The 144,179-nt window shown below is 35.9% G+C and overlaps 1 long non-coding RNA gene across 1 annotated transcript; it reads left to right on the forward strand.

Moving 5' to 3' along the window:
• Nucleotides 1-8,435: 8,435 nt before the first annotated feature.
• On the forward strand, nt 8,436-58,883 carry LOC130455832 (uncharacterized). The gene is made up of 3 exons (XR_008914000.1): nt 8,436-8,624; nt 36,113-36,160; nt 58,593-58,883. It is a non-coding gene; the product is annotated as an uncharacterized LOC130455832 (long non-coding RNA).
• The last annotated feature ends 85,296 nt before the right edge of the window (nt 58,884-144,179 follow it).

Here is a 144,179-nt window from a genome sequence, read left to right on the forward strand (position 1 = left end):
ATCTGGAACTCAAAATTTTAAAAAAGAATGTTAAAAATAAATTATTACTATCTTAGAAAAGGAATGGAATAGCATAATAGATATAGAGTGGTCTGAATAACAATGGTACATGGATTCAAGTCCTACTTTTGACCTATACTAGTTGTGGAATTAATTAATGAACTTTTAAAAAGCATTATTAAGTAAAACAATAAAAGAATATAGCTATTGCTAACCTTGGAAGCTAGAGCATCCTCCTTCAGATTTGGAATTGTAGCTTAGGAGTCAAATTCAGATAGAAATAGATCCCTGAAGATATATAGTTTTAAAAAACAACAAATTAACATTTTGTTGTTTTATGTTTTTATTTATCTTGTTAAATATTTCCCAGTGATATTTCATTTTGGTGGAGACTTCACTAAGGAGTTTGCTTCTTATAGACTGGACATGACAAGGCCAACACCTTTGGTTACCAAGGTTCATTTTCCAGAAATGCAACATCACAGATCTAGTGCTGTAATCTGTCTTTGACATCACTGAATCCAACCTCTTCATTTTATAGATAAGGAAACTGAGGTTAAGTGATTTGCCCAGCTATATTCAGCTTGTCAGTGTCTGATGGCAGATCCATTCTGCTATTCATCCTACTAGAAAATAAAACACAAAAGGAAAAATAAACCAGATTTCTAGACTCTCATAGCTGCCCTGCCTTGCCAAAATGAAATCTTGTCTTCTCTTGCTCTCTCTGCTGCCAAAACATGCCTTTCCAAGAATATGACAGCATTAAAACCAGTCCAGAAACTTGTTCTTTCATTAGGTGCCCTCACAAGTTATCCATAGCTTCTGTTGTATTATATCCAAATAGACCAGTGGTCCTGTCTTTCAAATTGTTCTAATAGCATCTATGAACTAAGGCCAGTCTTCTTATTATTATCTGTTAATATAAATTCTAAGACAGAAGAGCAGCAGCAAAGGTTAGGCAATTGGAGTTAAATGACTTGCCCATGGTCACATAGGAAGTTTCTGAGGTCAAATTTGAACTCAGGTCCTTCTGATTCCAGGCCTGGCACACTATCCAGTGTGCTACCTAAATACCCCTAAGGTCAATCTACTGTTTTATCTCATAAAGGAGGAAAGAAAGTGACCTAGCCCAAAGGATATATGGCATTGAAAGGCCATTATGGCTTCCCTTCCTGCAAGCCTTTCTGCTTTGTCTTATATGTCTCCCTCCTGGCTCATTTTTGAAAAGAATAGACAATACTAAGGCTCACTCCCTTTTTGCTTCAGTGTTCTGACAAGTACAGTACACCACTGGCTTCTACACTTTTCTTTTTTCCCCAACGGCATTCCAACTCCAAGTGAAGACTTGAACTTATGAATCTTATCCTTATGGGGACCCACATAGGAGATAGCTACATGACTCAGTGGATATAGAGCTGGACCTAGAGTCAGGAGAACCTGGCCTCAGACACTTACCAACCATGTGACCTTGGGCATGTCATGTCATTTCTGTGCCAAAATCTACTGAAGAGGAAATGGCAAACCATTCTGACATCTTTACCAAGAAAACCCCATAGATACTATGATCTATGGGGTCATGAAGAGTTAGATATGATTGGCATGACTGAAAACCACAGATGCCCATATAAGGATCTATTTTAGCCTCTAGGTCAGTGATGGAGAACCTTTTAGAGGGGCAAGTGAAGTGTTTTCTATTCTGTTATTAGAAGTTAAGCTTCTTGAAAGCAAGAACTATCTCATGTTTGTTTTTATATTCTAATCACTTAACTCAGTGCCTGGTATGTGGTATGTATTGAATAAATCCTTGCTGATTCACTCAACAATGATTGATTTAGGAATACAGCTTCTGGACTGTCAGAAGTGAAACAATGGCGGACATAGAGTTCTGTTCCTGTAGCTAGAAGCTCTCGTGGAAACATGAATCTGGTGGAACCTGGGGGGGGGGAGGGATACCTGGTCACCTATAGGAAGCATTCCTGTTGTATCACAAACCAAACAACTGAGGTCACTGCAACCATTCACCTAAGCTCTCTGTTAAACACAACATTGAACCCTCTTGGGTTACTAAAGAGGGTAAGAAGCAATAAGACTCCATTATCATTGGATAGTTTGGGTTCCTGTCTTGTGACTTCCAACACAGGTGTCACTAAGAAAAGAAGGAAGGACTTAAAATATATTGTCAGTGATCTTATGACACAATTATTACATTACCTTTCTTTGCTTTGATGTATTTAGTGGCCAGATAACAGCAGCTTGGAGCACAATTTAATACATGGTAGACTTATGAAATAAAGCAAAACAAAGAGAGTTACACTATCCAGATGATCAAACTCCAAACTACTCAACTACTCTGCCACAGCAAGTTCTTGCCTGGATTTTGTGCCTTTTCCTTCCAAAACACAAACCAGAATATAGTGGGCCATTCTAACACCAGCTCAGAGACTTGGGATCTCCTTGTTTTAACTGCCTTGAGGCAACCTCAAAGTGATACAGAAGAAGATGCCCTTATTAGATCTAGTGACAACATCTTCTCTCTTCCTACCCCATATGTTAATTGCCATGCTTCCCTGTGATAACAGGTGGTAAAAGTTGCTTGGGGGAACATCTACATCACCATGCATGAAGAGATTGCAGGGTTTGGAGGATTAAAGTGAGTTAGGAAGGAAAAATTCTTTCCTTCCAAACCTGGTTACAATATAGCTCCCTAAAGTAAGGGGCAATCAGAATTATTTATCTTTGAATCTCTCCTGGTATTTTACTATAGTTGGTGCTTAGTCAATGCTTATTGGGTTCAATTGAATTGAACAATGCAGTCTCTAATATAATGGATCACAAGAACTTATGATTTATCATAAGACACATTTTTCATTCTGTACTGTTATGAAGGGAAGACAGATCTGTTTAAGGTATTTGGGAAGTCATGTGGACAGAGAAGCAATTAGATCAGCTAGGAAAAAGTCTGTGAAGGTTTTTATGGCCTAAGGAATGTACATATCAACAATAGAAATAAAACTTAACATGCAATAATTTAATTCTTAGTGTAACACTTCAAGGAGCCATATTTTTGATTGTTCAAGTATTCCTTCTACTGTTACATATCTCAATCCCATTTTGTTTTTATCAGACAACAATTCAAAAATAGTTCTTACGCATGTATAAGTCAGTGTGGTAGGCTTTGGGGAGAGAGAAAAAAGTGCCTGTCTACCAGAAGCTTAGATTTTACTGATAGAATATAACCTCGGTATTGAGGACAGAAAAAAATAAAACCAATTTGTAGCTTATGAATAACTACATGGTATTTCTATATGACTCATGCCTCCCTTCTCCCCACCCCTATAGTCTTCTCTGGGAATATCTGAATTTGGTGCATATTTTCTGCTACCCAGTGTTTCTCCTGGGAACATCAGAGTTTGGCCTATTGCAAGCATATTTGAGACAGTTTATTGGCTAGCAACCAAGGTAGCAAGTAAGCATATGAACATAAACATATTTATTATAAAAACAGATAAGAGCATAAATAGGATTCAGACTCAAGTCCAATAAGAATGGGAAAAAAAAACCTTACAGCTTCAATAGAAAAGTCCTAATATGCTGGTCCCATAGAAAGTATGTGTTCTACACATCTGTCTGGTGACCATTCAGTTTGCTTTTGTTACCATTTCTGCCCCTTACAACTATTACTGCTGTGGCCACCACTTGCAATCCTATATCTTTATGACTCTGCCCTTAGTGAGATTTTCTTAGGTCTAAGCTGGTAACAAAGTAGAAAGGCTTTCTTTATCTAGTAGAATTCCTTAGATAGATTATCTTCATGAGCTGCTATGGCTGGAAAAATATGATCACATTGCAGCCAGTCTTCTGGTAATGGGCATCTTTGAACTGAAATGGGAAATCTTCATAGACAGATAAATGACCAGGCTACCATAAGGGAATCTATCTAGATTGGTAGAACCTCCCAGATCATATATTCCACCACTCTAGACTTTGAGAGTCTGGAGTCATGTCCATGTTTTGGAGAAGCTTCAGAGATGCTTTTTACTGAAGGACTTATATTATTCAAATTTGGCTAATACTAGAGTTATCTATATCATCAAGGAATAATGCTTTCACATTATCAAATTCTCTAAAAACGAACACATTCTGTGGTTTAATTTGGATACTAAATGATGCCAATGATGATACCAATTTCAAGAATCACTCCCACTGTGACTGTGGATATTTTTGCTGAATCTTAAAGAAGCTTGGGAATCTTAAATAGTGACAGTTTAACTGTCATTCCTTACTGCAGAGGGTGTGATTTAACTTTGATCTATAAGGAGTCTTTGAGGAGACAAAGAGTTTTAACTGCCATCTGTAAAGAGTTTGTGTTTTAACTGTCATCTGTGAAGATCCTAGCTGTTAGTAGTAAGGGCTTTCAAGAAAAAATGAAAATACAGAGAAAAAGAGAACAAATAAAACTTATTTTATGATGGAATTGTTTTTAATTCATATTATGAAAATCATTATAAAGACAATTCCTTGAAAAGTTGGTAAGGGTTCTAAAAAGTTTTACCTGTTATTTTTTTGGAGAGTTTCTTGTCAAATCTGGAAAGAGACTGTGAGAGGACAGAAAAGCATGGGGCATTCCAAGAGATCTAAAAGAGTTTAAAAGATCATGGAAACAAATAAGAGGAGACTTTGGGTATAATGTTGAGAACTGAAAGGTGGGACTATGCTCCAGAAGTGAGAGGTCAAAAATAACAGTTATGGCGAGAAGTAATTCTAGTTGTGATCTTTTCCATGTCTGAAACATTATAATTCATTAGTTATATATTTGTGTTTTCCTCGGTTACTTTGTTAACAAATTACATAGCTATTTTGATACTGATTTAAGCCTAGGAGATTGGTGTTTTGACATTGATTGGCAGCTGATTATATTGGGGAGAGGGTTTTTACAGTTTCTTAAATAATGTTTAATAATCAGGGATGGGAATTTAGAGATAATGGGAGAAGTTTCCATTTTGATCATTAATAAAGATACACTAAAACATATCCTATTTCCCTAGAAATTGAGTCTGAATATGGTAACTCAAGTAGCAGGCCCTGGAATGACAGCCCTAGATAGACTTAATGAATATAGTTCACCCTAAAACCTTATTTTATCTTTTTCATGGAGATGTTTCTGAAATACATTATACTTTTACCTATATCATATCTATACCTATACCTTATCATTGTGAACACCTGTTTGCCAAGGCACAATGGGGAAAAAAATCACTTGGATAGGGTTTAGGAAGCTCATTTCTTGCACTAGAACTAAGGGTGCTTGTTTGATCTTGGGCAACTTACTTAACTTCTCTAGCCTTCACTTTCCTGACCTATAAAAGTAGAGAGTTTAACTAATAGCTCTTTCATCTCTTAAATTGTGACTTTTCAGTAAATCAGGGTTCCCAAACAATGTCTAGGGACATACCAAAAAGATCTGAAGGTTCTGCCTGCTATCTGTCTTATATGATAGCCACCACAGCACTTTATTCTTCTCCCGATCTCTGAAGTTTATCTTTATATGCCAAATGGGAAGCTGAGCCCCATCTTGTCTCTCCCAGAAGGACCTCATTGCATTGGCAGAAACTAAAAATAATACTTCCACATAAAATTTTGAGGACTCTTGTTACAGCTATAATAATAATGATGATGTATGACATAAGACTGCATGAGTATTGACCCATGAAGATATAACTGATGTTAATTTCTTTAAAATGTTCCTCAATGGCAACCTTTGGGTCATTTCTTGTTTCTCACAAAAGCAGAATAAGATATATCAAGTTGTGTGGCTTTCAGGGCAATGTAACATGTGCAAAAATTAATTATTTACTATAAGGTTGAGGTAGTAATTTCTCAGACGATATAATTGATCTCAAGAAAATCATCTTCACTTTTCTGATTTCTTTGAGTGAGCATAAGCAAGCAAAAGATTATCTAAAGTCATTCTAGGGCATTAGCTTCCATCTGTCCCTGGTAGAACACAAAAGCCAGAAGCATACAGATGTTATAGAGACCCTAAAATAAGAAAATGGACATATGTCTATGAACTAAAAACAGCAAGTTCAGGAAAATATTATTAGATTAACTAGGACAACATTGATTCACCTACCATATAGGACACTAAGATTCAAGAAGGGCCATCAATTAAATACTTTGCTGATTCTAAGACTTTAAAGCTGTGAAGCAGCACTATACAGTATGTCTAGACTAATTAGAGCACCAAATTATGTTCTATAGGATTTCAGCCTTTTATTAAAGCAGAATTTGCGTACTATAGAAGCAAGTGGGTGCTACAATGGACAGAGCACTGGGTCTGGAATCAGGAAGACTTGAGTTCAATTGTGGCCTCAGACACCTACTGACAATGTGACATGAGTAAGTCATTTAATTTCTATCTGCTTCAATTCCCTTTACTGTAATAGTATCTATTTTTCAGAGTTCTGAACATCAAATAAGATAAGATTTGAAAAGCATTTAGCATGATGCTTAGCATATAGTAGGCACTTAACAAATGCTTATTTCCTTCATTTGTTTCTTCTTCCTTCCTGATGAAATGATATGAGTGCATAATTCTTACTAAGTTGGCAAAAGTTATAGTTAACTGACCCATGTGTGACTTTGGAATGACAATGATGAGACATTATAGTAATGAAAAGAGCATTTGATATAACAGCAGAACACATGTCTTTTTTAAAATTTAGAATATTTTTTCTATGGTTACATGATTCATGATTCCCCTCCCCCTCTTCCTTTCTCCCTCTGGAAGCTGACAAACAATTCCACTGGGTTTTACATCTATCATTGTTCAAAATCTATTTTCATGTTATTAATATTTGTAATAGAGTGATCTTTTAACATCAGAACCCCAATCATATCCCCATCAGACCATGTAATTGATCATATATTTTTCTTCTGTGTTTCTGCTCCCACAGTTCTTTCTCTGGATGTGGATAGTGCTTATTCTCATAAATTCTTCTGGATTGTCCTGGGTCATTGCATTGCTACTAGTAGAAAAGTCTATTACATTCAATTGTGCCACAGTGCATCAGTCTCTGTGTACAAAGTTCTCCTGGTTCTACTCCATCAATTCCTAGAGATCTTCCCATTTCACATGGAATTCCTCCAATTCATTATTCATTTAAGCAAAATATTATTCCATCACCATCAGCTACCATAATTTGTTCAGCCATTTCCCAATCGAAGGGCATCCCCTCATTATCCAATTTTTTGCCACCACAAAGAGCACAGCTATAAATATTTTTGTACAAGTCTTTTCCCTTATTATCTCTTTGGGATACAAACCCAGAAGTGGTATATCTGGGTCAAAGGGTAGGCATTCTTATATAGTCCTCTGTGCATAGTTCCAAATTGCCCTCCAGAATGGTTGGGCCAATTCACAACTCCACCAGCAGTGTATTAGTGTCCCAATTTGGCACATCCCCTCCAAGTTTTATTATTTTCCTTTGCTGTCATATTGGCCAATCTGCTAGGTGTAAGGTGGTACCTCAGAGTTGTTTTAATTTGCATTTCTCTAATCAGGAGGGATTTATAACACCTTTTCATGTACTTATTGATAGTTTTGATTTCATCATGCACAACACATTTTTTAATCCCTACTCTTACTTATTGTGAGACTTGTTCCCTTTCCTCATGGAGCTTACAATATAATAAAGTATTCTGTGGGTCCATACTCCTAAAATTACTTGTAATGAACCCTTATTATCTTTGGTAGTTAAACAATTGGCCCAGTTAGCTCAAAGCAAAGGTATTTATTTTCCCATCTACAACTGAGCTGCTAAAGCCTTTTCCCTCTAAAATAGATGGTCTGTAAGTTTCTTATATATTATATATCTATTTACTTATACATTGTCTTCTTCATTAGAATATGCACTCCTTGAAGGCAGTTGCTTTTTTTCCCTTTCTCTGTATCCTTAATACTCAGCACAGTGGAAGCACATAATAAGCAGTTAAAATGCTTGTTTGATTGTTTACTCCATCAGCATAGTAATAACAGCAACTAAACAACATTCTTGTTGAAATGCACACATCAGTGGAAAGCATGTTCATAAACTTAGATTACACTGGTAAGGAGGTACACATATATGAAATCTATGTGGTTATGTTACCTCTGTTGTTGCAGAGCCCCAATGTCCTTTTTCTTCTCATGGTGTCCTCAAAGTTCCTCCCCTTGAGCAAAGCCTTTAGGTTGGTTAGTTAACTAAGCTGAACTTCTTGGATCTCTTCTTCTGGAAGGATAGAGGAATAAGGGATAGGGGAAAATGCTAAGATTGTCTCTAAAACAGAGAGAAGAGAATTTAGCCATAAACCCTGGAAAAGATTCTAGAAGGGGAAGCTCTGTAGAGGGTGGGATTGGGCGGGGCGGGGGTGTGTGGTTGGGAGTTAACTGAGAAAAGCTGTTATTTCTAAACTGTACTTTCCCTGAGCTGGAAGGGGTAACACCTGCTCCATCAAATTCCTGTAACCTGCCTAGTTTCATGGATGAAACGAGGAGATTTGGGCTTGGAAGATACCTAGGAGGTTTCCCTATAGTGCTGTGGACAATTTGGCTGTGACAATCTGGCTATGGCAATTTGACTAAGGTAAACCAAAGGGTTTTACATCTGGGACTTTGAGTTTTACCTAAGAAGCCAACCCCAGGCTTGGGGAAGGACTCCGTGAGTCCAATCTTCTCAGCCTTTTAGAGACAATATGGGATATTTAGTTTAGCAAAGCAGTCAGATGGTTTTTGGGGGTTAGAAAGAGCATGAAGTGACTAAGAAGGATTTAAAGAAGATCAGAAGAGCTCTCTTGTGAGAGGAGCATCGAAAGTGGGAGGAGATAAAGCCAAGTAGAGCTAGGATCCTACCCTCAATTTCCCTAACCTCAATAAGTAAAATAAACTTGGTTTCCTTGGTCTCAAGGGATTTTATTATTTTATTATCCTGAGGTGGGTTTTTATTTATTTTATTTAATATTATATTATCCCAAGGTGGGTTTTTTCATCACCAATCCATCTAGGTCCTTCCCAATCAATATATCTCCATTGGGAGGTATATTTCTTTTTCACTTTTTTTGCTTCAGCTCTCAATTGCCAGGCATAATTTTCCCTTAAATTCACATTTGACTCTCTTCAGTGTTTCCAGGAGTTACATTTCTTGGAGCTACCCCTCTATCTTTCTCTATTCCCTGGTAGATTTGGGGTCTCCTGGGATATTAGAGGCATCTAGATGGCTCAGTAGATAGAGCAATTGGTCTGGAGTTCAAATCTAGCCCTAGGAATTCACTAGCTGTATAACCCTAGGCAAGTCACTTCTATTTGCCTTAATCCACTAGAGAAGGAAACAGCAAATCACTCTTTGCCAAAATAACTCCACAGACAATATGGCCTATGGGTCATGAAGAATAGGACATGACTAAAAAATTGAACAACTGAAATAATAGTTATGATGTAATACACATTGCCTGATAGAAATGGTAGGGGAAACTTTCTCCCATTTTCCTCTAGCAATAGTCATACTGCACAAAGTTGCTTCTTTCTTCAGCTTCTCACTTGCCTTCACTATCTCTCAAGGCTGAAAAGACTAATTTTTAATTGCCACTAGGCAAGCTGGTAGCAAATAGCCCCTTTAATTCCATCAGAGAAAAATCCGTCACATTTTGTAAAGGGATAATGTCATATATGCATTATTTAACTTCGTTTAAGAAATGAAGAGCTCATCTCTCTGCTATTTGTCCTCTTCTGTGATTTCATCAACTAGCCCAAGAGAGTAGTAAGAATCAGTTGGTCCATGACCAAGTCCTCCTACTCACTGCACACACACACACACACACACACACACACACACACACACACACACCCTTAAGATGGCCAATAACTTATTTAAATGTATCGTGTTGGAACCTGGAGGGATTGTTATGGATTATAGCAAGGATTCCACTATATTCTCTTACTAAATTAAAAGACAAGACAAAGGACTTTTAAATGTTCCTTTTCAGACAACCTCTAGGAACCTTTCTGAGGCATAGAACAACCTATGGCAATTAGAGCTTCTCTGCTAGGCTAAGTTTTGTGTCTTATCTTTTTCTTTATCTCTTTCTGTTTTGATTAGCATCTGGGAACCTGTGAAACTTGATGCTAGGAGATGTCATCTATTTCCATCCTATTTATAGAAAGTCCCTTGTGTTATGTATATGTAGGGTCCATTACATTCCTTTTAGTTCAGTGCAACTCAATAAAATTTGCCATTCACTAGAAATGTCAGAACAAAACTGGCCAACAAGGATCTGATAACCAAGATAAATAAAGAGGTAGCAAAAGAGCACATAATCTTTTTTATAAATTCAAATCATCTGGCCCAGATGGAAGTGTCCAGTTACTGTAATACCTGGGAGATGTTAGTACTAAGCCATTTTCACTATTATTTGGAAAATAATGGAAAAGAAGAAAGATAGAAAATAATCTAGAACCTTTCTAGTAACATCAAAGTTAAAACAATTATGTTCATATGACAAATATTATTTTATATAGTGTAGAAATGCCAGCTATAAAAAAAGAAAAGAAAAAGAAATTGGGGGATAAATATAGTTGTAGAGGAAACAAAATTATCCCTTTTTTTTTTTTTACAAATGATCTAATGGCCTATTTAGAAAATCCTAGAGAGCCAACTAAGATGAATTAAACTAATTAATAACTTTAGCAAAGTTGAACATATGACATAAGTCCAAAGAAACCTTCAGCATTTCTGTGCAAACTCAACAGAAAGAGGAAAAGAGAAGTTCTATATAAAATAACTATAGAAGGTATAAAATATCTGGGAATCTACTTATCCATATATATATATATGTTTATATATATATATATATATATATATGAAAGCTATATGAGTACACCTACAAAACAGTCATTTCAGAAATACAGAGCTAATTAATTGGAGAAATATAAATCACATGTGGGAAGGCTGAGCCAATATAATAAAAACGATATTATTCACTTTTTAAGTTCCATGCCAACAAAGCTGCAAAAGAATTGCTTTATAGTATTAGAAAAAAACCCAATAACAACATCCATCTCAAAATCAAGAAAGTTCAAAGAAATTATTAGAAAAAAATGTGGTAAGCAGTAATGATAGTGGTAGAAGTGCCAAATTTTGAACTATATTACAAAGTAGTAGTTATCAAAATGAATTAGTAATGACAGAGATGGGCAGACAGACAGAGAGACAAAGTGAGATTGATCATCATATATATATATATATATATATATGTCTGTACATATATATATATGTCCACACATACACACATATACCACATACCAAAGCAAATGAACATAATTTACTGGTTAATAAACCTAAAGATTCTAGCTACGAGGGTAAGGACTCATAATTTGACAAAAATAACTGGGTCTGACAGATATGTATAGATCAGCACTTCATGCTGTATACCATGAGAAGTTCCAAATACATATTTGATTTAAAGCAGCACTTTTCAAAATGTGGTACATTTGACTTTTCTGAATCCCCAAGACCATTTTAGAGAGTCTACCAGGTCAATACTATTTTCATTATAATACAAAAATATTATTTGCCTGTTAAAATATCCCTCTCTTTTCAAACTATATGCCTGTGTAAGGGAGGGTCCCCACCATACACTTCACTCAAAATAACATATCCCTATATCTTCTATCACAACCTGAGCAATATGGAAATATATATTGCATGAAAGCACTAGTATAGCCTATATCAGACTATTTAACCATCTGGGTATGGAAAGAAAGGAGGAAGGGAGAAAATGTGGATTCCAAAATTTCAGAGAACAATTGTCAAAAATTATTTTCTACCATATAACTGAAAAAATTCTAATAAAAGAAAAAATAACAACATATCACAGTAGGTTAAATTAAGAAGCATATATGAGAATTTGTTTTCTATTAAGCCAGATGTCAAAAGATCTGCAAAAAAAGACAACATATATATATATATACATATATATATATATATATAAAGTTGTGCCACTATTTTTACTAATTAATTTTGCTTTGGAAAAATAGTTATTTTTATTAGAATATTTATGTTAACATATGGTGAATTTATTAATGCTATTTAAAATAAATTAATAAACATTTACAAACAAGTTGACATTTCTAATATGGAATATATGTGTATATATACATATGCAAACATTATGCATATATATAATATATACATGTAAAATTATATAAGCAAAAGCTGTTTGGTCCCTTTATGTATCAATTTGGACCACTTAGTGAATAAAGCCTCAAAGACAGAAACTGTCTGAGTGGCTGATGCCCAATGAGAAAAATGGATGAAGAGAAGAAAAAGAACCAGAGTGGTATCACAAATATGAGCTTTCTAGAACCTAGAACAGTGTGTATTATATACTATAAATACATTGATTCCATGCCTTAAAATGCTATACAAATGTAAATTATTCTTGAGGGGAAGTATGTCATAGTGAAAGGACACTGAAAACTAGAAAACCTAGTTTTGATTCTTAGTTTTGTGATTAAAACCAAGTAAGTTATCTTATCTGTAGAATCTGAATTAAATTTGTGTTACCAGTAGGTGTTAGTAGGAAATTTTGACCCTGTAAGAGAAACCAAAAGTAAAACAGACATTCATTCTTGTCTACTTTCTCCTCCTAAGGGTTAAGAAAAAGGGGAGATTTTTTTTTCAGATCATACTTTTCTCCTTCCAAGGAGTATGGCCTTGGTCCTCTGGAAATGGGACAGTCTTGGAGGTACCTTCTTTTAAGTCATACTAACCTTGATTTAACAATAGCTAATTTTACCCTACAGCACAGGGAATAAAGTCCTTGGATCTATTTTAGTTTTGCTTTGGGGGATATTTAACAAAATTATTAATAATAAAGCCTATAAAAATAAAAAATAATCAAGCCCATAAAATTCTTTCTTATAATGACTTCTTTCTCACCCCTCAGCTAGTATGATCTAGTATTCTGGACAGAAGTCTAGTACTCTGAGTTTTGTTTTTTCTTTACATAAACCAAGCTTGTCACTGTTATCCATTTATCCTCCCATAGTATTTAGTTTATGTATGTAAATATATATACATATATATGTACAGCCCAAAAGTTATGTGTATATGTATATATACAGTTATAGATATGCCAAGAAAAAATGTTTTCGAAGCCACCAGCTAAATCAGAATATATAAACAGAGTTAAAGAACAGAGAAATTTAGAAGTAAATTCTTCCCATCTTCCTGTGAAGAAAGAAGCTGATGGGGAAAGAGGTATTGAAGAACATCACCAATTTCCTTGGTCTCTCAGAGAAATCCAGTCATCTATCAGGCAGGAATTTGACTTGATGGAGACCACTTGGCTATTTGGGCAATCTCCTTAATACCATATTAATAATCTCCTTTCATCTGGCTAGCTTTCTCTTCAACTTCTATTTCAATTTCTTTTGTCTCTCTTCAAAACCAAAAGAAAGAGAGCCTTCTAGCTACTCCAGTACTTCATCCTTCCTCTTGCCTCCTCAGATTAGAAGAGATTAATTTCACAATCTCACTTTTTCAGGCTAGCAAGCAAATACTGTTTACAGGAGTCTACAATTCTCTGAATTCATAGTTCAGTTTCTCCTCTTGATACAAAGTGAATCCAGTTCCAGAAGTTCTCTTCCCTCCTTTCTCTGCCCCAGCAGTAGTACCAAAAGGTAGAGGAACTAATTCAATTTCTAAGGCTTTGTCCTACATCAGTAGTCAAATATGTATGATGGAGTTTGGAAAGCTACAATAAATTACCAAAAAAGAAAAAGAAAAGGTATTATAAATGTCATAAAAATGTATGATTGAAAATGAAGATGTCATAAATTAGAGCCCATATTATGCATTAATATTTTCACAGTCAGAAGAAATTAATTAAGCAAGATTCCACATTTTGAATAGTTATTTTCTGGTGACCTCAACATTGACAAGAATCAAACAGCAGGGACAAGGTTCACATGGAAGAAATAAGCTATTAGAGTATTGGAATATGGCATCTGTTGACATTTCTTCTGAATTTGGTTAATGAGCTGCGTTACCTTTGGCATGGCATTATACCCTTCTTGCCTGTTTTCTCATGTGAAAAAAGAACCCCAAAGATGGGACTAGAAAGCATTTCCTATTCCTTTCAGCTTTAGATTTATGATTCTATGACTTCGTCAAATTATTTACTGCTACCATCTCTTACTATTAAATGCAAACCATTAAATTCTAGCATACACTGAAAATATATTCATTCACTGATAAACATTGATAACTTAGAAGAAGACTTTATAGAATTGATCAAGATTAATAATAGAAGTATAAAAATCCCCTCAATTTTCCAGTTGTCTGTTGTTATTGTAGATACCAATATATTTTTTGTTTAACTTTGTTAACTACACCACTCCAAATTAAAAATATGGTTTTCATATGATGAATAATAATAATAAAAATGGATGGTATTTATGAAGTCATTATGTTGCTCAGATATTGGAAATTTTGCAAAATGAAAATAGGTTTCATATGTTGTTTATATGTGCTTATTTATATATGTATTTATATTTGAAGAGAAATTATTTTTCATTCAAAATGGAAAACAAAACTTTAGTCTCATTTTGTGCACAACTGGTGAATACTGGAAGATTATCATATTGGTTATAGTGTTGGGAATAAATAATTCAAAATGGTATTCAGAAACTTATTTTGATATGAGTGATTATGTTTATGTATCTATTTGACTAGTATTCTGGCATGGATTAATGGGTAAAAGAACAATTCAGGTATATAGAAAATAGGTTCTCCTAGTTCCTTCTCCATGATTTGAAATATCATCTGACCTCACCTATTCTTTTGTGATTAACCTAGCAACTGCACTTCATGTTTCAAGATAAATACTTTTAATAGTGCAGTCCCATGATTAGTTATATTCAGTAGACACTGTACCATATAAATTACACATGTAAAATAGTCCTATTGCTCTTGAGGAATTATATTGAAGTAAGGGGGAAAAAGCATTCATTAGAGCCTTCTATATGCTGATGTGTACATTAAAAATATATCATTCAATCCTCATACCAACCCTAGCAAGTAAATGCTAACATCATCATCCTCATTTTACAATTGGGAAAATTGAAGAAAATAGGTTAAATGACTTGTCCAGGATACCATAGCTAGTAAACATCTGAGGCAAGAGTTGAACTCAGCTCTTTCTGATTCTAGGCTCAGGCTTCTATCTAGTGCAATACCTAGCTGCTTATTAAGTCCTATTCTCTATGAGGAAGATTTGTTTGTATATACATATATATTTATATCAATCTCTATAGAATCATTTTGATAGATCAAACTAATCCTGTCATAAGCTGAGTGTGCATTCAGGAGTCTCCATTGTTATGAAGATGATCTCCTCTGCCTCTGAACATAAATATTCTGACTCTGAGGGCATCATGGATATCATTCATATCATACCTCCTAACCTAAGTATGTCCTTTTCCTAGGCTTTTGTCTTTTTCTATAACATTTTTTTTGTGTGTAGCCATTATCAGCTCCCATAGGTTTAATTATCATTCATATGCAAATGATTTCTAGTCAGAGAAGCCCCTCTTGAACTTCAGATCCACATAACAAACTATCTACTAGACAGTGAGAAAGTAATGTCATCTTAAATTTAACATGTCTACACCAGAACTCATTATCTTTTCTCCAAATCTATACCCTTCCAGATTTCCCTGTTTATCGATTGCCACTGTCCTCTAGTTACCCAAAGTTCATCTTTGATTCTTCACTTTCCCTTACCCTCATATCGAACAATTAACAAGTTTTGTTGGTCCTACTTCCATAATAGCTCTCATTTCCATTCTATTCTTTTTACTAAAATTGAACCTAATTCAGACCCTCAGTACTTCTTGAGAGTGCAAGTATTGTGGTACAGTGGAAAGAGCAAAGTCTCTTGCGTGAGAGTAGCTAGACTCATCCGTGATGCTTCTGACCTGTGTGACACTGGGCAAAGAACAAATTCACCAAGCCCTATTTTCCACATCTGTACCTTGAATGGGTTAGGCTAGAGATGATCTCTCAGATCCCTTCCAGTTCTAGATCTAGGATGCTAATGATTTAGTGTGCCCTCACTAGATTAGCTCTACTCCGGATACATTGTCATTAGCAGTTCACCTTCAGTAACTGTTGTGAAATGTTTTATATGTTGCTGCCAACTTTTCCATTACCAACAACTCATCAAATATTTGTTAAGCACTCATGTGCATAAGATCCTGTACTTAGTACAAAAATGAGTCCCTAAACACCACCACCCCCTTCGATTAAAAGAAAGACAAAGACAAAGAGACACAGAGAGACAACATCATCAGAGACAAACACAAAGGTAGAACTTTCACCTGCTGTATTTAGAGAAAGAGGAAGGTTTTAAAAGGAGAAAGGAGAAAGGGAAGGTAAATATAAAAAGTGTTTTGCACAGATTATCAAAGAAGTGGAGGAATTCGAATTGCCTTCAAGAGGCAGTGTGAGAGTGGGGAAAGTACTGACCTTTTTTAGACTTGGCTTTGCTGTTTTATTAACTGGGTGATCTTGGGCAAATCCCTTTATCTATGTGGATTTCCTTAGTTTCTTGATCTATAAAATGAATGACTGGGATCCACTTGTCTCTAAGGTCTCTTTTAGCAGTAATATTGAATGCTTCTACAATCCATGTTCCCTGTCCTTAAGGAGATTTCCAGAAAATAAAGTCAGCGTGTAAAGTCATTTAAAGAGATCAAGAAGCAGGGCCCCTGATGAAGTTTAAAGAGAAATGTATTTTCCCAACAATCTATTTTCAAACCTGGCCTCTGGTTTTATTTCAGGGTTGACATCTAAAATATAGTGTGAGCTACTGTACATTATTTCAAAAATGACATCTTCGCCCATCCCTGCCAGAAAATTCAGTCCTTACACTTTGGGTACTTTGGGTCCTGAGGATCTCCCTTAAAACCACTTTACAATAGTAACTTGAGAGGGGCAGCTGGTAAGGTTGCTTAGTAGGTTAGGAGTCATTAGGATGTGTGAAGTCAGGGCCCCTGGCCTTTTGCCAACATGGCAGCAGTGGCCCCATTTCTACATATGTCATTGGGCTTAGCTTCTGATTATGTTATCATAAACTGTGCAAGAAATGAAATACAGAATGAAGAAAGCCATAGTGTTTGCAGACTAAATATTACGTCAGTGGAGTCCAGAGGAATATGCTCAAAGTGGGGGAAAAGTCAGACTGGAGCTTTTCTTTCTCATAATTACAAAACTAACCAAGAAGTTTCAAATGATCAAGTTTCTATTTTGAAAGGAGTGTTGTTTCCTTTTTTTTCAGAAGGAGGGTTTAGAGGGTTTTCTTAAAGGACCTTCCCTAAACCATCAAAATAAGTTAGTAGGACCATTCTTTTTAAACTGACTTTGATTGCTCTGGAATCAGGATTGACACTAATACAAATGCTATTTACTACATATGCAGTGAAACATTACAGTAAACTGCTTACCCTGACCATCAGAAACTACGATCACAGAGCAAGCACAACATAACAGGATAATCATAGGACTTTAGAACTGAATAGCTCTTACATATCATTTTGACCCCTTCTCATTTTCAGGCAAAGAAATTGATAGTCACAAAGACAGTAAATGGGAGAATTAATATTCAAACCTAGATCTCTTTACTCCAAGTTCAGTGGTCTTTTCTCTTTATTTCTCTACTATCTGAGGGGCTATTCATTTAACTAGCTCATGTCTTTCTTGATTTCTAAAAATTTCCCCATTTTAGTTGTTGTTTCCTAACTTCATTCAGGTTTCCGACTCCTTGAAATCTTATTGGTTATTTGGCAAATTTAGTAAAGGAGAGCCAAGGACAGGACAGATAAATGAACTCATAAAAGAAATCAAAGTCGTATTCCAATCCTTAATTCCTGGAGAATCTAAACTCCTTGAGGACAGGAAAATTTTTCATTTTTGTCTTCATATCTCCTCCATGCCTAACATATATTGCCTTGTATGTTGCTAGATCATAAAAATCTTTGCTAAATTCATTTGAATTCTGTAAAAAAACTGACTGATTAGCTCATTTACTCTTTGCCCTTTTACATTCTCTAATAAGGGAGCTCTAAAAAAAGAAAGAGAAAGAACAGCGGGCAAGAAGGAGAAAAAATGAAAGACCTAAAAAAAAGAAACAAAACCCTAGAAAGTATCTTCAGCCTTACATGATTCTGTTAAGATCAAAACAATTCATTAAATTATACCATGTGTGTGACACTGTTCTGTGATGGAGATAAAGATCCCACCTCCCCCAGCTCTATCCGGGAGTCTATGCCCCTCTGAAGTTTACATACTACTGCATAACCACGTCAGCTTTTCTCCACCTAATTTAATAAGGAATCTGACAATTGAAGTGAGAGAAGAGAGAAATGGAATAAAGGAAATGGCATTACAATGGAAGTTAGGCAAGCAAAGAGATGAAGCATAGAATTATATAACATTTTCTAAAATGTGCCCTTGAGATGTTCTTAATTTGTTCATTTTTTTCTAGGTCACTGAGGCAAAGGGTTGCTGGCCATCCTGTTTCATTCAGAAGCTTAGTACAGATGGTCCACATAAATATGGTGTGACCACTGTTATTAAAAACAGTGTAACAAATTAAGTCCTTGCTCCTCCCTCACAAGAACACATTGGAATACTACCCTTAACTATTACATCTCGTTTTACCAGCATGCTTTCATATATGAATTGCAAGGATGACAGGCTTCTCTAAGTCATTATACATGAGAGCCAAATGCTAAGCTGAGCAGATAAACTGGTAGAATTTAAAGAAATCTTAGGAATAGAACACTCATGTTATTGGTAATATAGATTCAATAGTGCAAATGTTTGTGATTGGTATCAAATTCTTGTTTGGACTAAAGTTGAATGAGACTACTTTGTATTTCTTTTAAAAAAGTTACCTGGGATTTTCTATTTAAAAGTCCCTGATGATGCTTTCAAAAGAAGTATAAAGTAATTAGTTCCTGTCACACAGAAAATTATCTGGAATACAAAGATAGAACGACTCTCAAACTACTCTCCTGGAATGTTTAATCTTCTCCAGTAGTTTTCTATAAGGAATGCTGCTTTCCCCATACCTGGACAGGGCCCTGTGGTTCAGTGTTATATATGTGGTGCAGCAAGAAAAGCCTCTTCATGGCAAGAAGCTGCCCCAGCTGACGGGAGTGAAACCTAAGACAGAAAAAAGGAAATCCATCTGCTCTGGGAAGGCAGGCAGATAGCCAAAGTTCAGTAACTCCCAGTTGGTCCAAAGCAGGATAAAGGAGATAACAATATTAACTCAGGGTAAGCTAGCAATCCTTGGCCTTTGGGAGAAGATCATCTGTCTTTTGGATGATACCCTGCAGTGCCAAGATTTGATATAAAAATAAATCAGCACAGGTGTCAGAGTGGGAAGGCTCTAGAGTGAGTGTCAGTGTCTTAAAGAAAAAGACTTGCAATCAATCCATCTTTAACCATAGATGTGAGTGGGGTCATTAAGGTTAAAACAAAATCCAACAACAGAAAGGACAAATTAACTTTCAGTTATCCTCTGTCCTGAGATAAATGGATAAATGAAGCTCCTAGATAGTAGAGAAAGCTCATTTTGATCAATATTTCCAAATTAATCTCTCTTCAAGCTTTGCCCACAGTGTTACAATGGAAAGATCACTGGTTGGAGAATTGAAGGATGTTCAAGTCCCATCTGTGAACACTACAAGCAGTGTGGCTTTGGACAAATCATCTAACCTCCTTAAGCCTTTCTCATCTATAAAATGAGAAGGTTGAATTACATAACTCCTGAGATATCCTCTGCCACAAGACCTATTTGGACCCAAGCTTCTGAAATGTATAATGTCAAACATCAAATTACACTTCTTCCCCTTCTTACCTACTACTGAAAGAACAAATGAGTCAGATATATGTATTGGGGTGGGGGTGGGCCAGAACCAAGATGGTGGCTTAGTAGCAATGAAAGCTGAAATAACCCTGACAATCCTTCCAAACCAATCATTAAAAAGTGCTTCAAAATATTAGGAGTCAAAAACCAACAGTAAGATGAAGTATTGGGACTTTCCTGCTGAACACAACTAGGAATATAGGCAGAGAGAGTTTATTTTCATGGGAAAAGGATAAACTGGAAGCAAAACTGCACACAGAGGAGGTCTGGCCAACCATTCCACACATCTACTGTGCCAGGTTTAGAAACTTGCATAGGTAAACTTTGGGATCCCAGACCTTGGCTACAACAACAAAAAAGAACCTCAGATCTACTCCTTGAAGTCCCAAGCCCTGGCACAAACCAGAAGTAAAATTTCAAAGAAAAATGGAAATTGGTCTCAATTTCAAGAAGAACTCAAAAAGGAATTCAAAAATCAAATAAGACAGGTCAAAGGAAAATGAGAAAAAGAAATGAAAGTAATGTCCTCTAAAAATAAACAGCTAAAAAGCAAAACTGGTCAACTGGAAAAAGAAGCACAAGAATCCAAAGAAGAAAAGAGTTTTTAAAAAATCCAACAGAATTGACCTAATGGTAAAAGAGGCAAAAAGACCCAATGAAGAAAAGAGTTCTACTTAAAGTTGAAGAGACCAAATGGAAAAGGAGGATCAAAGGTCATGAAAGAAATTCAGCCTTTAAAAAACAGAATTGGGCATATATAAATGAATGACTTCATGAAACATCAAGAAAGAAGAGAATGAAAATATAGAAGAAAATGTGAAATATCTCATTGAAAAAATAGCTGATCTGGAAAATAGGGCTAGGAGAAATAATTTAAGAAGTATTGGACTTCCTGAAAGTCACGACCAAAAAAAAAAAACAAAAAACCCTAGACATCATATTACAAACAAATTATCAAAGCAAACTCCCCTAATATTCTTGAAAAAGAACTGAAAGAATCGACAGATCTTCTCCTGTAATAAATCCCCAAACGACAACCCCCAGGAATGTTATAGCCAAGTTCAAGAGCTCTCAGACAAACGAGGAAATACTGCAACCAGCCAGAAAGAAATAATTTAAATATCATAGATTCCCAGTCAGTAGGAAGCTTCAATATTGAAGCATTGGTTGGTTTGGAATATGATATTCTGGAAAGCAAGGAAACAGGGTTTACAAACAAGAATCACTCACCCATCAAAACTGAAGATATTCTTTCAGGGGATAGTAGGGTCATTTAATAAAATAGAAGATTTCCAAACATTCCTGAAGAAAAAACCAAGCTTAAACAGAAAATTTCATGTCCAAATACAAAAATTCAAGAGAAACATAAAAAGCTAAATAAGAAAGAGAAAAAAATTTTAAGGGCTTCAATAAGGTCAAATTCTTTATATTCCTATATGGAAAGATGATATCAGTAACTCTCAAAAATGTTTATCATTATTAGAGTTGTTAGAAGAAGTATATATGGACAAAATATATGATAGTATGCTATTTAGTATATGTAAAAAACAAAAATCTAGGAGTGAAAAAGAGGATTGTACTAAGGGAAATAGGAAGAGAAAAGCAAAATGAGGTGAATTATATCACTATTACAATGGAGGGGAGGGTACGGGTAGTGATGGGTAATACTAAACCTTACTCTCATTGGAATTGACTCAGAAATGGAAGAATAGCCAGACACATTGGGATGGAATCCTGTTTTACCTTATAGAGAAGTAGGAAAGTAATAAGAAGGGTGGTGGTGGAAAGGTGGTGGAAAGAAGGGGAGTAGGGAGGGGGAAAGTGGGAAGTGATTAAAGCAAATTACTGGTGTGGAGGGAAAGAGAGAAAGGAGAAATGGCAGGTTAAAAAGAGAAAACCAAGATGGAGGGGAATACACAAATGGTAATCATAACCATGAATGTAAATGGGATGAACTCACACATAAAATGGAAATAGATAGCAGAGTTGATTAAAAACCAAAATCCTACCATATGTTGTTTATAAGAAGCATATTTGAGGCAGGCAGAGACACAGTAAATGTAAGATAATGGAGCAGGATGTATTAGGCTCTGAGACAAAATTTGCAGGAGTAGCAATCATGATCTCAGACAAAGGTAAAGTAAAAATAGAGCTGAGTAAAAGAGATGAGGAAGGGAATTAGATCTTGATAAAAGGTAGTATAGTCAATGAATAAATATCGGTACTTAACATATATGCACCAAATGGTATAGCATCCAGATTGTTAAAGGAAATACTAAAGAAAGTTAAGGAGGAAATAGACAGTAAAACCACTAGTGGAGGACCTCAACCTTCCCCTATCAGATATAGATAAATCTATCAAAAAATAAATAAGGAAGAAATAAAGGAAGAGAATGAAATTTTAGAAAAGATTTAATAGATATCTGGAGAAAATTGAATAAGGATTAAAAAATAGACCTTCTTTTGAGCAGTACATGGTACATATACAAAGATAGACCATGTACTAGGCACAAAAATATCACAACCAAATGCAGAAAAGCAGAAAAAATAAATGCAAATTTTTCAGATCATAATGCAATAAAAATTATAATTAATAAGAATCCATGGAAGGGCAAATTAAAAATTAGTTGAAAAATAAATAATACAATTATTCAAAATGGGTGGGTCAACAAATAAATCATAGAAACAATTACTGATTTCATTGAAGAGAATGACAATGAGGAGACAACATATAAAAATTTATAGGATATTGCTAAGGCAGTATTCAGGGGAAATTTTATATCCCTAAATATTTATATCAATAAAATAGAGAAAAAAATAAATTAATTGGACGTCCAACTTAAAAAAAAAACTAGAAAAAGAACAAATTAAAATCCCCAATTAATAACTAAACTGGAAATTGTAAAAATCAAAGGAGAAATTAATAAAATTGAAAGAAAAAGAACTATTGAGCTAATAAATAAGACTAGGACCTGGTTCTCTGAAAGAAAAAAAAACAAATAGAATATTTGGCCTATTTGATAAAAAAAAGAAAGTATAAAATAAAATTATCACTATCAGAAATGAAAAAGGTGTTGTCACCTCTAATGAAGAAATTAAAGCAACTATTGAGAGCTATTTTGCCCAATTATATGAAAATAAATTTGATAATCTAGGTGAAATGGATGAAAATTTACAAAAATATAAATTGTTTAGGTTAACAAAAGAGGAAATAGTGTAATTAAATAATTCCATCTCATAAAAAGAAATTGAGCAAGTCCTCCATGAAATCTTCAAGAAAAAAATCCTTAGGACCAGATGGATTCACAAATTAATTCTATCAAAGATTTAAAGAATAATTAATCCCAGTAGTATACAAACTATTTGGCAAAATAAAGAAATAAGGAATCCTACCAAATTCCTTTTATGCTACAAATATAGTATTGACACAAAAGCCAAGAAAACCAAAATCAGAGAAAGAAAATTACAGACCAATTTCCTTAATGAACATTAATGCAAAAATCTTAAATAAAGTACTAGGAAAAAGACTACAGCAGTGTATCACAAGAGTTATTCTCTATGACCAGGTGGTATTTATACCAGGAATGCAAGACAGTTTCATTTTTTTTTAATCCTTACCTTCCATCTTGGAGTCAATACTGTGTATTGGCTCCAAGGCAGAAGAGTGGTAGGGGCTAAGAAATGGGGGTCAAGTGACTTGCCCAGGGTCAACCAGCTGGGAAGTATCTGAGGCCAGATTTGAACCTATGAACTCCCGTCTCTAGGCCTGGCTCTCAATCCACTCAGCCACCCAGCTGCCCCCAAGACAGGTTTAATATTAAGCAAAACATAAGTATCATTTACAAAATCAGTAACTAAACTAGCAGAAATCACATGATTATCTCAATTTTATAGAAGCAAAAAAAAATTCTTTGACAAAATACAGTACTCATTCCTATCAAAAACCTAGAAAGCCTTAGAATAAAAGGACTTTTCCATAAAATATTAAGTACTTATTTAAAACCATCAGCAAGTATCATCTGCAATGGGAATGTTAGATGCCTTCCCAATAAGGTCAAGATTGATCAAGCAAAGATGCTCATTATCACCACTATTATTTAATAATGTACTAGAAATGCTAGTGGTGGCAATTAGAGAAGAATAAGAAATTGAAGGAATTAAAGTAGGCAATAAGGAAACTAAAGTAAACTATCACTCTGTGGATGATATGATGGTATACTTAAAGAATCATAGAAAATCAACTAAAAATCTAGTTTGAATAATTAATAACTTTGGCAAAGTTGCAGGATACAAAATAAACCCACCTAAATCGCCAGCATTTCTATATATTTCCAACAGAAATAAGTAACAAATGAAGGCAACAAAAATATCCAAAGTCTGAATAATAATCTGCAAAAGCAGAGAACTCACTATATTCTAATTTTCTCTCTGTCAGTCAAGGAAGTATATCTTAGAATTTGTTTGTATTTGCATTAAAAGCATTGATTATATATATATATATATACATATATATGCATATATATAATATAATATAAACAACCCAAGTTAAGTTTTAGATTTGAATAATCATTTGTATAAATAGACCCTAATAAAACACTCTTGAGATATGAGAAATTTATTCAGATGCTATAAATTATTCTAGTTTTAAGAAATAAGTTCAGGGGAAAAGCTGTAACAAATAACTTCCACAATCTACCCTTTCTTTGTAGTAATAAATATTGATAGAGTGCTTCTCTTGTCAAGTGTGGTGGCTAGACAAATTCAGATCAGCTGATTAAGAAATCCCAGTATTCACTAAACTTTTCCACTTTTCATTCACAAGAGTTCAAGATGAGAAATTGTAACAATTATGTTGTAACTGAAGTTGAAGTGGTAGGGGATGGCAGGGTGGGAGAGAGTTTGAACACAGATCCTTACACCTATGAATAAGTCACCATCCCTATCTTCCTTCAAAGAACTGCTAACTGTGCTGCAGAGGGGAAAGATCTAAATTGGAGTTCAGGGGATTTGGATTCAAATTCTGATCTGACCATCTTCTGTTCTGTGAACTTGGGCAAGTAATTTAACCTCTAGGGATATTGGTTTCCCTATATGCAGAATGAGGAGACTGGAATGAGAGAGATCTCTAAATTCACTTTCCAGGTTTAAATCTATAATCATATACAGACTTCTACCATCACCCACCTGCACAAAATCTTCTTCAGTTAAAGAGGACACTAATACTAACTGCTCTTGGTTCTTCAGCACAAGTATTTTCTCTTTTTGGTCTTTTTGCTTTTTATATAGGAGGATCTGGGTAGCTGGAGAAACTAGATGAATTATTATTTTTTTTATCCGATACTGTTTCCTCTTAGCCTAGGAAAGTAGAATCCAAGGAAAGCCATGTAGCCAGGAAGAGAATACAGTGGCATTGTAAATATGAGCATTTCACCAGAAATGTTCCTGCCTAGACAAAATTCTTTTTGGCTCATTATATTGGACAAGTACTTGAAAATTCTCGGTGAATAACTATTGGATCATCTTGGAAGGAAAAGTTTCTAGATAATATAAATCAGCAATTTGTCACTGAGTCTTAAACCCACTGAATATTTCAACATAAACAGCTGCATGCCTATGAAAGGCAGCTTAGCATAGTGGAGAGAGAGGAGACTTCCAAGTCAGGAAAACCTGGGTTTGAGTCTTGCCTCTGATACATCCTGAACCTATGATGTTTTTTGTTCTTGTTTCAGTCATGTCTGGCTCTTCATGACATTTTAGGTTTTTCTTGGCAAAGATACCAGAATGGTTTGCTATTTCTTTTTCCACTTCATTTTACAGATGAGGAAACTAAAGGAAACAGGGTTAAGTGACTTATCCAGGGTCTCACCGATAGTAGGTATACAGTGATACCTTGGTACTCATCATTAATTCATTCCAAAAGGAAGGTCAAGTACCAAAAAAGGATGAGTACTAAATTAATTTTTCCCATAAGGAATTTAAATGAAATCAATCAATTCCAGAATCCAGAAAATCCAGACTTTATAAGGCATTATATGCATTAATAGTTGTATTTCATTAAACATTAGTAATACATAGGCATAAATAAAAAACTAATGAGATTAAATGAAATAATTTTAACAACTTTTTAAAAAAATCCATACCTTCCACCTTAGAATGAATACTGTATATTGATTCTAAGGCAGAAGAGTGGTAAGGGCTAGATAATGAGGGTTAAGTGACTTGCCCAGGGTTACAAAGGCAGGTCAAATTTGAACCCAGGACCTCCCAAATCTCTGGGCCTAGCTCTCAAACCAGTGAGCCACCTAAGCTTAACTTTACCTATATTGAGAAGAGTTTATGGTTGAAAGGGATTATGGGAAGGAGAAATGTTATTATCTGGAAGAGGAGTCCCCTTCTATAATAACTGAGGGCAACTGCCTTTCTGGAGTTCTTTTTCTTTCTCTTTTCTGCCCCTTATCCCAACTGCTTGACATTCATCAGGTGTAAGCTTTGTAAGAAACCTATCCAATGCATTTTTTTTTTTGGTCTGCATTTCAAAATTCCTCTACACTGAGAAATGGTCTGGTCATTTCACAAATTTGCAATTCTGTTTATTAAAGCTTTATTAAATGGGAGATCCTTTTATTTTTATTTTTATTTTTTTAGGATTAAATTATTTATTTTTCTTTTTCACATTTTCTTTTTATTAATTTAAATTCTTTGTTCAAAGACCTTTTTTTAAAAACACAATTCTCATCGCCTTAGTCAGTAAAATACATGTGTAACATTTCTGCTTTTCTGCACTTCTTTTTTTTTAAATTTTATAATATTTTATTTGATCGTTTCCAAGCATTATTCATTAAAGACAAAGATCATTTTCTTTTCCTCCCCCCCTCCCACCCCCAGTAGCCAACACATGATTCCACTGGGTATCACATATGTCTTGATTCGAACCCATTGCCATGTCGTTAGTATTTGCATTAGAGTGTTCTTTTAGAGTCTCTCCTCTGTCATGTCCCCTCAACCACGCTCAGTGTTTCTACTCCCACAGTTTATCCTCTGCTTATGAATAGTGTTTTTTCTCCTAGATCCCTGCAGATTGTTCAGGGACATTACACCGCCCCTAATGGAGAAGTCCATTACATTCTATTATACCACAGTTTATCAGTCTCTGTGTACAATGTTCTCCTGGTTCTGCTCCTCTCACTCTGCATCACTTCTTGGAGGTTGTTCCAGTCTCCATGGAATTCCTCCACTTTATTATTCCTTTGAGCACAATAGTATTCCATCACCAACATATACCACAATTTGCTTAGCCATTCCCCAATTGATGGGCATCCCCTCGTTTTCCAATTTTTGGCCAAAACAAAGAGACAGCTATGAATATTTTTGAATAAGTCTTTTTGAACATTATCTCTTTGGGGTACAGACCCAGCAGTGCTATGGCTGGATCAAATGGTAGATATTCTTTTGTCACCCTTTGGGCATAGTTCCAAATTGCCCTCCAGAATGGTTGGATCAGTTCACAACTCCACCAGCAGTGCATTAATGTCCCTACATTGCCACATCCCCTCCAGCATTCATTACTTTCCTTTGCTGTTATGTTAGCCAATCTGCTAGGTGTGAGGTGATACCTCAGAGTTGTTTTGATTTGCATCTCTCTGATTATAAGAGATGTAGAACACTTCTTCATGTGCTTGTTAATAGTTTTGATTTCTTTATCTGAGAACTGCCTATCCATTTCCCTTGCCCATTTATCAATTGGAGAATGGCTTGATTTTTTGAACAATTGATTTAGCTCATTATAAATATGAGTAATTAAACCTTTGTCAGAGGTTTCTATGAAGATTTTTTCCCAATTTGTTGTTTCCCTTCTGATTTTAGTTATATTGGTTTTGTTTGTACAAAAGCTTTTTAGTTTGATGTAGTCAAAATTATTTATTTTACATTTTGTGATTCTTTCTATATCTTGCTTGGTTTTAAAGCCTTTCCCCTCCCAAAGGTCTGACATGTATACTATTCTGTGTTTACCCAATTTACTTATGGTTTCCTTCTTTATGTTTAAGTCACTCACCCATTTTGAATTTATCTTGGTGTAGGGTGTGAGGTGTTGATCTATTCCTAGTCTCTCCCACACTGTCTTCCAATTTTCCCAGCAGTTTTTATCGAATAGTGGATTTTTGTCCGAAAAGCTGGGGTCTTTGGGTTTATCTTATACTGTCTTGCTGAGGTCTCTTTCCCCCAGTCTATTCCACTGATCTTCCTTTCTGTTTCTTAGCCAGTACCAAATTGTTTTGATGACTGCTGCTTTGTAATATAGTTTTAGGTCAGGGACTGCAAGGCCCCCATCATAAGTGTTTTTTTTTTCATTATTTCCCTGGATATCCTTGATCTTTTGTTATTCCAGATGAATTTTGTTATGTTTTTTTCTAAATCAGTAAAGAAATATTTTGGGAGTTCAATGGGTATGGCACTAGGGAGATAATTTTCAACAAAGATTTGTACTTCTACCTATTTGGTTAAATGAAATGGAAACATCCTCCTTTGATTCCTCACTGGAAGAAAATTCCCTGGCCACTAGCTTTTGTTGCTCCCTTTGAAGGTCTTGTGTCTCCTCAGTGTTGAGCTCTTCTTTGTGCCCCTGAACTGACATGCAATTCTTTGTTTCCATTGGAGTGGGCATAGCTCTCCAAGATTGTGATACCCGCCAGTTCTGGCAAGCATATCAAGTGCCAATCAAACGAGTTCTGAAACCCATGAGTACCAAAGTTTAACTCTGTTTGGGGCCAGATTTAGCAAATTACTTAATCCCTCCTTTCCTGGGCAATTCTCTTAGACGTTAAGGGTGGAACAGTTGCCCATCTACATTAGTGGAAGGAGTTTCTTCATAGGAATTCCCAAGAATAATAAAATTATAGGTTGTGACTGGACCTTTTTTCATTCATTAATACATTCATTCAACAAAAATGTATTTAGTATCTATTATGCATTAGACATTGTACATCCTGTCAAAGGCTCTAAAGATGTTAGATGAAATCATTGAGAACATTTTGGTTCAAATGCAGAGAGAAAACAGACCCAAATAACTACACACAATAGGCAGTATGTGATAAGAACCAAGAGTAGTAAGTACAAAGTGTTCTGCTTCATAAAAAGAAAGGATCATTAAAAAAGAAAAACTTAAACCCTTACTTTCTATATTAGTAACAGCTCTAAAATAGAAGGGCAAGGGCTGGGCAATTGGAGTTGTGACTTGCCCAGACTCTCACAGCTAGGGAGAGCCCAGATCCTCCCAAATCCAAGCCTTGTGCTCTATCCACTGTACTACCCAGCTGCCCTAAAAGAATCACTTTTGACTGGTATGATCAGAGAGAGCTTTGAGGATAAGGTGGCATTGAAGCTGAGCCTTGAAGGACAGGTGTGAGCTTTCAACAAGAAGATATGGTGAGTACACTCCCGAAGGGAGGAAAGCACAAAGAATATTGAAGAAATAGTGAACAATCCAGTAAGGCTGGGGAATAGAATACATGGGGTTTGGGGGGCCAGGAGATAAAGTTGAAAAGATATATTTGGCTACACTATAGGGGGAATTAGTGCCTCCTAAACAAGCAGCCAAAAACGATATACAAAACATGGTCCAGGAAAAAAACTTCCATTTCACATGACATTAAATATTGGGCAGCAGATAGACATAAAGGTACTTCTTTATAACCTGGGTATTTCCTTTTTCTCTTTTCTAGTCCCCTTGCATTTTTATAGACTTGAATACCTGGCTAAAGACCTCAATTTCAATATACAAGCAATGGGAAATAATTCAAGTAGTATTTTTAGAAAATTTAATCCAACAGTGAGGGGCTTAATAGCTGGAAAAGACATTGCTGTTTTCTGTCATATCTGACTCCATTTGGGAGTTTTCTTGGTGTAAATACCGGAGTGGTTTACCATTTCCATCTTAATCTTATTTTATAGATAAGTAAACAGAGGCAAATGGGATAAAGTGACTTGTTCAGAGGCACACAGCTAGTGTCTGAGGTAAGGTTTAAACTCAGTTCTTTTTGACTCCAGGCCCAGCACTTTATTCACTACATCACTTAACTTCCCTTTTCAGTTTTTTGAACGAACATCCAAGGAATAAATTAAACCTCTCAAAGCTTTCCCACATGAACTCAAGGTTCAGTTTATCCTCTAACCCAGGTTTTGTAGACTCAGTCAGGGATACTAGGAACCCATTTTAATTCCAGACACATAAAAAAAAAAAAAACATCTATTCAGAGGTTTTGATACCCTTCAGCTCTGACTTGGAGTTCAACTTGGACAGGAGTGTGATACTGAGACAACCCATCCCCTTGGTAAAGATGTATCACTGGTAGCCCCTCAAAGTAGAAATATATTGGAATACTTGACTAACCAACTGTAAATCCACTTGTAGAGATTCTCCAAACCCTGGTCAACCTTCTTCCTTATCATGTCTGACTTTTGAACTAATATCCACCTGGTTTGGACAGTGATTCGACCTTCTCTATGACTTATTCTACATGACCCTTCCCTACACTCCCTTTGTCTTTGAAGTCTTCATAAAGACTCTATCCCTTACATATACTTTAATATATATTTATGAACTACCTACTATGTGCCATGCACTGTAATGTGCAGTGGGGACACAAAACAGGAAAAATATAGTCCTTGCCCTCAAGGAGCTTGCAATATAATAATATTAAGATACACAGTTATGTGATATCATATGATTGTCCTTTGTTTTCAAAGAGGGTAAGTGACATCAGGGTGATGTCTTGAGTTGTGCATGAATGTAGTGCACAATGTAGTCAGCTTCACGCTCTTCAAACATGATTGAAGTCCAGCAGCAAGGCGAAAGTCAGAATTACTGGTGAAGGTCTGGGATGCAGTGGGTGAGCCTGGTGTCTATAATGTCTGACTAAGTACCAAGTGTTTCACAGCACCAGCTTCAGCTGCTGTCATGACCATTGGGACAAATTCTTCTCATTTACTCATTCCACTGAGGGAGGTCATTATATGCTTGGGGCAGATCCTTCCCTAACTCATTGACAGATGTTTTGCCCACCAGTTACCCTTGAAATGATTTAGCCCACCTGTTGAGATGGTTTACTAGGGTGCGGCTGCTATGCATGTTACAGTTTTATGGAGCCACAGGCGAGAGTTGAGACACCAAAGGTGCTTGAGCAGCCAGTAGTTCTCTTTGAACATCTCTACACTCCTGTCATATGGTACCTTATTCAAAATGGGTGAAGGTGGGCATGCAACTATTATTATCTCCAATAAACACATGAAGAAACAACCTAAGATCTAGAGAAGTGAAATTATTTGTCCAGTCAAACAACTGCTAAGTATCAGAGTAAAAACTTGAGCCTTTACTAGTTTTCCACTGAGAGCTCCCTCATCTCTCATCCTTCTGACAGCATCCTCCGCTATCACTGCCTTACTCCAGGTTCCGATCAAGAGGCTATCTTTCCCCTTTACAACACTAGCATATGTTCATGAATCCTTCATTTTATCCCTCCAAGACTCTTCAAGCTGACTTCTAGTCATATCCAGTCCCTAAACTTCAGTCTCTTCTTATCTATTTGTTTCATCCTCACTGCCTACAAACATTTCCACATCTACCTTGTCCTCAAAGAACTCTTACTTGATTCTAATATTATGGCTAGCTATCTTATATTTCCTTTCCTTCACTCATAATCACATGCCTCTATTTTCTCCTTTTCTCACTCTCTTGTAAAGCCCCTACACTCTGGCTTCTAGCTTTATCATTCAGCAGAAATTGCAATCTCAAAAGTTAAAAATTGGCCAATCTAATGGCCTCTTCTCAATCCTTATCTTCCTTAAGATCTGCAATATTTGACACTATTTAGCTTTATATCCTAATGGATCCTCTCCCCTCTGGGTTTTCATGATCCTGCTGTCTTTCTCTTTATTCTGCTACCTGTCTGACCTAGATTTTCATCTTTGTCATATTTCACTGTGTGTGCCCCAAGACACTGACCTGAGTCTTCTTCTGCTATCTTTATCTATCTCCCTTAGTGATCTTCTCAGCTCCCACACACAGATTCATTTGTCATTTCTATGAAGATCATTCCCAGATTTGTATATCTTATTCTAATTTCTCTTTGGACATGCATCCTTTATCTATAACTATCCATTTCATATTGGTTATCCCAAAAAAGACTCAAAGTCAACATATCTAAAACTGAACTTATTATCTATTCCCCTGTCAAGGTGGAAATCTAGAAGTCCCCAGTTTATTTGGTTGGGAGGCAGAAACCCCAGGTTTTGACCTTGTCATAGGAGAGTTTCCCCCTGAGGAAAGGTCCCACTTCACCAGACAAGACCCCATCAGAAGTCAAGTAACTCTTTTGTCTCCAGAAGCCTTTCCCAGTATATCACACCCTCCTTCAAGGATCAAACTCTGGACCTTCAGCTTGCCAGACTGACACATTACCTACTGCATCAAAGCTAAAGTGGATGTCTACTATCTGGTGAAGTGGGACCTTCCCTCAGGGGGAAACTCTCCTGTGACAAGGTCAAAACCTGGGGTTTCTACCCTCAAACTGAATAAACTGGGGATTTCTAGATTTCCACATTGACACACCTAAACCCTTCCTTCATGTGAATATTTCCATGACTATTGAGATCATCAGCATTCTCTCACTTTCCTGGGTTCATAATCTTAGTATCCTCCTCAACTTCTTACACACCACACTCACCCCATATTTTTTGTTATTTCTAAGCCATTCTCAAATTGACAAATTGTCAAAGGATATGAACAAACAATTTTCAGATGAAGAAATCAAAGCTATCAATCATCATACCAAAACAAACACTTGAAATCTCTCTTGATTAGAGAAATGCAAATTAAAACTCTCAGGTATCAACTCACACCTATGAGACTGACCAATATGACAGCAAAGGAAAGTGACAAATATTGGAGGTCATGCAGCAAAATATGGATATTAATGAATTGTTGGTAGAGCTGTGAACTGATCCAACCATTCTGGAGGACAATGTGGAATTCTGCCCAAAGGGCTATAAAATTGTGCATATCCTTTGATCCTGAAATACCACTTCTGGGTCTAGATCCCAAAGAGATCATAAAAAGGGGGTAAGGACCTACTTGTACAAAAATATTTATGACCAGCTCTTTTTGTGATGGCAAAGAATTGGAACCTAAAGAGATGTTCCTCATTTGAGGAATGGCTGAACAAATTGTGGTATTTGATGGTGATGGATACCTTTGTGCTATAAGAAATGATGATCAGGATGATTTCAGAAAAAGCTAGAAAGATATGAACTTGTGAGAACAATGTACACAGTAACAGTAATACTGTTAGCTACTCATAGCAGTACCAGGATAGTTCTAAAGGACTTATGACAAAGAATACTATCCACCTCTGGAGAAAGAACTTCTAAAGTATGATGCAGATCGAAGGATAATACTTTTCAAATTAGTTTACTTATGATTTTATTTTCGGGTTTTGTTTTTATATGAGTATGTTCTTAAAACAATGACCACTATAGAAGTATGTTTTGCATGATAATGCATGCATAATCCAGATCAAATTGCTTACCATCTCTAAAAGGGGTTAGGGAGGGAGGGAAAAAGGGAGGAAGAGAGACAATTTGGATCTTATAATTTTGGAAGACATTGAAATTTGTTATTGCATGAATTTGGGAAAATAAAATATCTTTGAATACAATTTTAAAAAGTTTGTTATTTCTATTTTCATAGCATCTCTTATCTATGTCCCCTTTTCTTCACTCATACAATCTAGCTGAGAACACCATCATTTCTCCTTTGGACTATTGCAATAGCTTTCTAATTGTTCTTTCTACTTCTTTCCTTAGCCCAATGCATACTTCGCTTAAAGAACAAAGTGAAATCTTCACCCTAATCAATAAACTCCCAGTTACTTCTGGGATCAAAGATAAAATTCTCTTTTTACATTTAAGGCTTTTTGCCACCAGGTCCCTTCTGATCTTTACAGTCTTCTCAAACTTGGTGCCACACTACATACTCTAAATCTAATGATACCAGTCTACTTGCTCTTCCTTGAACACAATATTCCAATCTCCTTATTTGTCTTCTCTAGTTTATTTGAAGATTTAGCTCAGGTATCACTTTCTGCCGAAGACCTTAACAGTCCTTCTAGTCACTCAGGCCTTCCAACCCTCTAAGGCTATCTTCTTTTTACTATATCTACCATACCTATGCTGATGTAGTAATATTTTGTCTCCCTCATTATTCTACAAGGTTCTTTAGGGCAGGGAATGTTTTTGTATTTTTGCCTTTTTTGAAATGCCTGGTGCTTACTATGTACCAAGCACATAATAGCACACAATAGATGCTATTTATTATAGTAATAATTATTTATAAATTAACTAATTTATTAATAACCAATAATTAACTATTAATAAATTAGTAGATAATAAATGAATGTTTAAGTAATAAATGCTTAACATTAATTCTGACTATGAATCCAATGTTAATTCTACTATCTTCTAGATCACTGCCTGATCTTATTTCAAAATTGCTGCCCATCCTGCTGTTGTAGAGCCTCTTAAACTATGAATGCTTTGATTCATTTTATAGTGTTTAGTTCTGGGGATTCTGTGTCCCTTTCTTATGCTAGGGGGGAAAATAAGCTCACTACTTAGAATTTTCCAATTGCAAGTACAATCCTTTCTGACTTTGAGGTATATAAATGAACTGCTACTGTTGACTAGGTAATATGTGCCAGCATACACACATTTATGCATGATTATAGTCATAGTTAAAACCTTTCTTCCTTTGTGGAATCTTTGTATCAGATGTCTATTTCCACCATACAAACTGAGTTAACATTCCTATGTAGAGTACAGAGAAAGAAAGATACAAGCACCTCAGTCAAGCTTTTGATATTCATGAGAGAGAATAGCCCAAGGCTATCCTCCTGGCTGTGTCTTATGATTTAAGAAGTAAAGTTCAGTAGGAAGACTCCAGACTATTCTAATTGACTACTATCTTGTATCTCTATGTGATTGTAATTGCTTATTTCTTTTGCTCTTGAAACTAACCAAGATCTCTCCTGGTTTCCCAAATCAGGACTTCTTAGATCCTTCTGTGCCCAAACTGCCCCATAGCACCTGGGATCATAGGTAAAATCTCCCATGTTCCCTTTTGACAGTCAACCTTGAGTGAATTGGGAAATAATCTAGTCCTCAGTTCCCATGTCCCTTACCCTATTGCTTCACTCAAAGTTCATAAAGCACAATTATGGAATGGGAACTAACAGACAGACCATACACCTTCCTAGCTAGAAGCCCTGAAAAAAAGAAATCATCTCCAACACATATCAGAAACATGTTTCCTATTCCAAAAGGGAACCATTTTTAGAGGAGCTATCATAGCCTAACATCACCCCAATCAGGATGAGTAGTATTATGGACCCTACCACCCCCTTGTCTCTAGTCACCAATAAGTGATATCTTTTAACACATCTTTTGGGACATGTTTTATTTACCCTTTCCTCTTATAATGCAAATACTAGGTTACCACCTTGCCATTCATTTACTGCCAAACACAGGATCTGTATTGGAGAGAAAAAATTGATCAACTCTCTTTTAAAACTCCTTGAACTCATACAGAACCCTCATTCCAAGGCATCAATGAATGACCCTCATTAACTGCCTTCTCCTGCCCCCATTATCTCTTAAAACCTTCTACTGATTACCTCCCATCAGATGTTGATGGACTTCAATTCAATTTAATTCAATAATCATTTATTAAGCACCACCATTTGCCAGATGAGAAAAAAATATGATTTAGGGTTCATGGCCTCACTATGACACATACTACCTAAGCAATGCCTCTGAGAATATAATTGGAGGTGACTTGCATTGCTAAAAGGAATTCCTATATGGGTGTTCTTTAAAAAGTCAAATATTTCTCCCTATGTAGTAGGCACTGAGGATAAAGGCAAAAATGAATCAACTCCTACTATTTAAAGTTTTCTTCAGGCTAACTTCCTTTGCCATCCAACTAGTTTTCATCAGTATCAACTAATACAGACCTCCCCACTTGTTGGTCAAACTGCTTGTAGCTATGATGATCTCCTTGGTTAATCTTGTCCTTTTCTTCTTTCTCCAGGGTAGTGTGAAGACTGGATTTGGCTCTCCCCTGATTGTAACAATGAAGGTACTTAGCTCTTCCTTTATTGTAAAGATTGAATTGTAATCCCCTGTCTATTTTTAGATATTAATCCCCAAAGTGTAAACCCAGTATTTAAAATAGACATACCCATTTTAACCACAAAAAGGTATGAACACCCATTTCATAGATTGAGTTGGGAGGTCTGTGAAAGAGTGGATAGTCCTGGTGTGGAGCATCAACTGTGATTGATAGATGTAAATTTTAGGGGAGGTGACACAAGAGGAAAAAGATCTTTAAATAATGGAAACAGAGACACACAGAGATCAATCAGTCACTCGGACTTGGAGTGAAGATTCAGTCACTAGAAGTTGGACTGGAAGACAGACTCTTGAATGGAGTAAGGAGAGACTCTCAGACTTGGAGTAAAATCTTCAGTGACTTGGGCTTGGACTGGAATCGACAGTCACTTAGAGGAGAGATTGGAAGACAGTCACTCGGAATTGGAGTGAAGAGATACACTTGAGAAGAGACTGGAAGACAGACACTCAGACTCTGAGTGAAGACACTTGGCTGTGGAAGTGGACTTCTGGAGGAGCTTGTGTGGGAGACCTCAGACTGCTTTCTTTTTAGACAGTCACTGTGGTGAGTGTAAAGGCTGACTTCTTTCCTTGCCCTTTCTGGAGGTGTGAACCTCCGAGAAAGGCTCATCATCTTCAGACTTCTTTCCCCTGACTAGTGCCTTAGAGTTTCTAATTGGTTCAGAGGAAGCTGGAGCTTTCTCCCTCCCTCTCTCTTCCCTTTGTTCTCTTCCTTAATATCTTCCTCTATTATAAAAATAAACTGCCATTAATTCCATTTACTTGAGTAATTCATTTTGGGATTTAGAGATTAAATCCCTAGCAACCACCAATTAAATATTCAATCCAACTATAAATCTAACAATAGTAAGTAGAAGAGACTAGGAGTCAGGGAGAACAATAAGTTATCTCAAAAGTTCAAATTTGAGATAAGGTTCTGAAATGGGGTGCTGAAAGTAATAGCCCTTATTTCCCTAGGGCTTACGGCTTAAAGTGCACATTCCTATCATTTAAAAGGTGTTGAAATTGTATCTCTGAGAGGGTTTGACTTGCCTATGATCACATAGCTATAAAGTATCTTTAGTCAGGATTTGAATTTGGATTTCTTGGCTGGAAGTCCAAGACTCTCTTCATTGGTTCTTCTTCCCTTTCTAAGCAGGGACATTGAAATGATAGATTTCAGGGGTGTTAAGAAGTCGAAATAATGAGGATTTTGTGATAGCCTGAGTATAAGCATTGGAAATGAGATTTCATCCTAAAATCCTTTGATTTGAGAGCCATTGTTCTTCGATGGTGCTTCCAATTATAGGATCATAGGATCATAGGTCTAGGGAACATTAAGCAATCATTGAATCAAACTCTCTCATTTTACATATACAGAAGCTGAGGTACAGAGAGGTTGTTAGTGCCTAAATTCAAACAGTGTCTAAGGCAAAATTATCATTCAAATCTTCTTGACTCCAAGTCTAACACTCCATTTAACATGCCACCTTGAACTCTTTCCTTAATCAGAGTCTATTGCAGAATAGCAGGAGCCTTCCTTGTTTTCTATGTCTTCTGAAAGTTGATTTGCTAATAATTTCATCACAGCAGGAATTTATCAGATGTTCTGCCTTTAACAAAGAGAGACTATTATCATATGTCAGAATTGTTGAAGTTTCTCATCACAACCATATGTGCCTCAATATGTGATTTTTGGTTTCTATCAAAAACTAATTGTTCAATTTCTTCAGCTAGTCTGAGGACCTGTGTTATAATCTAAACACTATCTTGCCTGGTTTCTCCTCATTTGCTCTTTATCCAAATGCTTTTTAGCTTGCCTCTCCAAGCATATTCATGGTTTTCCATACAATTAAACATCTTATTTATAATGGAATCATTTTTCCAATTCTACTGAATATATTCCTCTTAAAAGATGTACCTTTTCTTTGCCAGATTCCTTCAGTCAATACCCACCATCCATGATGGTGAATAATAGCACTAATAAATACATTTGATGAGCAAATAATTTTATTGTCATGTCTTTTGTCAAGTCACATCAGGTAATAAACCACTTGTGTTAACTCTTCAAAAAAATCTTCCTCTGTTTATGTCTGAAGAAAAGTGGACAATTCTGCAGTCCATTTAACTATACAGTTGCAATTCCCATTTTCTTATTTTCCATTTTTACCAGTGAATATTTGTTAAAATTAATTTTATAGAATCTATTTCTGGTTACCATTTTGGAAATTGTTGGGAGCATATTTTAATTAAGTTCTGTAATAGATGGATATTTGAGAGTGTATATTGATTGATTCTCTAGATGACTAATGGATCAAGTTTGTCTACCCTCCTCTCTCTTCCTCTCATTTCCTCCCTCTTCAGAAGCCTTTCAACTTCCCATACCCCTTCTTCTTCTTCCCTCAGATCACTCAGTGTGAGCTATGCGATTTCAGAGGAAATACTCTTTTCTCTTCTTTTCTCTTAGAAGGGTTTATTTAGGGAAGACAGGACAAGGATGAAGGATACGGTAGGATATCCCTAGTCTCTACAGGGAGCTTTGGTTTGGAGGATATTGGGAGAATATAGCAATCCAGTCACTCTTGTGAAATAGAGTCAGTCAAAGAGATATAAGGACAATTGTCTTTCTTCTTTTTTCCTCTTTCCAATCTGCCAGGTCACCTCCAACTTTGATTAATTCAAGTCCCAGAGAATACAATTAGTTTCTTTCCTTCACCACCATCAGCCACACCAACCAAAGCCCAGTTCAGCCCAGTTCAGCCATTGGCTTGACTCAACTGTCTTTCCCAGTAAAATTCCAAAAGGAATGTTCACTTGACTGACAGATGATGTCCTTTGCATGCATGCCTCTTTGACATTTTAATTAATTAAGTTCTAAGGTAATAATCACTCATTGCTGTTATAAAATTCCAAAGCTAGAAAATATACAAATTACAAATAGTTAGTCACACTTCATAGGCTACTGTTGCAAAAAGAATGGCATCCCTCTATGAGTACTAAAACTAAAATAAGTACAGTCTATAACAGGAAAGTTGCAAAGCTGATCATTGCTTTTCTTTATTCAAGTGGAACTAGTAAAGTAAATACAGTGATAACTTAGTTTTATAAAATGCTTTATATTTATAAAGAACTTCACTTTTGTAATGGTAGGTTTTGTGGAAGTGGCTAGGGGACCTACTTCCAGAAAGACAAGATGATGTCTAGTGTAAGTCTTCCGCTTTCCCATCTGAAACATGCCTAGACAATCTGTGCTGATGATTCTGGTTGGCTAACCTCATGATGAAGACATGAAATATGGATTGGATGAACAGGGGTACATTCAAAATGCATTAAGAAGCTAAATCAAGGTCTTTGCTATTATTCTTTTCTACCTTGATAATTTCTGAGGATAATAAAAGTATTTATTGTGCTTCCTGTATGAGAAGAACTGTGTTAAACTGAAGATATGAACAGAAAAGTAAGATAACCCTTTTTCTCAGAGAGAGAGAGAGAGAGAGAGAGAGAGAGAGAGAGAGAGAGAGAGGAAGAGAGAGAGAGAGAGAGAGAGAGAGAGAGAGAGAGAGAGAGAGAGAGAGAGAGAGAGAGAGAGAGAGAGAGAGAGAGAGAGAGAGAGAGAGAGAGATGCTATGAATCTGTCCATGGGAAGAGGCTTCTTGCCTTTCCCATCTGAGACCAATATGTAGCTCCAGCATACTGGCTCTTTCCTATATTATATGAAGGTGATTGGTGATGGTTAAGACCTCGGGAACTCCAAAAGGAGGTCAAGAAAGTGAGTTGCTAAAAGTTGGGGAGCTAGAACCCAGACTTGGATTTGTTAGGAGTCAGACAGTGAAAAGTGAAGTCCCTCATGACCTGTTTGACCCATCTAGCCAGGGCAGAGCTTCAGACTAGTCTGTCTATTAACCATGATGCTTCTAAATGTTAACTTAGTGGAACAAATGCTATGAAAAAACTGCATTCTTTCTGAAACCATTCTTCCTAAGAACTAAGGTAGCATGTGATAATGTTTACTACAAACTATTGAGGGGAAATGTTTGTAACTTCATTCTTTCTACATTTTAAAAATAAATATCTCTTTGTAAGTGCTAATTGTTGATAACTGGTCAAATGAACACAGAAGTTCTAATTACTTGTGGTTAAGAGTGAGGAAAAAGTAACTGAATAGAGTCTTGGGTTAATAGCATTATGGAATCAACCTCCCAAGCCTTCAAAGATACTCCTATTGACCTGAGGAAGAGGTACAGTTGTTTTGTTCTGGGAGAGTTAAGTACAGACTGTCATTACACTTACATTATCTCATTTAACCCATTCCCAAACTCAAAGCTAGGTATTTCAAGGATTATAACCGTAGATTCCAAATGAGAAAATAAACATTCAGAAAAGCTGAAGGACTTGCCTAAAGGAATATACATCTGGGATAGACTGAAATAAATTCAAGGGTACAGGGTCCACATCAGATGCTCTTTCAAGAACACAGCCTTTATTGATCATAGATAGTCTGTAGAAGCTAGTTCACATGCCAGTTTCCCTCTTTATAAAGTGACCACACTATCTACATTCAAAGAAGTATTGAGGGACATTCAAAAGCATCATTATTGTGACTGTTACTGAGGATTAGAATCAAAATAAAGAAATGGTAATTAGTATTTGGGTTTCTTTTTCTCTCTTCCTAGCTCATCAAAACCATTTTTTAAAAAAGCCTGTCTATTTCACAAGTGCCATCTAATGGATTTCAGTGTTTTGTTTTAATTGTGCTTATCAAAGTGTAGATGATTTTTCATTTGCATTCATAATAGACCTCTTTCAAAATGTGTTGACTTTCAGGTGGTTTTGAAAGACCCTTCATATGTCTTTGCATTTTAGATGGTTCTGATTAGCTATAAAATACATATGCTAAAAGCTTAAGCAATTCAACTTACTTGCACTTATGATTTTCTAGTATAATTATCTGTAGTTATTATATGTAGATAAAGCAGATAGATACATTTCTCAGAGGTGTCTATCACCTAAAAAATCACTTTAGGTTAGAAATATTGAGGAAGGAAATATGTCACATGCAGCAGCAGCTTTGTATATGTTATACTTTATACTTCAGTGATCTCTAATTTAATTGGTGTGTATATTCTCTGCCCTAGAGCAGATTCCAAATATTTTATAACTACCAAATATTGTTTCCAAGGCAAAATTCCCAAAGCACATGTCTCAAGAAATCACAGTGTGCTCAAGAAACTCCAGTGGCTCCCTATTACCAATAGGAGAAAATATGACATCTGTTTAGCATTTACAATTCTTCCCAATCTAACTCCAACTGATCTTTATGGATTTGTTGGAGATTATTTCTTCTACATTCCATAGTCCAACTAAACTTGCTGTATTTCTCATGTGGCCTTTCATCTCCTCTCGTTGTGCCTTATATTAACCACTGGTGTTTAGAAAGTACTCCTACAATATATAGAAAAAGACAGATAGACAGACAGACAGACAGATAGATAGATATAGATAGATGATAATCAAGATAAAGTTAGAGATAAATAATTGTTTTAATGACAAGATCTGCTCATCACTTTTCTACCTCAAACCATTCCACAATTGAGAATATAAGAAAAACAAAACCCACTACACATATTTATTCAATCAAAACAAATTTCCACATTGGAAATGCCTGAAAAATTTATTTGTCTTATATTGTGTTCTGAGTCCTTTGCTTTTCTGTCAGTACACAAAGTGACCCCTTTCATAATAAGTCCTCTTAAAGCCTTATTGGTTATTATATCAACAGTTCAGCAAATAGTATTCTACTACATTTATATACCATAATTTGTTCTTCTATTTTCCAATTTATGGGCAAACCCTCAGATTCCTATGTTTTGCCACATCAAAAAGAACTATGAATATTTTTGTACATCCTTAGAGGTTGTTTTCCTTAGGACTCAATGGGTCTCAATTTAACTTTCCTCTAATTTTCCCTCCCCCTTGTGGAAAATATATTGAATTGCAATATATATCTTTGGCACCTGTGCCATAGGTTCACTATCACTGGCCTAGGCAATGGGAGTTAAATGACTTGCCCAGGGTCATGAAATATTTGGCCAGCAAGAGGGTCTCACACACATACACTGGGAAACTGGAGAGAAGGAAAGAAAGAATTGAGAGAATAAAGAGATTGATCATCCCCTTTCTTCCCCTTGGGGAAAGTAACCTGGCTTTGTTGCTTTGAGGGAGAGAGTATGTCTCCTCAGAGAGTGGTTCTGGGAGGTGGAGGTTAAACTAGAGACAAGAACTTTAGTGAAATGGCACACAGCTTCCCTTCTTGGTCTCAGCTATAGTTGAGATACCAGATGGACATTCTTGTCTGTGAGTCCTTCAAGTACACCAACTGACACTTATTCTCCCCAAAAAAACCTGAAGTTACTCCTCTGCCTAGAGGAGAGGATCACTCCTTTGGATCTAGTTGTTTGGATCCCTAGGATCCTGAATTAACCCTCCTTTTTGGGAAGAGGTATAGTTCTCCCCAAATCTTCAGCCCCCTTCCTTAGTGTCAGGAACTAGGCAGACCTGATCTAGGTAGTAACACTTTATTTGGGATCACTCAGGGAAGGGAGGGATGAAGGTATTAGGTGAGGAAAGTGGGTAGCAGGAATCCCTATTGATTGGCAGGCTGACCCCCCTAAATCTCAGGGATCCAGGCTTTCAGCCTTGACCCCTCTTCTGGTCAGCTGCTGACTTGGTCCCTACTCCTGAGCTAATCTAGTTAGAATAATGGAGTTCAGGACAAGCTGGGGAGAATGGTGGAGACAACTCTTTGGAGAGGAGTTTCTCAGTAGAAGGCTTTCTTCAAAGTCCCAGTCTTAAGCTGTGTGTGAGAGATTTCAGGGGTTCACTGGGAAACAGTTGATATCCAGAGGGACCCCAGCCTCAAAGATCCTATCCTCATGCTGAAGGAGTAAAGTGAGCTGGCAGTTTTTGAGTTCTCTCAGCTTCTGTTCTCCCACTGGAATCTTGAATTTTTTTCCTTTTCTCTACCCCTGTGCTTTCTCTTTGCAGCTGATTTCTGCCAAAGGTTTCTCACTTACAACTTCTCTTACAGTCACATAGCTAGGAAGTGTCTGAGTCCAGATTTGAACTTCCTGTCTCTAGGTTTGGCTCTTCCTCCACTGATACATATATACATACATACATACATACATACATACATATATATATATATATATATATGTGTATGAAATAATTTCATATAGCTTTCTCTCCCCCAAGAAGAGTTCGATTCTAAGGTCAGGCTGAAACAATTTCCCTCCCAGTCTTTGAAACTAGGTTGGGGCCTCCCTTCTTTCATTTACATTTTTTAACATTTACCTTCCATCTTTGAATCAGTACTAAGTACTGGCAGAAGAGCAGTAAGGGCTAAGCCAATGCTGGCTGGCGAACCTTTTAGAGATGGAGTGCGGTGCCCTTCCCTCACCCCACCCTCTAGACCGAGTACCATCCTGGCCCTCCCTCAGATACCACATAACATGCCCCACCCCCTTACTCCACACAGGGGAAAGAGAAAGTGCTCCCATTGGGTTGTTGGACAGAGGGGTGGGTGATGTGAAAAAATATCTTCAGGTGGAGAGAGGGAAGGGAGCAGCTTCACCTGATTCCTTCTGCCTTTCTAGTAACAAACTCTGAGGGATGTAAAGGAGGGTGGCCACATGCCCATAGAGAGTGCTGTGTGCCTGTGCCATAGGTTCATTATCACTGGGCTAATCAATGGGAGTTAAGTGACTTGCCCAGGGTCACATAGTTAGGAAGTGTCTGAGGCTAGATTTGAACCCAAGACTTCCTATCTCTAGGTTTGCCTTTTCCAACACTGAACCACCTAGCTGCTCCCATGTTTAGATCTTAAAAGGATAAAAGGATTAAGGGTAGGGTGAACCCTGACCCACTTGAGAAGATTAAGGGAAGTCAGCAAGCTCTAGCAGGCATGTTGGACTCCACCTGGTTTAATGAGTTGACATCTTCCCATCTGAAGCAAAGACATCCCACTCTTGTGATGAATAAGGAAGAGTTGAGGTCCCTAAGTCTACTTCTTCAGTGGCTATTTACTAATCAGTAAAGTCTTGGAATGTCGGGGGGGGGGGTAGGGACTGAGTGATGAGCTCCCAAGGGATATATAAAGAGATATATGAGAGGAGTTGTCTCCCTTTTGTGCCCACTCAGAGTGTGGAGGGAATCAACTGACCAGTTTAGAATGACTTAAGTGGTCAATTAATACTTACTTTAAAATTAAGAAATATTGCATCTTGAGAATTTCAATCATTACACCATTCTTCCCTCTTTTACTGTAGAATAAAAAAATATTTCCATCTATGTGTGTGTGTGTGTTTAAACATATATTCTTTCTTTTTTCCTTTGACCACATCAGATATGAGGTTCAAGTTCAGTTGCTTCTCCCAACTCCTGCTCCTTAATTTATACCACCTACTTGTAAATTCTGATAATATAAAATTATGTTCCCTAATCTTCCTTTTCTCTCCTTTCCCCCACCAATGTATTTTCTCCCTTCTCTTTTATTATTTTCTTAAGACCATCAAGAAATGAGGGAACTACTCCCAGACCTTCTTTTACTGTACTCTGTCTATACACCATAATGATGATGGTGATTAAAGGGGATGCATGTTTTGTCTCCCCAATTTTGTATGTAAGCTGCTTGTCTTTGTTTAATCCTTTATCATTGTTTATTCATGTTTAACTTTTTATGTTTCTCTTCACTACTGTATTTGTACTTCAAAGTTTTTTGGCAGCTCTGGTCTTTTTATTTGCACATTCTCTTTCATGAAAGTTCCATTCTCCTCATCCTCTCCAACCAACATTATGCTCAGTTTTGTTGTGCAAGTTATTCTTGGTATACCTTTAGCCTTTTGAAGTATCATATTCCAAATTCTCTGTTCTTTTATAGTGATAAATGCTAAATTATGTTTGATCTTGACTGTGGCTCATTGGTACTTGAACCCCTTTTTAAAATATGTTTTATCTTTTTCCCAATCACATGAAAAAACAATTTTAAGATAATTACTTGAAAATTTGGTATTCCACATTCTCACTCTCCCTTTCATCCTTCCATCTTTCTCTGAGATGGTGTACAATTTGATGTAGGTTGTACAAATGTAATCAGGAAAAACATATTTCCATGTTAATCATGTTGTAAAATAAAACACTGATGCTCCTCCCCCCAAAAATACAAAAATAAAGTGAAAAATAGTATTCTCTATCATCAGACTATCAGTTCTTTCTCTGGATGTGTATACCATTTTTCACTATGAATTTTTTTATTTTGGATCATTGTATTGCTGAGACTAGTTAAGTCATTAGAGATGATTATTTTATAATATTGCTGTGATTGCATTTAGTGTTCTCCTGATTCTACTCATTTCACTTTGCATCAATTCATTTATGTTTTTCCTGTCTTTTCTGAAATTATCTGGTCTGTTATTTCTTATAGTATTCCTTAAAAAAATATATCATAATTTGTTCAGCCACTCCTCAATTGATGTTTCCTCTCAATTTCAAATTCTTTGCCACCACAAAAAGAGCTGCTATAAATAATTTTGTACATATATGTCCTTTCTTCTCCCTTTAAAAATCTCTTTGGGATATAGACCTAGTATGAGTATTGCTGGGTCAAAGAATATGCATAGTTTTGTACCCCTTTGGGCATAGTTTGAAATTGATTTCCAGAATGGTTGGATCATTTCACAACTCTAGAAATAGTGCATTAGAGTTCAAATCTTCCAACATGAGCTGCCCTGATCTCACAGCTGATCTATGAGGTGGTATTTCAGAGCTGTTTTAATTGAATTTCTCTAGTCAATAGTGTTTTGAAACATTTTTTCATATGATTATAGTTGGTTTTTATTCATCTGAAAACTGCCTGGTCATATCTGTTGATCATTTATTAATTGGGGAATAATTTTTATTCTTACAAAGTTGAATCAATTCTCTGTCTATATGTTAAAAAAATTAGACCCTTATCAAAGAAAATTGCTATAAAATGTTTTCACAGTTATGATTATTGTGTTTTTCCTTCCATTCTATTTGTCTCCTGTTCATCTTTCTCTCTGCCTCTTTTAACTCTATCCCTTTTTCAAAAATATTTTATTTCTGGCCACTTTCCCTTACAATCTTCCTTCTATTCTATCAGCTCCCCCTACTTCTCTTATAACCCTCTACTCTTCCTCCCATTTAGGGTGTTAGACTTCTCTGTCTCAGTGAGTATGCTTTTCTCTTTTTTTTAAATTTATTTTATGTATTTTTTTCTAGATTTCATGTCAATTAGCTGCATGACAATTTTAATATATTCATTTTCCAACATTTTACAATCCATATTCTATCCCATTCTTCAACCTCTCCCCAAGAAGCCCGGTAATATAATATAGATATAGGTAATATATATATACATATATTATCAGGTAATACATATTTCCCTGTTTTGTCATGTTGTGAAACAAAATATATGTTGCTTATAGTAGAAAAAAATTCATGGAGAAAATAAAGCAAAGAATGGTATGTTTCAATCTGCATTTAGACTCTACTACTTCTACAGCAATGTAGACCCTTTTTCATCATGAGCCCCTTCAAGTTGTCCTAAAACCTTGCCTTGTTGATAATAGTTTTCATTGACAGTTGATCATCATACATTATTGTTGTTATTGTGTACAAAGTTCTCCTGGTTCAACTCACTTCACCTTGCATCACTTCATATGTCTTTCCAGGTTTTTTGTGATCATATTGTTTGTTGTTTCTTATGGCACAGTAGTATTCCATTACAATCATTACACAATTTTTTCCGCTATTCCCCACTTGATAGACATCCCTTTAGTTTTCAGTTCTTTGCCACCACAAAAAGAGCTACTATAAATATTTTAGAGCATATAGTTTCTTTTAATTTTTCCTTGGTTACCTTGGAAAATTAACCAGAGTGATATTTCTGGATCAAAAGGAATACAGTTTTATAACTCTGAGTATTCTTCCAGAATACTCTCCAAAAGGGTTGGATCAGTTCACAGTTTCACCAATGTACTAGTATCCACATTTTTCAACATGCTCTCCAACATTTGTCATTTTGTGCTTTTATCATTTTAGCCACTCTGATAGGTGTAAGATATCTCAGAATTGTTTTTATTTGCATTTTTAAAATATTTTATTTGATCATTTCCAAGCATTTTTCATTAAAGACATAGATCATTTTCTTTTCCTCCCCCCACCCCCCATAGCCGATGTGTAAATCCACTGGGCATTACATGTTTTCTTGATTTGAACCCATTGCTATGTTGATAATATTTGCATTAGAGTGTTCATTTAGAGTCTCTCCTCTGTCATGTCCCCTCAACTGCTGTATTCAGGCAGTTGCTTTTCCTCGGTGTTTCTACTCCCACAGTTTGTCCTCTGCTTATGAATGGTGTTTTTTTCTTCTAGATCCCTGCACATTGTTCAGGAACATTACACCGCCACTAATGGAGACGTCCATTACGTTCGATTATACCACAGTGTATTAGTCTCTGTGTACAATGTTCTCCTGGTTCTGCTCCTCTCGCTCTGCATCACTTCCTGGAGGTTGTTCCAGTCTCCATGGAATTCCTCCACTTTGTTATTCCTTTTAGCACAATAGTATTCCATCACCAACATATACCACAACTTGTTCAGCCATTCCCCAATTGAAGGGCATCCCTTCATTTTCCAGTTTTTGGCCACCACAAAGAGCACAGCTAGGAATATTTTTGTGCAAGTCTTTTTGTCAATTATCTCTTTGGGGTACAGACCCAGCAGTGCTATGGCTGGATCAAAGGGCAGACAGTCTTTTATCGTCCTTTGGGCATAGTTCCAAATTGCCCTCCAGAATGGTTGGATCAGTTCACAACTCCACCAGCAATGAATTAATGTCCCGACTTTGCCACATCCCCTCCAGCATTCATTACTTTCCTTTGCTGTTATGTTAGCCAATCTGCTAGGTGTGAGGTGATACCTCAGAGTTGTTTCAGACGACCCTGTTCTCTGAGAGGGGAAGGGCCACGGCTTCCCGGAGCTCTGAGGGCAGTGACTTTCACTGAGATTCTGATAGAAGGATCCGGCCTGGGGGTTACAATCTCGGGTCTAAGTTTCCCTCTGTAGCCTTGGACTCGGCGCTCCTACCCCTTAGGTCCAAGTGATCTCGGGTTCTGACTTTTGAACTTATTGCTTTCCTTTGAATCTTGACTATATTGATTTTATTTGTACAAAACCTCAATTTAATGTATTCAAAATTATCTATTTTACATTTTCCCATGTTTTCTATCTCTTGTTTATCCATAAGTCTATTAAGTAATATGTTCTTTCTTCTAATTTGTTTATAATATCTCCGTTTATGTATAGGTCATGTATCTTTTTTATCTTATCTTGGCAAATGCTGTAAGATATTGTTTTGTATCTGGTTTCTAACAAATTGCTTTCTAGTTGTCTCAACATTTTTTACCAAATAGTGAATTCATATTAAAAAAAATTTGGATTTTTTTTTTGTCAAACACAGGGTTCCTATAATCTTATACAACTGTTTCTTGCACATATGTATGTGGAACCACTGATCTGCTTTTCTATTTCTTAGCCAGTATCAGATAATTTTGATAATTATTACTTTATAATATAGTTCAAAATCTGGTGCTGTTAGACTCCTTCAACATTTTTTTTATTATTTCCTTTGATATTTTTTACCTTTTGTTTTTCCAAATGAATTTTATTATTTTTTTTCTAGTTGAATAAAATAATTATTTTGTAATTTAATTTAATCCCTCTTGAGTGAATTCTAATGAGAATAAGTTTCAATCCTTGCCTACTCTCTGCTCTTTCATGTCAGATAATTAACCCCATTCTACGTCTCCCTTCCCCCTTTTCCCCATATATCCATATCAACATAATATCTGATTATAGTAGATTTCTTTTTTGTTTGTTTACTTGTCCATTTTCCCAGCCTACTTCCTGACTTTGGATTTGATGTTAAGGCTAGGCTCTTTTTTGTGTGAAGTTATGGCTTGGTCCTTTTGTTGCCTTCTATGGACATTGAGTACTGTATCTTTCCAGTGTTTTAAGTACAGGATGTAGACCTGCAAACTTTCAGTAGTGCTCTGGCCTACCTCCATCTCCAGTGAATAAAAAACTTTCTGTTCTGCCTCATTATAAAATGCTGGGCTGTGCAATATAATGCTCTGAATTAGAAAATCTACTAAGATGTTTATTCATTCATTTAAAAATATTTACTGAGCACTTACTGAATAGTACTGGGCCAGGAACTAAGGAATGAATCATATTTATATAAAGCATCATTCCTATCCTAATATAGCTTATCTTCTGATATAGATGGAAAAAGCATAAATAATTATATTAAATATTACATAAGTGACAGAGTAAGAACTTGAAGTTTGTTGTTCAGACATATGTACTTCTTTGTGACTCCACTTGGGCTTTTCATGGCAAAAATGTGGTTTGCTATTTCCTACTTCAACTCATTTTGCAGATGAGGAATGGAAACAAACAGGGTGAACTGATTTGCCCAACCAGTAAGTGTCTGAGGCCAGATTTGAACACAGGAAGATGTGTTCCTGATTCCAAGGTCATTGTTCAATCCACTGAACCACTTAATTACCTTTAGTAAGAACTTCATAAGAGCTTATTGATACTGATGATGATAATGATAATGATGAAGATGATAATGTTTAAAGAAATATGGAGGAAAATTCTACTTGAGATTGGAAGGCAAACATTTGGGGACATTTGATGTGAGTTTTAATGAAGAACAATTCAACAGGTAAAGAAAAAGAGGAAAAGAAAGAATAGGGCATAGGGAATATCAAAAGTAAAGGCACAGAAAGTGAATGATACAGGATATGTTAAAGGGACAGAAATGCATCTATTTTGGGAATGCTGAAGAATAAGCGAAGAATATATCTAAATGTGTGACTAAGGTATCAATGCATTGTTTTAGGAGCTAAAGTTAAGGAATTCTGAAATCAAGATGATAGAAGGTTCATAGGTATGAATGCAACTGAAACAGTTTCTTCAAAACTGCTCTCTGAAATGACTTGATTAAACAAAAAGAATATCAGCATGGTTTATTGGAAAAAATACTAGTTTTAGAGTCACAAAATCTGGCCTTAATTTCAAATTCTGCTACTTAAAATCTATATAATCACACAAGTCATGGAACTATATAATCATCTGAAGCACATAATCTTTCTGGTTCTCAATGCTCTAAACTACAAAATAAGGTCTTTGGGCTATCTTATCATCATCATCATCATCACCATCATCATCATCAGTAGTAGTAATAGAAGTATTTTTAGACTATTATAACTCTCTCTATTTGTTATATGTCTATACTTCACTGAAGCCTCACAATAATTCTTGTGTGAAGCAGATATTTCAGATATTGTGATCTTTATTCCTCAGAATAAAAAAAAACAATGTTCTTTGACTTGTCAATGGTTTTACATCTAGGAAGGAAAAGAGGGAGAGAGGGTAGGAGGGAGGAAGGGAGGAAGGAAAGGAAGAAGGGAGGAAGAAGGAAGAAAGAGAGGAAGGAAGGAAGGAATCAGTTGATTTGATCAGGCCTAAAACTAAACTATTTGAACACCTTAAAAACCACATATGGAATCCATAATTCCATTAAAAGACCAATAATTTGTTGTTCTGGGTAAGCATGGTAGCAGTCTAGACACGGGACTCTTCCTCTCCTCAGCAGCCACTGATATAGACTACCTCAAAAGACCAAAAAACCCAAATTCACAAGAATGTAGAGACTCTACAGTAGGGCACAGCATTGAAGGTACATGGGATATGGGCATTTCCATGCCATAATGGGGTGAAAAATCTCCCACCTAAACCTGAGCTGATCTACCCTCCCCCACCCTACCTACAGAGCCAGAGTCAGAGCCAGCATGCACCAGAATCAGTAAGTGAGTGAGGGGTACTTGTGGAGTGAGAAAGGGGAACCTCTAGGTCCTTGGGATCTGACTAAGACCATTGAGGACCTACCCCTGAGAGCAGCTACACCTGAAACCCCTTTGGGCTGGGGAGTGCAGACTGTGGGCACTCTCAGGAAGGAGGCACAGAGAAGAGCAGTGAACAGCAGAAGCTGTGGAGATTCAAGAGCTTGCTTCAGGCAAAATCCTTTTTCCTTGACTCCATGTAGAGAGCCTGTCCGTCTCATTCAGATTTCTGACTAAAAAGGTAAGGAAAAATCTCCACAGTGATAGCAAATTGTGCCTAGGAGCTACAACCTCCCTCCACCAAAACAACAACAACAACAACAAAAAACAAAATAAAACAAAAAGAAGGCATTCACCATTGAAAATTTTTATGGAGGTAAAACTCGGGTTACAGAGGAAATAGAGGAAGAAATTCAAACAAAGCCAAAACCTACCAAAAAAAATGGAAATTGTCCACAAGTTCTTTAAGAATTTAAATTGGAGCTTATCAAAAAGATGGAAGCCTTCTGGCAAGAAAAGTGGAAGTAGTTCAAAGAGAAAATAACAGTTTGAGGGACAAGAACTCCTGATTGGAGAAACAGCTGGAAGCCACGAAAAGCAGGATGGACCAAACCAAAAAAGAAATACAAAAGATTATAGCAGAAAATCAAAAGATTAAAGCAGAAAACCAAAAGATTATAATAGGCAACCAGGCCTTAAGGACCAGATTTGGGCAATTGGAAACCAATGATATTGCAAAACAGCAAGAATTAATAAAGCAAAGTCAAAAGACTGAAAAAATAGAAGACAACATAAAATATCTCTCTGACAAGATGACAGATCAGGAAAACAGATCATGATGAGACAATTTGAAAATTATTGGTCTATCTGAAAAGCCAGAAATAAACAGAAATATTGACATCATACTACAGGAAATCATCCAAGAAAACTGCCCTGATGTTTTTGAACAAGGAAGCAAAATAGACATTGAAAGAGTTCATATAACACCCTCTACACTAAATCCTCAAAAGACAACTCCCAGGAATGTAATTCCCAAATTCCAGAGCTTTCAAGCTAAGGAGAAAATTCTCCAATGTAATAAAGGAGATAATCTGTGGAACTATTTCTGGTTGCAGTAAATGGGTACACTCTGGCAGTGACTAGAGAGATGCTAGGGGAACCTGAGAGTGCCTAATTATAATGGAGATATAGATACTTCTGAGAGATAGAGATAAAGAGAGATATAGAGATGGTACTAGAGGGGTTACTGTGGGGTTGCCTATTGATCACTTTTGATGACTAATAGATCAAGATATTTCCTACCCTTCTCCTCCCTTCACCTCCCAGTTTCCACCCACACCCTTCTGCCTCCCTTTCCCCTCCCCCGGTCTTATTCAGCCACCTTCTAAGTAACTCAGGGGAACTATGAGATTTCAGAGAAATATTCTTTACTCTTCTCAAGTAAGGGCGTTTATTGAGAATAACATGATGGGGATTGAGGTGAAAGGGATAGGAGTGTCCATAATCTATAAGAAGAATTAGGAGGATTATAGAAAATGTCAGTCCTGTCACAACTGTGACTCAGAGACAGAGAGATGGAGGATAATTGTTAAATCTTCTTTCTTCTTCCAATTACACAAAACCACCAACCAAAGTTAATTTCTTCTCATATTAATTCCAGAAGCCCCTCCCCCCCAAATGTTCTTCAACCTAGGACAAACAAAATCAGTCTCCCTTAATCAGACACCCCAGAGAAAAAGTTTTAGTTCATCCCCTCTGGCCAGGCTCCAACTGCTTTTCCTGGGAACATTCTGTTTTGGAATCTTCACCCTGATTGGCAGATCAGGTCCCCAGCTTTGTTTCTTGCATGCTTGAAATTCTCTCTTCCTCCATGCCCCTTCCACAACATGAAGTCAAAAAGAGACAATTCAGATATCAAGGAGCACCAATCAGGATCGCACAAGACCTGACAACATCCACACTAAAGGACCTCAAGGCCTGGAACATGATATTCAGAAAGGCAAGAGAATTGGGTCTTCAACCAAGAATCACCTATCCATCAAAACTGACTATATACTTCCAGGGGAAAATATGGGCATTTAACAAAATAGAATATTTCCAAGTATTTGTAAAGAAAAGACCAGAACTAAGTGAAAAGTTTGATATCCAAATCAAAGATCAAGAGAAACATGAAAAGGTAAATAAGAAAGAGAGGGAAAAGGGGGAAATTTTTTTTTATTCAAACTCTCTTCTTTAAGGGCTACAATTAGATCAAATTATATATATTAATATATGGGGGAAATGTTATTTGTAACGCTCAAAAATTGTATTCATTGTTATAGCAATTAGAAGAATCATTCACAGGAAGAGAATGGGGCATTAAGAGCTATAAGATGATATGCAAAAAAGAATAAGGGGGGGATTGAAGATGGCACCAAGAGATACTTGAAGAAATAAAATAAATAGGATAATCTTTATCACACAAAGACACACATGGAGAGGTAGGGGAAGAATACTCTTATAAGAAGGAGAGGAAGAGAGTACTAATAGGTAATACTTAAACCTTACTCTCAGTGAAATCAATTCTGAGAGGGAAGAGCATCTAGATCCATTGGGATCTTGAATTCTATCTTATCCTACAGAGTAAGTGAGAAGGGAAAACTAAGGGGGTAGGGGGAAGGGAGTACTAAAAGGGAAGGAAGGACAGAAGGGAGGGAATTTAACAGACCCTAAGTTAAAAAAAAAAGAAGGGAAAAAAGGGAGGGACTACAAAGGGAAGTATATCAAGAGAGGGGATTAGGGGGATTGATTAAAAGTAAACCACTGGTTTAACAGATATCGCAAAAGAAGAAAGGACAGAACTAGGAGAGGATATCAAAATGCTAGGGAATTCACAAGTGACAATCATAACTTTGAATGTGAATGGGATGAACTCACCCATAAAACGTAGATGAATAGGAGAGTGGATTAGAATCCAAAATCCTACCATATGTTGTCCACAAGAAACACACCTGAGGTGGGTAGATACTCACAAGGTCAGAATTAAAGTTTGAAGTAAGACCTATTGGGCCTCAACTGATAGAAAGAAGGCAGGAGTCGCATACATGATATCTGACAAAGCCAAAGTAAAAATAGACCTGATTAAAAGGGATAGGGAAGGAAAATACATCCTGATAAAAGGGAGTATAGACAATGAGGAAATACCACTAATCAACATGAATGCAGCAAATGGTATAGCATCCAAATTTCTAAAGGAGAAGCTAGTAGAATTGTATGAGGAAATAGATAGTAAAACTATACTAGTGGGAGACCTGAACATACCACTATCAAATTTAGATAAATCAAAAAATAAATAAGAGAGAGGTAAAAGATGTGAGTGAAATCTTATATAATTAGTTAATAGACATATGGAGAAAAATAAATAGGGACAAAAAGGAATACACTTTCTTTTCAGCAGCACATGGTATATTCACAAAGATTGACCATGTACTAGGTCATAAAAACATGGCAAACAAAAGCAGAAAAGCAGAAATAATAAATAGAAACTTTTCATATCATAACATAATAAAAACAATGATCAGTAAGGGTTCATGGAGAGCCAAATCAGAAATTAATTGGAAATAAAATGATGTGATACTCCAAAATCAGTTAGTTAGAGAACAAATCATTGAAACAATTAACAATTTCATTGAAGAAAATGAGAATGATGAGACATCCTTTCAAAATCTATGGGATGCAGCCAAAACAGTACTCAGTGGAAATTTTATATCCTTGAGTTCATATTTACAAATTAGAGAGGGCAGAGGTCAACGAATTAGACATGCAAATCAAAAAACTTGAAATTTAACAAGTTAAAAATCCCCAGAAGAAAACTAAATTAGAGATCCTAAAAATTAAGGGAGAAATTAATAAAATTGAATTTGAAATAACTATTGAACTAATCAATAAGAATAGAAGCTAGTATTTAAAAAAAAAACAAACAAAATAGACAAAGTACTGGTCAATCTAATAAAAAAAGGAAAGAAGAAAACCAAATTAACAGTATCATAGATGAAAAGGGAGACCCAACCACCAATGAAGAGGCAATTATGGCAATCATTAAAAACTATTTTGCCCAATAATATAACAATAAATATGACAATCTAGGTGATATTGATGAATATTTACAAAAATATAAATTGTGTAGATTAACAGAAGAAGAAATAGGATTCTTAAATAATTCCATATCAGAAAAATAAATCAAACAGGCCATCAAACAAATCCCTAAAAAAATCCCCAGGGCCTGATGGATTCAGAAGTGAATTCTATCAAACATTCAAAGGACAGCTAATCCCAATACTCTACAAACTATTTGACATAATAAGCAAATGGGGAGTTCTACAAAATTCCTTTTATGACACAAATATGTTACTGATCTCAAAGCCAGGCAGGTCAAAAACAGAGAAAGAAAACTATAGACTAATCTCCTTAATGAATATAGATGCAAAAATCTTAAATAGGATACTTGTAAAAAGACTCCAGCAAGTCATCAAGAGGGTTATTTACTATGATCAGGTGGGATTAATATGAGGAATGCAAGGATGGTTCAATATTAGGAAAACCATTCACACAATTGACTATATCAACTAGCAAAACAAGAAAAATCACATGATTATCTCAATAGATGCAGAAAAAGACTTTAATGAAATACAACTCTCATTTCTATTGAAAACACTAGAAAGTATAGGAATAGAAGGGTCTTTCCTAAAAATAATAACCGGTATTTATCTAAAACTATCAGCCAACATCATCTGCAATGGGCATAAACTAGATGCATTCTCAATAAGATCAGGAGTGAAACAAGGATGCCTGTTATCACAGCTATTATTTAACACTGCACTAGAAACACTAGCAGTAGCAATTAGAGAAGAAAAAGAAATTGAAGGTATTAAAATTGGCAATAAGGAGATCAAGCTATCACTCTTTGAGGATGATATGATGGTCTACTTAAAGAATCCTAGAGAATCAACTAAAAAAGCTAGTGGAAATAATCGACAACTTTAGCAAAGTAGCAGGATACAAAAAACCCCCAACATAAGTCATCAGCATTTCTATATATCTCCGACACATCTCAGCAGCAGGAAATAGAAAGAGAAATTCCATTTAAAATCATCCTAGACAATATAAAATACTTAGGAATCTATCTGCCAAGGCAAATACAGGAACTATATGAACACAACTATAAAACATTCTCCACACAATTAAAACTAGATCTAAATAATTGGAAAAACATTAACTGCTTATGGGTAGGACAAGCTAACATAATAAAAATGACAATCCTACTCAAAATTACTTAATTATTTAGTGCCATACCCATTGAACTACCAAAAAATCTTTTTTCTGAATTAGAAAAAAACATAACAAAGTTCATTTGGAAGAACAAAAGATCAAGGATATCCAGGGAAATCATGAAAAAAAAATGCAAAGGAAGGGGGCCTTGCAGTACCAGATCTCAAACTATACTATATAGCAGTAGAAACTATACTATATAGCAGTAGTCATCAAAACAATATGGTACTGGCTGAGAGACAGAAAGGAGGATCAGTGGAATAGACTTGGGGTAAGTGACCTCAGCAAGACAGTCTATGACAAGCCCAAAGACTCCAGCTTTTGGGACAAAAATCCATTATTTGATAAAAATTGCTGGGAAAATTGGAAGACAGTGTGGGAGAGATTAGTTTTGGATCAATACCTCACACCCTACACCAAGATAAACTCAGAATGGGTGAATGACCTGAACATAAAGAAGGAAACTATAAGTAAACTAGGTGAACACAGAATAGTATATATATGCCAGACCTTTGGGAAGGGAAAGATTTTAAAATCAAGCGAGACTTAGAAGAGTCACAAAATGTGAAATAAATAATATTGATTACATTAAATTAAAAAGGTTTTATACAAACAAAACCCATATAACCAAAATTAGAAGAGAAATAACAAATTGGGAAACAATCTTCATAACAAAACCTCTGACAAAGGTCTAATTACTCAAATTTACAAAGAGTTAAATCAATTGTACCAAAAAATCAAGCCATTCTCCAATTGATAAATGGGCAAGGGACATGAATGGGCAATTTTCAGTCAAAGAAATAAAAACTCTTAATAAGCACATGAAAAAGTGTTCTAAATCTCTTATAATCAGAGAAATGCAAATCAAAACAACTTTGAGGTATCACCTCATACCTAGTAGATTGGCTAACATGATAGCAAAGGAAAGTAATGAATGCTGGAGGGGGATGTGGCAAAGTCCATACAGTAATTCATTGCTGGTAGAGTTGTGAATTGATCCAACCAATCTGGAGGGCACTTTGGAACTTTGTCCAAAGGGCACTAAAAGATTGTCTGCCCTTTGATCCAGCCATAGCACTGCTGAATTTGTTCCCCAACGAGATAATAAGAAAAAAAATGTACCAGAATATTCATACCTGCACTCTTTGTGGTGGCAAAATTTTGGAAAATGAGGGAATTCAATTCCCTTTAATTGTGGAAAGGCTGAAAAAGTTGTGGTATATGTTGGTGATGGAATACTATTGTGCTCAAAGGAATAATAAACTGGAGGAATTCCATGGGAACTGGAATGATCTCCAGGAACTGATGCAGAGCGAAAGGAGCAGAACCAGGAGAACATTGTACACAGAGATTGATACACTTTGGTACAATTGAATTCAATGGATATCTCCATTAATGGCAATGCAATGTTCCTGAACATCCTGGAGGGATCTATGAGAAAGAACACTATCCATATTCAGAGGAAAAACTGTGGGAGTAGAAACACGGAAGTAAAACAGCTGCTTGATTACATGGGTTGAGGGGATATGGCTGGGGAGGTAGACCCTAAATGAACATCCTGATGCAAACACCAACAACATGGAAATGGATTCTGATCAAGGACACAAGTAATACCCAGTGGAATTGCATGTTGGCTATGGGAGGGGTTGGGGGGAGTTGATGGAGGAATAGAATATAATTTTTGTAACTTAGGAATAATGTTTGAAATTGACCAAATAAAATAAAAAATTAAATTTAAAAAAAGGCCAATAATTTAGGAATCAGAATTGTATTTTAGCTATAGTTCCACCTCTCAAAGCAAATCACTTGATTGTTCTGGGCCTCAATACCTACTTTTTTAAAGAATGTACCTAACATCTGTTATACTTCTCTTACATTACAAGAGAAAATCATCTAACAGATGCAAAAGCTTTCAAAATAGTAGTACTACAGAAATCCATGCTTTTGATACCTAAGCATCAAGGGACTTTGGGAAAATCATTTAACTTCTTTTGCTGTCTGTTTATTTATTTGTAAAACTGTCAGTTTGAAGCAGATGACTGCTAAGATTCCTTCTGTGATTCTTTTAAAATCTTCTTTTAATTTTCTTTAAAATTATAGAGATTGAATGGCCTCAATTGTACCATCAGGAAAACAATAAGCATGAAATTTCCTTTCCAAATACATCCTAATTAAACAAAGAGACAAAGAAACAAAAGAACCCATGGAAATTGGTTGTCACTGGTGTGTATATTGGAAGTGATCCCAAAGGTGGTGTAATCAGCAGTGAGTTCTTTTGAGCCCAAACCCAATGGAGGAAAGGTAATTCTCAAGACTAAACAATTCGTTCTCTCAACTGTGTGTCATTTACAAATAGGAAATAAATGTCTAATGGTGTAAGTAAACAGTTTATCCCACATTGGATTGTTTTCTTTTAATTAAGAGCAAAAATTGCCTTACCACTTAGCCAGGGTCACCCTCCTAGTATTTTAGTCTGCTGCTGTGGGAGACAACTCATTTTATCATACTCATCTATTTCTTCACCTGATGCTTCTTTGGATAATGTTTTTGAATTGAGAAAGTGCTAAGTGGGCACTATCCAGTCATTGTGGTGATTCATTTTGCTCTGGGTAAGCTCATTAATAAAGGAGAGTGTGTTTTCCAAATAAATAAATGGCAGAAACCATATGGAGGCCCATGTTTCAAATCAAAGTCAATTCCCAGGCTTTGAATTTATTTAAGTACCAAACATAGCTATCTGGCTCCGCATGGGAAAGAAATGGAGAGTCGAGTCATAATCTTTCATACTTCCTCATAAAGCCCATTTTAACCCAATAAATTTTCTTTTAAATTGTTCCCTTTCAGAAAAGTTCTTGTGACCTTTAAGGATCACACACACATACACACACATACACACACACACCTTTGCTCTAATATTAGAAATAATTTAGAGGTCTATAAAAATAGTATTTGTTTGACTTCTCTTTTAGAATCAACTTCCAGGATATCTCATTTACACTAACATTTTGTTTCATGAAGCACAGGTTAAAAATCACCTAAATTATTAGGAATCTGTATTACCTACTAAATAGTCTCTATCCTCATCTGACAATCTGTTTTTTTGGTTCTCATGAAGCAACTAAGTAATATCATACAAGAGGAAGGTCAGTGTATAATATCCCAGCTGCTAAAAGCCACACCTACTAACTTACTTTAGATTTATTTGCATATATTTCATACATAATTACATATATAATGCATACATTGTCTTCTCTTATAGAGTATAAGCTTCCTGAGGGCAGAGACTGTTTCATTTTTGTCTTAGGAGGCCCTTGCTGGTCAATTGCATTTTTTCACTTAAATACCCAAAACTGAATTAGGGAAATTGATTCTTTCTATTGGATTACATGTGTGGAATTTTGCACTGCCTTCAACAATCTCTAGCTGTTTGATACTGTATAACTGAAAATCTGTTACCCTAAAGAACTACATATCCTGAGAGCCCATTGACTTCCTGTCATTAACTACTTCCTGTAGATAGAGCATAAAGGGAGTGGGTGTTGAGACTCCTACTCTCTTTTTGATGTGATGTAGAATCAGCAGTGATGATGGTGAGTGGAAAATTTGAAAATGGCTAACCAGCCATGGGCACATGGTTTTTTATTTTGTATCCTCTTTTTTCCTAGATTTCTACTGATCTTTAAAAAACCTCCTAAACTATAATATTTTTATTTATTAGAGATTACATTAAATTTTTTACAATATAAAGCCCATCTTTTAAAAAATCAATACATTTTGTGTAATGTCTGCCAACAAACACCTAAAGTGCTTTTCTAAAAAAAAACTGATAAGCCAAAACACCTAATAGAGGGTTATTGAGAATTCATATTACTCTTCCATTTTGTAGTTAACTATTTGCTAATGGCCGGTATTGTGAAAAGCCCTTATTTTTAGGAACAATATTTTCTCAATTACATTTAAGACATACAATACTGCTTTCTCTGAATAGTGAAATATAAATCCACATGGCAGTGGGAAGATTCATGAAGAGACTGATAATCTACAGTATATATATACATATATATATTATATATCTATCTTTATATATACTATGTACACATCACTTGCATGTGACAAATGGCATAAATATATAATTGAGGACACATAATCAGAAGACAGATAGACTACAAAGCGAAAGTAAAAGATGGCAGCCCCACTACTGTGTTGGTATGATATCCCTCACCTCCCATTAGATAGTATAAAAAGCAAAGGAAACTTCAATACTAAAATATGGTATGTGTTCTTTGAGGACTTATCGGGAGACCTGAATAATAATCATAAAGTTTGAGAAAGCTAGTAGAAGAATTGCCTCCATTGATGAAATCTTGAATTCTCAGAAGTATCTCATTAACATGTGAAAAATGGGGCAGTTGCAATACAGTTTCATTTGTTTAGATTTTTTAATGGTTACTACGTTCAAAGGCAACACAGTGTTGTGGCTTGAGAACTGGCCAGGCAGAACTTGGTTTTGAGTTCTTCGTTAGACATGACTGGCTCTGTGACGTTGACTAAATCACCTCACCTCTCTGAATTCGATGCCTTTTTTCTAAGATTATAAATAGATAAGCAGTTGTTGAACAGAAGGAGTTTTCTCAAATGGTAACCTTGCATGCCAGTGAAACCATAGGTCCAGGCACTATTCCTATTTATCAGTAAGGCATTGTGTTGATGCCATGGGGACATAAAAGAAAAAAGGTACAGTTTCTATTATGAGATGACTGATAGTTTCACTGAGGGGATGAGACACAAACTCTTTGTGCAAAAATATGATAGTCCAGTGTGCATGGGTGTGTTCTATAAAGAGCTAGTGTTCTCTTATAAAAAGGAGTGCGAATAAGTCAATTCCATTCAATAAATGCCTACTGTGTACCAGACACTATGCTATGGAGCAGAGATACAATGAGGAAAAATGGAATTGTTCCTACCTTCAAGCACTTCAAGTTTTATTAAACCAAGAGGGATGTCAGTGAGTTAGGTTATGTAGACACAAAAGCTTAATGGAGAAGTTGGGAGTCGGTGTGACTGAAGACTGGATTAAGCTTAGGGAGAGATGGGAAGACTTTTGTTTTCTGTTTATTTTCAGTTGGAGCAACAGCATAAGTCCAGACAGAAGTGGGAGAAACAGGTTTTGGGGACATTAGGAAGAACAAGGGTCCAAGTTAGAATACCTTAAAGTGGGCAATTGGCATGGCTGTAGAAAATCCAAAACTAGTTTCAAAAGAAAAAGAAAAGAAAAACCCAATAGGAGACCAATAATTGGCCTCAGAAACCAGCTCCTAAGATCAATCTTCTGTTAACCATAGTCACATCCTCTCTAGACAGTCAGAAAAGTGAATGCATTATCATAGCCCAGGGGGCCCTTGCTTATGTTCTCTGAATTCAGTTCAAAAATGGGATTTCAACCTAAGTTCTAGCCTATTTATATGGTACATAGTTGGGATCATTGCTAGCACATTATAGCATAGAACATTGCTAGCTGAATACTTTTAATTGGAAGCAGGGAAGCTACACAACTAAATAACTCTGATCCAAAGGAGGGTGAGATAAATACAAAGGAAGAGTTAAGTAAATGATAGATAAAAGAATAAACACATGAATGAATGAGCAAACGAATGGATGTGAAATACAGTGAAAAATGTGAAAAGCAAAAGATCACTTTCCCATTGGAACAGGATATATTCAGTGAAGTTTTTATAGGGAAATGGTCTGAAGTAACAAGGGATCCAGGAGCTCTCTGACCATGAAGGAACTGGAAGATCAAGTATTCTACCCTGAGCCAAGTAGAAGACCATTATTGTGGATAGAGTTTACCCAGGGAGTAAACAAACAGACAAACCCCATGGGCAATCTAATTAGAAGAGGGTAGCTGCAAGGAGTGCCCAGGCAAGGACCTAGAAGGGGAGTGACTTATATGTTCAGGATGAGAAGTTTAGAGTTAATAGGCAGCAGAAATCCAAAGATTACCTCCTTTGGTGAATGTGGGAGAGGGGAGGGGTCCAGAGATACATTTGAAATATGTTTGGAACAAATGATCACAAATATGTTATTCTATAATATGCTTTAAAGTTTCAATTATACCAGCTTTGTTACCTTGTACAAGTCATTTAGCCTCTGTTGTTTAAAAAGGTAATGATTATTTTATGTTTTGAATAAACTATTTTGTAACTTTTTAAAATTGAACTATTTATCTCAGAGGTTTGGTATGAAAGTCATACGAAATAATTTGTAGAAATCTATGTGTAAACCATAAAACACAATTGTGATGTGATGTGAACTGTGGTTATGATGATTATTTATTAATAAATGCTGATTAATTTATTGATTTAATATGCCTACCTGTGTAATGAGTTTTTGCTAATTGCATCAGTTGAAAGGCTTCCACTGATTTCAAGAAGCCAAGTTTAAAACGATAGGCTGTCCTAACAAATTACTTTGAATTCTTTCTAAGTGATCTTATTATTTATTATTTTAAGTGGGAAAAATCCACAAAACTAACATCCATACGGGAAATAACTTTATCTGATTAAAACATACATGTGTATACACATACACACATGTATTTACATACACAATGTGGTATAAGATAAAGGAGAAGAGATGAAAGCATTTGGGGCTTGGCTGATTCTGACTTGAGTTATAATTAGCTGTGCAATTTTTAGACCTCAGAAAAGTCATTTAACCCTTTTGGGCCTTTCTATGTTCATCTGTAAAAGGATATGATTGGATTCTCTGAAGTCCTTCTTAGCTCTACAATCGTGTGATCTATAATAAATGGATACATGATGTTTGCTATTGAATAACTTTAGGTTTTCTGATTCAGCTTCTATTTTTCATCAGCTCCTCTCCAAAACCAACTGACCATGTAATTTAGGTAGATTGTTAACGGAGGAGGTGGTTGTGCTAACTTCCTCATGGCCATTTAATCAAAACTCTAAGGATTAGACCATAGGGACTTTTTCTTCTCCAAAGATGGTGATAAATCTGTTTTTTTTCTTTCTCTATTATGAAATATAACACGATAACAATTTATTAACACAGATGAAATAAACTAAATATAAACTAACTTCATATTTTAAATTATATTGAGATTCATGATTACATATTAAGGTTTTGTATACATTAAGATTACATACAGTAGTGTATATATGTACATGCCTTTATAGTATATATAGGAAGATTTAGTAAACAAACTTAAATTCACTCCAATCAGTAGAAAATGCCATTCTACATCACTTTTTTGAGAAGAGTGAATGACTACTCCATCTTTTAATTCAGCAGGTGACTGAATTTATCTGCCCATGATGTTTTTGTTTGTTTTTATATATTTAATTACCCAATCATTTTGACTAACTTCCAATACAAATTTACTCAATTAGAAGGTTTCTTACATGAAATAAAAAATTTAAAACACATATGTTTAGTGTAATTTTGGATGTCTTTGACTTAAAGTTATTATTGGCTAGAAAATATGTTCTTTTAGTTAGCCAAGTTACTATAAGATAGGCCAAACAAAGGTTTATGATTTCATTGGTAAAAAGAACTCCTGAGTTAGGAAACTTCCTTTCCTAATGGAAGCTGGAAACTTGTCAGCAATATTTAGTCCTAAGGAGTTGCCTGAGGAAGTAAGAGCTTAAAGTATTTGCTCAAGATCACACACATCTGTTGGACTTGAGATCAGAACTCAGGTGTTTTGAGCTTCAAGGTCATTTTTCCATACATAGTGTCAGTCTGATTTTCTTTGTATAAAGCCTAATAAAAGAAAAAACAAATACTTGGTACTGGCATAATGCAATAGGCTAATCAACAAATGTGTAGCAATCTGATATTTGCCTTCAAAATTAAAAAGAGGGGTTCAAGTCCCACCTCTGATGCAAAATAGCTATGTGATCTTGGGTACATTGGGATCACCTCAGTGATGGCAGCTAGTCTGCAACTTACTATATAACTGCAAATCAAGAGCTTACCTACATTTTTAGAAGAAGTTTTGTACTGCAAATTGCCCATGCTGATGAAATCACAGGTTCAATAGAGAAGATCTAGAAATTGAAATCAGAAAATATTCTAGAGAACTTGCAGAAGCATCACTACTGCACTACTGGTAAAGGGATTCCAAACTGACGTTAGGATTCAGGAAAAACATATATTATCTTACCATCTTTCCTTTGGCTTGTTTGGATTTTCAAAAATTTCAAAATTTTCAAAATTTCATACCATTTTGAAAATGGGGGCAGCTAGGTGGAATATTGGAGAGAGCACTGGACTTGGAGTTAGGAAGACCTGAGTACAAATCTAGATTCTGACTACATAGACTGTGTGACCATGAGCAAGTCATTTCCCCTCAGTTTTCTCATCTATAGAAATGGGAATAATAGCCCCTACCTCTTAGTTTGTTGTGTAAGTCAAATGAAATAATAATTAAAATGTTTGGCACAGTGACTGACCCATAGTAAGCATTATACAAATATCTATCTATCTATCTATCTATCTATCTATCTATCTATCTATCTATCTATCTATCTATCTTTCTATCCATCCATCCATCCATCCATCCATCCATCTATCTATCTATCTGTCTGTCTGTCTGTCTGTCTATCTATCTAACAATATCATACCTAATGTCACAAAAGTCTTAGAGCAGTTTAAACTATGAAGGAGCTTCTTTAATCCATGAATATGGTCTATGGTTTTTGGAACACTGTGTATGCTGAAATAATTTTTAATCATGACATGAGCTTAATTTTAGTATTGGTATTCATCAATCCGTAGATATGTGCACTTCTATTCTTGCTTTGAAATTAAATGAAAGACATTGGGCAGATAAATGAGATTTAAAGAACAGAATCCTATTCCAATTTTTAAAATTAGGAGTGGGGTATGCCATGGCATCATTTCCCCCTAAATCTAGACAACAAATCTGCCTTGAGGTACATCATGAGGCCCATCATAGTACTCTATTTCATTCTATTAATATAGGCCAATTAAGTTAATGCATCACTTGGCATGTATTAATTCCTGAAAGATCATATTTTACTGGACTTCCTACTTTTGCTTTCATCTTATATGCTGAATTGGAAAGAAAATGAAACCCATTATGGATATTGCAAGAAAAGCTGTCTTTGCTAAAGAGCAGAATGTTCTTTCAAATAGAGTTGGCTTCATTCTATAGTCAGGGAGCAGGCTGAAATAGTGGAATGAGAATTGGATTTGGGGTTAGAGTAACTGAGTTAAAAGTCTAGTTATTATATTTACATGTATGACCTTGGATAAGTTACTTAACCTCTGTAGGACTCAATTTCCTCATCTGTAAAATGTAAGAAATTGATTTAAATGACTTCTTGGATCCTTTCCATTTCAAAATTCATGATCCTATAACAAAAATTAAGATGCCAGCATCAAGGAAGTCAAGTGGAAATTTAGAAATGCAAAGGCTACTATTAAAATGTTTACCCAATTTCTTCTGAAAAGAAGAAAAAAACACTAATATCACAATCTTAAATTCTGCAAGCTAAATAGTTTCATTCAGGGAACCAACTTACCTTTCTAGAAAAAAACAAACACTCAAATGATAGTCTAGTTATTGAATTGTATTTCAGTGTTAATATAGGAGAGCACTTGTCTAAAAGGAGCTCATCAATTGCTTTTATTCCAACAGATAATTGAATTTTGTCTCAACAAACGCTAAGGCAGGGGGCGATTGTTATCCTTTACAGGAGGGTACATTATTTCTCAAGTAGATCACTGGCACCTCCAACTTCTATCCCTTTTAATTGTTCCAGAGGCCATTCTTACTAGTTTAGAAAATAGCAAAGGCAGATAGATTTTATCATTGGCTGAAAAATGCAGATCAGGGTCCTTGCCTAATATGAAAATTTTAAATGAGATAAAACTATAAAGAAATGATGGGCATATTAAGAGAGACATTTTCAGTTTGGGACTGGATCATTAACCAGTCACATTTGACTTTCAGCCAAATCAGAAAGGCTCATAAAATTTCCTACAAAAGCCACAGATCATAAAAATTATGAAACTAAAAATATATATGAATGAATCATAATTTTTGGTATGTGATTTTGACCATTATCGACTAAATAATGGATGTGTAAAATATTAGAGAACCAAGTAATAAACAATCAAATATAATTACTTGCTTGTAACTGCTTTTATATTTGCTTAAGTAGCATAACTGCATATAGGCAGTGTGGTTATTCATTTTTTCCCTTAATCTTTTTAGATATATTATCTAAGAACTCTTGCTACTTCAACAGAACTCATTGTTTGTTTAGCTACAACTTGACATTTTGCTTGTTTATACTCTGGTTGGTTAGGGAGAAAGATTTGCACATGACAGTTCACATGTACACCAAATTGCTGGAAAGAGATTTGTATTGGATGGTAAAATAACTTTGTTGGAATATGTGGTGCAGAAACATGTTGGGGAAAGGCAACTGTTGATGCCATAATCTCACTTATTTTTATTGTGAATTTAGAATGTTTTCCCAATTTCTCAACTGACATTTTTTTATCAACCTCAAGGAACTTCCATTCTAGCTGGGGAGATAAAGTTTATATACATTAAACAATTAGAGGGCAATTGAGTATTAAACTGTATGGTGCTGGTTTTGAAACTAGGAGACATGGTTTCTAGTATTAACTCTGCCTGTGTTAAGTTAGCATGTCATGTCACCTCTCTGACCCTCATTTTTCTCATTTGTAAAATAGGAACTGCTCACTACTCATGCTCACTGTTTAACTCACCCAGTTGTTGCAAGGAAAGTCCCTTGGGGTTCTTAGAGTGCTATAGAACATGACCAATCACCTCTATCATCCCCATCACTACTTCTAAGTACAATGAATTCAGAAAAGGAAGAGATCAGTACAGTTTGAAGTAGTAAAAGGAGGGCTTCCTAGAGGAAGGGGGACATAAGTTTAATTCAAGTTGGCACCTTTTCTGTGACTTATAATTTTACAGTTAGCTATTGCACTGAAAGATAAGCATCTTGCCCAGGGTTACATAGTCAGTTACATGACAGAGGCAGGACTTGAACCTAAGAATTAAGAAGAAAAGAAAGAATACAGTATTTGACTCAAAAGGGGGACCTTGGATCTGTGACACAATGGAAAGAGGAATGATTCTGGAGTCAGAGCTCTTGGGTTCAAATCACATAGTTCACGTTTGTTAGTTTTTGTTTTTGTTTTTTAACTGAGGCAAAGATACAACCTCTCTGGGTCTCAGTTTCCTTACCTGAAAATGAGGGAGTTGGACTAGATGGCCTCCAAGGTTTGTACAAGCTTTAAATCTGTGATATTTCAAATGCTTAAGTAGTGACAATGAGAGGAAGGACCTACCAGTCAGTCACATTACCCTGCTTATCAGAGAGCACAAGCATATTTTGTATTGTTCAAATTTTGCCATATCGTCCTTTTCCATGTCAATAGAAGCTGCGAATAAAGAGAAACAATTCAAAGAAAATCATCATGATTCAGTCAGCTTGAGTAATAGTCTTTTCCATAAAGAACTGAGATATAGGGAACTTATTTTGGAGATATCACAGAAAATAAAGCCCCATTTCCATTTGTTGGGTATGTCTAGTTCTGAAATATGTGATCACTCTATGGGCACTGAATATTTAAATACTAAGTCCAGGCTAAGTTTGTAGGTTAAAAAAATAGTTATGGAAACATCATTATCAAAGCACCACTCAGATTACTAAAGGAATAGCCCTTAAATTTCGACACGTCAAGGGGACATGTGGATTAAGTAACATAGTCTAACCTTTAGTAGGAACTTCCATGCAAAGACAGGTGATACTGATGAAAAAATGAATTGATTGGGAACCCTGGCTTCTAGTTTCTAATCTTATATTTACCAGCTGTGTGACCTCGAACAACTGACAAAGCATTTCAGCCTCAGTTTTGCTATGGATAAAATGAAGGCATTGGTTTTGAAGACAATGAAATTCCTTTCTAGGTCATTCAACACTTCGTGATTAGAGTTAGCGCTTGAGTTAGACAAGAGTTGTGTGTTAGAAAGAGCACAAGACCTAAAGCCATGAAACCTGACTCTCACAATTAGGTACATATCCACAGGAAAGTCACTGAGTCTTCTAAGCCTCAAATTCCTGTCAAATGAGGATAATAGTTTTACCCTCCCTATACTATATAAGTTTGTGGCACCTAGATGATATAATGGATAGAGTGCTGAGACTGGAATTAGGAAGACCCAAGTTGAAATGCTTTGGACACTGGCTGGGTGATCGTGGGTAAGTCATTTAACTCTGCCTCAGTTTCCTCATCTATAAAATGAGCTGGAGAATTAAATGGCAAATCATTTCCATATCTTTGCCAAGAAAACACCAAATGGGGTCAGAAAGAATCAGACACAACTGAAAGGAATGAACAACTATTAACTATGTAGAGTTATGATCAGGAAAATGTTTTGTAATCTGTAGAACATTACAGAAATGGCTTATTTGTTCATTCTATGTTTTAAAGATAATACAGGGCTGAGTCAATATCAGGGATAAGGAAAGATGTTATATATGTATGAATTTAGAGAAGATTATCATATATTCATTCAAATATGAATTATCCATGTAAAATTTACCCTTCAAAGATAAGACACTATATAGGTCTTGCAAGTGTATAATTAATAACTCATATTTAGTGCCGCAGGTAAAGTATTTAATTTCCTGCTAATATGTAATTACTTTTCAAGTGTTTTTTAAGTGCTCTTTTGGTAGAGTTGTATTTTCTCCTTTGGCAAAGTGATTCACAAATATTCCATTTTTTTTCTTCTAAAGATTACCTTTCTGACTTAATTGTTCCTGGTGGTTCTCCCTCAAATTATTATTACATATACACATATTTTATATAATTATATGTGTATGTGGTGTCTCCATCAAGAGATGCTAAACTCCTTGAAGGCAACAAAAAGAGAGAACTTCATTTTTGTCTTTGTATCTTCAGCACCTGGCTCATAGTCACAGCACAATAAATATTTGTTGATTGATTCAAACTGATTCCAAAATATGTGAGGTTCTGTGACCAAACTGTTTTCTCGTGACTAGTGGAGAATGGCATTTCTAGGAAACAGCCTCGAAAAAAACGAATTCCAAGTTTATGGTAGTACCAAGAAATACAGAAAACAGTAAATTAACAAATCATTATTTCCAAACTGGAAGAGACATCAGAGGTCTTCTAGGTACCTTTCTAAGGCATGAATGCTTTCGATATCATCAGAAAGTGGTCATACATTGAATACATTCACTGATAAAGAACTCGAGACCTATTTTGGAGATATATATATATATATGCATATATATATATATACTTTTAATGGTAAGTATATTTTTCATCTCAGCACCAATAAGTATTGATGTAAATCCCATTCACTTGTCTTAGTGGTGCTCTTTGGGGCCAAGAAGAATAAATGTAATCTCTGCTTCATGTGTCAAATCACATTGCATTCATGCCTCTACTGAGTCTGTATTTCCTGGTCTAAACAGTCCTTGTTCCTTTATGCAACACTGCTATGACATATTCTAGTTTTTGAGCTTCTCTTATATGCCTCTGCTTGACAAAAAGGTCTTTCTTAAATCATGTTAGCCAGGATGGAAAATCATGTCTTGGGGTCTGACCAAGCCAAAACATAGTTGGAATATTACTTCCTTTGTTTGGATTCACAATCTCATTGTTATGAGTACTTCCTCCAATGACTCAGATTACAAAGCATCCAAGGCTGTCTGTTCTGTGTAATTCATTAAAATAATGGTCCAGTTTTCCCTCCATAACTCACTGTTCATTTGAGGCATCAGTGCAAGTTCTTTGTACTGATGGACATGCACTATGGGTTTTCCATCCACATGCACAATTTTGACACTATACTTCAGTTAGTTATTTTGCTTCCTCAAACCATTCATATTGTGGTTTTAATCTTTTAAAAATAAAGTTTCTCATATCTTTCTCCCTTTTTTAAAAGTTAATTTTTTAATTAAAAGATATTTCCTTTTCTCCTTCCTAACTCCCCTCTATTACTCCCCTTCAAGAAAAAGAAAGAAAAACAAAAGTCATTTAACAACATATACAGGCAAGCAAAATAAAATTCTTCATTTGTCAAGTAAAAAAAATGTATGTTTTAATATGTACCCCAATCTATTACCTCTCTGTAAAGGGTTAATGCTCTATCATTGATCCTATGGAATTGTGGTTCATCATATCATTGATCAGAGTTCTTATGTCTTTCTAAATTATAGGTGTTCACAATCTTATTATATACATTGTTCTCCTGGTTCTACTTGCTTCACTTAGCATTATTTCATGTCTTTCCAGGCTTCCCTGAAACTTCCCCTTCATCATTTCTGGTAATGTAGAAGTATTCCATCCCATTCATATGTCATATTTTTTCAGCCATTCACCAAATACTGGTTCTATACACATGTCTTTGTTTTCATTTTCAATGTTTTAACTCTTGCTTTCCATCTTAGAATCAATATAGGCAGAATAGTGGTAAGGACTAGGCAATATTAATTAAGTGACTTGTCCAGGGTCATGCAGCTAGGAAGTGTCTTAGGCCCAATTTGAATCCAGGACATCCAGTCTCCAGACCTGAATCCTTATCCACTGAGCCACCTAGCCAACATACCTTTTTAGTTTAAAACAAACTGATACCTTTTGACTTCTTTCTCATACCATAATTCTGTGATTTTTTTAAAAATCCAAAGGATGAAGAATGTTGCATAGGCTGTCACATATGGTCAGTTTTGCTTAGCTGATTTTCTTTGATAAAAAAAATGAAACAGAGGGAGGATTTTGGGGGAGAGGGCATTCATCAGGGAATGAGCAAAGTAACAAAAGCAAAAGACATCAAGCTTTTTTTTAAGTCCATGGCATTGCATTTTCAATTGTTAAATTTCACTTTGTGACATTGGGCCAGTAATCCTAGAATTTTGATGTATTTTTGGAGCCCAATTCCTTGAGCACATCACTTAACTTTCTAGACTTGTTTCCTCATCTGTTAACTGAGGAGTATGAACTAAAGTGATTTCTAAAACCCTCCTAATGCTAACAAATATGATGTTATTCTGTCATTCAATCTATTAACCCTCCCTTCTGGCTTCAAGGCACCTGGAAATTAGAAAACAATGTCCTTTATTTCTTGATCTGAGACATTGCTAAAATAATTTAAGAGAAAAAGGACTTGCATGGAGCTCTATGGCATGACACTAGAGACTTCCCTCCAGAATGGCATTAAACCATTAATCATCACTCCTATCCATTTTCTCAATTACTTCCAAATACATTTAATCAAATTAGTATCCATCTTATAATTCTTTATTATTAACACAATAATATTGGGAGAGACTTTTTCAAATGCTTTTTTGAAATTTGTTAGTTTTTTTAAAAAATACATTTTTTTCCTAGATTACATGTCACTATAATTTATTAATATTTGTTTTCTGATATTTTGCAATCCATGTTCTCTTTCTCATTCTCACCCCTCCCTTAGAAGGTGGGTAATATAATATAATTTTTTCACATTATCATATGAATCATATGAAAATATATCATATGAATATGAATATCATATGAATCAATATTAATATATTATCATATATAATACTTTTTCCTATGTTCATCGTGTTGTAAAAGATGACACAAATTCCTTATGTTTCAAGTTGTATTTGGACTCTTTTCCTTTTATGGTGGTAAAATCCCCCCCCCCCCCTTTTTTTTTGGTTGTGAGTCTCTTGAAGTTGACCTGGAACTTTGCTTTCCGAATAATATAAAATTTAGTTTTCAGAATAATTCTCTTTCCCAAGATTACAAGAGGAATAACTACCCCCAAGAGACATGAACTTAATCTTATATTTGTTTTATTTATTGAATTTGTTCCATCTTAGAGTGACTGCCACTATCCTAACAGCAAAAATCATCAGTTTCCAAATTTTCTTCTGGAACTTTTTTTTTCTTCTTAGAACATTGTTTGTCTTTAGTTTACAGAATTCAACTTCCTCCCACTTTGGAAAGTCAAAACATATGCCTCTCTTCAGTCTCATAGCACTTCATCCATTTTCCACAAATCATCAAAGACCACCAATATCAGTTTAACATTAACATCTACCAGTTCTTCCTGTATCCTGAGATGAAATTCATCTGGGTCTAGCTTTCGAGAAGTTAGGTGCCCTCATATTACCTACTTACTGCATCTGCTTTTAATTTCCCTCTTTATCGTTTTGTTTTATCCTTTCTAGTCTGAAGATCATTTCCCCTGATAAAGAAGAGAAGCAAATTATGAATTAGAATCCTCTTCTATAAGTTGTTAACATACTTCCAATTTATTCTAAGCCCAAGATATATCTATATCTTATTCATACCCAAAATAGCTTTTTTTTAAAAATAACTTGTCATTATTTTTTTTTGTTTGTTTAAGCCTCAACTCATATAGAAATTTAACTTTCCTGGCACTGTTTTTAAAGGAAGATGGTACATTTTTGTATTCATCCTTAGTTATATAGTATAATTTCTATCTTTTTAATATGCTCTTTAAATTTGTTGTGTTCATCAACAAGCTACCTATATAGGCACATCACCCTTTTTAGGTCCTTACTTAGTCAAAGGATCATAGAATATGGTTTAGGATTCGAAGGGGATTTTAGATAGGCCCAATTCCTTCATTTTACAGATGAGCACATTGTTATTAGAGAGGGTAAGCAATTTGTCCAAGGTCACATAAGTTGTCAACAGCAGAGCTGGAATTCTCACAAGGTCCTCTCATTCCAAATCCAGCTTTCTTTTCACTCTACTGTGCTTCCGCTTTTCTCATTTGGATGATTAACTATGCTATTAGATTTTCATTCTTGGAGGCCTCTCATCCTTCTTGAACTAACTTCCTTTTAAAAGTTTAAGTCCTTCAAAATGTTATCTAAAACTTCTGAATTTCACTGTCATGGAATATAGGCTAAATATCAAGCTAAGTAAGGAAATGCCCTCCTGGGCGCTAAGATAAATTTCTACCAAGATTCCTGTTAGAAAGCAGAAATTTCCCCTATGATTATATTGTGGTTCCATGAAAGCGTTGTCATCTGTGTCAGAAACATGTCATACATTTCCTTGATTCAGTGGAGCAGCTGGTAGCACCATTTCTGTTTCTTCTTTAGTTTCATCTCTATAAAATGTTATATACCTTGTTTTTCCTTTCATATTCATGCATTTCTAGTGAATATTTTCTTGATTCTCCAGGAAAAAAAAAATTATTCCAGTAACTTGTAATGGCCTAGAAGTGTTTCTAGGTTCCAAAAATCTATGCTGCCAGAGTAAGCTATAGCAATTCCTACCAAACCAAAAAGGGTTTGAGTAGGGATTCAGATGAATTGCTGGAGCATAGCAACCTCTGAAGACCATCCACTAAGTTGTATAAGCATTGTGATATACACCAGTAGAGGGATTACCCAACCCAATGAAATTACCTACACAGTGCTACCTTCCAATCCTTTATTGTACTCTTTTCTTTTGAACAAGATGAATTTGGCATTATCATATTCTAGTCACAAGGTTCATGCCATGAAATTCAGATAACTGTGAGACTTTTTTTACCCCCACATATTAACATCTCTTGTTTCTTTTATCAATTTCCCTTATACTCTCCTATTGTGCTCGCTGTTGAAAGATATCTGAAGACATGAGCACTTTTTTCAAGCTTCTTCCCAATTATTTATTGCCTTCTACTCTGAATTGTGTTGAGCAACCACAGGAAACTGTTGAGATAGCAATATATCCTAAACAAATCTGCTTTCCTAGGGATAGAGAAGGATCATTATGTCATAAATAGAATTAAGCATACAAAAGGACATACCATATTATTGGGGCATCTAGCTCTCCATTTGACCAAATTATTTTAAAGCTATAAGTCACTGAGATGGTCAATGGGGAGAATGATGTTCTTTATTTAACATTTAACTATTTTTAATCAACAGAAATCTATTATTTCTCCTTGCCAAGTTGCCCTCTCATTGAGAAAAAAAGATAAAACCAAAATCTTTGTAACAAAAACTACACAGTAAAGCAAAAACAACCTCCCACATTAGTTATGTCCAAATATGTGATATAGATATATGTCCAAATATATGATATAGATATATCTATATCATATATTTATCTTTCTTTTAGGATATAGTTAGCAAGTTTCATCATGAGTTCTCTGAAATTATGATTGGTTATTGTGGTGATCAAAGTTTGTAAGTCCTTTAGTCATTTGTCTTCACAATGTTGTTATCATAGAAATTGTTTTCCTGTTTATGGTTACTTCTCACTGTATCAATTTGTACATTTCCTAGGTTTCTCTGAAACCATCTCCCATCATTTCTTACAGCATGATAATATTCTAATATATTCATATGCCATAATTTGTTTAGTGTCACAGACAAAAGAGTGGTTGCCTTAAACTGTGACCATGAAAATATGGTTTCAAGACTTTGAATTGCCAAAACTGTAAAGATAATTTTTTGTGTCTTGATTTTATATTAAAAATAAAGTGGTTGCCATGGGGAAATTCCCAAATATTAAATATACTCAAGTCAGCTGGGTTTTTATGGAGATTTTAATTAATACAAATAAGGAATTAAGGAAAGGGAGAGAGAGTAAGAGGAAATAATGAAAAAAGGGCTAAGCCAGCCTAGGCTTAAGCCTTAAGAGAGAGATCAGTCAGTCTTTTATCAACTCACCACAAGATCCTTCCAAGCAAAACTCTAGTGTTCAGAGAGACCCTCCAGTATAGCTCAGGAAGCCCCACTTCAGCTTCCAAGGCTGAATTCCCTTTCAGCCACTGAGAAAGAGATCAGCCTCCAATTCAGCAAGCTGAATTAAGTTCAGAGGCCTTTCTGACCTCCTTTTAAAGAGAATTTTCTCCTATGTCACCTCCCCTAAGTTTTCACAGTAATCTACCAGTGATTACAGTAATCTACAAGTACAGTGATCTACCAATCACAGTAGACATTTTCATAGGACTGACCATTTTTAATTCACACCTGAGTAGACTAAAACCTTACACCTCTTGCTAAGGTTGCTTGAACTTTTAGTGATTAATTTGACCTTCATAGGAACTTAGCACCTTTTTGTATTAGATCTAAAAATAGACCCAGCTTAAGGGTTTTAGCTTTACTTTAAGTATGGGTTAAGTACTTTTTATTGTTCAGTAAGGAATTTTATAACTTTATCTTCCCCTAAGGCACTAAGTATGGGTGGAGTAATCTTAAAGTTCCCAATACATTCCTGACCAAGTACCTTCCTTGTTTAAATGGGGAATAGCCTTAACCAAATGTTTTGAAGTAGAGTCTGAGAAATTTTAAGATTCACATTAGCCATTCCCAGCTGATAGGCATCCCCTTAGGTTCCAGTTCCCAGGCAGTACAAAAGACAACTTATAAAATATTTTTAGATGTGAGTATTTTTCCTTTTTCATTGATTTTTTGGGGGGTATAGAACTAGGATGATCCTGCTATGACAAAGGGTGTGCACAGTTTAGTAAATTAGGGGAAATATTTCAAAATTGCTTTACAGAAAGGCTGGATCAATTCATAGCACCAACCAACAGTACATTAATGTTCTTGTTTTGCCAAATTCCTCCAGCATTTGTCATTTTCCTTTTTTGTTAACTTCTAATCAGATGGATGTAAGGTGCAATATAAGAGTTGCTTTAATTTGTATTTCTCTAATTATTATTGATTTCCAGCAGTTTTTCATATGAGTATTCATAGTCTGGATTTCTTCTTCTGAAAACTGTTTTTTTTTTTTTCATAGCCTTGGTCATTTATCAATTCAGGAATGACTCATAATCATATGAATATGAATCAATTTCCTACATTTTTCCTTCTACATATCTTGGAAATTGGACCTTTGTCCAGAGAAACTTGCAGTAATGTTTATTTGTTTTTCCCCCTCCTCCTACAGTGACTTGCTTTCTAATTATAACTACATTGGATTGATTTATGCAAAAATTCTAAATTCGCTAAAAATCACAGGTTTATGCTTCTCTGCTCATCTCTTTTCTTCACCCAGAGTTCAGTCATAGGTTCCTATTCTTTCTTTTTCTTTAAACCCTTCTTTATAATCCACACTCTTTGGTGAGATTTTGCTTTGTTTTTGGATTCTCCCATCCTAAATCAATCATACCTCTTATTATTTCTTCCCGATATTTTACTACCCTCCCTCTTTCCTTGTTAAGTGAAATTAATTTCTGCACCCAATTTGTATTGGAAATTTGTATTTCAGAGTTTCTGCCTACTTTTGGTCTTTAAAAATTTTTTTTAATTAGGAAAGCTTTGAAGCAATGGTGTCAAACTCAAAAAGAAAGGATCCTTTGTGGTGGAATATTGACTTAGAAAACCACAAATTAATATTATCTACATGATATTATATTTTAATTTATTTTACTAAATATTTGTCAATTATATTTTAATCTGCTTCAGAAGTGCTGGAAGTTTTGTGGGACAGGAGGTAAGTGTGACACCTCTACTTTTTCAATCTTCCATTTTATTCCTCCTATAGGATTATTTTTGTTTTTTCTGAGCAAGTTACTCTTAGTTATAAGCCCATTTTTTTTTGCCCCTTGTAATATTATATTCCAAGTTCTCCACAGTGGTGGCTAGTAAATATTGTATAATCCATATTGTAGATCCTCAGTATTTATTTTTTCATTCTCTGACTGTGTATATCTTTTCTTTCACCTAAAAGCTTTGCATTTGGGGTATGATATTCTTGGGGGTTTGCATTTTTGAATTTTTTCAGTAGATGACTAGTGAATGGACTATTTCCATTTTCACTTTCTCCTCCTGTTCTAAGTAAGATAAGAGGTTTTATTTTACTATTACTTGAAATATATTTGGTTCATTCCTCCACCCCCTACCACCACCACCTTGACTTTTAGGAAATGCAGTAATTCTTAAATGGTCTTTTCTTGATCTGTTTCTATGTCATTTGTTCTTTTTTTAATATATGTAATGCCTCAGATTGTCTTTTCTTTGTGTTCTTTTGTCTTTGTTTAGTTTCTATTATCTTATGGAATAATTCACTTTCATTTGGTTCAATCTAATTTTCAAGGATTCTATTGCTTGAATAGAATTTTGTGCCTTTTGGACTAAACTGTTAATTCTCATTTCAAGTATTTTTTCTGTTGACTTTTCTACTCACACATTTTCCCTCTAATGTCTTACTTCATTTGTGAAATCACTTGAACTCTTTTTAATCCTCACACTTTATTTATTCCTGGAATTCTAGTTGGACCTGTGTCTAAGCTGTGTTTTTCTTTGATCAAAGATGTTTTCATAACATTCTTTTCTTCTAAGCTTGTGTCTTCAAAATTCCTCTTTATGGCAAGCTTTTTGTTTACCTGTTTGTTTATTCATTCTCCCATTATTACTTTCTGAATTTGGAGTTTGTGTTAGAGTCAGCTCTGGGCATTTCTGGAGGGAATGTCTGGCTCTTTTTTACTCCTATTCTGGATTTTCTTGCAATATTGGGTATCATGTGCTTTTAGGATACCAGACAGAGGTGGCCAAGCCTGAGGACCTACAAGATTTCCATGTGCCCAAAGGTATCTGATCTGTTTTGGAATGAAGTCTGATCTGACTGCTCTATTAGTAAAGGATTTTTGCAATCTCCTGACTTAGGTTTTGGTCTATCATTACCACTGTGAGGTTGCCTCTGATTGGAACTCCAGTAGACAGCTTCTGACTCCAGTCACTCTTAGCTAGGTAAAAGGTTCTGATGGTTTAGAGCAACAGAATTATTTGATTTTTCCAGAGCCTGAGCTCATTTCTTTGGTTTTTCTTCTATTGACATTCATCTGGGCTGCAGTGTTTCAAGACCCTGATACACTCTAGGGATCAGAGTTATCCAGATGCTGCTTGCTTCTATTTCTTCTTCTTGGTAAGAATATAGCTTCAGACCCTTAATAGCTCCCTGTCCTGGACTGTCACCCCTAAGTACAAATCTTCTCCTTAGTCTATATTCTAGGGAATACACAGCAGAGCTACAAGTTGGTTACTTTCTGAACAGCATCAAACCCCTCTCTTATGAATTTAGGATATGTTCTTGCTCTAGTTCATAGCTCCAGGCCCCAGTATAGTTCCCAAGCTAGAAGGCTTTGAAATATTCTTCTGCCTAGAATTGATCCCCACTGCCAAAGATCTCTCTCTATAGATTTTGCTATGGCTACCTCATCTGGAAAAATAATATACTGTGATTTTTTCCTCTTAGTTTTTCTCACTAGGGTACATCTGGTATATTTTCTAAGTTTTTGTAGAGTAGTAGTAAAGCCTGTGAGTGCTATAACATTTCTTCCTGCTTTACCATTTTGGCTGGACATCTGAAGAATGCTTTATTATCACATTTAACTAGGAGACTGGCCCAAGGGAAGGGAATAAGCATTTATTCACAACTACTTTGTGCCAGACACTGTGCTAAGCACTTTTTTACAAATATTATCATCTTTTATTCTCACAACAACCCTGTGAGATAGGTGACTTTTATTCCCAATTTTCCTGTTGAGGTAACTGAGGCAGAGATTAAGTGACTTGCCTGAGGGCTCACAATTAATAGAAGTATGAAGCAGGATTTAAACTTGTCTTCCTGACTCCAGACCTAGAAATCTAACTACATTGCCACCAGCTACAAAGACTTGAGATAAAATGTCCCACTCAGCCTAAAATATATTTCTTTTTCTCCATGTTTACTTCTCTCTTTTTTTTTTGTTTTTGCCCCACTGCCACACAAAGAAAAGAAGGAAGGGAGGAGGGAAGAAAAGGAGAGAGGAGGGAAGGAAGGAAAAGAGGAGGGAAGGAAGGAAGGAAGGAAGGAAGTGAGGGAGGGAGGGAAGGAGGGAGGGAGGAAGGAGGAAAGGAAGAAGGAAGGAGGGAAGGGAGGAAAGGAGGAAGGAAAGAAGAGAAGGAAAGAAGGAAGGAAGGAGGGAAGGGAGGAAGAAAGGAAGGAAAAGAGGAAGGAAGGAAGGAAGGAAGGAAGGAAGGAAGGAAGGAAGGAAGGAAGGAAGGAAGGAAGGAAGGAAGGAAGGAAAGGAGGGAGGGAGGGAGGAAGGGAGAGAGGAAAAGAGGAAGGAGGAAAGGAAGAAGGAAGGAGGGAAGGGAGGAAAGAAGGAAGGAAAGAAGAGAAGGAATGGAGGAAGGAAGGAAAGAAGGAAGGAAGGAGGGAAGAGAGGAAGGAAGGAAGGAAGAGAAGGAATGGAGGAAGGAAAGAAAGAAGGGAGGAAGGAAGGGAGGGAGGAAGAAAGGAAGGAAGATATTTCTCTATTAGCATGTGTCAATGTTATTATTCAGTTGTTAAGTAATGTCTAACTCTATGTGTCTCATATGGACCATAGCCATCCATGCAGTTTTCTTGGCAAGGATATTGGCGTTGTTTGTCATTTCCTTCTCCATTATATCCTTTTGTCAGGCAATTAGAAGTTAAGTGACTTGACCAGGGACAAACTTAGGAAGTATCTAAGACCAGATTTAAACTTGGGTCTTCCTGACTCCAAGCCCAGCACCCTTTCCACTCAAGTACCTTGATACCTTCTAGGCATACAGAGGTTAAGTGGTTTCCCTAAGATCACACCACTAGGACATAACTGAGGCTGGATTTGAACTTGGGCCTTTCTGTCTTCAGGCCAGTGTTCTTAACCTCTCAGCCACAATTGCCTTTATTCATATAACTACAGTGAATCAAAACAAAGTCCAATATGGATGATGACCAGAATTGCTTTCTTATCCTACATTCTGGTCTGCCATCTCTCTGTCATGAGATACCCAGCATTCTTCATTAGTCCTCTAGGTTGCCAACTGTCCATGCCAGCCCTTTCTAGGTAACTCTCATTGAAGTCCTCCCATAGTTTTGTTACCCAACATGCTGGCCGTCTTCACTGAATCTTTCTCCTATATTTCCTTGTGCTGTTAAGGTGACTCTGATTTGTAAAGTTTATGCCAGTGGAGAATAAGCTCTGAAAGTTTCTACTATGCTCAAATCATAAGATTATGGGAACTAGAGTTAGGAGAAACCTCAGAAGCCATTTAGCATATTCCCATCACTTTCCAGATAAAGAAATGGAGGCCCAGGGAAGTTAAATTCAGGGTCACTTAGATGGCAGGCATCCAGTCTGGATTTTGAATGGTATATCTTCTTGATTCCAGAGCCAGTGATCTTTCCACTGTATCATGCTGCATTTTAATTTGCATTTCAGAATTAGATTGTACCTCATTGTCAAGAATAATTTTATAGTGTGTGAATATATATATATATATATATACATACACACATATATACACATATATATAATAAACAATTTCTCAAAAGCCCTTAATAAAATTGGTGGGGGTCAATGTTTACGCTAGGAAAATAAAAATTTCATTCCAACACCCAGAGGCAAATTTTTATAGCTTAGTTCAAAGTATATATTTAGTGCTTTCCACATAGGCTGGCTAGGGCAATAAAGCAGAGGCAGCTGTAATAATTTAGCTCTAGAAAGGGGAATGAAACATTGGAAGTTATCTGGCTACATTTCTGGGTAATCATAATTTGAACTCTTGCCCAAGTAATTACCATTAGTGGAGGAGACAGGGTGGCACAGGCAGCAGGAATGACAATAGTTTCAACTGGCATTTGAGAATCATTTTGGTGCACAGGATATTTTCAGAAAATTTTCATAAAAACATGATTAGATCATGTTAATTGCTGTAGTCCTAGAGTGAATGGTGTGTAGATATATGATCTGATCCTCTCACCTTGGCTTGATTTTTGTGCAATCAGCCAGAGGAACCATTAGTAGAAGGATTATTTGGAATCCTAGAAACATAGTTTTACAGATGAAAGGGATCTTGGAAGTGATCTAATTTAACTCTTTGATTTTAAAGAGTAAATGGAGGCCCAGAGGAGAGAAATGACTTGTTTAAAGTCCTCCAGGTTGTAACAAATCTGGAACCTAAACTCAGATCCTCTGACTGGTACTCATCCCATTATATCAAGCCACTTTGGTAAAAGACCCAACTCGGGACACAAAATCAAAGATAATAGACAAATGTGTAATGGTATTTATAAGTTGGGCTAATGATAATAGAGAAATGAATCACCTGGCTCCAACACTTCTCTCTATTACAAGGAAAGTTTGACAAAACACCTTTTTATCTCAAAATGCTTCTTCTGTCTGTTCATGGTGATACTGCAACCTCCTTTCAAATAAAAGGAAATGTGTCACAGCTTCTGGGAACAACACTTTAAAAAAGCCACTTGAGAAATAATCAGACATTAGTAGAAAATAAAGCAGCTGTCTGCTCCAGACAGACCATCAAGAGGAGAGAAACAAAGGAGACGATGTTCATCACAGAGTCATGTTGTCTCCATTTTTGGTCACGTACACACACAAGGAGCAAGGGAAGCATGCTCAAAAGTGGGAGGAAGCAGTATGTTGCCAGGCAATGAACAAAGCCTGAGATTTTGTACAAAAGGTAAAGATAGAGGCAGCATTACTATCATCTCACAGAAAAAAGAGATCTAAATGCCTTTTTGCTAGGAGAAGAATTTAATGAGACTACAAGAAAACATCCCGTTCTGGAGTTACAAAGGGGAAAGTAAGTTTTGCCATCTACCCTGAGATGATTTCTTGCCCTGTAAACCGTAGGTAAAGCATTTGGTCTGTAGAAGGTATATAAGGAACCAGGTGGGATTTCATTTTGGGTAATGCCAGAGGTCAGTCTTCAATCCAACAGAAAATGTGTGTGTGTGTGTTTATACGAGTAAAACAATTTCTATTTGTACTCATTTTCATTTTGAAGATGAGTGACTCATGCTGTCTTCTCTGATAAGACTAATAACATTTTCTAATAAATAAAAATGATAAAAATAAATAAAATACCAGGCATTTCTATAGTCCTTTGAATTTTTGAGATGTTTTTACATTTAAACAATCCTAGGAGAGATAGGTAGGAGAAGAGCAACTAAGTAAGACAGTGGTTAGAATGTTGGATCTGAAGTCAGGAAGGCTCCTTTTCCTGAGTTCAGATCTGGCCTCAGAGATTTACTAGCTGTGTGACCCTGGTCAAGTCACTTAACCCTGTTTGCCTCAGTTCCTCATCTGTAAAATGAGCTGGAAAACAAAATGGCAAGCCACTCCAGTATTTTTGCCAAGAAAACCCCAAATAAGGTCACAAAGGGTTAGAATGACTAAAGTGACTGAATAATAAAGAGAAAGGCAAGGCAAGATATTCCTCTTCTATCCTCCCAACCTTTACCCTCTACACACATAAGAACCACAAAGGACAAACTGATAAACAATTGTAATTATTGTGATTTTGACACCAAAAATAATCAAATGAAAATTTTTTCCACGGCTTCTCAGTGTTCTATATTCAGTATAAAAGTTAACATAATGCAGTGGGAAAGTCACTGGTCAACAATGAAAGAAGAGACATAGAGAAGGTAAATGATTTGCCGAAGGCTATAGAGCTAGTCAGGAAGAGAATCCAGATTTCTTCAAACCTAATACATAATTTTCTCTGATGCAACTGTTGTGGGTTGTTTAACTAGTAACCACAAAGTAAGAGCAAGGAGACAAAAAGAACAAGAATTGCAGGAGTCAGAAGAATACTTTCCTTTCATGTTTGAGGAATATTCCTAGGAAATATTCCATTTCCAAGGTATGAGAAGTCATTTTCTTTTACTTGTAAAAAAGATTCTACCTCATTAATATGGCCCAATGAGACAATATCTTGGAATAGAGTATAAGATCTAGAGTTAGAGGATATGGGCGCATTTCTTTGTTCTTTTGTGTTCTTAGAAGTCACTTTATCTTTCTAAGCCTCAGTTATTCTTGTCCTTTTGGTTCTAAATCTGTTACCAGGCACTTCAGTGAGGAAGATCATGATGAAGTCCTAAATCTGTACTACTTCTATTTATATGGAATATAGTAATTAGAAAATGGCGAGAAAACAATGAAGCAAATGTTTTTGCTACTGGTGAACTAGAGAGGAAATATCACAAATCAATGAAGACAGATCACCTATACAAGAAGGTACTTTGCAGCTAGGTGTCCCAGTGGATAGAGAGCTAGACCTAGAATGGGGAGGATTTAGGTTCAAATCTGACCTCAGACACTTCCTAGTGTAACAATATTTAAATTTAGGTTTTGACTCAATATGAGAGTTATAAAAGTGGTCGCCATTTATAAAATATTAGCCCCTAAGTCAAAAAGACAATAAGCAGCTTTTATTTACAACAAGGTAGTGATAGTGAAAGTGGGAAATATAGCAAGGAGACAAAGCCTGGTCTAGCCTACCAGCCCTAAATCCTGCTCTGGTGAAGTCTGGCTCAGCCCCCAGCAGGGGCTTCCCCAAGTCCCAATCTCTATGTGGATTTCCTCTTAGTCCTCAACTGGAAGTCCAAGTGGTGTCTTCAGCCAGAAGTCCATCAATACAGAATGACTCCAAGGAAAAGTATGTCTCTTTAACTCTACTCACTGTTATGGAATCCAAGGGAAGAGTCTTCCCAAGGAACCTGCCTCTCCAAAACCAAGGAATCAAAGAGCTCCTCCAGCCTGCCTCACCTATGCAGAGAGAGAGAATGAACACTTGGGCTGGCTTTTTTAAAGCGGTTCTCTCCATGTCACTTCCTCTCACTCCCCCACTTCACAGGAACTAGTCACAGCCTCCCAATTTGCCTAGCACTGCCCAGGGGAGAGCAGTGACCTTTGGAGGTGTGAGCTTACTCTAGTAAGTGACTTGTGAACTCTCATACTTAATGATTAGGTAGGGCTACTTTAAGTTCTTGACTTATTAACTCAAAATAGACAAAAGGAATAAAGAATTCCCTTTCACACTAGCTATGTGACCTGGGAAAGTCACTTAAACCTGTTTGCCTAGCCCTAACCCTTCTATTTTAAGATGGTTACTAAGACAGAAAGTAAGGATTTTTTGCAAAAAAGAAAAGAAATTTATAGCTTGCTATCCAATTATAGTAGTATTGTTATCCACTGTCAAATGGGCAAAAACAGGAATTTTATACATGATATTTTTTCCTTCTCAAACCTCTTTAAACATAGGTCAAATACAAATCTCATTCATTATCTCATAGATAATCAAAGGAGAATTGATAAGGAATCAAAGGTCATACCTTTGTTATAACTGAGAGAATGATGGAAGGTCAAAAATAATAGGGAAATTGGGAAGAGGAAGGTTTTAGGGAGAAAAGATAATGAGAGTTTAAATTTGGAAGCTTTACACATCTATAGGACATTCAGTTCAAGATGTCTACTAGGAATTTAGAGATGGGAAACTACAGGATAACAGAGAGGACAAGATCAGATAAGTAGATTTGGTAATCACTATCATAAAGATGATAACTGAATCCACGAGAACTAATGAGATGATTAAGTGAAATACTATAGAAGGAGAGCAGAAGTTCTAGGACAGAGCCCTACAGGATCCCTCTGTATTTATAACCTGGATGAAGATTCAGCAAAGAACACTGAAAAGTGGTCACAAACATTGGAAGAGAACCAAGGGATAATTGTCTTCAAAATCCTAGAGAAAAGAAAGTATCTAGGAGAAGAGTGTGATCAGTTGTTTCACAGGTTGCCAAGAGATCAAGATGGAGAAGGATTAAGAAAAGTTCTACAGCTGCCTGGTAGTGAAGAAAGATGGGATTATTCCCCTGAAAAGAGACAATGGAAAAGTTAATGTTATTAATATCTCTCTGTTAGCAGTTTTTAAACATGTTTTTATACCAAGGAATGCTTTGGAAATCTAATGAGTCCAATGAACCTCTTTTTTTGAAAAATATTTTAATTTTTTAAAAGGTTAAGAAGGAAACCAATTATATTGAAATACAGTCACCAAAATGTTAATTAAAAAAAAAAAAACATTTGACAGACCCTAAGTTAAGAGCACCTACTCTATATGGACTTTATTCATTTGAAAAATATTTTTAAAAAGCTTATTGTTGTCATTTCTCTGCCTTTTCTTCTTATCTACTTGACATCATGAAGGACAGAGACACAAGTCATTGCTGAATTAAGATTCCCTAGGAAGTTGGGAAAAAGATCAGTTCTGGCCTTGAAAGTCTCTACATGATCCTAGACATATTTCTGTTTTGTTGATTCTTGTGAGATCTTTATACCTTTAGACTCACTCATCAGCAATTATTGGCATTATATCATTCTCTCTCTCCATTTTCCTTTTATCTTAATAAAAGGAAGACTGGATTTTTCTGTTAGGATTCAGGAAAGTATCACTGAATTTCAGATTTGAAAGGGACCTCACTGACATATTATGGGTTCTAGTCCAATTTGTGCCCAAGGAACTATCTCCACTATAACATATATGACAAATGGTCATTTAGATGAGCAATTTCAGGCCATATAGTGACTTAGAAAAAATACATTATTATAATCTCTGTTCAATTGTATTTCTATTTGTTTTAATAGTTCCTAGTTAAGTTTAACCTGGTTTAGGCAGTTCTAAGGAGCTTGTAGCCCAAATATCTTGAGTTTGACACATTTGAGCTAGCCTCTTTTCCATTAAGGAGGAACTCAGGACTGCCTGAGACATTCCATTCTACATATGGATAACTAGTCAGTCAATCAACAAACATTTATTAAATTCTTACTATGGGTCAAGCATTGTGCTATGTATTGGTGAAACTATGGTATGTGTGCCAGAGCATGCTGTTTGGAGCTGCTCCCATCCCCCTCTTCACACACCCCTGAGGACAATTCTCCCATCCCACCCCTCTTCCCAGCAGTCCAAGGGGAGAGCTTCCTCCCTCCCCTGTCTGGGGTATTACAGGGGGCTCACATGCAGCATGAAAGTTGCAGTTTGGGCACTCAGTCTCTAAAAGTTTCACCATCATTGATCTATACTAATCACTCATGTTACTCTTATACAGAATTATCAAACATTTTCATCTGGAATAGTTTTGGTCTCTGAATCACATGAAAGGCATTCTAAAGCTTGTGAAGGTTCAGAAAAGGAAAGCTAGAAAGACTAAGGTGATAAAGTAACTTTAAAAAAAGATAGATTGAAAATATGAGGGATCTTAATTCTTATAAGGCTGAGGGGATATGGCCAGGCTTTAATATGATAAAAAAAAATGTAGACAAGAACAATATGGAATCATTCATCACATCCTGAAGTTAAAGAAACAGAAAGACAGAGGTTAAGTGACTTGATCAGGATCATACAGCTAGTAAATATCTAAGGTCAGATTTTAATATTTTAATTCATGACCCCATGCTCTATTCATTGTAGCAACCAAACCTTAAATATAGTCTGTGTGTGTATCTCTATACATGTTATATATCCATATATATATATGTATATATATACATATACATATATAAAGGAGAAAATCAACTTCTACTTAATAATGTCAAAAATTGTAGTCTAAATATAATACAAAGCAACATAGAAATGCCAAATGGACCACATGAAAGCTTTTACTAATTTGCCCATTTGAGCCTGAGTGAATGCTCATTAGGAAGAGAAGCCTAATGAGAGTGTCCATTGGTATTCTCTATTCATCATTATGATCCCCATACTCCTTTAAAGGGCTACATGAACTTTGAAACAGATAAACCAATTAATCTGGAATTATTCTTCCTAAAGAACTGCATTCATTATGCCATTCTCTTGCCCCCAACTTAAGTAACTTTATAGAAAAGCAGAACCAATGCCAAATTACAATGTAGCCCCATTCTTTCTCTCTGAATTTATCATGCCCCCACTCTCACACCTTAACTCTTTTTCAGTCAAACAAAAGTACTTATCCACTGTGTTTCAAACACATCTACTTTCTTATCCTCAGCTTTTCCATTGTGTCATTTCCCTTCCCTGGAATGATGTCAGGTAAACTCAATCAGGTGACTAGTTCCAAATGTTCCCAAACATTTATAAAGTGTGCCCATGTGCCAGGTACCCTACAGAAAACAGAGGACTAGAAGGAAGGCAAAATCTTTCTAGACTTTTAAGCAGCACACATTCAAATGGAGAGAGACAACATGTAAATCTCTAGATACAAACAAGATGCATAGAGAAAGAGGGGATGGGAGGAATTCTTAGAGCAAAGTCCCCAGCTGGGGTGTATGGGGAGGAGTCGAAAGGAGACCAGGATAGAACTCAATGGCCAAGACCCAGTTCGAATGGTATCTCTTCCATGAAGCCTGAGATCACAGCCCAAGGCAAATTTTGATTTTTCTGATCTGACTTATTTTCAGCAATATTCCTATTGGTAGCCACTGCACAAAGAACAGCACTTCACACAGAGTAGATGCTCAGCACCTACTTTGTAATTGAATTGTTTCTTTGCTCTTTCCTTTTCTTGTCATCCTTTCCACCCCAGATCCAAATTCCTTCCCCCCAATAGCAAATTAAACACATAAGATTTCCTTAATACCCTTTCATTTTTTTCTGTATGCAGTATGAAAGCTGGCATGACTCAGTAAAAGGGTATTTGTCTAATAATCGAGGCACCTGAGATGGTGACACAGGAGAGCCTTACTTATGTCTTTCTTTCTGGCTGTTAGCTAATAGATAAGTCACTAATAGAGGCCAAAAGAGGCCTCGTTTTTCCCTTTTGTACAATGGAGAGGGAGTTGGGCTAAATAAAATGTTCCTCATATGCTTTTGTGACTTGAACTCTTTTTGATAATCTGTTGAAATCTAAGGATTCTCTTCTCAGGATAATGCTTTTAAATGTATAATGTAAAATGTATAGCATTAAAAGAATCCAATTATATTGAGATAAAGTTACTCCTCCCCCCCAAAATCCCTGGTTAGATGAACTCTAAGTCCCTTTTGGCTCAAAGATTTTATGATTAAACCATGTGCTGGTTACTTCAGGCATCTTGACAATCAATAGTGATTTCTAACATTCTATATAAAGCCTGTTTGTCATAGCAACAGACCTCAGCAGTTACAGCTTCCACTTAACTATGTCAGAATCTGTAGTGTTTATCCATTAAAACCACATCCAATGCCCAGAATAATAAGAAAGAAATTTGACAATTGAGGGCAGAGTTGAAATTGTACCCCATTTCTAAAGCAGTAGAAACAACATTAGCAAAAACCATAAATTTTGATGTCTTTTTAGGGTCAAAGGGCTGAGGAGAAAAGGCGAATATTAGGACAGAGGAGGTTAAGGGTGAAGGAATGATGCTTTCTTTCCAGAATCTTGTTGCTAAATTATTGTTCATTTCTAAGAACTTCATCCATCTGTTGCCCCTTTAATACTGTCTAGACAATTTCAACTACTTACACAATTATTTTACACTGAATATTTTCCTGTTTACTACAGAGTTAGTCTACAAAGGTCACCGATAAAATAATCTTTTGGAAATGCTATTTAAAACATCTCAAAAATCCGAAAAATTCAGGAGTCACCACCAACAGTAAACTGTTGCTACTGATTCAGGGATAAAATACCACAATGACTGAGCTGACTAGATCTTATTTCTGGCAAGGCTCTGGCTGGTATCAGAAAACAAGAGGCTAGTGCCTCATGCCAGCAAGATGAAACCTCTCATTTATGGACAACTATGTCTTTTCATAATAGAAGCTAGATTGTAAACAAACATTGGTAACATAGGGGAGTTTGTCTGCTTTTAAACTATCCATTGAGCATCTGAAGAATTTCCTGGTGTATCAGTTTTTTGCAACAGTATATTTTTTTGAAATACCTTTTTACTAGAGCCATGAAATACTTTTCCTTTGACCAAAAGGAAAAGATGGGAAGGAAATTTGTGCTCTTCCTTTCAGTGCCTTAACTTTGGGATTCCTGCCAAGATGGCCCCAATACAAATGAAAAATTGGGTTTCTAATGACTATTTTCATTATTGCTCCTTGTTCATATTCAGTCTCCAATAAATCTATACTTTAATACTTCTTTGAAGTGCAGAGAAAACTAGTTGTTTTTAAAGGTAATATCAAATAGAAGATAAACTTTAGCACACTCTAAGAAGTTGGAAAGATTTTGAATATGTCTGACAAAGAATGTGCGTCTGTCACCTGAGGACTAAAGAGCCAGAGAGAGAGAGAGAGAGAGAGAGAGAGAGAGAGAGAGAGAGAGAGAGAGAGAGAGAGAGAGAGAGAGAGAGAGAGATGGAAAGAAGGAAGAAAAAGAAAAAAGAAAGATATTTGCTAACTTGATCTTTATCTTATCATTATAGTCACTGTCATAATTGTTGGTTCCAGATTCGTTATCTTTAACTCTTATCTTTTTGTTTGTTTTTATTATATTCTGAAATATAATTTTGTGATATTCTGAAAAAAATTAACTAATACATTTTCCGTTTTGAAAAACTGATTTACCAGAACTAGAAAGTCAAGTGAATCCAGATGTTAGGTATTTGGGTTCCCATGTTATATTTCCTCTAACTTGCAAGGCTACCCTGACCATTATATCTCATTAAAAATGTGAGGCACTTGTTCTGTGGCCTTCCCCACAACCGGGCACTTCCAATATATAGGGCAGATCCTTAGAGTATGGCTGACTTTTACTCTCCTCAGGGTGCAAAGGGAAGTTTAAGGATCTTTAATTTTTTAAAACAGTTTCTGAGCTTCCAGTAGTGAGTTTCCTATTACCAATCTAGTGGTTGATATCAATTAGATATTTACTAATATCAAGAATAGTATTTGCTGAGAAATTATGCCAAAAACAGTGGTTAGAAAACAATTCCCTCCAAAGCAGAATTTTAGTGTTTCCTTGCATACACAGTATCCCTTGGAGAATGGATTCAAACTTATGATTATGAGGCATATGTTTAGGCATTAAAAGTAGCTAAGAGATACTTCCTGACTTCTGGCTTTGGAATTCTTTCTCATAATTCTCATAAAGTTGTCCTTAGGTTTAACTCTGCTATACTCTAAGGATAAGTCCTTTTCTAGAGTCCCTAGTTAGCACTTCTCTCTGCCACAAAGGGTCATAGTCAATGAAGCTGCCACTATTCTTTTTTTTTTTAGCCCTTACCTTCTGTCTTAAAATCAATATTGAGTACTGGTTCCAACGCAGAAGAGAGATAAGGGCTAGGAAATGAGGGTTAAGTAACTTGCCCAGGGTCACACAGCTGGGAAGCATCTGAGGTCAAATTTGAACCCAGGATCTCTCATTTCTAGGCTTGGCTTTCAATCCATTGAGCCACCTAGCTGCTCCCACTATTCTTAGATGAATGTCTTGTCAACATTTTTCTACAGGAAATCCTTTGGTCGTTGTCCATTCCCACTCCAGAAACTAGTTATAACAACTCTCAGGGACTCCACTTGATTCTGGTCATATTGCTTTGGGGACATCTGATGACTCTTCCAAATTAACATGGTCACCTGGGCATTCCCTTCTTTGTACATACCTTCACCTAAGATCAGTAAAGAAAAAAACAAAAAAGATGAACTTTTGCAGAATAAATTGAGTAGAAACAGAAAAACAATCTATGTAATATTATGGCAACATTATAAAGTCAACTTTGAAATACTTAAGAATTCTGAAGAATACAATGACTTAACAGAATTACAAAGGACCAATGATGAAACATTCTACCCAATTCCTAACAAAGAATTCATAGACTCTGGATGAAGAAACATACATTTGTTGGACAAAGCTAACGCAAGAATTTGCTTTGTTCCACTATGCATATTTGATTTTCTTCTCTTTAAAAAAATGGGAATGGGAATTTAGAAGAGAAAAAAACTGTTAATCAAAATTCTCAAAAAGAATAAACACAAAAGAAAAAGAAGTTCCATGTGCTCAAGGACATACAGCAGTCATGTGAGAGATAGGGCAGTTACTCCCTCACTCTATCCAGTAGGTCACTGCAGTTCTTGTCTCATGACCTCTAAGAAAGAAAAGACTCAGAGATCATTTAGTCGACTCTTTTACCTTTTGTTATAAGGGATTTTAGCAGGAGCAGCTGAACGCAGAGAGCACTAAGATAGAGGCAGAGAGAGAGAATTCCAGAACTCTAATGAGACTGACTCTGGAGTGGCAGTTGGTGGAATTGCTCTCTGGAGTAGGACTGTGTGATCTTCCTTCAAACAAGTTCATCTTCTGGGAAGTGGTCAAGATTAGTTAACACTCCACAGGTGGACTGTGTAAGCTAAACCATTACTCCCCTTCCTGTTTCTGTGTGGTTCTTCTATGCTGTGATCTCTACTAGGACTCCTACCAGACTCAAGAGGACAGAGGCTGTGAGACTTTGACTCTTGTTCCTGTTACCAAATTTTAATATATTAACTTAGGGGGTTAGTTTGAATACTTATCGGAAGTAGACTTATAGGTAGTGAAATCAGTAGTTAGTGGGGTTTAGCACTTTGACCTTGACTTAAGATCAGATCATTCCTATTCCCATCCCTTCTTCCCGTTCCTTGAAATAAACTGTTATTTTGTTATAATTATAACTTTTACCTATTATTTTAATATTCCTATTTCACTTTTAAACTCAGAACTGGCTCAGAATCATTAAGGTCATCAGTTCTTTTAGCTCCACTAGCAACTAAAATGTTTTTTTCACTGTCATGTAGTACAAACCTATCCAGTTCTACATAGCTTCCAAAGTTCTACATGTAACACTGGGATCAAGCAGTGGATAGCTGTATGTTCTCTGTATAACCCATGAGAAAGAACAAAATTGAGTGTGTGCTAAGGACTGGACTCCTACTGACCAGTCCTGCCATTACACACATAAAAGAATTTCCTCAATTCAATAATAACAAGAGATATATACATCAAAAGAACTTTATAGTTTTATTTCTCACACAATTAAATGTTAAAAATGGCAAATGATGGTAATAGCCAATATTAAAGGAACTTCAGGAAGATGGGCATATAAATACAATATTAATAGGGCTTTGAACTGGTCCAACCTTTCTGGGAAGCAACTTGGAATTATTTTTAGAAATAAGTAAACTGCCCATAATCTTAATTTGGAGTTTCAACTGTTTTGCGAGATGTCAGAAGAAGAAAGGTTCAATATATCTAAATATTCATAGCAGCATTTTTGGTGATAGGAAAACTGCAAATAAAGGGGTCCTCATTAGTTGGGAAGTAGCTGAAAAAGCAATTGTGCACATGTGTAATGGGATGGGTTTTATGACAGAAGTAATGATGAATATGAATAATTCAGAGAATCATTAGAAATACACTTAGATATAAGAAGATATGGAAAAATATACAACTATGATAATATGAATAAAAACAATAAAAATCAAAATGTACATTGTATAACCATTTTGGCTCCACATACCAAGATAAGATACATGACATAGGTACAAAAGTAGATATCATAGGCAAATCAGAAGAAAAGAGAAAATGTTACCTATCAGGTTTATGGGTAGAAGTCTTATGAATAAACAAAAAATAGAAAGCATTGTGAAATATAAAATGGATATTTTTATTGCATTAAACAAGTAACTTTTTGTACAAATGAAACTAATGTAGCCAAAATTAGAAGGAAAGGAGTAAATTGGGGGAAACATTTTTATAGGCAGTATCTCAGATAGAGGTCTCATATCTAAAATATGTAGAGAACTTTGTTTAATATATGAAATAGACCATTCCCCAACTGATAAATGGTCAAAAGATAAGGACAGTTTTTGGATGAAGAAATCAAGGCTACATATTATTATATGAAAAAATGCTCCAAGTCATTATTGATTGGAGAAATACAAATCAAAAGAACTCTGAGATATCTCACACCTATCAGCTAAAATGATAAAGGGCAAAATGACAAATGTTGGAGGGGATATGGAAAAATAGGAACACTAATACACTGTTGGTGGAATATTGAGCTGATAGAACCATTTTGGAGAGCAATCTGGAATTATTCTCAAAGAATTACAAAACAGTGTGTACCATTGGACTCAGTAATATTATTATTAGGTTTATTTCCAAAGGCGATCAAGGAAAAAAGGAAAAGAATCTATATGTACTAAAATATTTATAGTGGCTCTTTTTGTTGTGACAAAGGACTGGAAATTGAAAGGATGGCTATCAATGGGGGAATGACTGAACAAGTTTTGGCATATGATTGTGAGGGAATACTACTGCTCTATAAGAAATGACACACATGTTAATTTTGGAAAAAACATGGAAAGACCTTCATGAAATTCCTGAGTGAAATGTGCAGAACAAAGAGAACCTCATATGCATCAACAGAAATATTGTTTGAAGAATGATTTGTGGATGCTCACCTCCAAAGAAGGAAATGAAATAGAAATAAGTCATAGTTGTACATATATCTTTTTTTTGTCAAATAATGCCTTTTCTAATGGGTGGAGAGGAGGAAAAAAAGGAGGGTAAAAAACTGGGTATTTTAATGTAGCATAAATTTTTCAAAAAATATTGACTCCAGAGAAATGATGAGGAAATGAAAGAATTGTTCATGTGGAAAATTATACAAGATTCTAGAAATGACTGGAATGCTGACCAGTTGATTTAACTGGACTTTTGTGTTGTTTTTTTTTTCTTCTTAATAGTGAAGACTTACTGGGTGAATGTGGGAAGAGAGACAGAGTTCTCTCTAGAAATGATTTTTTTAAAAGAACTGATGCTTGAATAATTGCTTTCCATCTTAGATGACTTTTAACTCAGTTCCATCCACATCTAACATTCATATTTTCCCTTTTGTTCTTTAGCAACTTAACTTGGTAAAGATGACTAATTTGACATAGCTTTCATTTTATTTATCATTCCTGATTGCTAGTTGGATTTAGTATTTCTAGTTCCTTTCTGGTTCCCTTACTTGAGCTCTTGTTGCCAAAGAAGCACATATATTATCTTCCACATAGAAGCCCTTATTTGACTCCAAAGGTCAATCAATAGCCTGACATGTCCAGCCCCATGACATCAGGGTTCAATATTCCTCTAAATATTTCCAAGAATTGGACCAAGGATGAATGTCGAAAATCTTATCTTTCTGAAATGGATAGAATATCATTTCAGAGATTGCCCACGAGTGACAGGGAGAATTTTTTTTTAATTTTCCCACTACATATGGAGAATTCCCTTCTATAGTTATAATAATTGGTTAGGCTGCATATGTATGCATATATTTCTTCATTTACATGAATGTTAATTGGTTCTATACATGTTCTATATCTACTGCTTTTCACCTGCTTTAAAATGAAAATTGAATGAAATTTAGATAATTGAACATGTTTTCAGCAACTATTTGATATGCTAATTCATTAAATATCAAATATCCTTCCATCAAATGCACATGGAAGAATCTACTTTCTCTGCTTCTTGAATAAGGGTAGATCAGCCTATGACAGCAAGATCAGTGCTTCAATACTTTTTTGCTATGGAACTAGGGCTAAATTTTGAAATATAGCCTATAAAGATGCCAAGCCAGTGCAAATCATCCATCATAAAGATGTATGGATAAAGAAGAGCATTACAATTGCATACACAGAACATTTTCATGGAACCAGAGAGCTGTCCCTGCTCACCCCCACTTCCCATTTCCGCATTTCCTCACATAATTTTAGCTTTTGCACTGGCATAGTATTGTGTTTCGGAAGAGTAGCTATATATGTATATATACATACATATATATATATATATGTATGTATATATAAAGCTACTATTTTACCATTTCCCTCTGAAGGCAAACACTTGCATTGAAAAGGTAAAAAACATGGCATCTTTGAAGAACTTTATTGCCAAACAAATCGCTTTTAAAGTCGTGCAGTTGTCCAGGTCTGGTTCAGTATTATTGTAGCAATATTCAATGTGGGAACTAAATAAGTCCTCATATTCCTGGAAAAGTTAGTAACAGTGGCAATGTAAACAAGGATACTAGACTTTAATAGGATAAATGAATGATGCAGTTGTGTTAATGACTTGAAAGGCATTTTGACAGGATAATTATAAGTTTCAAGAAAAAAACATTTTTAGAGGAAATTGTAAAACTCTCCCTATTATACAAATACATACAAGTACAGACTTCAGTCTTTCAGATTTCACTTTCTTGAGGGAGGAGTATATGAGATCAAGAAATTATTTTACTCTCTTAAAAGCACTTGACTTCAGAATTTCGTGTGGCCAACATAATCAACAAAAAACATGGCTCTCTTTTGGGCCAAAATCTTTTAAAAAATTACTCAAGACTCCATAGCATATTAAGGTTCATTTATATTATTATGTATTAGTTTATATAATATGGATTATATGTAATATATCATATTATTTTATTATATTTATAGTAAGATACCTCAGTCACAGTTCTTTGAAGTAGGTAATACAAGTATTTCCATCTTAATTTTACAGATGAGTAAAACGGGTATCAAGGGAATTAAATGATTTTCCCCCAGACACACACATTAGAATCTATATTTGAACCCATGCCTCTCCCACCTCCAAGTCCAGCATTCTTTTAATTTTACTAAGCTAATTTAGCTATAGATGTTGCAAGATGAATTTTCTTACCAGGTTTTTTGTTCTTTTATTACTATTCAACTCAAATCTGCATTGATATGAGAATTTCCCTCTGTATGAAACCACATGAAGGGATATACATGGCATATCAACTTGTCGTGACATGATGTCCCACTGTGGATGTTGACAGTGGGCCACTCAAACACTTGTTTCAGTCATTTTCATGTCACAACCCAGGTACACTTTGGACTATTGTCTCAGTTCATATGTCTTAATCCAGGACACCAGGAAAAAAATCTATGCATATAATATACTGAGAATAACTTCATTATCAAGCCCACATTTCCCAATCTGACAGAAGAGAGATTATTGAAAGGATGGAAGCAAGTTGTCCAAAAATGAACAGCTTAAAATCCAGATAAAATTCCTGGTCACCTGTATTCTAATTGTGAGTGTTTGCTTTCCCCTGTAGTTTCTTACAATTCCAGAAGTTGGCTTTAGGCATTATTCTCTGCTATTCCCTACAGTGAAGTGACTCTATAATATCCTAGGGCTTGATGTAATCATGAGAATAGCATCTGAAAACAGGAGCATCATCTCCACTTCCAGCGTATCACTCTATTGCTGGCTCCAGCGGTGGTGGTCTCTCTGCAGTTCCATCTCTTGGTGGGTTCCAGTTCCAGCATTTGTCACTCCTTGTTATTTGTCAGCTGGTTTAGCTCTGTCTGCCATTCCCTATCGTCCTACTCTACTGTTGTTTAATAAGATGAGGTAGGGGGATTAAACAACCGTTCTTTGTGGTTTGAGTGTAAGCTTAAGCAATAAAGGGGAAAGAACCTCAACAATGTCTGGGATCAAGAGGTACAATTCTCTGTACAGTGCCTCAAGACTTCTCACAGAAATTTTTCCTTTTTGTCACAATTTCCGCCAGGTTCTAAACACAAAGGAACTTGTCCAAGAACAGGATAAGGTTCTGGGCTTAAATTTAATGAATGTTCTGATCATGAATTCGATAGTAACTGCAGGCTTGATGGTCTTTGCCCTCCAACCTTTGGATTTGTGAGCTTCTTGCAGGGAAGAAACAATGAGTTTTTCATCTTTTCATCTGTAATACTATACTAAACACAATGACTTATACACAGTAGGCATTTAATAAATATTTGCTTAATGGAGTTGGCATCTTCTACTTCCTCTGGAGCTGGTAAAACATCCCAGTTATTCCTTAATTAGCTCTTTTAGCCCCCTAGGCAAGATCACTCAAATTACTCAAGGTTCTTAAGAATTTCTGCTAGTTATTTTTCCCACCTAAGGTAGGAATTGTGTGTGTGCATGTGTTTAGCATTTCTCTAATTCATGTATGCCTTCAAGCTGATACCCTTCCCAATTTAATGGGAGAGAAGGAAGAGACTAACACTAGCTATACAACCATAAATTCAATATAATTGCTCATAAACATCAAAGCCTCATTATGAACCTAAAATTCATATAGTTCAATGATTTCTGTGTCCAATGATATTGTAACATTTTTCATAAAAAATGAAAGGTTCACTTAAAGTCAGCATTGTATGTGCTTGTAATCAATTTTCAGGCCATTATAATTTAGGATGTGCCTAATAAATGGCCAAAATTAATTTGTAAATAGTCAGTAATATAATTTTTCCTAGTTTTTTTTTAATTGTAGTCACTTGAGATCTATTCTTACACTAAGACCAAATGGAAAAGTGATTCCCTATAAACATAAAATGCTCTAGATGCTCCTGTTTTCAGATGTCTACCTTAAGTATATGAACACTTCCCCTAGCAGAATAGACAGATGAGAACAATTTGTTCCAGTGGCTATGAAGATGACTGGAGAAAGAATTGTCTTAAAGCTTAAAGCCTGGACAGATATCGAAGACACCAGAGTCATCTAATACACCCAAGTTTGTAGGCTTTCCCACAAAGTCTGGGTAACATTTGTCATGGACATTATAGAGGGGTTCTTGTCCAGATACAAGTTGAACTAGATAACCTCTGATCCTCCTCCTGATTTTGAGATTCTGCAGTAACCTCCTTACAATGAAGCATCAAAAGGGAATTTTAATAGAGAAACAGGAAAAAGGGCTTTGAATTTTTTATTACTATTATTTTTTGTGTTGATCTCATCTGCATTTCTCAGAGTACTTAGCCATCATCATCTTACAAGAGAGTAATACTGTAGAGCAAAGGATTTTTTTAAGAAAGAGGGGGAAATTGTTCAGCAAAATAACAAGTAGAAATCAGGTATTCTGTGTGCTGTTCTATATTCAGAGTTCTCCATCTCTGCAAAGAGGCAAGGAGAAGTACCTTCTTTTTGGGATCAAACTTGGTCATGATACTTTAATAGCATAATTTCAAATATTTTGTTGTAGTTTTTTCATTTACATTGTTACTCTTGCTTTCTATATTCTACTATCTTCACTTCGCATCAGGAACCTGTCTTCCTATGCTCCCCTGTATTATATTAATCAATTCTTGTAGCACAATACTATTTCATTATATTCAACCTTTGACTGTTTTAACCATCCCCTTCCTGATGAGTATCTACTCTATATTCAGCTTTTGCTTCTTCAAAAACTACTACTATTGGGGCAGCTAGGTGGCTCAGTGGATAGAGTCATGCCTAGAAATAGGAGGTCCTGGGTTCAAATTTTTCCTCAGACACTTCCTAGCCATGTGGCCCTGGGCAAGTCACTTGACTCTAATTGCCTAGTCTTTACTGCTCTTCTGCCTTAGAAATGTTATTATCAATTCTAAAACAGATGGTCAGGGTTTTTAAAAAGTGTTGCTTTAAACATTTTGGTATATATCAGAACTTTCTTTTTTGTACAGATATTCTTTTAAAATGATTTTAAAATAATTCTATTTTAAAATAAGAGAATCGAGAATAGCCATAAGAATCATGAGGAAGCATGGGGGTAAGACATAGATACAGCTGAAATGACAGACAAACAATAGAGAGAGGTGAACCCTGAAGAGAGGCAATCTGATTTGTACCTTCCAATGTTAGGGTAGAGTAATTAAAAGATGGCTCCATGATGTGGGAAATAGTGGCCAAAAGGATGGGTAGAGGAAGAGAGTTGCTTGAGGACAGCAATTGTGGACTGAGTAGAGGACTGAGTGCTAAGGCATAGAGGTGTGTGGCATTTAAAAGAGTGGGATGCCATAAACTGTTATAATTAAAATAGTTGTCTGCCATAAACTGTGGCAGTTAAAAGAGTTAAGGGTATAAACAGTAGGAGTTAAAATGGTTGAGGTCTTAAACTGTGGTGATTAAAATAGTGGAAGACTTAAATTGTGATAGATATAAGAGTGGGTGAGTAAATTGTGACCGCAGAAAATATGTTTTCACCAGAGTGTCTTGTTTTAAATCAAATATTTAAGGTGGTCGCCAGGGAAATATTCCCAATTATGAATATACCCAAGTCAACTGGGTTTTATAGAAAATTTTAATTAATAATACAATGAGGAATTAAAGAAAGAGAAAGAGAGAAAAAGGAAATAATGAGAAAAGGATAGACTGGCCCAGGGTAGCCCTGGCCAACCCAGGCCTAAGTCCTAAAAGAAAAGTCAGTTATCACTCACCATAAGATCTGTTCAAGCGAGGATTCTGGGGGACAGTCTCCCCAGAGGGAGTTCCAGTCAGAGTCAGCCTCCCTTGAGAGACCTCCTTAGAGATTGTCCTTCAAGAGATTCTTCTCAAGAGACCCTCCTTAGAGCCACTCTCTCTAGAAAGCTTCCCTTCTCAAGAGATCCTTTTTCTTATATAGGGGGTTTTCTCCTATGTCACCTCCCCTAAGTTCTTCCATCTACCAATCACAGTAGACATTTTCCAAAGGACAGCCCATTCTGAATTCACAGCTGAGTAGATTAGAATCTCTGAGTAAGTTTCTCACCTTTTTGTCCTGGCAAGTTTACAAGTTGCCTGACCTTTAATAGGTACTTAGCACCCCGTTGTATTAATTCTAAAAATAGGAATGGCTTAAAGAACTTTTTGCCACATTATAAGTATGGGTTTAAGTATTTTCATTGTTTAGCAAGGAGTTCTCTCCTCTAAAGCAGTCCTAAGTATGGGTGGAGTAGAGGTCCTCCCATTTCTGATCCAAGTAGAGTTCTCACATTTTAGATGGGGAATGGTCCCTAATAGGGAGTTGTCCCAATGGAGAATTCCCCAATGGGGAATTTTTTTAACATTCACAAGTCTGAGAAATTTCAAGATTCACAGGTGGCAACTGTGATGGGCAAAACTCCCAGCAAGAAAACTAGTCCTTCTTCAGCCCAGATGTTGGGAATCTCGGTAAAAGTCTCCCTAATTATATATGTTATTTTTCTGGTTTGGTCTTTTGATGAAAAATTAACATACAGAAGAACAGCTTAGCCTTTTGGACAAAGAAAAGGCAAACAAAAGATCACCTATTCTAGTATTTGGTGGATCAAGGTTCTCATCTTGGCACATAACTATAGATTTAAAGAAGAATATGGGACTTCCGGTTAAGATGGCGGCTTAGAGAAAGCTGAAGTTCAGATCTCCGGAAAACCCTTCCCGACCGATCTCAAACTAGAAGCTCCTAAGGCGCCGAAATTCAAAACGATCAACAGCACAGACCCTGGGAACCCTCCTCCTGGACCTGGACCCGGTTCAAAAGGTACGGCTCCCCTTAAAAGCCAGAACCCGAGATCCCTCGGACCTCAGGGGTAGGAGCGCAGAGTCCAAGGCTCCCGGAAGCGGCAGCCATGCCGGGCTCAGAGAGCAGGGTCTGAGGAACAACAACCCTCAGGGTCTTCTACCCAAGTCCCAGTCCGGGTGAAAGTTACTGCCTGGGGCTTCCGCTGCAGAGAGCCGGTTGGTCCGGGTGAAAGTTACTGCCTGGGGCCTCCGCTGCAAAGAGCTGGTCGGTCCGGGTGAAAGTTACTGCCTGGGGCCTCCGCTGCAGAGAGCTGGTCAAAACAACAGCAACCCTCAGGGCGGGCAAGACAGCCTCACGGGCTGGATCCTGCTATCCAAGTCTCAGTGAAAGTCTGTGCTCTCGGAGCTTGGGGAAGCGGCAGCCCATCCCCCCGCAGGCCGACGAAACAGCCTCACGGCCAGCTATTCTGAAGGCAACTTCCGGAAATCGAGCCAGGGGGAGAGTGTGGCCTCGTGGTCCGACCCTTCCATTCCAGTTCCAGTGAGGCATATTCAGTTTAACCCAGGGAACGCTCATAGAACCAACATCTGCCCAGGACTAAAGCCTCTGATCCCCAGACAAAGACAAGAAAAGCCAATCCTCCACGTTCAGAGATGACAAACTCCACAGAAGCACAGAAGCCCCAAAATACCAAGAAAAATAAGAAGAAAGGGGCGACTCTGGACACATTCTATGGAGCCAAAATACAAAATACAGAGCAGATAGAAGAAGATATACAAGAAAATTCTCCAAAATCTTCCAAAGGAAATAGAAACTCTCCACAAACCCATGAAGAATTTGAATCAGAAAGGACCAAAAAGATGGAAGCCCTCTGGGAGGAAAAGTGGGAAATGATGCAAAAGAAATTCACGCATCTACAAAACCAGTTTGACCAAACTGTAAAAGAAAACCAGGCTTTAAAGCAAGAACTAATAAAGCAAAGCCAAAACACCAAGAAATTAGAAGAGAACATAAAATATCTCACCGACAAGGTGATAGATCTGGAAAACAGGGGGAGAAGAGAAAATTTAAGAATAATTGGACTCCCAGAAAAGCCAGAAATAAACACCAAACTGGACATGGTGATACAAGATATAATCAAAGAAAATTGCCCAGAGATTCTAGAACAAGGGGGCAATACATCCACTGACAGAGCTCACAGAACACCTTCTACACTAAACCCCCAAAAGACAACTCCCAGGAATGTAATTGCCAAATTCCAAAGCTATCAAACAAAAGAAAAAATCCTACAGGAAGCCAGAAAAAGACAATTTAGATATAAAGGAATGCCAATCAGGGTCACCCAAGACCTTGCAAGTTCTACTCTGAATGATCATAAGGCATGGAACATGATCTTCAGAAAGGCCAGAGAGCTGGGTCTCCAACCAAGAATCAGCTACCCAGCAAAACTGACTATATACTTCCAAGGGAAAGTATGGGCATTCAACAAAATAGAAGACTTCCAACTTTTTGCAAAGAAAAGACCAGAGCTCTGTGGAAAGTTTGATACCGAAAATCAAAGAGCAAGGAATACCTGAAAAGGTAAATATTAAGGAAAGGGGAAAAATGTTATCTTCTTCTTTTACTCAAACTCTCTTCTATAAGGACTACATTTATATCAACCTATGTATACTAATATGTGGGGAAAATGTAATGTATAAATAGGGGGTAAAGAAAGACCAAATAGAATAATGGTTCTCACACAAAGATTCACAGGGGAAGGGGAGGGGAAGAAAACTTCTATAAGAAGGAGAGGAAGAGAGGGGGGGGGTTTACTTAAACCTCAATCTCAGGGAAATCAACTCTGAGAGGGAAAAACATCCAGATCCATTGGGATCTTGAATTCTATCTTACCCAACAAGGGTAAGGAGAAGGGAAAACCAAGGGGGGGAGGGGGAGAGGGAGAACAAAAAGGGAGGGAAAGAGAGGGGGGAGGGGGAGGGAACAAAAAGGGAGGGACTAAAAAGGGAAACATCAAGGGAGGGGACAAGGGGGACTGATTCAAAGTAAATCACTGGACTAAAAGGTAGAGCCGAAGAAGAAAAGGTTAGAATTAGGGAAGGCAATCAAAATGCCAGGGAGTCCACAAATGACAATCATAACTTTGAACGTGAATGGGATGAACTCACCCATAAAACGTAGACGAATAGCAGAATGGATTAGAATCCAAAACCCTACCATATGTTGTCTTCAAGAAACACACATGAGGCGGGTTGACACCCACAAGGTCAGAATTAAAGGATGGAGTAAGACCTTCTGGGCCTCAACTGATAGAAAGAAGGCAGGAGTGGTAATCATGATATCTGATAAAGCCAATGCAAAAATAGACCTGATCAAAAGGGATAGGGAAGGTAATTATATTTTGTTAAAAGGGACTCTAGACAATGAGGAAATATCATTAATCAACATGTATGCACCAAATAATATAGCACCCAAATTTCTAATGGAGAAACTAGGAGAATTGAAGGAAGAAATAGACAATAAAACCATACTAGTGGGAGACTTAAACCAACCATTATCAAATTTAGATAAATCAAATCAAAAAATAAATAAGAAAGAGGTAAAAGAAGTGAATGAAATCTTAGAAAAATTAGAATTAATAGACATATGGAGAAAAATAAATAGGGATAAAAAGGAATACACCTTCTTCTCAGCACCACATGGCACATTCACAAAAATTGACCATACATTAGGTCACAGAAACATAGCACACAAATGCAAAAAAGCAGAAATAATGAATGCAGCCTTCTCAGATCACAAGGCAATAAAAATAATGATTAGTAATGGTACATGGAAAACCAAATCTAAAACCAATTGGAAATTAAACAATATGATACTCCAAAACCGTTTAGCTAAAGAAGAAATCATAGAAACAATTAATAATTTCATCAAGGAAAATGACAATGGCGAAACATCCTTTCAAACCTTTTGGGATGCAGCCAAAGCGGTAATCAGAGGCAAATTCATATCCCTGAAAGCTCATATTAACAAACAAGGGAGAGCAGAGATCAATCAATTGGAAATGCAATTGAAAAAACTCGAAAGCGATCAAATTAAAAACCCCCAGCAGAAAACCAAATTAGAAATCCTAAAAATTAAGGGAGAAATTAATAAAATCGAAAGTGATAGAACTATTGATTTAATAAATAAGACAAGAAGCTGGTACTTTGAAAAAACAAACAAAATAGACAAAGTACTGGTCAATCTAATTAAAAAAAGGAAGGAAGAAAAGCAAATTCACAGCATTAAAGATGAAAAGGGGGACAGCACCTCCAATGAGGAGGAAATTAAGGCAATCATTAGAAATTACTTTGCCCAATTATATGGCAATAAATACACCAATTTAGGAGAAATGGATGAATATATACAAAAATACAAACTGCCTAGACTAACAGAAGAGGAAATAGAATTCTTAAATAATCCCATATCAGAAATTGAAATCCATCAAGCCATCAAAGAACTTCCTAAGAAAAAATCCCCAGGGCCTGATGGATTCACCTGTGAATTCTATCAAACATTCAGAGAACAGTTAACCCCAATACTATACAAACTATTTGACATAATAAGCAAAGAGGGAGTTCTACCAAACTCCTTTTACGACACAAACATGGTACTGATTCCAAAACCAGGCAGGTCAAAAACAGAGAAAGAAAACTATAGACCAATCTCCCTAATGAATATAGATGCAAAAATTTTAAATAGGATACTAGCAAAAAGACTCCAGCAAGTGATCAGAAGGATCATTCACCATGATCAAGTAGGATTCATACCAGGGATGCAGGGCTGGTTCAACATTAGGAAAACCATCCACATAATTGACCACATCAACAAGCAAACTAGCAAGAACCACATGATTATCTCAATAGATGCAGAAAAAGCCTTTGATAAAATACAACACCCATTCCTATTAAAAACACTAGAAAGCATAGGAATAGAAGGGTCATTCCTAAAAATAATAAACAGTATATATCTAAAACCAACAGCTAATATCATCTGCAATGGGGATAAACTAGATGCATTCCCAATAAGATCAGGAGTGAAACAAGGATGCCCATTATCACCTCTACTATTTGACATTGTACTAGAAACACTAGCAGTAGCAATTAGAGAAGATAAAGAAATTGAAGGCATCAGAATAGGCAAGGAGGAGACCAAGTTATCACTCTTTGCGGATGACATGATGGTCTACTTAAAGAATCCTAGAGATTCAACCAAAAAGCTAATTGAAATAATCAACAACTTTAGCAAAGTTGCAGGATACAAAATAAACCCACATAAGTCATCAGCTTTTCTATATATCTCCAACACAGCTCAGCAGCAAGAACTAGAAAGAGAAATCCCATTCAAAATCACCTTAGACAAAATAAAATACCTAGGAATCTATCTCCCAAGACAAACACAGGAACTATATGAACACAACTACAAAACACTCGCCACACAACTAAAACTAGACTTGAACAATTGGAAAAACATTAACTGCTCATGGATAGGACGAGCCAATATAATAAAAATGACCATCCTACCCAAACTTATTTATCTATTTAGTGCCATACCCATTGAACTACCAAAATACTTCTTCACTGATTTAGAAAAAACCATAACAAAGTTCATTTGGAAGAACAAAAGATCAAGGATATCCAGGGAAATAATGAAAAAAAACACATATGATGGGGGCCTTGCAGTCCCAGACCTCAAACTATATTACAAAGCAGCAGTCATCAAAACAATTTGGTACTGGCTAAGAAACAGAAAGGAAGATCAGTGGAATAGACTGGGGGAAAACGACCTCAGCAAGACAGTATACGATAAACCCAAAGATTCCAGCTTTTGGGACAAAAATCCACTATTCGATAAAAACTGCTGGGAAAATTGGAAGACAGTGTGGGAGAGACTAGGAATAGATCAACACCTCACACCCTACACCAAGATAAATTCAAAATGGGTGAGTGACTTAAACATAAAGAAGGAAACCATAAGTAAATTGGGTAAACACAGAATAGTATACATGTCAGACCTTTGGGAGGGGAAAGGCTTTAAAACCAAGCAAGATATAGAAAGAATCACAAAATGTAAAATAAATAATTTTGACTACATCAAACTAAAAAGCTTTTGTACAAACAAAACCAATATAACTAAAATCAGAAGGGAAACAACAAATTGGGAAAAAATCTTCATAGAAACCTCTGACAAAGGTTTAATTACTCATATTTATAATGAGCTAAATCAATTGTACAAAAAATCAAGCCATTCTCCAATTGATAAATGGGCAAGGGAAATGGATAGGCAGTTCTCAGATAAAGAAATCAAAACTATTAACAAGCACATGAAGAAGTGTTCTACATCTCTTATAATCAGAGAGATGCAAATCAAAACAACTCTGAGGTATCACCTCACACCTAGCAGATTGGCTAACATAACAGCAAAGGAAAGTAATGAATGCTGGAGGGGATGTGGCAAAGTAGGAACATTAATTCATTGCTGGTGGAGTTGTGAACTGATCCAACCATTCTGGAGGGCAATTTGGAACTATGCCCAAAGGGCGACAAAAGAATATCTACCCTTTGACCCAGCCATAGCACTGCTGGGTCTGTACCCCAAAGAGATAATGGACACAAAGACTTGTACAAAAATATTCATAGCTGCGCTCTTTGTGGTGGCCCAAAACTGGAAAACGAGGGGATGCCCATCAATTGGGGAATGGCTGAACAAACTGTGGTATATGTTGGTGATGGAATACTATTGTGCTCAAAGGAATAATAAAGTGGAGAAGTTCCATGGAGACTGGAACAACCTCCAGGAAGTGATGCAGAGCGAGAGGAGCAGAACCAGGAGAACATTGTACACAGAGACTAATGCACTGTGGTATAATCGAACGTAATGGACTTCTCCATTAGGGGCGGTGTAATGTCCCTGAACAACTTTCAGGGATCCAGGAGAAAAAAAACACCATTCATAAGCAAAGGATAAACTATGGGAGTGGAAACACCGAGAAAAAGCAACTGCCTGAATACAGAGGTTGAGGGGACATGACAGAGGATAGACTTTAAATGAACACTCTAATGCAAATACTATCAACAAAGCAATGGGTTCAAATCAAGAAAACATCTAATGCCCAGTGGACTTATGCGTCGGCTATGGGGGGTGGGGGGGAGGAAAAGAAAATGATCTATGTCTTTAACGAATAATGCTTGGAAATGATCAAATAAAATATATTTAAAAAAAAAAAAAAGAATATGACATTTTCCCCCTAAAAAAGCATATATTGAATAAAGATGGACTACAATAACCAATTTTAACTCCACAGGACAGATAATAAACAATGCCACTTTTTTCATTAGAAAGGTGGTGGACAAGGAGTGTAGGGCATTGGGTTTAGTCATATATAATTACTATGTTTGTTGATTTTGGTAAACATTATTTATTATAAAAGAGCTCTATAAAAAGTGACTGATATAAAAACCAAAACGTGGTAAACATTTTGAAAAATACTTATCCAAATTACCCAGTGATGATGAGTGTCATAGGTTAAAGGCATAATTTTAAATATGTAATACTGTCACAGCTTCAAAGTATACATATTTGTAATGTAAGTGGCTATAAGAATAAAATAATTATACTAGAAATGGCCACGAAGTGTCATTTAATTTATATTCCTATACTAAAATACAATTGCATTTTATCCTAAGATTTACTTCTACAGTATTTCCTAAAAATTACTTAAGTCTGTGCTTCTAAAACCTTCTTTATGATTAAATATTGAAAATTAAAATCCAGCCCAGTTGTCTCTTCTATGATCAATTTAGTTCAATACATTAATGAACTCTTTCTTTTACTAAGTTAGAAATAGTATTTGCAACTTAAACTTCATGTTTTTAGATAAGTAAAAAAATCCAGGTGAAATCTAGTTAAGAAGGGCAAAATTTGAGTAACTTCTTGACAGAGAAGAAAAGCAAAAATTTCTTTGCTGAGACTAGAGTTGGAAAGAGATTTATATTCCTGAAAAGCAGGAGGACACATCTGTGGCCTTGGAACACCTAAAGAGTTAGAAAAAAACTGGAGGAAAACATGAGTCCTTCTGACTTCAGAAGAAAATAGACAATGCAGAGAGATCAAGGAAATAAAGACAGAGACTAGAGCAAAAAAATTTCTGTATATTTAAAGTAGAGCTAAGGACTTCTGGGCAAACATGACAGCAATCTAGACACAGGACTCTTCTTCACCTCACCACCTACAGATATAGAATGCCTCAAAAGGCTAAGAAAACAACTAATATGAACAAAGGTACATAGGATTTGGGCATTTGCACACTATAAGGGAGTGAAAACCTTCCACCAAAACATGAGCTGATCAATCCTCCCTCACCCCACCTACAAAGCCAGAGTCAGAGCTAGTCTAGAACCAGTGAGTGAGCGAGGGCCACCTCTAGAGTGAGTGAGGGGCACCTGTAGTTCCTTGGCAGCTGACTAAGGCCACCAAAGACCTCCCCTTGAAAGTAGCTAGACCTGAAACCCCAGCAGGCTAAAGCATGCATACCATAGGTACTTGCAGGGAGATAGCTCAGAGAAGGGCAGCAAACAGTAGAAGCTGCAGAGTCTTAAGAGGTGGCCTCAGGCAAAAACCTTGCTCCTTAGCTCCATACATAGAAAGTCTGCCCTCCTCACTCAGATTTCTGACTGGAAGGGGAAGGAAAAACCACCATAGTGATGGCAAACAGTGCCCAGGAACAACAACTTCCCAAAACCAAGAAAAACAAGAAGATGTTGACCTTGGATAATTTTTATGGAGGAAAAATTCAGACTACAGAGGAAGCATAAGAGGAAATACAAATAAATGCACCAAAACCCTCCCAAAAATAGAAATTGGCCACAGCTCTTGAAGAATTTACATCGGAGCTTATCAAAAAGATGGAAGCCTTCTGGAAAGAAAAGTGGGAAATAGTTCAAAAAGAAAACAATGATTTAAAGGACAAGAATGCCCAATTGGAGAAACAGCTGGAAGCCACAAAAAAACAGGATAGACCAAACCAAAAAAGAAAATCAAAAGATTTTAGTGGAAAACCATTCTTTAAAGACTAGAATTAGGCAACTAGAAGCCAATGATCTTTCAAAACAGTAAGAATTAAGCAAAGTTGAAAGACTGACAAAATAGAAAAAAACATAAAATATCTCACTGACAAGATAACAGATCAGGACAACAGAGCAAGGAGAGGCAATTTGAGAATCATTGGTATACCTGAAAACACAGAAATGAACAGAAATATTTGCATCATACTACAAGAAATTATGTTCTTGAATAAGGGGTCAAAATAGACATTGAAAGAGTTCATAGAACACCCTCTACACTAAATCCTCAAAAGACAACTCCCAGGAATGTAATTTCCAAATTCAAGAGCTTCCAAGGAAAGGAGAAATCTGTATAAGAAGCCAAAAAGAGACAATTCAGATATCAAGGAGCACCAATCAGGATTACATGGCAGTTCCACACTAAAGGACTACAAGGCCTAGAATATGATATTCAGAAAGGCAAGAGAATTGGGTCTTCAAACAAGGATCACCTACCCATCAAAACTGACTATGTACTTCCAGGGGAAAGTATGGGCATTAAAAAAAAAAGAAGAAGATTTCCAAGTATTAGTAATGAAAAGACCAGAACTAAGTGGAAAGTTTGATATCCAAACACAAAAATCAAGAGAAACATGAAAAGATAAATAAGAAAGAGAGGGAAAAGGGGAAAAATGTTTTTTTTAATTTAAACTTTCTTCCTTAAGGGCTTCAATAATATCAAATTGTTTATATTAATATATGGGGAAATATATGGGGAGTTATTTGTAACTCTCAAAATTATATTCACTATGATAGTAATTAGAAGAATCATTCACAGGAAGAGAATATGGTAATAAGTGGTATAAGATGATATGCAAAAAAAGAAAAAAGGAGGGGGTAATACAATATGGCACCAAGAGAAACTTGAAGAAATAAGATAAATAGGATAATCTATGCCACATAAAGAGGCACATGAGAAGGAGAAGGGGAAAATACTATTATAAGAAGGAGAGGAAGAAAGCGCTAATAGGTAATACTTAAACCTTACTCTCAGTGAAATCAATTCTGAGAGGGAAGAGTATCTAGATTCATTGGGGTATCAAATTCTATCTTATCCTACAAGGAAAGTGAGAAAGGAAAATTAAGGGGGGAGAGTGGGGCAGGGAGATCAAAAATGGAGGGAAAGAGAAGGGTGAGGAAACTTAATAGATCCTAAAAAATTAATGAGAAGGGAACAAAAAAGAAGGGGGAGGAAAGGGAAGTAAAGTAAGGGTGGGAATTAGGGGGACTGATTAAAAACAAAACACTGGTGTTGAAGGAAATAGTGAAAGAAGAAAGGGCAGGACTAGGAGTGGAAATCAAAATGCTGGAAATACACAACTGGTAATCATAACTCTGAATGTTAATGGAATGAATTCACCCATAAAATGCAAGCAAATAGCAGAGTGGATTGGAAACCAAAACCTTACCACATGCTGTCTACAAGAAACACACATGAGGAAGGTAGACACACATAGGGTAAAAGTAAGCAGATGGAGCCACATTTATTGGGCATCAACTGAGAAAAAGAAGGCAGGAGTCATAATCCTGGTATCTGAAAAAGTTAAATAAAAATAGACCTAGTCAAAACAGATTGGGAAGATAATTACCTCCTGATAAAAGGCAATATAGACAATGAAGAAATGTCAATAATCAACATGTATGCACCAAATAGTATAGCATCCAAATTTCCAAAGGAGAAACTAGTGGAGTTGAAGGAGTAAATAGATAGTAAAACTATACTAGTGGGAAACCTGAACCTTCCTCTATCAGAACTAGATAAATCAACTCAAAAGATAAATAAGAAAGAGGTTAAGAGAAGCAAATGGAATCTTAGAAAAATTAGAGTTAATAGATATATAGAGAAAAATAAATAGGGAAAAAAGGAATACACCTTTTTAGCAGCAAATGGTACATTTACAAAGATTGACCATGTACTAGGGCATGAAAACATTGCAAACAAGTGCAGAAAATCAGAAATAATAAATGCAACCTTTTCAGATCATAATGCAATAAAAATAATAATTAGTAAGGGTACATGGAGAGCCAAATCAAAAATTAATTGGAAATTAAATAATATGATTCTACAAAATCTGTTAAAGAACAAATCATAGAAAAAACTAATAATTTCATTGAAGAAAATGACAATTATGAAACACCCTTTTAAAATCTATGAGATGCAACTGTAAAGATTAAAATAAGGGAATATTGGGGAGACTGAGGCAGGTAGAAATTAGTTTCTCTCTGCAAAGAGTATTATATTTTTTAGAGGTTTATTAAAGGTTAAAGATTAAAGAATATACAAGTAAGAAACATGTGTCTAGGCCAGAGGCCTAGACAAAATAACCTCACATCATGGAAGAGATGCCTCTGCTCCAAAACGGAAGTCCAAAAGCGCTAAAAGCTTTTGCAATCAGGTTAAATACCTTCTCAATATCGGCCCAGGTGAGATTACAAAGCATTCTGGGGAAGTGGAGCAAGGAATTGTGGGGATTGAAGTCCAGAGTTCAAGTCCAATTTTACACAGCCAAAGGAGTACTCACGGGGAAATTTATATCCCTGAGTATATATATTTACAAATTAGGGAGGGCAGAGGTCAAGGAATTGGATATGCAAATCAAAAAATTTTGAAAGAGAACAAATTAAAAATTCCCAGAAGAAAATTAAATTAGAGATTCTAAAAATTAAGGGAGAAATTAATAAAATTGAAAGTGAAGGAACTATTGAATTAATAAATAAGACTAGAAGCTGATATTTTGAAAAAAGAAACAAAAGAGACAAAGACCTGGTCAATCTAATAAAAAAAGGAAGAAAACCAAATTAACAGTATTATAGATGAAGAGAGACCTCACCTCTAATGAAGAGGAAACGAAGGCAATCATTAAAAACTATTTTGCCAATTATATGGCAACAAATATGGCAATCTAGGTGATATGAATGTATATTTACAAAAATATAAATTGCCTAGATTAACAGAAGAAATAGAATTTTTAAATAATCCCATATCAGAAAAAGAAATTGAACAAGCCATCAAAGAACTCCCTAAGAAAAAATCCCCAGGGCCTGATGTATTCACCAATGAATTCTATCAAACATTCAAAGAACAACTAATCCCAATATTATACAAACTACTTGACATAATAAGCAAATAAGGAGTTCTACCAAATTCCTTCTACAACACAAATATGGTACTGATTCCAAAGCTAGGCAAGTAAAAAACTGAGAAAGAAAATTATAGACCAATCTCCTTAATGAACATAGATGAAAAAAATCTTAAATAGAATACTAGCAAAAAAAACTCCAGCAAGTGATCACAAGGGTTATTCATTATGATCAGATGGGATTTATACCAGGAATGCAAGGATGGTTCAATATTAGGAAAACCCATCCACATAACTGACCATATCAACAAGCAAAGAAAAAAATCACATGTCTCTCAATAGATGCAGAAAAAGCCTTTGACAAAATACAACACTCATTCCTTTTGAAAAAACTAGAAAGTATAGAAATAGAAGGAAGGCCTTTCCTAAAAATAATAAACTGTATATATATCTAAAACCATCAGCAAACATCATCTGCAATGGGCATAAACTAGATGCATTCCCAACAAAATCAGGATGCCCATTGTCGCCTCTATTATTTGACATTGTACTAGAAACACTAGCAGTAGCAATTAGAGAAGAAAAAGAAATTAAAGGTATTAAAATAGACAATGAGGATACCAAGCTATCACTCTTTGCAGATAATATGATGGTCTACTTAAAAAGTCCTAGAGAATCAATTAAAAAGCTAGTGGAAATAACAACTTTAGCGAAGTTATAGAATACAAAATAAACCCACATACATCATCAGTATTTCTAAATATCTCCAACACATCTTAGCAGCAAGAATTAGAAAGAGAAATTCCATTTAAAATCACCCTAGACAATATAAAATACTTAGGAATCTATCTGCCAAGAAAAACACAGGGACTAAATGAACACAATTACAAAACACTTTCCACACAATTAAAACTAGATCTAAATAATTGGAAAAACATCGATTGCTCATGGGTAGGTCAATCTAACATAATAAAAATGATAATCCTACTCAAACTTATTTACTTATTTCATGCCATACCCAAAGAAACACCAAAAAACTTTTTTACTGAATTAGGAAAAAATAAAACATAACAAAGTTCATTTGGAAGAACAAAAGATCAAGGATATCAAGGGAAATAATAAAAAAACATGCGAAGGGAGGGGGCCTTGCAGTACCAGATCTCAAAGTATACTATAAAGCAATAGTCATCAAAACAATATGATACTGGCTAAGAGACTCAAAGGAGGATTAGTGGAATAGACTTGGAGTAAGTTACCTCAGCAAGACAGTCTATGATAAGCACAAAGATCCCAGCTTTTGGGACAAAAATCTATTATTTGATACAAACTGCTGGGAAAATTGGAAGACTGTATGGGAGAGACTCGGGCTGGATCAACATCTCGTACCCTACACCAAGATAAACTCAGAATGGGTGAATGACTTGAATATAAAGAAGGAAACTATAAGTAAATTAAGTGAACACAAAATAGTATCTCTGGGAAATTAAAGCAAGAGTTAGAAAAAATTACAAAATGTAAAATGAATAATTTTGATTACATTAAATTAAAAAGTTTTTGTACAAACAAAACCAATGCAACCAAAATTAGAAGGGAAGCAACAAATTGGGGGGAAACTCTTCATAACCAAAACCTCTGACAAAGATCTAATTACTCAAACTTATCAAGAGCTAAATCAATTGAACAACAATCAAGTCATTCCCCAATTGATAAATGAGCAAAGGACATGAATAGGCAAGTTTCAGATAAAGAAATCAAAACTATTAATAAGCACATGAAAAAGTGTTCTAAATCTCTTATAGTCAGAGAAATGCTGATCAAAACAACTCTGAGTACCCTCTCACACCCAGCAGATTGGCTATCATGACCACAAAGGAAAGAAATGAATGATGGAGGGGATATACCAAAATTGGGTCATTAATACATTGCTGATAGAGCTGTGAATTGATCCAGCCATTCTGTAGGGCAATTAAAAACTATGACCAAATGGTGTTAAAAGACTGTCTGCCCTTTCTTTGATTCAGCCATAGCACCACTGGGTTTATACCCCAAAGAGATAATAAGGAAAAAGACTTTTACAAGAATATTCATAGCTGCACTCTTTGTGGTGGCCAAAAATTTGAAAATGAGGGGATGCCCTCTGATTGGGGAATGACTGAACAAATTGTTGTACATGTTTGTGATGGAATGCTATTGGGCTAAAAGGAATAATGAACTGGAGGAATTCCATGTGAACTTGAATGACCTCCCGGAACTGGTGCAGGGTGAAAAGAGTAGAACAAGGAGAACAGTATACATAGAGATTGATAAATTGTGGTACAATCAAATGTAATGGACTTTTACAGTAGTAGCAATGCAATGATACAGAACAATTCAAAGGGGTTTATGAGAAAGAACACTATCCACATTCAGAGGGAAAACTGTGGGAACAGAAACAGAAGAAAAACAACTACTTGATCACTTGGGTTGATGGAGTTATGATCGGGTATGTAGACTCTAAATGATTAGCCTAGTGCAAACATCAATAATATGGAAATAGGTTATGATAAAGGACATATGTAAAACCCAGTGGAATTGTGTGTTGGCTATGGGAGGGATTGAGGGGGAGGGAAGGGAAAGAACATGACTCTTGTAACCAAGGGAAAATATTCTAAGTTGACTAAATAAAATTAAAAAAATAAAATAGCTAAATTTATATGCAGTAAAAGAAAAGCAAAATACTTTCCTTTGAAGTCACATGCAACTTTTAAGGTTTCAGAAAGTAGACAGACATTAGGAATAATTAAGGAGAGATAGCAATATGCATCAGAGAAGTTTATCCCAGATTTATATACCTTTCAGAAGAGAACTTGGTATTATCTGTTCTTTATCTTCACCTTCAGGCTGTTGAAGAATTATTATTCCCATTTTACAGATGAGGCCAGAGAATCTGGAGAGGTTAAGTGATTTGTCCAGAGGTACAATTAATTTGGCATTAGAAGGGAGATTAGAACCTAGGTCTAATACAATTTTGTTTGAGCAATCACTTTGAACTAATTGCCTTTAAATGCCTCTCAAGAGGCAGTTGTAATATAGTACATAGAGTATCAAGTTTCTGTCAGGAAACTCTGAAGTCAAGTACTGTGACTATCAGTAACAATGTTTATAGCGATGGTTTGTAGACTTCTATTGAGACAGTGAATAAATATAAGAGGGCCTTAATGTTTTGGGGGTGCCAAATATTTTCATTTCTTCATTATCTTATTTTCCCAATCCATTTATTGTGATAAGTACCACAATTATCATGGAGGGTTCTATGAATTTTTTGACATGTAAAAAGGTCCCTCAGAGTCAAAAAATTTGGTTTACTACCATTTAAAATATACATAGTTCTTAAAATTTGGGATTTATTATTTTTAAATTTGTTATTTTCTAAAAAACTTCTTATCTTTCATATTAGAATTGTTTCTAGGTATCAGTTCCAAGGCAGAAGAGCAGTAGAGTCTAGGCAATGGGGGTTAAGTGACTTACCCAAAGTCATACAGCTAGAAAGTGTCTGAGGTCAGATATGAACCCATTTATAGGTCTGGTTCTCTCTAGTCACATAGCCACCTAGCTGTTACTGGTATTAATTATTTAATTGAGTTTGGCTGATTAGTTAGGTTTTTTGTTTTTGTTTTTTGATGAAAAGGAGCAGAATATTTGTGGACATATTCCTCATACCAAACCTATTCTTTACAAATTGTCAGTATAGTTCTCACTCTTATAAGAAGGATTAAAATATGTAAGCACCCTTTGTGGGGGGATTTTTTTCTGAATTGGTATCCCCAACACTAAGCTCAGTGCCTGGCATATATTAGAATTTAATGTGAAATTTTTGATTGCTTAATTAATCAAAGACATGTATATCTAAGTTTTCATGAACCCAGATTTGAGCTTTGGTTTAGCTCTGGGAAATGAAGACACTGGTAACTATTATCCAGGAAATCATTTCTTTCCATATAGTAGACCAATTCTACAAGACTTATAGATGTTACCTGGTACTCAGATTATAATCAATCATCAGTCTGATAAAGCTAAACACAAAGGATAGTAGCGTTCCTTAAGGTCTTCAGTCAGACTCTAAACAAGCCCATCTCCCTTGCTAGGCTAAAGACTGGAGGGCAAGACTTAAGGATAAGACATCTCTGATGTCCGGATATCTTTGAGGGATAAGATCCCTTCTTTATCCTGGTCTCCAGAACAGGCAAGGTGCCAGGGCTTCCACATATGGCTGCCATTCCTTCCTTTTTTTCTGCCTCTTATGAGGTTGATCTCTTAGGATTTCACAGGACATCCTTAGCTATCACAAGATTTATGACTTGAGACAACCTCAAACAATCTAATCATCTGCCTCCCTCAAATGACCCTTTTCTCGGAACTGACCAATATTCTACTTTAATTCATTCCTCAATGATTTTCATAGTCTTGCTCCATGAAACTGATTCAGAATCCCTGGTTACCTATTCATAGCTCATTCCTCACCATCACAGGATGCTCTCTTATTACGGGCTACCACAGGGTCAGGTAAGTGGCACAGTAAATAGAGCTCTAAGTCTAGAGTCAGGGAGACATGAGTTCAAATTCAGACTTAAATTCTTAGTAGCTGTGCTGTCCTGGGCAAGTCAGTTAACCTTTGTCTGAGTTTATTCAATTGTAAAATAGGGATGATAATAATAGTATAAATCTCCCAGAGTTGTTGTGAGGATCAAATGAGATCATTGTAAAGCACTTAGCATAGTCTGTGCCACAGAATAAGTGCTATAAAAATATTAGCTTTGATAGTTGTTATTATTACCACAATCCTACTCTTGCCTTTCTCCCATCCATCCCATTCCAATTCTAATTGTCACTTCTAATGATCTTCATAATTAACTGATTTCCTTTCATCTAAAACTTCTTCCTTTCTCACATCTTATTTCTTCTGACTTTCATTGAGACCTACCTTCCCACTGATGACATGGTTTCCCTTACTATCTTTTTTCAAAATAAATCACAGCTTCTTTCATAAACCCAACTCACCTGTCAGAGATGGGAGCTGAAATATCACTTATTCCCATTGCTACTCCAAGATTCCTTCTACCATCTTTAATCATCAATCTCTTCTTATTTTTCATTCATGCTATTCAATCTAGATTCTAGCCTACATCTTCTGTCAAACCTCAGAATGCTTTCCTTCTTTTCTTTTTTCTTTCCTTCCTTTCTTCTTTCTTTCCCTTCCTTTCCTTTCTTCCTCCACAAGTTCAATATCTGCTATCTTACTATTCACTCCAACTCTGGTCTTAACATTTGATCATTTTTCAATTTACATATTAATGCTCTTCAAAATAAGCCAACTTATGAGTTCCTCAATCTGTTAATTACCATAATATATTAATCCACCCTGCCTCACCTACACACAAAAGTGGTCATATTCTTTACTTTGCCATCATTTATGAGTTCTACTTCAATGACAAATAATTCCATAATTTCTTTATCTCTAATCTTTTATAATTCTATCTTTTTCTCTACCCTTGAAACATTAATTTTATTCTTCACATTCCTTTTACCCCTCAGTTCTTTCTCAAGGCATGACCTCTGCACTGGCTATACTCTCTTATCTCCTCTATTTCAACTCCTTGGTCAACCAACCCAACTCCACATGGTATCATCTACCATCAAAATTTTGGGCCCCTTTTCCTATTGTCAATCATATTTTTTCCATTCTAATGAATCTACATCAGCGATTTAATAGGAGTAACTTGGGAAACCTGGATTCTTGTCTTTGTTGTGCTTCTCCCTTGATTTTATCACTTGACTTCTCTGGAACCAGTTTCCTTATATATAAAACATGATATATCCTAAATTTTTCCCATCTTCAAAATTATACAGTCCATATTCAGAAAATATTTCTCAATCAAAGCATTTGTATCTTGCCAGGACAGTTAATAATATGGAAATTATATCCCTTAAAATGCTGACTCAATAATAAAATCATTGCATATACTCTTAGTTTTGACAGTGTAATTGAGGATATGTTTCAGTACTTTATAACTCTTGGTCTTTTTTCAGTGGGATGCTACTGATGACTCTTTTATAACATCAGAACCTCCACTGCTAGTCCTAGAAACAAATCTCTAAATACTTTAGAAGGAAGACTACCAGTGGGCATCACTGATATAGCATCAGAACCAGTCCCTTCCAGTCAAATGTTTTATGTGGCAGAGTGTAACATACATTGGTCATACAGTCCAAAAACCTAGATTCAAATACTGACCTCTTACAGATTGTATGATCTGTGGCAAGTTATTAAACATATTTAAGTCTCAATTTTTCCTCATACAAAATAGGGATTATAATATCAATGCTCCCTATCAGTTTTAAAGAGTTATTATATCAAATGAGAAGCTATCACAGTTAAAGCAGTCATACTCCAGCATAATTATCATGGCAGACAGACTAAAAACCAGGCCTCAAACCCATCATGAGTTGGGGAGAGGATCTACCCCAGGCTTCCCCTGATGGAATGAGCAGATGAGAACAGATTGTTCCAATGTTCCAATAAGTCAGTAGAAACAGGAGCTACAGAACTCTCAAAGCTTGCTTAGACATAGAGGACTCTATGGTCAACCATTGCATTATAATTATCCTGGTTACTAGAAGCCATTCAATGAATTCTTCTCAATTAATTCTAGGCAATTAAACCAATTGAGACTCCTAGAAGCAGATTCACAATGAAATTTCCTTTCCAAAGTGGCATTTACATAATTTTTTATTCACTATCAAAGCATTTTGCTCTTCATATCATAGATCTAGAGATCTAAAAAACTCAGATGAGATTCTAATTAAACTCTTTTGTTTTATATAAGAAGAAACTGAGGTCCAAACGAATTTTTCTGAGGTCACACAGATAGTAAGCATCAGAAGTAGAATGTGAGCCCAGGTGTTCCCTGGATTTTCCAGGAGGAAAACTGGGTGCTCTTTTCTATTTTGTACCATTTTTCTTCTCACCTTAAGAATGCTATCATTATATGCCCATTGTATTATAGTTATGTATCAATTTCTCCTAGTTTAATCCTGCAACCAGGCTTTAAATCACTTGAGAGAAAGAAGTCAGAGCAGAGCTTTGAATCACTGAGAGAAAAGCAGCCTCACAAACATTTTGAAAAGGAGCAGGTGTATACAAGCCACAGAATAAACTCAAGGACAAGATCCCATAATGGATCAGCATCAGACTCAGTCAGAGGTCCTGAGGTCACAGGCTAAATATATGACTTGAGCTTCAAGTAAAATTCATTTGGACGTTAGTTGTTGTGCGTCACAGGCAGCTTCCCCCAGGAAGGAGCCATGGGCTTCCTGCATTCTCATGATTGATGCAACACTGGCAGATTAACTGCAGCAGCTTACGTAGTATCTACCCAGACCACATAAGACTATAGTTTCAGAGCTTATTAAAAATATAAATTTTGGAAATTCTAAATAAAACTTAGTTCATAGTAAATCATCCTTCTATTTCTGTTTTATAATTTTAACTGCCTTCTTTGAAAAATCAGCATATAATATTTGCTTACAGATTTTTTTCTTTGCAGAAAGATGTGTTTTTTCCTAACACACTAAATAATAGAGAGGGTGGTAGACTTGGAGTCAGGAGAAACTTAAAATTTTTAAAGGTCTCTTTTGGTACTAGCTCTACAATTGATCAAATAACTTAACCTCTCTGAGATTTTGTGTCCTCATCAGAAAAAGGAGGATGATCCTTCTGGTATCTACTACACAGAATTGTTGTGGGAAGCAAATAGGATAATGTATGTAAATCATGTAATCATTTTCCTTAGTAATATAGGCATTTCCTTCTTACCAAAGCTAACCAACGATAATCTTGGGAACCAAGGTTCAAAGAAAATTAAAAAAGATTCATTCATTTTATTTCATTCTTTACAACAGTCATCTATTTATATTGCTCAGCACTTAATAAAAACAAACAGGTACTTTATAAACATGTTGACAATGATGTCCTAAATGATGTATTCATTCATTCACCCTTTGCTTTAAAAATCATTTAGTTCAATAAACATTTTAGAGTTCCTACTATATGTCAGATCCTATAATAGGCAATGGATGGGCATACAAAAACCAAAAAAAAAAAAAAATTTGTGACCTCCAAGAACTTATATTCTAGGAGTTTGCTCTCAAATACCTTACATTAAGTATCTCCTTTTACAGGCAACATGTTGTATTGGAAAGAGTGCTGGGTTTGGAGTCAAAGAACCTGGACCCAAATCCCTGCATCAAATCAGTTAATGCTAGTGTGAACTTCAGTAACTCATATGACTTCTCTGCAGCTTTAGTTTCTTCATCTGTAAAATAAGGAAGTTGGACTAAATGACATCCATTCTGTAGGTGTTCCATGGGATCCTGTCCAAAGCCCTCTTCTCTCCTTCCTCTATAGTACTTTGCTTTAGTGATCTCATGAGCTTTCTTGGATTTAATTACCACCTCTATGCTGAGGTAGGAATTCACAAATCGTCCTATCCTGCCCTGACTTCTCTGCTGAATTCCAATGTCACATCTCCAGCTTTCTTTGAGACTTCTCAAACTGAATGTTCAGTAGGCATCTAGAACTCAACATGTCCAAAGCATAATTCATTATCTTTCCCCCAAACCCTATTCCGCTTTTTAATTTCCCTAATTATTACTAAGGACAACATTATCCTCCTAGTCTTCAGAGAGCTTTGGACTCAATATAAGTGGCACCCTCGACTTCTCACTCTCTCACTCTTCATATCCAACCTGCTGCCAAGACCTGGGATTTTACCTTTCTAATGTTGCCTGAATATCTGTCCTTCTCTCATCTGACACTATCATCACTCTGGTACAGGTCTTCATCACCTTGTCCTTGGACTATTGCAAGAGCCTGCTAAAGAGTCTGCTTTGCTCACTCTAATCCCTCCTACATTCAGCCACTAAAGTGTTTTTCCTTAAATATAGTTCTCTCTCTCTCTCTCTCTCTCTCTCTCTCTCTCTCTCTCTCTCTCTCTCTCTCTCTCTCTCTCTCTCTCTCTCTCTTTCAATGTCTACCTATCTACTCCAGGATTATATACACAATCCTCTCTTTGGTGGCAAAATCTTTTATAACATTGCCCCTTCCTTTCTATTTTTCCATTCTTCTTAAACCTCCATCTCCTCTTCAATACAGTAATAGTGATTTCCTTGCAGTTCCATGAAGAAAATACTTCATATTTTGAATTTGGTCATTTTCTCTGGGTGTACCCCATGTTAGGAATGCTCTCCCTCTTCATGGCTACCTACTGCCTTTCCTAAAATCCCATTTGCTACAGGAAGCCTTTGCCCACCCCTCTTAATTCTATTGTCTTTCCTGCTTTTATTGTTTCTTATTTATTTTTTATGTAAGTTGTTTTACTTATTTATTTGCTTGTGGTCTTTTCCATTTGGTTGTGAGTTACTTGAAGCTAGAGACTCTCTTTTGCCCCTTTTTTGCATTTCCAGAGCTTAGAACCATTCCTGGCACATAACAAGCACCCCCCCCCCACCAAATATGTAAATTGGTTGGCTGACATCTAAGTTTATTTCTAACTCTAAATTCACAAAAATGTTTTTTAATGCAAAACACTCTAGGAAGTGGAAGACATGGGTCTGAGTTGTAGGAGTACCAGAATACAGGAATTACATCATAGTCATTTTATAGAATGGTGATAAGCTTGTTTCCAATAGTGAAATCTTGATTGAGACCCTGCAAAATAGTAACTTATAGAGGAATCTTTGGGCATTATTTTGTGGATCCGGGGAGAGGTTTCAAAATGTCAAAGGAGCTTAGTCCTTTTTTGTGTCAGTTGCCTTGGGCATGCAGCCTCAATTGTAAGGTAGATTTATAAGGGGGCATCAACTAACATTTATTAAGTCCCTGCTATGTGTCAACTATTGATAGTTACAAATAAGGACATTCACCTGGCCAAGTTCACATCACTATCTAGCTGATCAAGTGCTATATGTTATTCCTATTCCTGGTATTAAACAACTTTAATCATTGCAACAGGAATGGAAATCTTATTTTTCTGTAGAAAATTTCAACTAAGTCCCTACCCTTTATAAGAAAGGAAATAAATATTAATTAAGTGCCTACTATGTTTAATAATAATTTTTACAAATGTTAACACATTTGATCCTCACAACAACCCTGGGAGGGGGGTTCTATTATTATCCTCATTTTACAGTTGAGGAAACTGAGGCAAAGAGGACTTAAGTGATTTACTCAGAGTAATACAGCTCCTAAGCGTTCAAGGTCAAAATCAAACTTGGAAGTCTTCCTGACTCCAAGCCCTACTCTAATAGTAACTGTATGACTTAGCTGTAGTGGACACAGGATGAGTTACAAAATTAAGTAAGAGATTTTCTCTGCCCTCAAGAGACTTATGCTTATATGAAAGTAAATCATAAACATAGCTAACTATAGTGCAAAAAATATAAATACACAATATTATATTCAAAGGATAGTGGAGAATTCTAAAGATGACAAGCTATAATGAGCAAGGGTCATTATGAAAGGCAGTTTGACTGAAGGCTTTCTCTGCCCTAAACAGAAAAAGACAGTTCTGATCATCACATCTGTTTCCTACCTGGCCAGCTTTGGGCAGAACCTCTCATTTGCTCATTGTCTGCCCCTCTGCTGCCATTTATTCCTACCTTCATTTTATACTCTTCTCTGTAATCAATTAAAAATATGATTCCCCCAAAATAGACACATCCTTTTTATTGAAAGTCTATAATAAAGTAATATTGGAAGCAGCAAATGCAGAGTTCCAAATGAAAAGAAATTTAAGATTTAAGAGAGAGGAACGGAACTCTGTTAACTGCTTGGGTTCTCAAAGAAGAACAGACCTGTCATGTATCAATGGAATTCTTTTGATGAGCACAGGAGCAAGCAGAGAGAGGTTATATCAGCTCAGCGTCCGCTACTAGTTCTAATTCCAAGCATCTTTCATTGCTGTTACTACACCATCTATATGTATCCACCACAGTTTATTTATACTTGTATCCCCTACACAGCAACTCAAATATCTCCCACTGTAGCAGAAACACGGTCCTCTAGCTCAATACCTAAGACAGTACAATCTCTTCTTGATTACAGATGACCAGATTGCAGAGCAAGGACTTGGTCTTCTCTCCCTGTTCATGGGATATCCTGTCTGAGATTAATCTAAAAAGGAAGACATATACAGGGGATACATTCACTATATGGGTACTATCTCTACCATTTTATGTGTTTGTGCTTACCTCATTCCTTCACCCTCTTTAAGACACTAACTAGTAACATAGGGAAGATCTTGGAGGGAAAAAAAAAATCTCTCCAGTTTCTACATCATTTCTTCCATATCATCACAGGAAGTAAGAGCTGGAAGGGACCTTAGAGATTATTTAATCTGTCCTCTTCATTTTGCAGATGAAGAAATGCGCATTCTGAGAGGTCAAGTTATTATGCCTGCCTTGGTGAAATGGTGAATTCTTTAGAGGATGCAATGGCCTGAATAGCAGCTGGAAAGAAAGTGTAATTCTATAACTTCATGCCCACTTCCAAGGTTCTCTTCCACTGGGACAAAATAATTCTCTTCTACTGTGACAGAAAATAATTGGCTGTTGAACTATTCTGTACATCTCCTCTAAATACCACTAAATATATTCCTCAGCTCTAAGTCCCTTGAGTAATTTTGTGACCTGGGAAAGGAAGGGATTTAATTCTTCCAGAGAAGAGCACATTGACTATGTATGGAAGAGAACACTGCTTACTTCCACTCTAACACAAATGCACATGGGACTGTAAAGCCATTTGGGGAACTCTAAACATGTATGCCAGAAAGAGCCCCATAGGTACATAGTTAAAATTGTACTTGAGAGAAAGCCATGAATATCCATATTCATGGAATACTAGTGTGGAAAACAGGCCTAAGAATGACAAAAAATAAAGTAAAATACATGGGAGAATAATTGGATGAGCCCCAAGACAAAAATGTTTTAAAGAAAGATATGCTATGGCCAAGCTCAGTCAGACGTCTAAAAGTCACTAGCTTATAATCTGACTTAGAGTTCCAGTGAAATTAGTTGGTTAGTTATGATCCATTCACTTTTCCCCAGGAAGGAATGAGGAAGTATGTTGTATTTTAATGCAATCAGCTTCACCATTACACTTTTTAAAAACAAAATTTAGCTGAAAAGTGACATAAAAAATATTCCAGTTATTTGTATACTCCCTGATAGGAGATCTGTTTTGCCCAAGTGGAACAATACAGATGAGTTAAATCCAAAAGTTTATTAGTGAATATTTAACAACTAGCTCATCAGGGGGAAAAATGTACCCACTAAATATTGTTCAGTTTAATTAGCATTATTTATATTTGGTTACTATGTATGTCGAGTTTTTTTAAGGCATGATTTAGAACTGGATTTAGAACTGAAAGGGACTTTAGAAGTCCTCTAGTTAAGTGCTCTCCTTTGAAAGATTAAGAAATTGAGATTCAGGAAGTGACTTTCATAAGGTCACATAGCCACTAATAGGCAGAGTAAGAATTCAAACACAGGGACTCTGACCCCAAGTACAGTGCTTTTTCTTCTGTACCATGATGATTTTTGACATAGAATATGGTTTCTTTAAGTGAAAATTTACAATCTGAGGACCTTTGGAAAAGAGTGGCAGTTGTACTGTTCATTTACTTTGATGAATTTAGTGAAATAAATATGTAATGATTTCAGCAGAAAGAGATTTTTCAAGTAGAGAACCTATATCTGCACATATATACCTGTTATAATTATTTTTATTTATATTTTATTACATATTTTTATTTTATATAGAGTTATATTCTCTATTTTTATATTTTACATATAGTTTTAACAAGCTTATATGTGTTATATAAATATGTATTCCCAATGACATATATACATGTGTATGATCTATCCCTATGTAAAACTGGAAATGACAATTGTCTGATCAGATCATGTGTACTCTCATCCTCCCCACTCCCATTCCCTGAAATAATTAATGTTAATTTTGTTTTAGAAAGAGCTCAGTGTAAAGACCTTTTACATATTGCCCTTCCACTCCAGATAAAAAGCAAAATAAAAGAAAAAGACATAATAAAAACATAACAGTAATAAAAAATAACAGTAAGAACTGTTAAAATGCATTCCAGTACAATAGAAAGACAGAAAAGATTGAAGCATTATAAAAAATATACTACATATTTCAACAAACTATAGATAAGTCAGAAAGCATTTGTTAAGCTTATACCATGAGTCAGATACTATGCTAAGTGATGGGGATACAAAGGATAACAACAACCAAAAACAGACCTGTGATGTGTAAAATTTCCAAATACCTTCTTGGGAGATTAAAACCTACATTTTTATAGTTCATTGGGAAATAATAACCAGTAGCACAGAGCTGTTTTGCCCTTCCCGCTATAAGAATTTGATGTGTGTGTTATTGCTGTCTGTCTCCACTCCCATGCCCGGAAGAGAGTCTTATTTTAAAATAAAGTTCAAAATTAAGAAATGGCTGGAAAAAAATAGGCAAACAAAAACCAAAAAGAACCTGACTATAAAATTCTACTATGTTGACAGGGAAAATCAAGATTCAAAATTCAAAAGAAGGCAATGATGTCAAAACAGTCAAAACACTCAAAGAGTGAAAAACAAATTCAATAAATTGAACACAAGCCAAAAAAAAAGAATTATGGTTATGAGACATAACTAATGAAAATAACTCCTTAAAGACATCTAATAAAGTAGGATCACTTCATTTATAATTCATTCAGTCTTTTATTCCTTGTAGGTTCCTTGTAGTTCAGTACTTTGGCAAAATTTTGGGAAGTTCAGAGCCAAAGTTTCTAAAAATAGAAAAGAACAGAATCATGAAAATCTAGAGAGGAGAAAGTATCCTGGAAGAGAAAGTGATCAAACAGTGTCAAATGTAGAGAAGTATATACTTGGAAAATCTTGAACTATGTTTCCCAGAATTCCTTTTGTATTTCCCAGCATCCCTTTCCCTGTGTCCTCACATTTGCATTATTATATGATTATTTATAACTTTCTGGGATTCCTCTCCTAGTCTTCTCTTGAGGTTGAGTTAGGCAGGTTTTACTCTAGCTTTTTATTTCAAGTTGTTATTAATAAATCTTATAAATATAATACTTGAGTTATTGTATATTAATTGTAATTCTCACAGAAGTCAAAAAAAGGAAGGACAAAAAGTCAATAGATTTGTCAAAAGGTAGCCAAAATAAAAGAAAACACAATAAAACATCATTTATAAACATACAGTAGATTAAATACACACTAGTTTGATGGAATATGTGAGTCTAATCACCTGCTTCCCTCAACAGACCTTTTTCCAACAATAGATATTCAAACTTGATTCATTCTTTAGGAGTTAGCATACTCCAGGTACTAATAACTTCACCAGCACAATGATCCTGAAGCACTTCTGATTGACAATGCAATAAACCTGAATTTTTTTTTAACTTGGAAGAGGGCAATTTCAGTTGAATGATGAAACCAGAAGTCAGATTAAAGGAGGTTTAGAAGTAAAGTCAAGAGAGAACTTGTAGGAACCTTTGGATAAAGACTCTCACAGAGTTTATTCCAGGAAAGAAAGGAAAACTAAAGAATGATAGTGGCAATAGTCAGATCAAGCAAAAATTTTTAAGAATGAAAGAGACATGTGTATGTTTGTAGGAAGCTGGGAAGAGAATAGTAGATAAAGAGATATTGAAGATTAGAGGGAGAGTAGAGATAATAGAGTAACATAATCAAGAAGATGAGGGAGACTCAAGACTTTATGTAAAATGGTTTGCCTTTGCAAGAAGAAAGTTCATCTCTTCATCATAAACCAGAAGGAAGAAACAGATAGAGGGGAAATGTCTGGATGGAATGAAGTAAGGAGGAGGAAATAATGGGGAACTTTTGACCAAAGATTCCATTTTGTTTTGATAAAATATCAATTGAAATCTTCAGCTAAAATGGTGGTTAAGGGTTTTCCATGGAAGGCTAGAGGGGAAATGAGCTTTAGAATAGCCATGATGTAGCCTGGGGAAAAGAATCAATTAGGAATAAAGGATTACTTTGCTTCAATAAGGACCCACTTGTGATTATATAAATATACTCTATCAGAATGGTTTTAAGATGCTTAGCACCTCTGCCTAGAAGTATATGAAGAGGAGGAGAGGAAATGGCTGATAGACAAAATCCAGAGTTGAGGTTTGGCAGTGAACAATCATCAATAGAACAAGGGATAAGGGATTTGAGAGTAAAACTGAATTGGTTCAAGAGATTGAGATAGGGCAAGAGGGAAGTGTAGCTAGTGTTAGGAAATGATTTGCCCAAAAAAAGCAAGGAGAAGATGTTATATTGAAAGTGAAGAGTGGACTTGGGGGTATAAGACATAGAGAGAGATGGAGTGATAAAAAATTATGACTAGATCAAAGAATTTCAGAATTCATAAACATGGAAGTGGAACAGTTATAAGTATTGACAAGATATGCCTCTGCATTTATGAGGTAAAGTGAAGGAATGGATCGAGTGAATTGAATAGAATGAGAAAATAAGAACTTTAGATATTTGAAAGATTCCATCTACATGGATATTCATGTATGTGTATCTATGTATACATTAATACACATGTATGTGTATATGTATATAGAATACATATACTTGCATTTCATATTCACATACATATACATGTGTATCTGCTATAAGTTCTGAAGTCTAATATAAGGGTAGGAAGTGAGGAGAATAAGAACATGAAGGGAACATTGGATCAACTGAGGAAGGATGAAGAATGTCATGGGTTTTGATCAACAACAACTACAATAATATGCATTGAGCAATAAATTTGGATAGCATGAACTTCAAGGGAGGAGAAATTACTGAATGATGGTGATAGCATCTAGAAGTGACAATGAGAAGAAAGCTGTATTCCAACTCTCCAACTATGATGGGCGGGTCCAGGGATATGAGAAAAAATAATAACCCAGTAATAGAAAAGAAAGCAGCGTCAAAAAGAGGGAGCCAGGATTCAGTGAGAGTCAAAAGATTGAAGGGGTTATGAAGGAAGGAAATTAGAATAAAAGAAAAAGTTAATCTATGGAAAAAGAGTTCTTAAAGTTCACAATGAAAGGAGGAACATGATATGGAGTAGGATTTAGGGTCAGGTTGAAGTGAGATGTTCAAGAAAGGGAATATGAAGCCGGTGATAGGAAAATAAGATTTTGTAGTCCAGAGCCAGAGCTTCAGAATCAGTGAAATGAGATGAAGATAAAGAGGTTATCACACATTGAGGAATGATTCAAGGTAGACTATCCTTGTTGGGAAAATGTTCATTGAGGGGAAAAAGTGATTAGATTATTCCAGATCTTCTCTTGGTTAATAGCAAGGGGTGATGTTGTGTCCTATGAAGCCCAGGATGCCTATATGTGTCAGATCTATGGGAAAGGAAGGGATGTTCACCGAATTTATTTATGATTTCACTCTTTATATTTAAGTCATTTACCCGTTTTGAATTTATCTTGGTATAGGGTGAAAGATGTCGATCTAAACCTAATTTTCCCCATACTGTTTTCCAATTTTCTCAGCAGTTTTTGTCAAATAGTAAGGTCTTGTCCCAAAAGCTGGGGTCTTTGGGTTTATCAAACACTAGCTTGCTACTAAGGCCATTTACCCCAAGTCTATTCCATCGATCCTCTCTCCTATCTCTTAGCCATAACTATATTGTTTTGATGACCAATGCTTTATAGTACAGTTTAAGATCTGGTACTGTTAAGCCATCATCTTTCACATTTTTTCATTATTTCCCTTGATATTCTTGATCTTTTGCTCTTCTAGATGAACTTTCTTGTAGTTTTTTTTTTCTAATTTTATAGAAAAACATTTTTGGGTAGTTTGATAGAATAAACAAATTAATTTGGGTAGGATTGTCATTTTTATTTTATTAGCTCCTCCTACCCATGAGCAATTAATGTTTTTCCAATTATTTAGATCTAGTTTTAATTATGTGGAAAGTGTTTTATAGTTGTGTTCATATAATTCCTGTGTTTGCCTTGGCAGATAGATCCCTAAATATTTTGTATTGTCTACAGTGATTTTAAATGGAATTTCTCTTTCTAATTCTTGCTGCTGAGAGGTGTTGGAGATATATAGAAATGCTGATGACTTATGTGGGTTTATTTTGTATCCTGCAACTTTGCTAAAGTTGTTGATTATTTCCATTAGCTTCTTAGTTGATTTTCTAGGATTCTTTAAGTAGACCATCATGTTCTCCGCAAAGAGTGATAGTTTAGTCTCCTCATTGCCTACTTTAATCCTTTCATTTTTTTTCTTTTCTACTTGCTACTGCTGGTGTTTTTAGTACAATATTAAATAATAGAGGTGATAATGGGTGTCCTTGCTTCAATTTTTTAAAATAAAGTAATAAGTTTCACTTTCTTCTGGACCTTAAACTTGTTTTAATGTATTCTTCTATTAGGTAGCCACAGTACTGGCTTTTCTGTCAGTTTCCTTTTTGGCAAGCTGAAGAAGAGCATGGTTTTGCCTGAGAAATTATTAACACATATTTCTGTGAGAAAAAGTCTCAAACTGTATGATGCAACTGATCATTTTGATAGGGTTATTGATGCTACCAGTTAAAAATGTAAAAGTAGCAAGAAACTTAAGAATTCACAGGAATCCTCAAAATATTCTTTTTAAATTCCTATCCCATATTACTTCTCTGCTCAAAAGTTTTCAGGGCTCCCCATTGCCCATCAAATAAAACACAAATTTTGATTGGTATCCTAGATCACCTATAACTTGCCTGTATCCCTCCTCCAACCTTCCTTTCTATCTTCATTTTATATTACTTCTCTTCACTGAGCATTTTATCCCCTACATTTGTCTTCTCTCTGTATTCTATGCCTACAGTGTACTCCCTGCTCATCTCTGCCTCTCAAAATCCTGATTTTCCTCAAGGCTCAGTTCAAGTGATTCCTCTTGAACTCAACTCTCCTTGATTTCTCTATTTCTCTATTCTCTAATTGTTAGTTCTCCCTCCATCCTCAAATAACTTTAGATTTAATTATCTAGGTACATATTTCATCCCCTCCAGTAAAATGCAAACTCCTTGAGAACAAAGACCATTTCAATTTTCCTCTGCTTCTCTAACACAAAAGGAAAAATCTCACATGAAATACTGTAGGTGATTAATTAATGTCTGTGGCTTCTCTGTAGGAACTCTGTGATATGTTTGATCACTTTCTAACCTGTATTATGGATTATTGTGTATGTGTGTGATGCCTGTTGTCCCAGGCTAGATTACAAATTCTCAGAGAGCGAGCACTTTGTCATTTTTCATCTTTAAATCCTACAGTTTTTAGCTCACTCTTTTGTACATAAGGAGGTATATAAATTGGTGTTGACTTCCCATGTCCAGAAAGATACTTCCAGAATCACCATATTTTATTTTGTTTACCTCTTTACTTTTAATATGAGTGGTTTTCATTTAATCCTCTACCCTAAACAAAGTAGGATGTGAATTCCTTGAAGCTCCCTATCACATCCATCTTTGGATTTCCAGAGCCTAACACCTTACTTTACCTATAGGAAGCATTAAATGCATGTTTTTGTTGTCAATTACCTAGTACTATAAAAATGTTTCATTAAAATATCATTGTAGTGGGGAGGGAGTTACTTTAGGATAACTTGTCCTGGAAAAGATCATACTAATAGCCTGAATTTCATATGCCTCACATCATCCAGTAGTACCTCATTTCTTCCTTTGTATCTACATTCAGTGCCTAGTTGAGCTCTGTACAGCGCATATTGCATCTGATTAATGTTTGTTGAATTGAATTGATTCCATATAATCTCATCTTATATATAATAGCTTGCATTTTTTTTCTTCATTTATCAAGTGCCAGAGTAATTTATCAGCAAATGTACTTGTCTGAGAATCTCCATATTTTATCTTACATTACCTATTGCCCTGGTTGTTTGTTTGTTTTTGTTAAGCCTTTGAAAAGTTACATAGCACTTTGGAAAGGATTTGATCTGAAATAAGAGGATCTGTATTCAAGTCCTTGCTACTCCAAGGACTGCCATATAAGGAAAGTCACTTTTTAATAAGCCTCTCATTTCTCTCTGAGTCTCAGTTTCCTTATTTGTAAAATAATGATATTGGTACTTTTCTAATCAAAATCTGTAATCTTGGGGAGAATTAAAAAGAAACTTGACAACAGAAACCAAGGTTTTTGTCCTTTCTCTGCATAGATGGAATCTCTCTAGTTAGCAATTGTGCCTATAGATGTTGTACCAGAGGTCCAGGTCACTGAATTGTAGGATTAAAAGGATACTTCCTTATCCCCCTTCCTCCAGGCAGGATGCCACTTAATTTATCTCCTAAGAGAGATTGACTGTAACCTTCAACACATACCCACAGCACACACAAACACATATTTCTTCCACAAAAAAAAAGACTACTACTTCCTTTCCACTCCAAAGTTTCATAGCTCTCAGGGAAAAAAAAAAAAAAACATCTTCTCCACTATCCTTAGTGAAAACATGGAAAGTTTCCTCATCCTCAAAATAAATATTGGATTTGTGACCCCGGAGGTGTTTTCCAAGTCTAAATCTAAGATCCTATGATCTTACAGCATGAAAAATTTGTCCATAGCTAGTTCAGTCTGCATGGAGTAGGCACCTACCCACACATTTACATTTCCTAACACCATATGATCTTAGAATAGAGAGAGAACTTAGTTAATATAGTTCAAACCCTAATTGAAAATATGTTATTGGGAAGCTAGATGACTCAGTAGATAGAGCCAGTCCTGGAATGAAAAGTCCTGAGTTCACATATGTCTTTGAACAATCTCTAACTGTGTGATTTTGACTAAGTATGTAACAGAAACTTGGTAAGGTAACTGCCTTTTCACAAAAATGTTATATAATCCCTTGTCATTTTTAGCATATTGAAATATTTGAATTTACTAATTATTATAAATAATTTTTAAAAAGGAAAATTGAATTATATGTAACCTGACTTCCACCCAGACTTGGAGAATTATTGTGTGCTACTGAGTGTACAAGAAGGAAATGTGATTTCGGATTCAAGGAAAGGTTACCGAGTATGATACTGTGTACCCAAACAGAAGACTTACTGGGGTTGGTTCTAGATATTTTTGGGGAGAAAAAGAATCATCTTACTCAAAGGGGTTCTTCTTAAAGAAGTCTTTAAAGTTGTAGACTTTAGAGATCAGGAATATGATGGCAAAGGAAAGAAGAAGGAAGGAAGCAAGAAAGGAAAGAGAAATGAATTAAATTTCAGGGTATAAAAAGACAACTCGTTTAAAACTTTCTCCAATATTTTTTTTTTCAGAGTCTGAAATGTAGTAGTTCTTTGAGTTTAGGCACTGACAACTTTAATTAAAATGATAGGTCTAGCAGCAATTTCTCTTTTGTCTATAAAAATGTCCATGTCTCTCTTATCCTTAAAAAAAAAATCACTCCTTTGACCTAGCTGTCCCTTTGCTGCTCTCCTATATCTTTTGTCCCCTTCTTAGATAAAATTCCTGAGAAAACCACCTATAGTTAATGCTTCAATTTCCTCTCTTCAAATTCTTTTCAACATGGTTTCCAAATAATTATGCCCAAAGGACTTTCAAAGAATGTCTACCCTTTGATCCAGCAATACCACTACTAGGTTTGTACCCCAAAGAGATAATAGTGAAAAATGTTTGTACAAAAATATTTATAGCCACGCTTTTTGTGGTGGCAAAAAATTGGAAAATGAGGGGATGTCCATTGATTGGGAAATAGCTGAAAAAATTGTGACATATGATGGAGATGGCATCCTACTGTACAATAAGGAATGATAAACTGCTTGATTTACATATGAGCTGGAAAGACCTCCATGACTTGATATAGAGTGAAATGAGTAGAACCAGGAGAATATTGTACACAGAGACTGGAACATTGTGGGATAATCATATGTAATCAACTTTGCTACTGACAGCAATGCAATGATTCAAGTCAATCCTGAGGGACTTATGAGAAAGAATGTTATTCATATTGAGAGAAAGAACTGTGGGAGCAGAAATTTGGAAGGAAAACATTTGATTTTTAATTTATTTATAAGGGGATTGCATGTGGAGTTTTGGTTTTTAAAAGATTATTACAAAAATGAATAATATAGAAATGCTTGTCAGTTCTGGGAGGGAAAAAGAGGAGGAAAAACATGAATTATATAATTATGGAAAAACACTTAAATATTTTTAAATATAGCTTCTAAATTCATCATTCAACTGAAACTGTCCTCTCCAAAGATATCAATCACATCCTAATTGTCAGGTGTAATAAATTTTCCTCATTCTTCATCTTTCTTGATCTCTCTAAAGTATAAGGTACCACTGGTTCACATTCCCTTCCTGGATACTTTCTCTCCTCTAATTTTTCATTGCAATGCTCTATTCTGGTTCTCAACTCTTATCTTATTTGTCCATTCTTCAGTCTCTTTGATGTTCCTTTGTCAATGTCACTTGTATTAACTGTGGATGTCCCCCAAGGCTCTGTAATAGGTCTTCCTTTCTCTTTCTTTGATGATCTCATCAATTTCTGTGAATTAAATTATCAGTTTCATGAGGATGATTCCTAGATCAGTATATCTAGCATTATTTTCCTTCCGAAGCTACAGTCCTACATACAAATTGACTTGTGAACACTTCAAACCGTATTTCAAATTCAACACATCCAAAACAGAATCCATTTTCTTTCCTCTTAAAATTTCTTATTCTGGGCTTTCTTATTACTTTTATCCTTCTAGTTCCACAGATCTGCAACCTTACTATTATCCTCAAGTTCTCATCCCACATATCCGATCCATCACAAAAACTTGTCATTTTGACCTCAAACATGACTAGCATGTCTGTTCTTCAAACACACAATTACCACAGTTGTTCAAGTCATCATTACTTCTCACCTGAACTATTGCAGTAGCCGTCTTCCTACTTCATCCAACCATCCTATATTGTTAAAGATTTTAAATACCTCAGACAGAGTAAAATAGAATACTAGCACAGAATGTGATCAAAGAAAGCATTGCAAAAAAAAAAAAAAGAGGAAGTGGCACTAAAAACAAACTGATCAAGTTTACATAGAGGCAGCACTGGATAAGAAAATTATGTTATCCTGAGTGCTCTCAAAGTTAGAAAAGACACAGCCAATGATAGCAATAACTTACAATTACATAGTTCTTTAATGTTCACAAAAGGTTTTTAAATTCATCTTCTAATTTGATTCCTATAATAACACTGTCAGGAAAACATGAGACAAAATTATTCCATTTTATAAAAGAGAAAACTACTTTTTGGGAGAAGTTAGTTGGTTAACTTAGGACCACAAAGTGTCTGAAACAAAATTTGAATCTAAGTTTGCCTGACTCCAAATTCAATATTTTATTTACTACTCAGTGCTGCCTCCCAGACAGTGAGGAATTGGTTAGGTACTGTGCAATTTCAAATGACAACTTAGATATTTCACAATTATCTTAAGAGAAATGTGGTAAGAAATCCCAGAATCTAGAATTTTATATTTTGTCTTAAAAAAAAAAAAAAACCTTTCCTCTTGAATGCAGTAGACAAGAAGTTCGTTTGCAGGCAGGAAAATATTTTTCATCCCTACTTTACAAAAGGAAATGAAAATGAATTCTTTATAACTTTGACTTTGACTTTTGTGATGTACAAATGATATGATGAAACTATGATATGATTCTAGTAAATCTCTAAGGATTTTCTATCACTATATATTCCTTTACTTTCTTGTAGCACTTCCCTGTTTTTCTGTGTGTGCTCTTTTCACTTCCAAACCCAAAGACCCTCTTTCCCTACCAAAGTCAAAGAGACCTTTTCCCACCTTTGCCATAAGAAAGACAGAAGGTGTTTTCTTTCATCTCTATTAATATAATTTGCTGAAAATAAGCCTTTGGGGGGAGTGCAGGGAAAAAGAGGGGGAATTTGGAACTCAAAAACTATAAAAAATGAATGTTAAAAGTTATACATGTAATTGGAAAAATAATAAAATAAAAATACTCTTAAAAGGAAGAAAAACAAAAGTACGTCTGTACCTAATGAATATAAGCACTTAATTAACAATTGTCATGAGAAATGGATTCCTTCTAGAAAGGAAAAAAATTGATTGCAACTAGAAAGAGGAAAACAAGTTATATTATTGGCCTATGATTCAAAATAACATTTTAGTGAGCTCAGATTCCTACTAAACAATCGTATGATGCAACAGTTGACTGACCCATCTGTAATTCTCATATTCATAGTACAAGAGGCAACAACATGTAGTGTGATAATTGGAAACACTTCCGCATTTGCCATATCCATCAACTTGTTATTAAAATCTTTGTTAAAATGTCATTAGCTTGCATTTGACTTTGTCAAATCTTTTATGGATGCAGAGCATTAACATTTCATCTTGTAGTGCTTGTCATCTTTCTCAACTACCCACCCCTTGCACACATATACATAATGAGAAACCATGTTCCATGTGCCCTAGGAGTCCATGGTAAACTAATTAATCTTTGTCTTACAGTATTAATTAGGATGGAGGTTAGACCCATGTCATCCAAACACTCCTGGGGCCAGAGCTTCTCCATAGGTTCTCAAGTTGACTGACACAAAAATCATCAGCTCCCATTCCTAGGGGAATAAAGTTTTTGTCCATAGATTCCGTATTTCTGTTTGTTTTAGTCACAATTTTTATTGTATATGAAATATAATTTCTATTGTCAAATAAATTTTATCAATGGTCAGTAAGTTTCCATGGCTGATAATGTTTAATAACTAGCTCTACAGGAAGGAAAAATGTACCCATGATGTACTTTTAAGTCTGTATCACCACCATTTTCTCCATCAGTTTCTTGAGTCTGTTAACACAATAACAAAGCAATAAATCAAACACTGATTTGTAACATTTGCCTATTTCTGTGGTACAAAGGCTCTCAATGAAAATCGAACAGCTGGCCTCGAGAACCAGAACAAATTGCCTCCAGCCACATGTGCCTAATCACTACCTTTCCTAACTGGGCTCTTTCTTCTGTGGTACCTTGATACACAACAGAATTGAGGCTATAATCAGTTAGAGGCCAAATCAAAGCCACATTTTCAAAAATACAGTTTAAGGACTTATTCATATACGTGATGACCTGACCTGAGCCTCAACTGGATTCATAAGCATTCTTTCCCTGAAGATTTACCTAAGACAATAATCTACTGAAAGGAGAAAAGAATGGCAAGAGAATTTTCAGATCAAGTAGGACCCCAGTCACTGGGCAAAAGGAAGACTATGTCTTGTTAGGATGAGAATACACTGAGATTCTCTTAAGAGAAAGCCTATCAGCTCTAAGTAGGGTGAGGGTTAGTTCAGATGCAGCCTTTGCTCCATCACTTAATAAGTCTCTTATCGAGGGCTATAGAAAGAAGTAGATAAACCATAAATAAAACTGAAACAGCCAACATTATTGGCAAGCCTAACCACATACTTTTAAGGCGATGGCTGAAGTAACCGTAGAGCACAACTGATGTTAATGTGAAATAAATGAATTGTTTGGTGGAGATACTTGGCAAAAGAATAGCATACACAAAGGAATAGCATGGGAATTATTACTCAAATACGTAAAAGCTGTGGATTTCGGCCAGCTTTCCAGTGACTTTATAAGCTGTGAGGTTTATAAAAAGCATAGTATGTCCTCTGCTTCTAAATTTATAACCAAAATATCAATAAAGCTGTCTAAATAGAGGTTGCATTTTTCTATGACTCTTAGCTATAAAATATTAGCCTATATAAATATAAAACAAAATGTACCTAGCTTATTTTAATCCTATATTCTGTAAGCTAAGACTCAGTATATAGTTCGTCATTGCTTGCACCAAAAAGCAAGTCAAATATTCTTTTTTCTTTTATTTGGTCTTCTAAACATTCTCTACAAATGGTAGTAATTGTTAGCCACTGTCCTGGACTGCTTTTGAACCAGCAACCCAGACCATAAAAATACAATATTTCATGACTGTGATTCTCTATGTCTATTTGTCTGTCTGTCTGTCTGTTTGTCTGTCTCAGATGTTACCATTCAGCAAATATTCATTGGTAACTTAAATATTGACTGAGTTCAGAAAAAGAGAAGCTCAAAATGAGCTGAAGTTGACAAGAAAAAGCAAGAATAACATTAAAATATTTGGGGGGAAAGAGAAGATCAGAAAAGAAATAGAACAATTTCCTGCAATGGATGGGATGATGGCAGGTGAAAATAGAGAACAGCTTACTTCTTATGTAGTTTCTATTTTTTCCTAAGAAAAATGGTTTTTCCATTGATAAATGACAATCAAAAATGGCTAATAGGTAGTTGAGACAAAAAATAATTAAGGGGTTAGTCACAAATGCTTAGGTGCCTTTGAAAATATAGTCACTTGGCCCAGAAGAGTTACCTCCTTTCATACTTACAGAATTGTTTAAATGGGATAACTGAATTGGTGTTAACAATATTTTAAAAATCTTTGAATATAGGAGTGATTATAGAATTGATTAAGGGCAAATACTGACTCAATTATCCTATAAAAAGAAAAGAATAGGGTCAGAAAAATTAGTAGATAGTAACCTTGATGAATTCCTTAAAGAATTCTAACATGGATCACTAAGAAGAGTCAATAAAGTTTAGAAAAAAATTACAAAGAGCAAGCATGTTTTCATTAAGAATATGTTATGATAGGGAGCAGAGTCAAGATGGCAGCTTAGCAAGCAGCAAAAGTTCAGAACTCATGGAAGACCCTTCCTTACCCATACAGACTGAATGCTCCTAGGGCACCAAAATTCAATCTGAACAACAGGACAGAAGTGGGGAACCCTCCTTCTGGACTCAAATCAAAAGGTATGCCCCCCCCAAAAGCTGGGATCCAAGAATACTCAGGGCTAAGGGGAAGGCAGAGCGAAGGTCCCAGGACCCCTCCCCAACAACCCAGAGGGCTGAGCCCCCAGCAGCAGCGGGAACCTCTGAGCGGGCAAAGGTGCTGGTTTGCAGGGTCTACCTTGTGAGCAGTGGGGAGCTGGGCTCAGAGCATCCAGCTTGGACAGCGGGGAGGAAGTCAGGGAGAAACAGACCTTGGCTGGGTCCCTCCATCTGGCTCCAGTCTCACCCTTGCCTCAGGCACATCCAGACCAATCCAGTTGAACTAATCCTATCAGAACTCCTCAGAGTTTAGGGAGGCTGGCAAAGGTACTTGCAGACAGCAGAGAAGCAGCTGGAGAGAACTGGAGAGAGCCTGGGTGGCCCAGCCTTCCAGGAGTCTTCAGAACCTCAGTGCTTCATACCACATACAGCCCAACCCAATTGAACTCAATCCAATCAAAAGCCTCCAGAGGACAGGGAAGCTAACATTCCTCCCCTAGAGACTGTACCAAGAGATCTGACAAAGCTCCAAGAGGGGAGTCTGACAGCCCAAAAAACCAAAAGAAAATGAGAGGAGCAAGAGCACAGCCAAATACTGGGAGCAAAGAAGGGATAAACTCGAGTAAACAACAGAAAAAGAAGAAAGAAATTACAATAGACAGCTTCTGCACAGGTAATGAGCAAAGAGCAAATGAAACAGAGGGGGAGGACCCAGCAAAGGAAAAATCAGAAATCCCGGTGAATTGGATACAGGTTTTGGAAGAACTCAAAATGCAATTCAAAACACAATTAAGAGAGGCTGAAGACAATTGGGAAAAGAACTTAAAAACTAAGATAAGTCATCTGGAAACAGAAAATAGTGTCTTGAAAGCCAAAATCAACCAGCTGGAAAATGAGGCAAAGGAGATGAAAGATGAGGCAAAGCAGATGAAAGATGAGGTGAAGAAGATGAAAGATGACCTCCAAAGAAAATCCGACCAAAAGGAAAAAGACAACCAAAAAACTAAGGATGAAATCCAGTCTTTAAGAACCAGAATACAACAACTTGAATCGAGCGACCTCACAAGGCAGCAAGACACTATGAAACAAAACCAAAAGAATGAAAAACTTGAGGAAAATATGAAGCATCTCATTCACAAAACAGAGGATTTAGAAAATCGTTCAAGGAGAGACAATTTAAGAATTATTGGCCTACCAGAAGACCATGACAATAGAAAAAGCCTGGACATTATATTACAGGAAATTATTAAACAAAACTGCCCTGAAATCCTTGAACAAGAGGGAAAAGTGGAGATTGATAGAATCCACAGATCACCTCCTGTACTTAATCCCCAACTGACAAGACCCTGGAATGTTATAGCCGAATTCAAGAACTATCAGACCAAGGAAAGATATTATAAGCTGCCAAGAAGAAGTCATTCAGATACCAAGGAACCACAGTGAGAATAACTCAGGATCTGGCTGCATCCACACTGAGAAAAAGAAAGGCATGGAATACGATATTCCAGAAAACAAGGGAACTAGTTCTACAACCAAGAATCAACTATCCAGCAAAACTGACTATATTCTTACAGGGGAAAGTATGGTCATTCAACAAAATAGAAGAGTTTCAAGAATTCGTAAAGAAAAGACCAGACCTGAACAGAAAATTTGATGTCCAAGCACAGAACTCAAGAGAATCATCAAAAGGTAATTAAAAAAGAGGGGAAAAAAGAAAAAAAAATTTTTAAGAGACTCAATAAGTTAAAATGATATGTATCCCTATAAGAAAAGAGATCATTGGTAACTCTTAAAAACTGTTGTTATTAGCTGGGCAGCAAAAAGAAGTATACTTAGAGGGAACAGCAACAAACTGTATAGGATGAAAGGACAAGACATAAATAGGTATATAGATATATGCATGCAAAAATACATACACATGAGCATGCATATATATACATATACATGTATATATAACTAGAGCTTAAAATAGGTTAATATTAAAAGAAATAGGAAAAGAAACAAATGGGGGTAAATTTATATGTCATAAAGAAGCTCATGGTGGGAGGGGGGAGAACATCAATACACTGGAAGGGTAAAGAGGTCAGAGACAGGAAATACTCAACTTTTACGTGATTTGAAAGTGACTCAAAGAGGGAAAAACAATCCAATCCATTGAGGGAAGAGAATAGATTTGCACCCTATAGGGGAGTAGAAGGGTAACAAACGGTCTGGTGGGAAGAGAAGCAGTACAAGAGAGGGAGGGAGCTGGGGGTTAATTTTAGAAAGACTACAGGGAAAATTAGGGGGGGGATAAATAGGGAGGGTGGTAGAAAGGGAAGTAAAATAAGGGTGGGAACAAGGGGGACTGTTCAAAAGCAAACATTGGTGTAGAAGGAAATAGTGAAAGAAGAAAAGGCAGGTAAAGGAGCAGAAATCAAAATGCTGGGAAATACACAGCTAGTAATCATAACTCTGAATGTGAATGGAATGAACTCACCCATAAAACGCAAGCGAATAGCAAAGTGGATTAGAGTCCAAAACCCTACCATATGCTGTCTACAAGAAATACATATGAGAAAGGTAGATACACATAGGGTGAAAGTAAGAGGGTGGAGCCAAATCTATTGGGCATCAACTGACAAAAAGAAGGCAGGAGTCGCAATCATGATATCCGACAAAGCCAAAGTAAAAATAAATCTAGTTAAAAGAGATAGGGAAGATAATTACATCCTGATAAAAGGCAGTATAGACAGTGAGGAAATATCTGTACTCAACATGTATGCACCAAATGGCATAGCATCCAAATTTCTAAAGGAGAAACTAGAGGAACTCAAGGACGAAATAGATAGAAAAACTATACTAGTGGGAGATTTGAACTTTCCTCTATCCGAACTAGATAAATCAAACCAAAAAATAAATAAGAAAGAAGTAAGAGAAGTGAAGTAATCTTAGAAATATTAGAGTTAGTAGACATGTGGAGAAAAATAAATAGGGACAAAAAGGAATATACCTTCTTTTCTGCAGCACATGGTACTTTTACAAAAATTGACCATGTATTAGGTATTAAAAACATTGCAAACAAGTGCAAAAGAGCAGAAATAATAAATGTAACTTTCTCAGATCACAATGCAATGAAAATAATAATTAGTAAGGGAACATGGAGAGGTAAGTCGAAAATTAATTGGAAATTAAACAATACGATTCTCCAAAACCAGTTAGTTAAAGAACAAATCATAGAAAAAAAATAATAACTTCATTGAAGAAAATGACAATGATGAGACATCCTTTCAAAATCTATGGGATGCAGCCAAAGCAGTACTCAGGCGGAAATTTATATCCTTGAGTTCATATATTAACAAATTAAGAAGGGCAGAGGTCAATGAATTGGGCATGCAAATTAAAAAATTAGAAAGTGAACAAATTAAAAATCCTCAGATGAAGACTAAATTAGAGATCCTAAAACTCAAAGGAGAAATTAATAAAATTGAAAGTCAAAGAACTATTGATTTAATAAATAAGACTAGAAGCTGGTACTTTGAAAAAACAAATAGACAAAATACTAGTCAGTCTAATTAAAAAAAAAGGAAATAAATAAGCCAAATTGACAGTATCCAAGATGAAAAAGGAGACCTCACCTCTAATGAAGAGGAAATTAAGGCAACCATTAAAAACTACTATACCCAATTATGAGGCAACAAATATGGCAATCTAGGTGATATGGATGAATACTTGCAAAAATATAAATTGCCTAGACAAAAAGAAAAAGAAATAAATTACCTTAGCAACCCCATTTCAGAAAAAGAAATTGAACAAGCCATCAAAGAACTCCCTAAGAAAAAATCCCCAGGTCCAAATGGATTCACAAATGAATTCTATCAAACATTCAAAGAACAACTAATCCCAACATTAAACAAACTATTTGACAGAAGAGGGCAAGAAGGAGTTCTACCAAATTCATTCTATGACACAAACATGGTACTGATCCCATAGCCAGGCAGGTCAAAAACAGAGAAAGAAAATTATAGACCAATCTCCCTAATGAATATAGACACAAAAATCCTAAATAGGATACTAGCAATAAAACTCCAGCAAGTCATCACAAGGGTCATCCACTATGACCAGGCAGGATTCATACCAGGAATGCAAGGATGGTTCAATATTAGGAAAACCATCCATATAATTGATCATATTAACAAGCAAACTGACAAAAATCACATGATTATCTCAATAGATGCAGAAAAAACCTTTAATAAAATATAACACCCATTCCTATTGAAAACACTAGAAATCATAGGAATAGAAGGTCCTTTCCTAAAAATAATAAACACTATATATCTAAAACCATCAGCAAACATCATCTGCAATGGGGATAAACTAGAAGCCTTTCCAATAAGATCAGGAGTAAAACAAGGATGCCCATTATCACCTCTATTATTTAACATTGTACTAGAAACACTAGTGGTAGCAATTAGAGAAAAAGAAATTGAAGGTATTAAAATTGGCAATGAGGAGACCAAACTATCACTCTTTGCAGATGATATGATGGTTTACTTAAGGAATCCTAGAGAATCAACCAAAAAGTTACTCGAAATAATCAACAACTTTAGCAAAGTTGCAGGATACAAAATAAACCCGCATAAGTAATCAGCATTTCTATATATCTCTAACCCATTTCAGCAGTAAGAATTAGAAAATGAAATGCCATTCAAAATCACCCTAGACAATATAAAATACTTAGGAATCTATCTGCCGAGACAAACACAGGAACTATATGAACACAACTACAAAATACTTTCCACACAGCTAAAACTAGATCTAAACAATTGGAAAAACATTGATTGCTCATGGGTGGGATGAGCTAACATAATAAAAATGACAATCCTACCCAAATTAATTTACTTATTTAGTACCATACCCATTGAACTACCAAAAAACTTCTTTACTGAATTAGAAAAAAAAACATAACTACGTTCATTTGGAAGAACAAAAGATCAAGGACATCCAGGGAAATCATGAAAAAAAAATGCAAAGGAAGGAGGCCTTGCAGTCCCAGATCTCAAACTATACTATAAAGCAGTGGTTATCAAAACAATTTGGTACTGGCTAAGAGACAGAAAGGAGGATCAGTGGAATAGACTTGGCATAAATGATCTCAGCAAGACAGCTTATGACAAACCCAAAGACCCCAGCTTTTGGGACAAAAATCCATTATTTGATAAAAACTGCTGGGAAAATTGGAAGACAGTGTGGGAGAGATTAGGTTTGGATCAACACCTCACACTCCGGGTAAACATGGCTGCAATCTAGATGCGACTCGCTTCCGCTCCCCGGCACCAAATGAAATAGACTACCTCAAAAGAGCATAAAAATCACCTTTGGAAGAATGGAGGGACTCTCCAGTACCCCACAGAAATGAAGGTATGTGGGGTTTGAACATTTCCACACTATAAGAAGGAGGAAAAGTTCGCACAAAAATGTGAACTGAGCTTCCCCTCCCCTTCACCCCCCCACCAAACCAGAGTAAGCTATCAGAGTGCTCACTGGGACAGTGAGTGAGTGAGGAGTGTCTCTGTCTGGGGGGACACACCAGGGTCCTTGGGATCTAAAGACTGCAAGGAAACAACCTCTCAGGGTGGTTTCACAGGAGAATCCTGTGCTGAGCACAGGGGGCTGCGGAGCTGAACTCTGGGACTGTTTAGCTGAGCACCTGGGCAGAGCTGAACACCTGGGTGGGCCATGCTGATAGCCTGGGCCATTGGGCTGAACACAGGGGCCTGCTCTCTAAGAAACCTTGGAGGCTGGGAAGAACTAGTCTGAGGCAACCTAAATTCACAGAAAACCCACCCATATCACCCAGACCCCAGACCAAAAAGGAAAGTGGAATAAAACCACCAAAGGGATGGCTCACACAGCCCAAAGTCAAGCCTCCAAGAAGAAAGGGGGGAAAAAGTGACTATTGAAAACTTTTATGGAGGGAGTACCCAAGGAAGAGAAGAGAATGAGGATGAAACCCAAACAAAATCAGAACATGACTCCCAAAATGGAAACTAGCCACAAGCTCTGGAAGATCTCAAACTGGAGCTTACCCAAAAGATGGAAACCTTTTGGGGAAAAAAATGGGAGAAAGAGATCAGCAGTCTAATAGACAAGACTTCACAATTGGAGAAGGAGCTGGAAGCAGCTAATAGAAGGGCAGACAAAGCTAAAAAGCAAAACCAGTCCCTAATGACCAGAATTAAGCAAATGGAAGACAGTGAACATGCCCCAAAGATGGAAACCTTTTGTAAAGAAAAATGGGAGAAAGAGATCAGCAGTCTGATAGACAAGACTTCACAATTGGAGAAAGAGCTGGGAACATCTAATAGAAGGGTAGACAAAGCTGAAAAGCAAAACCAGTCCCTAACGACCAGAATTAAGCAAATGGAAGA

This window comes from Monodelphis domestica, chromosome 8, assembly GCF_027887165.1.
Source record: "Monodelphis domestica isolate mMonDom1 chromosome 8, mMonDom1.pri, whole genome shotgun sequence".
Lineage (NCBI taxonomy): Eukaryota > Metazoa > Chordata > Mammalia > Didelphimorphia > Didelphidae > Monodelphis > Monodelphis domestica.